Below are 106418 nucleotides of genomic sequence, written 5' to 3' on the forward strand. Positions count from 1 at the left end.
TTAATCTAAAATAATAATCATTAACAACGCAGAAGCTTTAAAGTCGAGAAGAAAACGGCGAATTTGATAGATTTGCCATACCATATTCCTATCACGAAAATGCTGTAGTCTGTAATAAACTTTCAAAGCTAATATTTAGAACTTTCTTATTAAGTGAGAGCAGAACAAATCTAAAACGGCTTGTCATGAAAAGTCACACTCAAAACAAGTTTTGATGAAAGAACGAGAAGCTGCCCACTTGCCTGAAACGACAAAGTACATCAACCCTAGTAGCAAGCCTTCCAGCGCCCTAGTCAGTGGCACTTAACACCGCCCACTGTTGTTCCGCTTTCCACTGATTGGCAGTTCACGCTTTGGTCTCACGTGCACAGACCTCATGCACATGCTAAGCAGGATTGAAAAAGTGCCAATTGTATGAGAAGGGTCCGGCTGCAGGTCGCAGACTTGGCCTTCCACGCCCCTGCCCTTCCACGCCCCCGGCCTTCCACGCCTCCTGCCTTCCACAGTCCGCCCCACAATCGCCTATAGTCCGTAGAAAGAGAAGAAGAGCTGCTGTACAGTTTTTCCAATTCGAAAAAGAAAAGGAGCTGAAAACGTTTTCTGACACGGAACAATGGCACAACAGAACCAGGTATGGACTCACAGAATAAAAAGTATATTTAAAGAAACTTTAGATCCATTAAACAAAACTAATGAGATGTACGATTATATACAGTATAGTGAATCCAAGTGTTCTCTGTTTATCGTCATTACTGACATATCCTATTTTTAAGCATATCGTTTTAATTATTTTTTACCTCTTGTATTGTTTCTTTTTAATATTTGCCGTATTATTTCATCTATATTAACTTTTTCACTTATTTATGAGATGCTATGTAGAGAATCTGCAATGTTAGTGTACAATATGAAAGGTATTTATGTTTATCGTCGTCATTAACGTATGTTAAATATCTTAACTTAGTTAAGTTAGCTATTTATAAAAGCACGTTAGCGCTTTCTGCCAAATTAGTATTACATATTATTTTTGTCTTGATTTCCACAGTCACATTTCACCATAAAGGCAGAGAATATAAAAACAACTTTGATAACATTGATTAAATATCCAAATGAATCCAAGTGCCCTCTTTGTAAAAAGCACAGAGACTACAGCATCCTGCTACGTCACCTTCAGAGTCATGAAGGCCACATTGTCAAGTATGCAGGTAGTATATACACAGGGCATGCTAAGACTGTGTGCTTGCAAACAATACTGACGTTTAGATTTCTGAACTGGAACTTTTTTTTAATACAGGTTAAAAAGCTGAGCATTTTCCGTTGTTTGGCAGGTTTTACTATTTACAGATGTAACACAGGGTGTGTCCCAAGTGGCCAATTCCATTGTTGTTTTTGTTTAAAAGTCATTGTCAACAGTTTATTGTATGTCAGTATTTAATATTTTTCTTTGATTAAATTTTTTTACCCTTTGTATTAGGGCCTCCCTAGTGTGTGCTTGGTGTGTTGGTGTGTGTGCGCCCTGCGGTGGGCTGGGATTGGCTCCAGCAGACCCCCGTGACCCTGTAGTTAGGATATATAGCGGGTTGGATGAAGGATGGATGGATGTATTAGGGCCTTCCAAGCCAAATGAATAGCCATGGCTGTGGAATTTCCATGTTGATGGTATGACCATTTCATATTGTAACTATCATTTTTTGTATGTCTGTATTTAATGTTGTGTCCAGGTTTCCAAAGGACCATTTTGTGGTGTCTCTGTATTTCATCCTCGAGGCCCCCTTCAATTTTAATGAGTTATGTCTCAACTTTAGTCCTCTCTTCTTTCATTGTAGTATTTGTAGAGGGAGGATTATATCTGGTTGCTGGTTCCGATTTTTGTCACCTTCTACAATTTGTGTTGGATATTTGTGTTATGTTTAACTTATTTTATTATATTTGTTTTTTTTTTTATTTCAACATACTGTCCATAGTGGTTTTGAAGTTCCAGAAATGCCCACCTTTCAAAATCCAGATCATTTAAATGTATGTTTATAATGGTTTGCATAAATATTTTTGAACATTAAACTCCTTTTAAGAACATGACTCTGCTCAGTCCTCTTTAGAATGACATGCTGGCTTTGTGGAAGAAGAGCTGGTGTAGAATGTTACTTGAGAACTCCAGCACCAAAGGATAAATGAAATTTAAATTTCCTTTAATAACTCTAATTTAGTTCTGCGGCAATATGGCAAATATACTTAGCCATATTGTAAATCAAAGACGAATAGTCCAAATGTTTACCATTATAAACTTAGTGCTTCTTTTTCAAATCACTGAAGTAACTGCTCACATCAGACTGAGCGAGCAAACGCCCTTCTAAATGAAGGCCAAGAACCAAACAAAAAATTAGAAGGTACAGAAACAATGGACAACCAGGACAGGGTCATTTTTTGTGCTTATTCTTTTGGTTCTTTTTTAACATTTCCTTAAGTAAATATTATTTTCTATGTTTTTAGGTTTAGACTTTTTTGAGCCATTAATGAGAAGACAGAGTAAAGACTTGGCACTACATCTGAAATGAACAAATGTCTTGCTATTCTGTTCCATAGCACTGCATTCTGCAGATTTCAGATTTTTTCTTTTAGAAGAAACGTCAGCGTCCCTTCTCCAACATCCAGCACAGGGCACTGATGAGCAGGTACAGACACATCATTTTATAAACTTCCATAAGAAAGATAAATTACATTTTGTTGATGCTGGCTTACAATGCCTGTGGTGTAGTGAATAAAATGTATAAAAAGACTTAATGCTCGTCTCAGATGCCGACTGTTAATCGTTAAGCAGTAGGAGTCAAAGCCCAAAAGACTAAAAGCCTGTTTTATATCTTCTGACAAACTGTAGCACTAGTACAACTCTTAAAGGCCTTAAAACATTTGAAATGCATTGTGTGCTGTATTAATAATAGTGTATAGTAAGAAACATTGAAGACTTGTAGAATCTGTGATCAAAAGCAGCAATGTTAATAATATATAATAAATTAAATTTGCTGTACATTATTTTTTTTACTTTCCTTACATTCCTTGTAAATGTGGAGGAAAAGGCTATGAGCTTTATGATGACCATTTAAAGAATTTCCTTTCTTTCTTTTTTAATATAATGTATTACAGCAGCATTGAATCCTTCAGCATTTCACCGAGGCACAGAAGTGGTGTGCTGAGAACATTTCTGTGTTCAGAGGGCGAATCTCACTCCCTGCATTACTGTCAATGGACAAAGACGACACTAAGGAGGCCCTTCAGAAATTTGATTTGCTATCTGAATTTCCAGAAGAAGAGGAGAGAGAATATGTCTTTAGACATATTTTTTTCACTTATGGAAGACATGCATCTGTTTTTAGATTAACGTGAGAGGAAAAAGGAAAATGACTGAGTTTTGTGAGAAAATAATGTTTTATAACATTGTATCCGGCTGCAGGTCGCAGACTCGGCCTTCCACACCCCCGGCCTTCCACACCCTCGGCCTTCCGCGCCTCCTGCCTTCCACACCACGCCCCCAGCATTCGCGTCCGTCCTCTGTAACATCGCTTTCGTTAAAAAACTAGTAACGTTGATTTACCATGTAACCGTAAAAGACGATATTAATATGACTTCCTGCAATCACGAGGCAAGAATCCGAGTTTCTCTTTATGGTATTACTGTCGTGTTTATTTTTAGAAACAAAAAACAGTTTTATAATTTATGAGTTAGGATTCGATAGTTAAAAGAAAGAGGGCATAACATATTTTTAGATTAAGGAAACCCCATACTAAATATGAATGTGGATGCTCTAACTGCTATTATAGTAAATTCTATCATTCAAAATATTTGAAATTATTTTTATGGTACTTTTGTACTAAACGGCATGTCTGACATTATTTCTGGAACCTCGTTCAATAAAGGAAAATTCCGTTAATGACATTAATTTATTATGTTACAAAATAAATGATGATCAATAACACAACAAAGCAATCAACAGGCATGAAAATGAAGGTCTAAACTTTCGAGTTCAAAAGAAACTTTTAAAATTGTTTATATTGAACAATTTTTTAAATGATCCAGCTTACTAATACAGTTCATACTTTCATTTCCATTGTCTGTCTTGAATTGTGTTTTCTTAATTTTGTTCTTCGCTGCTGCTATAATGTTGATAAATTTCAAGTGGAGTTATTAAACTTTCAAACGTTTACCTGATTTTTAATTTTAATGCATAATTGTTCTCCCTGGGACCCAAACTTATAAATATATACTTATCAAAAAAAGTGAAGCGAATCTCTCAAATTGCTTAATAGATATATCGTTTGTTTTTCTAAAGAAATGCAAACATTTGCATTATTGAAAGTTGCACTTCCATAAACCGTCGTTTTTATTTATTTTGGAACTGAACTAACAGATTTTAAACTTAACTTTAAAAATGTTTTGTTTGGGTCGATACAATAATTACAAATCAATTTTTTAGTGATTTTAAATAATTTAATCGTCATATACCATTTCTTGTATTAGGAATTTGTCATTTGTTGCATACCCCAACTTACTCTCCAAACGGAGATTTACTTTTTTGTAAATAAGATTACCGTTATTAGGTCATCGGTGTCACTGCCTGCTCAGGATTCTTCCCATAGTGTGTTCAGCTGTCTTTGATCACTTTGTGCCTGCGTGTGTCATCGTCTCTGTTGTCTGATTTGGTGTAACGCCTGAATCCTACAAAGTGCCCCCTGGTCAGTGTCCCCTCTTGATTAGTTAAGGGTTTTTTTGATTCTGTCAGACCAAGTATTGTTACCTTAATAAATGCTAGCTTGATTTCTGGCTGTGTTCCTGCTGCCTTGAAACACGCTGTGGTGCAGAAACGTATTATAAAAAACAAAATAAGGACCCTCCAATGTGTCAAATTTCAGGCCAATTTCTAAACTGCCTTTTTTTTATCTAAAGTCTTTGAAAAAGTTGTCCTACCTCAAACATTTCTAGATGAAAATAGTATTCTGGAAAAATTCCAATCCAGATACAGATGTTCTTGTAGCACTGAAACATCCTTGTTAAAGGTTAACAGTGACCTCTTCCCAATTACTAATCCTGGAGATTTTGCCATTCTTGTACTGCTAGATCTTACTTCAGTTTTTGATGCTGTGGATCTTATGATTCTTATATCCTGCCTTGAACAGTATGTAGTCATCCAAGGTAATGCCCTGAAATGGTTTAAATCTTATCTAAGAAATAGTAATGTTTCTATTCATTTGGGTGAGTTCTCATCCTCTGTAGCTCCTCTTACTTGTGGGGTTCCATCCTTGGACCAGCTATCTTTTTGATAGGCACGTTACCTTTAGGCTCCACTGTTAACAAGTATGGCTTCTCTATACTGATGACGCTTAAATATATTTGCCACTAAAATCAAAGCAAGAAAATACAGACCCTCCATGTGTGCTTGAATGATATTAAAACCTGAATGGCAATGCATCTTCTTAAACTAAATGATAATAAAACTGTGATCATGGTGTCCAAGAGTTAAGAAAGTTTGAGTGTCTCTGATATTGCTCTTGGACCCCTTTCCATATACGTATCATAAAGCTTCAGTTAGCCCAGGTGTGATCTGTGACAGCTCATTCAAACTCGACAGACAGATAAATTGTGAAGTTAAATGAAGCTTTTTCCAGCTGAGACTTTAAGGTAAAGGCTTTTCTTTCTTTCTGTGATCTTGAAAAGGCCATCCAAGCTTTTACAGCATCTCATTTGGACTATTGCAGTTCTTTGTACGTAGGTATTGGTCAAGCCCTGTTACGACGCCTACAACTATTCCACAACTTTGCTGTTCGCTTATTGAAGGCTCTCGTAAGTGTGGCCATATTTCACCAATACTGACCTCACTTCACTGGCTTCTGGTCCATTTCAGAATTGATTTTAAAATTCTATTTCTTGTTTTCAAATGTTTGAGTGGATCAGCCCCATCTTGCCTCTTGGAACCTTTTCACTTGTATGTGCCAACAAGATCCCTGTGGTCTACTAGCCCGATGCTCTTAGTTGTGCCGAGGTCGAGGTTGAAGCAAAGGAGGAATCGGTGTTTGTGGTGGCTGCTCCTTTTCTCTGGAATGGCTCTCCTTATTATATTAGGTCTGCTCCATCACAGGCCATTTTTAAGTCATCATTAAAGTCTTATTTCTTCTTGCTGCCATTTGACCCTGCAAGAGGTTGACATTATTTGTATATGTTGGCTCACGTACATTCAGGATTATCAATATGTATATATGGGTATTTTAAGTTTATCTTTTATGTAATGGCTGGTTATTCTTGCAGTTTTGTGATGTGTACATACGGTATATTTGAACTGCTTCTTTTACCCTTTCTTGTACAGCACTTTGGTTCAGTTCTGGCTGCTGTTGTAAATGTGGTTTATAAATAAATATTGGCTTGCCCTGCTTTATAAAACATTATTTTAATACATAACACTAAGACAATGGACTGTAAAGATGAAGTTGGTTTGAAACATTTATTACAAAAAAGTTAAAGAATATATAAAATATAGAACAAGAATTGTAGGTTGTAACTGAACAATGAGGGACATGTATGTTTGTTACATTTTCTCACAAAACTCAGTCATTTTCCTTTTTCCTCTCACGTTAATCTAAAAACAGATGCATGTCTTCCATAAGTGAAAAAAATATGTCTAAAGACATATTCTCTCTCCTCTTCTTCTGGAAATTCAGATAGCAAATCAAATTTCTGAAGGGCCTCCTTAGTGTCGTCTTTGTCCATTGACAGTAATGCAGGGAGTGAGATTCGCCCTCTGAACACAGAAATGTTCTCAGCACACCACTTCTGTGCCTCGGCGAAATGCTGAAGGATTCAATGCTGCTGTAATACATTATATTAAAAAAGAAAGAAAGGAAATTCTTTAAATGGTCATCATAAAGCTCATAGCCTTTTCCTCCACATTTACAAGGAATGTAAGGAAAGTAAAAAAAATAATGTACAGCAAATTTAATTTATTATACATTATTAACATTGCTGCTTTTGATCACAGATTCTACAAGTCTTCAATGTTTCTTACTATACACTATTATTAATACAGCACACAATGCATTTCAAATGTTTTAAGGCCTTTAAGAGTTGTACTAGTGCTACAGTTTGTCAGAAGATATAAAACAGGCTTTTAGTCTTTTGGGCTTTGACTCCTACTGCTTAACGATTAACAGTCGGCATCTGAGACGAGCATTAAGTCTTTTTATACATTTTATTCACTACACCACAGGCATTGTAAGCCAGCATCAACAAAATGTAATTTATCTTTCTTATGGAAGTTTATAAAATGATGTGTCTGTACCTGCTCATCAGTGCCCTGTGCTGGATGTTGGAGAAGGGACGCTGACGTTTCTTCTAAAAGAAAAAATCTGAAATCTGCAGAATGCAGTGCTATGGAACAGAATAGCAAGACATTTGTTCATTTCAGATGTAGTGCCAAGTCTTTACTCTGTCTTCTCATTAATGGCTCAATAAAGTCTAAACCTAAAAACATAGAAAATAATATTTACTTAAGGAAATGTTAAAAAAGAACCAAAAGAATAAGCACAAAAAATGACCCTGTCCTGGCTGTCCATTGTTTCTGTACCTTCTAATTTTTTGTTTGGTTCTTGGCCTTCATTTAGAAGGGCGTTTGCTCGCTCAGTCTGATGTGAGCAGTTACTTCAGTGATTTCAAAAAGAAGCACTAAGTTTATAATGGTAAACATTTGGACTATTTGTCTTTGATTTACAATATGGCTAAGTATATTTGCCATATTGCTGCAGAACTAAATTAGAGTTATTAAAGGAAATTTAAATTTCATTTATCCCTTGGTGCTGGAGTTCTCAAGTAACATTCTACACCAGCTCTTCCACAAAGCCAGCATGTCATTCTAAAGAGGACTGAGCAGAGTCATGTTCTTAAAAGGAGTTTAATGTTCAAAAATATTTATGCAAACCATTATAAACATACATTTAAATGATCTGGATTTTGAAAGGTGGGCATTTCTGGAACTTCAAAACCACTATGGACAGTATGTTGAAATAAAAAAAAAAACAAATATAATAAAATAAGTTAAACATAACACAAATATCCAACACAAATTGTAGAAGGTGACAAAAATCGGAACCAGCAACCAGATATAATCCTCCCTCTACAAATACTACAATGAAAGAAGAGAGGACTAAAGTTGAGACATAACTCATTAAAATTGAAGGGGGCCTCGAGGATGAAATACAGAGACACCACAAAATGGTCCTTTGGAAACCTGGACACAACATTAAATACAGACATACAAAAAATGATAGTTACAATATGAAATGGTCATACCATCAACATGGAAATTCCACAGCCATGGCTATTCATTTGGCTTGGAAGGCCCTAATACATCCATCCATCCTTCATCCAACCCGCTATATATCCTAACTACAGGGTCACGGGGGTCTGCTGGAGCCAATCCCAGCCCACCGCAGGGCGCACACACACCAACACACCAAGCACACACTAGGGAGGCCCTAATACAAAGGGTAAAAAAATTTAATCAAAGAAAAATATTAAATACTGACATACAATAAACTGTTGACAATGACTTTTAAACAAAAACAACAATGGAATTGGCCACTTGGGACACACCCTGTGTTACATCTGTAAATAGTAAAACCTGCCAAACAACGGAAAATGCTCAGCTTTTTAACCTGTATTTAAAAAAAGTTCCAGTTCAGAAATCTAAACGTCAGTATTGTTTGCAAGCACACAGTCTTAGCATGCCCTGTGTATATACTACCTGCATACTTGACAATGTGGCCTTCATGACTCTGAAGGTGACGTAGCAGGATGCTGTAGTCTCTGTGCGTTTTACAAAGAGGGCACTTGGATTCATTTGGATATTTAATCAATGTTATCAAAGTTGTTTTTATATTCTCTGCCTTTATGGTGAAATGTGACTGTGGAAATCAAGACAAAAATAATATGTAATACTAATTTGGCAGAAAGCGCTAACGTGCTTTTATAAATAGCTAACTTAACTAAGTTAAGATATTTAACATACGTTAATGACGACGATAAACATAAATACCTTTCATATTGTACACTAACATTGCAGATTCTCTACATAGCATCTCATAAATAAGTGAAAAAGTTAATATAGATGAAATAATACGGCAAATATTAAAAAGAAACAATACAAGAGGTAAAAAATAATTAAAACGATATGCTTAAAAATAGGATATGTCAGTAATGACGATAAACAGAGAACACTTGGATTCACTATACAGTAAATAATCGTACATCTCATTAGTTTTGTTTAATGGATCTAAAGTTTCTTTAAATATACTGAGCTTTTTATTCTGTGAGTCCATACCTGGTTCTGTTGTGCCATTGTTCCGTGTCAGAAAACGTTTTCAGCTCCTTTTCTTTTTCGAATTGGAAAAACTGTACAGCAGCTCTTCTTCTCTTTCTACGGACTATAGGCGATTGTGGGGCGGACTGTGCAAGGCAGGAGGCGTGGAAGGCCGGGGGCGTGGAAGGCCAGGGGCGTGGAAGGCCAAGTCTGCGACCTGCAGCCGGACCCTTCTCACCTGCAGCCGGACCCTTCTCAAAAAGTGAGCTCCACCTCATATACGCCACGTAATTCTATTGGACAAGGGGCGTGGAAACATCGTGTCCTTGTAATTGGTCAGTCGTTGCCAACTGCAGTTTCGCTAAAGCCTGGCGAATAATACAGTACAGTACCGTATATACCGTATGTACATTTGGAGACAACCACGAGTGAAGTTTGCTTAAAAGTGGGAGGGAATAATTTGGCTTACTGAGTGTCACGTTTCTAAACCAATTCAACGCCTCATGAAGGCGGCGCTCAAAGTAGGGGCGGTCATTTTGAACTGCAAGAGCAGTGGTTCTTGATTAACCTGGTCAGAGAAAGCTTGAAAGAATTGGAAGCAATAGTCATATAAATGTGAACAGCAAAATATGCATGTTTAAGAGAGTTGGTAGTGAAGAGCCACAGGAGATGCAGACTTCAGTACTCAAAATACCCAAATCAACAAGTCCGCCTAAGGACACCAGTAAAAGCTGCACATTATCCACTTTATTGACTGCACATCTAAACGAGTAACTAAAGGAAGGTAACATTACTGTCTAACTGGAAATGCAAACGTGCCCTGCCATAATATAGCTGTAGCACTTTAGTATACATCCATAAAATCATAATGCTTATCTAAACTCTATTTTCTGTTGTAATGCCTTACATTGACGCAATAGTCAAAATGACAGAAAGATATCATAGCTGACAGATGTACTTCTCAGACAAGGAAGCCAAGTAGTTGTAGTGGTCTGTGTGCGTGTGTCTGTCTCCTCTGTTGCAGTGCTCCTTACAACATACAAATTAATTATTAAGCTTCAGGTACCTTGTGCTACTGAGCTCCTGAATGGATAACATTTATTTTAGCTTTTTATTTTATCTCAATGTCAAATCTTTTCTTCAATATCTTTTTCTTCCTCTGAAACCCAACGGCGGATTAAAACACACAGACTGGAGAAACTGGGGGGGGTGAATGTTTTAGCCCTGTGGTCGTAGCCTTTGCAGTGCAGGATTTTGCCACTATTCACTACACACTTTACTGTATTAACAAGTTGTCCACAGATGTTTATTCTCATTTGAGAATCACATCTGGCTCTGCGAGACCATTGTCAAATAACCTGCATGTCTGGTTCGTTTAACTGATTGTGCTTTCTTCAGCCAAAGAGTTCCTTATATCTTATCATTCTGTGTGATCTCCTGTACCATAAGTTACAAGGGGGCTCCGCCCCCTGCTCGCTTCACTCGCCTACCCCTGGTGTTGGGTAACCCGAAATACATTGATGATTGTATGAGATATATTGGAGTGTAAAGGTGTAGATGACGAACAAAGGAAGCATATTCATTAATCCTAATGAATATTCACTAATAGTGGACTCATTACAGAATGAGTTGTCAGCTAATTGGCGGAATTGTTTAGTGGCCGTCTGTCGTTCCTTTCTTTGCCGTTTATCTATTGACTCTGCTGTTTGAGAGGCGCGTTGTAGGCGCCTACGTTCATTAATTGTATTCAGGCGGGCTCGCTTCTGTATGTCCGTTAGTTGAGATGTTTCGTTTTGGAGCCGTGACTCCTTAGGTTGCGTTGTTTGAGAAGCGCGTTGTAGGCGCCTGCGTTCATTTGTTTTATCCAGGCGGGCCCCGTTAGTCGAGCTCTTTCTTTTTGGAGCCGTGCCTGCTTTGCTTGCAGCATTTCAGACGTGCGCTGTAGGCACCTGCATTCATTGATTTTATCCAGGCGGGCTTGTTTTTGTATCTCCGTCAGTTGTGGTCTTTCTTTTTGAACCCGTGCCTGCTTTGCTTCCGCAGTTTTAGACGCGTGTTGTAGGCGTCTATGTACATTGTTTTTATCCATGCGGGCTCGCTTTTGTAGCTCCGTTAGTTGAGCTGGATCGTTTTGGAGCCGTGACCGTGACTCCATTAGTTATCCGTTGTCTACCGTTAGTAATATGGATAATTGCACTTGCTGTTAACACGGAGTGTTTTCTGTGTACTGTTAATAATGCATCACTGTAATGTGATTCACATATGCTATATGGTTTGGACGTTTGAGGATGCCGAACGTTTAATACGGAGAGTTCGTTTATTCTTATTACCTGGACCATGCTGTGTAGTATGGACGTTTAGTTCAGAAGCGCGTTGTAGGCGCCTGCGCCTTTCGTATTTTCTCGCGCCTTCCGTACTATCTTTGTGGACCTTTGCGGACTCCGTAGTGTCTTCTGTTTGACTCTGGGGTGCAGTCCAGAATCCTCTTTTCTGTGTGGCTGTGTCGTTAGTCGTTAGCTATGGGCGCGTTGTTGCTTCATGTCCTATTTACGTTAGTTGAGCTCTTTCGTTTCTGAGCCGTAACTCCTTCGTTCGCGGTGGATCAGACTTCGCTTGCGGTTTATGAGACGCGCGCTGTAGGCGCCTGTGCACTATGTCTCCTGGGTCCATTGCCGTGTACCTGCGTCTGTGCCTTCCGGTTTACCGAGACCTGCGTCTGTGCCTTCCGGTTTACCATTCTCGGTTAGTAATATGCATAACTTTGTCTTTATCAAAAATAAAATGTTGAGTAACAGCCAGAGCAAAGAGCAGGAAAACAAAAGGAAAGACAATGTTGAGCCATGATCCCAGGGCGAAGAGAGAGCACCCACTGTTCTCAGGAATCCATTCATTTAACGGTGTGGAAACTGCATGTTCTTCTGGTGGCAGGGTTAGTTTTTTTATGGTATTGGGTGTCTGTCAGGTTTTGCAAGTATGGTTGTTCTGTGAGGAGTTTTCCAACATCCAATGTTGTCTGTACATGACATGCTGCAATCCAATGGTGGAATAGCCAAGCTTGGAAAATAAATAAAGTAGACAGTTACACTTACTGGAAATCCAAAGTAGGACTTCTGAGAGACTGACCCCTGGGGTTAACTGGTGCCTATCCAAACTTGGATCCTTCCTTGCGACCTAAAATGATCCAGTCCTCTGTCACTCTGAATTGAATTTGAAATGATTAAGAATGACATAAATGTATTCTATGTAAATCAAATTATAAAACACAACAGCAAGAAGACAAACAACTGGGAAATAATCAGCAAAACAAAGATAGGTTATCAAGAAGTACAATCAAGGCAATTTATCACATGCTAAACAACTTAACAATGAAGAAGCTTAATCTTTTGCACTGGCACAGTGGATGCCACCATAGCCCCCATGAGATGGTGGGTCCTACAAACCCAAAAGGCCCACTCACCAGGGGTCAGATTTATAAATTTCATGTATGCAACTTTCCACACAAACCTTGTGATTTATAAAAGAAAACTCGAAAGAAGAACATGTGTACATTTACAAGTATATACTATATGTCTGTCGTTCAGGGTCTCCAACCGGAAGCTCCAGATAGGTGAAGTTGCAGAAATTGGGCAGTCCAGGTAGGTGGATTTGACTTCAATGGGCACCAACAGAGTCTAACTGCAGTCCTGCAGAATTCCACCTGGCTACACTACGGTTAAGATTAAAGTTGTGGTGAGTTTATCTGACTCAAACATAAAAGTACTGATGCATCCATACACGACTCTTTTGGAGAAACTGGGAAATGGCAACACCCTTGATTAAGTAGGTAAGTGCAGCCAAACCAGGTAAATGGAATGAAATGAGTCACACACATAATAAATCAAATGACCAAGCTGTTATTATAATGTGCATTGACATGACAAACCTGTAACACCTCAAAAGTGATTATTATGAAGTAGAGGCTACTGTATATTTTAGTTCCCTTTAAAGAGCCCCAATTCTGCATATTTGCACTGAATAACATTTTTGGATCTTTGTCACTTAATATTGGCTACCTGTTATCACTTCCCAGGCAACAGGCTGTCAGGTCAGTAATATCTCAGCCCAGCTTCACTCCATTAAGTCCACTATGCTAGAATCCATTAACAGTGTTGGTGCACATACCTAAAACATGTTTTTTGCCAACATTAAAAGGCAATTTGCAGCAGTGTCCAGTTTTCCTAACGTAATCAGAGAGCTTTACTGCAATCATATTGCGATAAAGGCACCAATGAAGAACAAAGCTGCTTTTATTAACCGTAAGTAGTTATATGCTATTAACACACAAGTCATCTGTGATGCCAAGATGAGACTGACAAACATTGTGGCTTGGTGGCCAGGGTCAACCACTGATTTATTTATTTTGAGGCAAACTATCTTTGGCAGATGACTTGCTGATGGTGACGTATGTGATAGCTGGCTTGTTGGTAAGAAATCTGGCTGAACACTCAGTTTTTCATTTAGCCTGCAATATACATTATAACAGCAATAATGTCATTATATTGTATATGCCAAGCAATAGCGGCTACCTGCCAAGACACTGGCGCCTTATGCCTTTTCATCCTCCAGAGTTTGAAGGAGATGAATATGTCAGATGAATTGAGCATTGTGGCAAGTGTGACAGAAAATACTTCTTCCACTTCTTTGCCCAGCTCTTCCATTGCATACAACCACAATCTTATTTATAATGATGTGCAGAACAAATTGACAGCAACAGACCCAGGTAGAATTAAGAAAATGCAGTATTCGAATAGAAATGAGCAAAAAAACACTGAGGTCTCAAAATGTTTCATTATTATATGTTAATGCTACAGCAGTCTTCCTCCGAACCACCAACAAGTTAGCCAGACACAATGCCAGCTTAATTTAGACACTAAACATTCATTGGAACAGTTGGCAGAGAGGAAAATGAGTTTGAAGCTAAGTAGAACACCCATGTAGTGTTTTTTAGAGACTCACAGGAAAAAAAGTGTTAATTGCAGAAAGATTTCTTAGGATCTCATTAGTACAGGTCTGAGTTCACTGTGTTCCTGTTTTCAATAGTTACTTTTAGTTTTAAAGGTTATCGTCCAGTTTGAAATGCCCTGACTTGGCCTGTCTAATCTGTTGAATGATTATTGTCATTTTTGTTGTTTGTGATTGTTATACCTTTTCATGAACACCACCATGTTGGTGATAGTAACTGTGCTGTTGTTATAAACCAAAGTGTACAATTTTGTATTTGAGATTTGAAACGATGAAAGGCTCCATTTACGCAGCAGCTCAATTCTCAAGCTCTGATTTTTAGAGAAGTATGATAAGTAAAAAATGTAATGGAGTTAAAAGTTTATAGAATCTATATACACTGCACTTGTAACTACTGTTTGCCATCCAAACCATCCACATCACTACTTCCAGTCCTGTCTTTTGGGGCACTTGCTTCTATGAACAGAACACCGGCACAGATATGGACGCTCAAACCAACAGTTCTGGGGCCTCATGTATAAAGGTGCGTATGCACAAAAATGTTGCGTAAGCCCATTTCCACTCTCAAATCGCGATGTATAAAACCTAAACTTGCCGTAAAGCCACACACATTTTCACACTAGCTAAAACCCTGGTGTATGCAAGTTCTCCGTTCAGTTTTGCAAACTGGTGGAACCCAGTGTCAAAGCAGTGCTACTGTTTCAGTGTGGTCCCTTTCTTTTTTAGATCCACATCCCTGACGCGGCTTTATAAATACACTGAAATTAACTGCATATTGTTTATTAGTTTAATGCATCTGATTGTAATTAACCTGTAACAATATAATGGTCCACAGAATGGTGAAACTATTCTAAATACCATAGCAGCTTTAGTGTTGTTACTTTCACTGCACCTTCTTCTTCTTTCAGCTGCTCCCAGTAGGGGTTGCCACAGCAGATCATCTTTTTCCATATTACTCTCACTGCACCACTCGGAGTATTTATATCGCTGTATCTGAGTGTGGAATCACAGCTGTACAGCAGCTGATCGGAAAAAGAATTATCGATATACAGCATCAAGCACACGCTGCCTCAGCCATGCTGCCTATTTAAACTGCTCTCACACGGCAAACGCTTCAAAGCCTTTCCTATACTGGCTTCGCGGTTCAGAAAGTTTCATCCCAAGAACTATAAACACACTCAATCAGTCCATCAAGTGCTCCTTGTAGAACTAGTTGTACTTATTAGTACAATCACCTCACTGTAAACTTGCACTACGGTTATAATATTGCACAACCTGAGCCACTTTATAAAGCACGTATTTACATATGATGGCGTTATCATTTTTAAGATGAAATGCAGCAAAATATGTTTATTATATTATACAGATAAAACTTTAACTTAATTTAAATAATCTATATTGTTAATAATTAAACATGTGAGGACACAGTGTCGCTACACTAGCAAGGATCTGGAGCTCCGTTCATGGATTGTTCCTGCTTCGCACTGTATTCTTGCTGGGGCTGGCGTGACACTGGAAGGACAGAATAATTAAACATGTACTACGAAGATATTTCAATGTTCCTTAAAAGTTTTAAAGAATTGGCGTTCTAAGCTTACAGATGGCTTAACGTCTATTACAGAGCTGATTGTGTAGCGATTGGGTATTTGGAGAAAGAAAAGTAAGGACAGGAATTGGGGATTAGTACGTTTGAAAGAGACAGTACTACTGCAATAAAGTATTTCATCGAAAGATGCACATTGCACAGCAAGCATCTTGTGTGAGACATGAACAATTAATAACATTCTTTAACTCCTATTATCATGAAAATGATATCACGTATGCATCTCAGTATTTTAATTATTCAGAGAGCTGTAATATTACGAAAGTAATGGATTCTGTGTCCTGTCGGAGGAAGAGAAAGCCTGTTTAAGAAGCAGGTAGTGGACATAAAAGATCAAATACAAAACAAGCTTTTAACATGCTACTTTAGTTACGATGGGATTTGAGAAACTAGTAAATTAAACGATTTAAAGATGAAGTTTATGATGTTCTACTTTAATGACAAAATAAACTACGTGATTAAAGTGCAAATTTTGAGATTAAAGTTGACGTCATGCTTTTTTCCCCACTGTGTGCCTATTTTTTTTTTCTCTGTACCCTAATAAACTTTCATATGACACTCAGACGGTGGGCTACGACTCGCCTTTTCATGGTGACTTTGATATGTGACAACTTCTTTTTTATTTCAGGCACTGTGCGACTTTGTGAACTTGAGCTTTCAGGTTTCTCCGACACTCTATGTCACTTGATCAACTTCCTTTTGTTGTTTATACCACTGTTTAAACCAACAAATAGTACGTTTTTCCTTGCCTCCACTTGGTATTCGCTGAAATTCTTCTATTTCCCCTCAGTGCTTTTGCTATTGCCTTTTCACAGAATGCTGAGCTTAAGGGCTATTTATATTGATTTGCATATTCAAAGAGGCGTAATTCTGGGAGGAGTTTGTGGAGTGGCAGCAGGTGCGTGCACGTGCATTACTTTTCACTCCAACTGGGATTTATGTAGCGGAAGAACGTGGAAGTTGGCGAATGCACAGATTTATGCATCTGGATTTTTTCGTGCATACGCACATTTCCACTTTTGTCCTTACGTCATGTTTTAGTGTGAATTCTACGCACGGCATTATGCATGAGGTCCCTGGTCTTTCATTTCTTGATTCTCTTCCTTGCCATCATACGCTGACAAGTTCACATGAGTCCTGCACTGAAATGATGTTAAATGGAGCAGCAACCACCACCTTTTAATTTAATCTGTCTGACAAAGTTGCTTTATTTATTTTATGAATGCAGGGCTAAGAACAGTCAAAGATTCCAGCAATACAACTTCCCAAACATTTGTTTCCATCCATTTTCCAGACTTGCTCATCATGAGCAGGGTCGCCAGAGAGCTAATTAGATCAACCCTTTTCAACAGAGCGGAGAATGTAAAGAAGTGCCTCGTATATGCTAATCCTTCAAAACACCTTAACTGAGCACCAGCTACATTATTTTCAATATTAATTAATTCTTGCCAAATTCAATCATTTCTAATTTTAAGCAAAATAAGTTTTTCTGGACTCCGCTGTGGATGGCTCATCCAGCTGAGATATGATGAATCAGTAGGGATAACAGCTTTTTTCATGAAAGAATGTTTTTCTATCAGGTGCTATAATGCTGTTGGTGGACTTGGATTATTTTTAAATCCAAACCTACTTTACAAATAAGCAGATCCCCCCACCAATATATGATCTGAGTGCAGGACATTCTTAAAACCAGTTGTTCCAATGAGGCAAGCACCTCATGAAATCATTCACAATTCAGGCCTTAATCAGGACGGATAAAGTTAGTCAAGATACAGCAGATTCCAAAATATTTTAATCCCTTCACTTTCTGTACACTTTGTGTCGATTTATTTTTAAATGAATACATTTGTCATTTTTACTCAATCAATACTCTGTAACCCATAATGACAAAGTGAACACGTTTTCAGAAAGGTTTGCAAATTTATTAAAAAATCAAAACCTGAAATCTCTCATTATATAAGTCAGGTGCATTGTGTTTGCTTTAATGATTGTTGAGATGTGTCAAGAACTTGATTGGCAAACTGAACTGATTTACACATTTTTTTTTTACACATTTGAGTGAAAAATTGAAAAGAAATATAACTATAGTTTAACAAATTGCACAATTTATTCATGTATACAATGCTTTTCTAAATGAATTTGACATGAAAATATTTAGTCAATCTCATTTTTAAAAATACTGTAAATGTAAAGAAAACCACAATACATATTCATCAACTTACATTTAATTTCTCTAGTTCTTGATCTAAAACTTCACTTGCTAGCTCATGGTTGGTACACTTTTTCTGGTGCATCTTTAGGAATCATCCTGTAATAGTTCTGGTACCTCCTTTCCATGTCCTTGATATCCTCCTAGAATCTTTCAAACTGCTCTTCACACCCATCTCCAAGATTTTCAAGAAAAAACTTAAAATGCAAGTCCAAAAGGGAACTTTGAGACTCATCTTGCAACCCAATTTCTTAAACTATTTTTTAATTTTATTGATTTTATTTGAAGAAAACAACATTATGTTCACTCAAGACAAACTTAACAAACCAGAATTCAACCCCTGCCCAAGAGAAAGACAGGACAGCGAACAACAGAGCAAATCATTAAAAACAACAAAGAAAGGAGAATATCCTTTTCCTTGATATAAATGCTTATTCTAAGATTTAAAGAATTACATTTTGCCATACTTTGAAATGGATCCTTTAAGTGAGAACCTGATTTTTTCCCCAATTTCATATAGTATATAACATCAGTTACCCACTGATTTAAAAGTGGTGGGGTTGTATTGTTCCAATTGAGTAAGATAAGTCTACATGCTAGTAGTGTGGTGAAGACAATTACAGTTTGTTTGCCCTTCTCCACTTTAAGCCCATCTGGAAGTCCAACAAACGCAGCTGTTAGTGGGTTCATAGTGATTGTGACTCCAAGACTGTCTGATAGGCATTCAAAGATTTTTGTCCAGAGCACTGTTAATTTGTTTCACACCCAAAAGATGTGGCCCAGTGAGGTTGGAGTACAATTACAATGCTCACAGGCTGGATCTGCCCTGGATACATTTTGGACAATTTTAAATGAGATACACACTCGATAAAAAAATTATATGTTGAATGATTGAGTGCTTTGCTCATATGGAGCTTGACTGAATTCCATGTATGGCTGCCTTCTACTCCTTTTCTGAAATGTTAAGTAAAAGATTATTTCCTCACTGTACCCTGGTTGCCTCTGGATTAGAAAGCGGGGGGGATTAGGCAGGTTCCTTTTTGCAAACTTTCTGATTTGAAAGTAGAGGAAGAATTGCGTTGATGGGAAGGTAAATTTGAAGCATAATTATTCATAAAATGCATAAATATTATCTATATACAGTTCTGTAAATGCTTTAATCCTGGATGTTTTCCAAACGTTAAATACTATGTATGTTTGAGAGGGTAGAAAAAGGTAATTATCATGTAGAGGTGCAACAGATAAAAGCTTCTCTGTCTTACAGTGCTTCCTTCATTGTTTCCATATTCTGACTGATTGATGGACAATTGGATTATTTGTACATTGACGATAATTAGAATTAACTGGGGCACAGAACAGGGCATAAAAAGATTTCATTTCTGTTGCAGACCAGGCTTATGTATATTCATCAATTTGTGTCAATGTCCAGAGGCCTCATGTATAAATGGTGCGTATGCACAAAAATATTGTGTACACCCATTTCCACACTCACATGCAAGGCTAACCTTGGTGTAATGCTACTCACATTTTCACAGCAGCCTCAGACCATACATACGCAAGTTTCTGCTTAGTTTTGTAAACAGGCAGCACCCAGCGTCACAGCAGTGCTACTGTTTCTGTGCGGTTGCTCTTTTTCATATTCGCATCCATGACGCAGGCTTAATCAAATACACCTAAATTAATTGCACATCATTTATACGTTTAAGACACTTGCATGCAATCATTTTGTAACAATATAATGGTGCATGGAATGGCCAAACTATTCCATCTACCATGGCTGCTTTAGCGTTGTTAGAAGACATTGCAAATGGAAGAACCAGAAGAAAGCGCATATTTACAGATCATGACGACTTCTTTTCCCATGATGATGACTGGCTTCTAAGTTGCTTTAGATTTCCAAGAGCTATTCCCTTGGAGCCGTGTGCTGTTAGAATGCTAGCATATATACTTGATATCATTTATATGATGAAATTGATTTTAAATGTATACATATAACATTTTACAGATAAATCATTCATTTCATTTAAATAATGTACACTGTTAATAATTAAACATGTAGAGGCATGGTGGTGCAGCAGAAATGCTGCTGCCTCGCAATAAGGGGGGGTCATGGCCCGGGTACACCTTGTCTGGAGTTTGTACATTTTCCTGGTGGTCTTCCTCTGCGTGCTTCTGTTTCCTTCCAAAAGTATGCAGTATGCATGCCATTGTTCTATTTGTAAACTAATCTAACAGTCCATGCTTCTAGCAGAGAGACTATGCTCCTCACTGAATAAATTTACACATTCTGTTATTTACAGAAATAGCTAAGAAGGTTCTATCACATGTTAGAATACAGGAGGTAAAATGTTATACCATTATCTAAGTAATTATGGGAAACTGATACTCTATTCAAATTAAGAAAACACTTCTGTGAATTTTAACATTACCATTCACTTTCTAAGACTGGCTCTTACAGTCCATTTGGGCACATCCTTCCTCCAATGCAAACACAAAGTATTAATTTTTTCTTTTAAAAGTTCTCTTGTTAAGATGCATTTTTTAAAAACATTTTGAACTTAAATGCTATGCTTCTTTAAATAAAAGTGGCAGAGTTAAAATAAAACTCATCAGCTATTTTGAGGTCACTTATGTTTCGAAAGATTATGAAAAGAGAGGACATCTGAAGTTCAGCATCAACAAAACCAGTAAGAAACCAAAATGAAAAGAAAGTAGCAACAGCTGACAAGGCTGTGCATGCTGGGGATCCTCATATCAACCTTAGTGGATACTGAATGGAGGATGCCAGCTGGATTGACAAATCTATGTAAATGAGCCACAAAAGACCCACTCTTAAAAGAAATAATAGTCTGCAGCTCAAGACATGGGACCCAAACATCTCATTTTGTATAATAGCTTTATTGTCTATATTGGGAATATATCTATGGATTGAGCTACTGGCACGGGGAAATACAAAAGGCATGTGACATTTCCAAACTGATTGTTTTAGTAAAGCAGCTCATAAGCCATTTGGTTGTTAATGGAAGGAAGTTCATATTTCAGTGATTATTTATAACACATGAAACTGAAAGATTAGATTGTAGCGAATTCAGCATTTGTAATTTTCTGACTCACACATTGATGGCCCAGGGAATGAAGCTTCCTGGCTCAGGAGTAGGAACCTGCAAAAGATAACATTAGAATGCCAAGGTTTAGGAAATATGAATTGTTTTCCTGTACAAACTTGTCTCCTGTTCTTACAAAATACATAGTTGTTTGTCCTTTTTGAAAATAAAGTTTGCTGCAGATCCTGTTGTAAGGTTAGCAGTATAACGGAATTTGTTAACGATTTTAGCTCTTTTATTTTAACTATAATCCTAATTACTAATAGTGTAGTCTCAGTTATTGAAACAAAGATATAAAATTCAAGGAGTACCTGCCTATGCCACATAAATCTGATACTAGCCTTCTCACTCACACAAAGCCTTTTGTCAAGGTTTCTTCCTTATGTCCCCTGTGACATGGGGCCTTCACATTGAGTGTGCAATAGAACTGCTCACAATGCAAAGCTTGCACTTTTCTTTCCTCTAGGTTTCAAAACTGGAAATCCTACCCAAAAAGGTCAACTGCCTATCAGGATGTGACTGCGCCCATTAAAGGCTAGAAAACTCTGAATGTGCAGTACATTCTCATGCTCATTCCATATAGAAAAACATGGATTAGAAAGATAGTTTTAGTTCAGTATCTATAGGGATCTAAGCAGAGTCTTGGACTTTTCTATACAGGAGCATTATAGAATGAAGGTTGGGAACATATTCTTAAGGAACCAAGTGAGCTGAGATGTAGTGAAATCCTCACAAAAAAAGGAGAGGCATACCCTGTCCTTTCTAAAACCTGAAAAGACCTTTGTCAACAGAAAAGGCTCATGTGGATTCAGATATCTTAGGAAATGTTAATAGAGAATCATTTTTTTTTTACATAACAGGGATTATATAAACCTTCTTCACAACTAACTTTTCTGGTTTATTGAGTGCCCCCTTCAAGAGAAGTCTCTCTGTGCAAACCTCCATGTTCATTCATTTACATTTGCTTAATTTACTCCTTAGGTCCGTCTGTGAGCTACAGTGAGTTACAGTTCAAATCACACATAAAACCTCATTTTTTTATTTACTTATATTTTAAATCTAATATTTCTGTATTATAATTGATATTTGTGATTAGAGTAAATTGACTCAAATCTCTGGTACAGTCTATTAAATTCTTCTTGAAAGATCACACACTTGTAATTCAATCTATTCTTTTACATTATAAATTTACTACCAGAACTTTTACAGATCCTTTCTTTACCTCAAAGCTACTCTAAACTGAAAAAAAGACTAGATCATCTCATTTATTGTATGTACTGTATATTAGTGAAAGCACTGACAATGGTGCCAATTTAAAGAGGCACAAAGTTATGTACTGTAGTACAATGTTTCTTAAGGACTATGCTACTTTCGTGTAGTCTTTAAATCATAGCCCTACAAGGATTTGAAGGAAAGTAGTAAAGAATATTTTGCTTAAACACTTCTGTATGTCTACTTTTTCAGCAAATCATTTGCTAAAATCAGGGGTAGCATGGTAGAACAGTGGTTAGCACTGCTGGCTTATGAGTCCAATCCTGTAGATTTGAAACCTTTGCCTGAGAAATTTCCCTTGTTTGTCTGCATGTTTTTGTTCGTCTGGAAACTACAGTTTTCCTCCCACATGCCAAAGACAGGCACAATAGGATGTCTGGTGATTCTAAATTGATGTCAAGTGAACGTGGATGTGTGTGTGTGTGTGTGTGAGTGAATGGAGCCAATAATGGCCTGCAGACCCATCATGGATTTGTTTCCTACATTGTGGCCAAAGCTTCTAGCCACTTGGCTCCTGAATTTGATTAAGCAAGTTAATTAAATAACATTTTCAAAGTCAAACACCTGGATATCTACAACTACTATTTATGAATGTTACAATAATTCAAGTCAGTTTGAGTCTGAAATTTCTACAGATGTAGTTAGACAGAACTAGAAAAACAATTTGTAATTACTACTGTTACATTTGTATATTTAATAGTAAAAAACAAGACTGTTATCGTTTGTTATTTTGCTGCTGTAGAAATTACTTAATTGGGATATTAAGGGAGCCATGTAACTCAGTGAATTTTGCCCTTATGACAAGGATTTGTTTTTAAGATTGAATTTAAAAAAGCAATTTTCCATGTAACTGGACTCAGTATTCCATCCCTTTAAATTATTATATTTCCTAATTCAGTATCGCTAATACCATTTCAAAACCAATACACTTAATAAACACATCTCACCATCTGTGTGAACTGATCAGCACATGCAAGACGAATCTTCTCGGGAGTTGCAGGAGAGTTCAGGGTAAAATTGTCATGCAATCCCACATCCTTTCTTGCTGCAGCAATTGCTTGTTTAATGGCAAAAAACACAGTGCATCCAAAAAACACAGTGGGTTCTCCAATCCCCTATATCAAATTAAGACAGGTAACAGATGTTAGATTAGTGACACAATGGTGCAACATAAATCTACTAGTCTCAAGCGCTAAGCCAGTGCACCATTATGGATTGAGTCACATGGAGTGCAGAATGTCTGGATAATAGATCTGTGTGTTTGTCAAAGTTTGTTTACATTGTCTTCCATGCTGGAAAGATTATGTGTAGAATCTTTAGAATAGAATTATTCAACTAAAAATTATATATCGAGCTCATCTGTCTCGCTTAAAACTGTCCAAAATGTTTCCAGGGCAGGATCCAACCTGCGAACGCTGCAACCAAGCTCCTGCCTCACTGGGTCACATGTTCTGGGCCTGCACCAAACTAACATCATTTTGGACAAAAATTTTTAAGTGCCTTTCAGACAGCCTTGGGGTCACAATCCCTCCTAACCCATTAACAGCTGTGTTCGGTGTTCTTCCAGATGGACTTGAATTGGAGAAGGACAAGCAAACGGTGATTGCATTCACTACACTTTTGGCACGCAGACTTATTTTGTTAAATTGGAAGAATCCTAATTCTCCTCTTTTAAGTCAGTGGGAAACCGATGTTTTATATTATTTGAAATTGGAAAAAATCAAATTCTCAGTTAGAGGATCTGTACAAACTTTTTTCAAAACCTGGCAGGATTTAATCAATATTATTTTAGAATAAGAGAAATAACTATTATCGCATTTAACTCCCTTCTCCATCTCTTATTTACATATATATTTACTTCTCCCTTTCCTTTGTTTAATGTTGCCTTATTAAAAAGCCTTAAGCAATTTTCCTTTAGCTAAGCTCTCCTTCTCAGGGGTGGGGTTTGATTTGTCTTCAATTTTGTTGGGTTATAAATTGATCTGTTTGTATGGAATGATTACAATGAAAATTAATAAAATAAAACTATATAAAAAAAAAAAAGAATCTTTAGTGCACCATAATATAAACACAGTGAGCTCACTATAATGCAAAAAAAAAAAAGAGTTCTGTGATCTTCTACAGCTGATGAATTTAAGGTATAGAAGGTTGTTCTTTTAAGTGAGCCAAAAGTTGATCAGCTAACCCTAGCAGATTCAACTATGATTGGCCAATGGAGGCTTTGGTTGAAGAGAAAGCAAAACATACAGGACTTAGTTTTTATTTTCTTAGTCAGCACACTGGCTATGGTGCAAGTGAAAGCATGACTGTTAGTGTGAGCAATGGAATGGCACTTTGTCCATGGCTGATTCCTCTCTTGCACCCAATGTTTCTGGGATCAGCTCCAGTCCCTCATCATCTTGAATGAGAATGTTTATATTAAAAAAAATTTCCCAACTTTGATAAAGTACTTGTTACAAACAGAGTACGTTCCTTAGCTGATATTTTTGTTTATTGTAATTTTTGTTAATTTTAAAGTAGTATTTTTCATAAGTTTTTTTGTAACTTTTGTTCATATTGTTATATAATTATTTTTACTTATTGTTTAAGATTTATGTCTTGTGTATATATTTAAAAGATACATTCCTCGTCTTCTGTTGTGGGGAACTCCAAGAGTTGAGGCCAAAGTTATGAAACCGCTGACAGTGTATGCTAGGGCAGGTGTTTGTAAATCTATTGTAACAGAAATGTATATTAAACACACCAGCAATCATTTTAACTGCAAAATCATAAAGAAAAGTTATACGAGATAGCTTTTAACAGGCTACAGACATAAATGTTAGGTTAATTACATACTGATCTGCTGTAAGTGATTTTGAATGTATGCACAAGTGTGCCCTGTGGAGAGTTATCACCTGTCTTGTCCCGTGTCCAAATGAGTTGTGGTACTACACAGTCCTGAAATTGGATTAGCATATTCAGTAAATAGATGGATAATATTTAAACCTTTCAGGAACATCTGGACTTTTTTTCATTTCTGTAAACTCTAAGTTTAAAAATAGGTACATAATTTCTCTTATGCTGCATAAAATGTTAATTCACCTAGCAAGTAGGTACCAATGGCAAGGACACCACAGTGTAGGGCAAGTCCCATAGCTGACTTTCAAGCAAGAGAACGAACCATACTGGCAGTGAGAAAGCACCTCAAAATGTCAGTGTGAGAATTATTGAAAACAATGGAAGAGTAGATCTTGTCATGCATGGTGCCCCAGAAGTGAATTCTCTAAGCTACAAAAAAAAGATACAGCATCACCTAGAGATACAGCTGGCAATAGAGGCAGGTAGAAGACATGGGTCATGTGGCAGTAGACCGGTCATAGCTTGAACAGGTGTGACTTAGCTTGCCAGGAGTAAAAACGTGAACATCCAGCTCTTTAAAGATTATTGAGAACTCAAGGGTGCAGGGATACCAGAGCAGCTAGGGGGAGTTCTAGAATGGTACCCTTCAAGTAAAGGCAAGTATCCTGCCTGAGAAGGAAAATTTGCCTTTTCCTAAGAACAAAAGTTCTGAAAGGATCAGAAGACAAATGAGTTTGGCAAAAAAAAAAAAAAAAAAATGGACAAAAAGCAGGCCAGAGGTCATTACAAGACTTAAAGCTAAGTGCAAAAATGTCAAAAGAAATAATATAAAGATCCAAAAAAGAAAAGGCAAAAAAGAGTCACAGATTGGTGTCATAGACAAAAAAATCAAAGATGGGTGCTGACTAAATAATATTGCCAACATTTTATACTGGCAGTGTCATGGTATTAGGTGTTATGTGACATGAAAAATATGCCTGGCAACCATGAACACATTTGGCATCACCCAGGAAGAATTACAAAAACATGATGACATCTATAAAATAATCAAGACAGCATTGAGACAAATTTAAAATAATATTTTAAAATAATAATTAATTAAATAAGCAAACATAAACCAAAATATCCTGAAGGACCACAAGAGTAGGGCTGTTCTTGATCCTATGAACAATTTCAGGGCTTGTCAATAATGAGGATGGGATTTAATACCTCCTTAAACCAAACGTTTCTTGAGTTTAAATTGGGATGGAAAGTTGTGCTGCTGATTTACTGATGAAAAAAAGAGAAGCCAAGTGGGAGCAAGAGATACAGGAGATGACAGAGAGAGTGTTCTGGTATAGAACTTGAGACTTGGTCAAGTGTGTGAATCTATACACCTAATAGGCCGGAGCATCTTCTAGAAAAAGGTCCACTGGAGCAACAAAAATTTCTCTCTCTTCATGTGGAGACACACAAGAAAAGTCCTTTTATCGTTGTTCAAAACCTTATACAGTAGTAACACATCCACTTCTAAAAGGTTAATGACTACACTGTAAAAACACTTGACCTTATTTTTGCCCAATGTAAAAAAAAAAGCATGCTTCACACACACTACTGAGCCTTGCCTTAGATGAATAGATGGCATGTGGATTTGAAGTGTTTTGCAGGAGGGAAGTATTCATTTGTTCCGGAATATCACAAATTGTAGGGATCTTGTATTGGGATGGGCCCCTAGTTATCAGGACTCCACTTGGAGAAAACTTGAGCTCTTCTGTGGTGTAGAGTCCCAGGCCCTGAACAAAACCACCTTCAATCTGAAAGGTTAAAAACAGCAATTTAGCTGTAGATGACATATCAAAGTAAATGATCTGTTTTCAGTGGTAGCATTAGACATTGACTAAGGCTTGTTTATGTGTTTTACAGTTGAAGCTTGGTGTGGATAGTAAAGGACTATACAGAAGTTTTGTTTAACAACTGATTCCAGGATTCCCAGTGATAACTAAACATAGCACTGTGCACTTGCCTGTCCAATATCCAAAGTTGGGTTTAGACTTTGACCAACATCCATCACAATGTCTGTTCTTATATTCTGAAATTCACAAACAAAGTCATTATTTTAGTTGCTGTTTTGCGGTTGTGTTAGACTTTTATTTTTCTTTAATATAATAAAATTATTGACAAGCTGTTTTTGTTATACAGAAAACATTATGGGAATCAAATTATTTCATTGTGTGGGGTCTGATTGCCAGGAACTCAAACTAAAAAAAAACTGTTATATCTTATAAAATAGACACAATCCTTTTTGTAATAAGGGCAACACCATTCTCTGACATGGGACAGATTACTCCTGTACCTTGTGCTCTCCAGTTAAGCAGTCAATTTCTACTTCAGAACAGCACACCCCAAAAGTGAAATAGAAATAAGCGTTCCCTTCACTTCTTTCCCAGTCAACATCAGTATTAGGACCCCTATTAAAGAAAATTAAATAACAGATTAAAAAGTAACCAGAATTCCTCCAGAATAATAATTATTTGGCTTGAGCTGAATTTTAATTAAGTTGGCAGGGTGGTAAATGAGTTTACACTATGATGCTTAGATTCCGATTCAGTTCTTGAGCAGGCAGCATTCTATGCAAAGTTTGCCTGTCCTCCTCTTGTTGGTGTGGGTTACTTCAAAGCCTCTGATTCCTTAACAATAGTCCAAAGATATGCTGTGATTTTGAATGCTGACTTTGAACTGGCAAAACATGAGTGGGTGAGTAAATCAGTGAGTGTAGGTGGGTGTTTGTGATGGCTTTGCTGTGGATTAGCTCATCCAGGGCTGATTCCCATCCTGCATTCCCTTCCACCAGGATAGATGCTACTTTATACTGGAAAGAAATTTCAGAACCAAACCTGAATTAATGTTTTTCATTCAATTATAAATAATTAGATGTTCTCAGGGCGGCACGGTGGCGCAGTGCGTAGCACTGCAGCCTCGCAGGGTTCACGTCCCGGGTCCTCCCTGCGTGGAGTTTGCATGTTCTCCCCGTGTCTGCGTGGGTTTCCTCCGGGTGCTCTGGTTTCCTCCCACAGTCCAAAGACATGCAGGTTAGGTGGATTGTGGATTCTAAATTGGCCCTAGTGTGTGCTGGGTGTGTTTGTGTGTGTCCTGCGGTGGGTTGGAACCCTGCCCGGGATTGGTTCCTGCCTTGTGCACTGTGTTGGCTGGGATTGGCTGCAGCAGACCCCCGTGACCCTGTGTTCAGATTCAGCGGGTTGGAAAATGGATGGATGGCTAGATGCTCTCATCAGTGATTACAAAAAGATATAAAACTTCCTTATGATGAAATATATATATATTAAAAAAATGTTAAACTGCTTCACTCAGTTATATCTCTCTGGACACAACAAAGAACAGGCTTTTTAAAAAATAAAATAAGCTTCAAAGTTCCATACTATTCTATGTGTCACCCACCACATGACCACAGTGAGGATGAAGAGATGCCAATTTATACAATATGGAAAGATAACAAGCATTCAAAGCTGATCAGAAGAAAATTATAACTGAAACAGTTATATTTAAGGATTCTCTCAATGCCACTTGAACTTCTACCAATGGCATCTCTTTACTTACTTGAAAAAACCAGTGGAGGATAAGCTGATCCTTTGCAAATAAGCCTCTTTGACCTAGGAAGACAACAGACCCAATAAGAAGTGCAGTTATGTAAGGGAACTTGACTGTTCTTTGAGGCAACATAGAAAGCACACTGGATGTTCATCTAAAAACTATAATTTGGTCAGGCAAAAAAGCCAGAAAGGTATTTGTATGGGGAAGAGTGAAAGGCTGATTGTCCTGACATTGAGCTTGTATCTCTTTCTATAAATAATGCTGTACATTATGTCAAAATGAACCTTGTTTAATAATAATGTCAACAGAAAAATGTCATAAAGTAACAGAGCAAAAACAGAAAAACAGGCTAACATCATTTTCACAAGAATCAAAAAGACTGTGTCATGAAAAACAAAACATTAATTCAAATTCATTGTTTACATTTTTTACTAAATCAATACTAAATAAAACTCTACTGCCTTTTTCCCCCCAAAAGACTATTGTGCAGGACAATTGCATGTCTTTCCTTTGTTTTGATGCAAACTTTGGACGCGAGTATTTGTACACCAGCATCTCTTATAGCTTCACTGTGATAATGTCATGCATGGAGTCAACATGAATTCATATGGTTAACTAGGGCTGATTTTGCCATCAACAATAAGGAAACACCCAGGTAAACCAATGCATGACATAGAGGAAAAACATTAAACATAATGGTAAGGAAAAACATTAAACATAGTGGTAAGGAAAAACATTAAACATAGTGGTGGCTAAGGAAAAACATTAAACATAATGGTAAGGAAAAACATTAAACATAGTGGTAAGCCACAATATCATAAAAATGACGATAACACTATATCTGGACACTATGTGTCCACAATGAAAAGTTTCTCTTTGTTTACTTTTAATTCATTATTATAAAAACCTATGCCACCACCTGCCCCTTGTCTATAACCTCATTACCGGAGGGTGTCATGACCTGCACTGGAGTGCAAGGAACAGTGAAAAATCAAAATTCATTTTAATACAGATGTATGCAGGCATCATCACCACTTCAGACAGTAGAAACTCACAAAACGCACCCAATATTCCCAAGACATCTTGGGGTGTTGCTCTATGATGGGCTGAAGGCGGTTCATCATGTTTTCACAGGCATCCTGACAATAAAAAGACAAGCAGCTGTAAAATCTCATCCCAGACCCAACAAGACTGAGCTCACATCAATGAGAGGGTTCCTTCATGAACATTTAATGGCCAGCTTTAGACTCCTGAAGGCTTCATCTTGATTTCACAACTAGGAAAAAAAGTCTTCCCCTCCTTTTTCTTACTCAGTTATTCAGTTCAGGGTCATGGGGAGCTGGCACCTATATTCGGGGACCAACTCTGGATAGGACATCAGTCCATCACAGGACACATTTATTTTTACTGGGCCAGTTTAGACTACCCATTTAGCAATTTCTGCATATCTTTGGAACAAAGGAGAAGAAATGGAATTTGTGAGGCAGCCACACTAAATTCTGTGCTGCCATGCTGCACATTAGGATAGGTAGAGATTGTAAGTTGGCCCACTGTTTGTGTGCATGACAAGCTGGCACTCTGTCCTCTGGAGGTTTAATAAAAGAATGGCTGGATAGATTCTTGGTGCAGCAGGTTCCGTCACCTTTATATGTTTAGTTCTAAATGTTGATTGTGTAAGAGTTCAACATTCTCATTGTAGACGTGTGATATAAAGCATTAAGGCATGTCTTGTCTTAACCACTAAAACTTCTCACTACTTATAGTCTGAATTGAACACGATTCTCTCTGTACTGGCACTAAAAAGAGACACTCACCTTAACAGCCATGCCTACTGCATCAGTGCCAAAGGAAGCAGCAGAAGGTATTGCATTTGGTACACTGGCTGTGCTGGTCTCGACAATATAGATGGATGATTGTGGGATTTTCAGGATTCGACTGGCAATCTTAGAAAGCAAAAGAACAATGAAACCTCACCGACTCATTTAAAAGTATTGCTTGGAGTTAGGAAGAGCATGAGATAAGCTCCAACCTGTATCATTTTGGTGTTGATCCCTTGGCCCATCTCTGTGCCACTATGACTGAGCAACACTGACCCATCTTTGTAGACATTGACAAGTGCTGCTCCCTATAGAGAAAGAATATGTTAGACACCATTAGGCAGCATCAAAATTCATTTTTTCTTTGTAAGAAAGAGATAACACACAATTTGTGATTCTCTGAATAAAGGACATCTCCAAAGGACAGAAATGTTTTGATTGGGAGCCAGTGGGAAAACTATTAAGTTATCTTAAAGTATAGGGACAGGCAATAAAATGACAAGGATAATGGTAGGTTATGCCTCTTCAGGGATGTCTGATCTGCTTGAAATAATGGAAAGATCTATTCATTACAAGTTCATGTGAAGATCTAAATATCTTGCTGAATCTTTAAGATTGAGATTCATGCGGTGATCTCTCAGTGTATTCTTGTATTAAAGGGTGATCTTTTGATGCTTAAGTCTGGGTTTGAATTCAGTTCAAAGCAGAAAAGCAAAGCAAATGCATGAACAAACAATTGTTTGAGCATTGTCAGAGCTTGATAAAAGCAAGATGCCATATGCACAGTAATATTTTTTAAAGGAATTTTTTTCATGTATTTAAATTCATGTTTGTTTACACATTTAGTTAAGTCACTTATGTTTTGTTGATATCATTGTTGTGCATAAAATAGAAGTGTTGTCATGTGTTATAATGTGGACATGTTATGGTAGCCTATCTTGAGAACTTCAAGCATATAAATAAACCAAAAAAAAACACTAGAACCTAGACAAAACACTAGCAAAACTCCTGAAAAAATACATCATATGACTTAAACATTGTGGTAAAGGCCTAAGTTTTGCATTATTCATAATAAGATCGTTATCTTGGTTGGTTAGTTTTATGAAAGTAGTGATAAATAACTAATAGATCTCTTACAGCTGCCACCTGAAAAACCTAACATTAATCAGTTTAGACAGCAGTAAACAGTTTTCAAAACCATCACAAACAAAGTCCTGTACAATTCATTTTACAGTACTGTATTCTCTGTTCTTTTTGAATTAAAAATAATCAAATACTTTTTAGATCACCCTTGGAAGTTTTTCAATTATTGTAACAAACCTCTGTCTCTTAACTATACACTGGATGTTGGCATACTATTCATAAGATTAAATGATTTGCCTATTGTTTACATTTAGAAATGAAGGAAGAAACATATTAATATGTAGTGAAATGTCAGCATGCACTCTTATATTCTTACTCCTTACTTTGCATCTTAAGGATCAATGGCAGATCCCATATTTTGAAAACATAAAAGAAAACATATAAAGCAGAAGATGAAAGAGTTTTGCTTGGTGCTACATGGGTATTCGTTTCTTTTTAAAACCACTGACATTACAAAAAACATTTTTATGGAGATGCAATGCCACCATTTGTTAAAAGAATTTTCAAGATCACTTAGGAAAGAAGTTTTGAGTTAAATTATTAAAAATCCTAGCAACAAATATACCAGTAAGTGTATAATAAAGATATGAATATAATAAGCTTTGATAGAAGGATGAAGGTCTCCTTTAAAGCATTAAATTTAACACACTTTCCTTATTCTTCTTAAGAATTAAAATTCTTCTGTTATACCTCTGTTTGTATAATGTAAAAAAAGCTTAACTCCTTCAGCCTTACCCCATCTCTCACATCCTGCTGTTCCAGATTTTCTCTAGTACCATGATGCATTTTTTATAGATGAAAACTAAACCTACACAGATTACTGATCCCAAAGGAAAACTGCAATGTTATAGTGAAATGGCCAAATGGGGGAGGCAGCTTGATGGATGAGGTCTCCAGGAGTCTAAAATTATCCAAATCTTATTATGTGATATCATCTACTGTTAAATTCTGCTCCGTACTTCAAAATTTTTATTTTTTATTTTTTATTGAGGATTTGTTCTGTTCTGTGTATTGTATTGTATTGACCCCCTTCTTTTGACACCCACTGCACGCCCAACCTACCTGGAAAGGGGTCTCTCTGTGAACTGCCTTTCCTAAGGTTTCTTCCATTTTTCCCTACTAGGATTTTTTGGGAGTTTTTCCTTGTCTTCTTAGAGAGTCAAGGCTGGGGGGCTGTCAAGAGGCAGGGCCTGTTAAAGCCCATTGCGGCACTTCCTGTGTGATTTTGGACTAGACAAAAATAAACTGTATTGCATTGTATTGTATAGCAGCCAGCTCAGAAAATCTACACAGAATACACTTGACACAAATCAGTAAGATAAATATAAAGTCATAAATATATACTGTATGTCTAAAATCTAATTAAAATTAACATATTAAATGTCATAAAAAACTGTTTTTTTAAAGTTTTATCAACTAATGGTAGCTGGTACAAAATATCTCTGACAGCACTCCCTGATGCATATTGGCAGAGTAAGGAGCTCCGCAGGTGGATTACGGTGTCAAGCACAGAGTGCAGGGCATTGTTCATTAAAGTCAGCAACTTGGCCAACATCCAGCTCTCTGCTGTCCCCAGAAAGTCCCAGAACTGAGTAGTGTTAAATAGTTTAAGTATATTCTCTCTTGACTTGAGCACCACACTAAATCTGCACTAAGCAGCATTATTTTAGCTTGTTCTTTAAATTCAAAAATCTTACATTGTGTGAATGTATTTATAAAGATTTTCAAACCTGAATAATAAATTTGCATACATAAAACATCCTTTCCACATTGTATAAGCACATATGCAGGTCTGAATTATTAAGGAACCCCCAGTTACATCTCATAATTTATTGAATTTTGTGTGGTCTCGAAAGCATAACTAGTTTGTTATGTTTGTTGTAATTATTTTACATACATTAAACAGCAAAGACCCATCTTTTTTTATTGTATGATCACTCTTTCACCATTTCCCAAAAAGATGTGCAATCATTTACAGCAACATGGATAAAAAAGTTATTTCTCCAGAAAACAGTAATCATTTTTATTTTTATATATAAAAGGACCTTTGTGTAATCCTTTTGAATTATTAGGGATAGAAAGTTGCTCCTTGGTTCACAGTATAAATTTACATTTCTGCATTACAGCTTTGTCCCAATGAGTTTGATAACCTAGAGAGACATCTCTTAAACACAAAAATCTACTATCGTTCTCTTTTAGTGAGAGTTCTAAATTCTGTTGTGTCATTGTTTGGTTGGACAAACATAGTTTTCCTTCTCTTTGTACCCTGGGACTCTGTTGCTTGTCTTTTAGCAGTATCTCTTGGCTTCTCTTATTCAAACCATGCTGAATATGAAGGAACATAATGATTGTTTTAAGCTAGTAGATGATTTTTGGCTCCTGTGTAAAATTTACAGATATTGTTGAACTATTGTATTACTTGTATAAACACACACTGGCTGCCCCTCAACATGTAGAAAGTGGAGATCTGGTTTTGCATCTTAGTTTTAATGATTTTCTCCATTATTTTGTAATTAATACAAGGTAATTTTCCTGTCTTCAAATCTGTTCAGTCTGCTACATGTTTTATATATATGGCCACAATACTCAAAAAAAAAAAAAAACCTGCCACGTGCAAAAGTTCGCTGACGACACTGCTATCATGGGCTGCATCAGGAGTGGGCAGGAGGAGGAGTATAGGAACCTCATCAAGGACTTTGTTAAATGGTGCGACTCAAACCACTTACACCTGAACACCAGCAAAACCAAGGAGCTGGTGGTGGATTTTAGGAGGCCCAGGCCCCTCCTGGACCCCGTGATCATCAGAGGTGACTGTGTGCAGAAGGTACAGACCTATAAATACCTGGGAGTGCAGCTGGATGATAAATTGGACTGGACTGCCAATACTGATTCTCTGTGCAAGAGAGGAGGACGCCTCATGCATGGACAAACTGGTGAGGAAAGCAGGCTCTATTGTAGGCATGGAGCTAGACAGTTTGACATCCGTGGCAGAGCGACGGACACTCAGCAGGCTCCTATCAATTATGGAGAATCCACTGCATCCACTAAACAGTGTCATCTCCAGACAGAGGAGCAGCTCCACTGTCAGACTGAGGAGATCGTTCCTCCCCCAAACTATGCAACTCTTCAGTTCCACCCGGGGGGGGTAAACGTTAACATTATTAAAAGTTATTGTCTGTTTTTACCTGCATTTTTATCACTCTTTAATTTAATATTGTTTTTTGTATCAGAATGCTGCTGCTGGAGTATATGAATTTCCCTTTGGGATTAATAAAGTAGGGCGGCACGGTGGCGCAGTGGGTAGCACTGCTGCCTCGCAGTTGGGAGACCTGGGGACCCGGGTTCGCTTCCCGGGTCTTCCCTGCGTGGAGTTTGCATGTTCTCCCCATGTCTGCGTGGGTTTCCTCCCACAGTCCAAAGACATGCAGGTTAGGTGGATTGGCGATTGGCCCTAGTGTGTGCTTGGTGTGTGGGTGTGTTTGTGTGTGTCCTGCGGTGGGTTGGCACCCTGCCCGGGATTGGTTCCTGCCTTGCGCCCTGTGTTGGCTGGGATTGGCTCCAGCAGACCCCCGTGACCCTGTGTTCGGATTCAGCGGGTTGGAAAATGGATGGATGGATGGATTAATAAAGTAGGGCGGCACGGTGGCACAGTGGGTAGCGCTGCTGCCTCGCAGTTGGGAGACCTGGGGACCCGGGTTCGCTTCCCGGGTCCTCCCTGCGTGGAGTTTGCATGTTCTCCCCGTGTCTGCGTGGGTTTCCTCCCACAGTCCAAAGACATGCAGGTTAGGTGGATTGGCCATTCTAAATTGGCCCTAGTGTGTGTTTGTGTGTGTCCTGCGGTGGGTTGGCACCCTGCCCGGGATTGGTTCCTTCCTTGTGCCCTGTGTTGGCTGGGATTGGCTCCAGCAGACCCCCGTGACCCTGTATTCGGATTCAGCGGGTTGGAAAATGGATGGATGGGTGGATTAATAAAGTATCTATCTATCTATAAATGTCTCAAATCCTAAAAAAATCTTTGTAATAAAGTCTGAAAAACAATGTAAAAGGCAATAAAACACTTGTTAATGTAATAACTGTAAGATATACAATACAAATATACCAAAGATACTTTTCTCTGGTACAAAACAAATAATGTTTTAGCACAGTTACATGTTCATGTTCTGTCTACCAATGACATGGGAAACAGACAGCATTAAGCACCGAGGACCAAGCCTGGACTGTATTAAGGACTTCAGAAAACATCATTTACTAGACCTGGTTACAGAACCCTTTAGTGAAGCCGATGCCAAACTTGATAGGCACTGCTGATATGCCACGCTTCTTCCACCGGTTCTGTTTGTTGAACTCCTCAATATTTTGCCTTCTCTGGTAGTAGCTTGCTTTCTCCAGACATTCATTCCAGCAGCGCACCATATTGCTGGCATCAAAGGATTGCCTGAAATGGGTGTGCGATTCATTTCTGTACATGTTGATTTCCCGTACCTGAAATATAGCAAAACAATCATGAAGCAGAATAAAATCAGTTTTTCTGTGTCTATTTTGGACCATTGACCCATTCAAAGCTATAATTCAACCTGTGCCAATTCCTTTTTTGAACTGGTCTCACCTTTGCATCTTTGTACTGTTCCATTGAGGTTACTGCAATATCTTTTCTGTGAATGAATGTATATTGCATTTTCTACTGTAATACTAATTTCAATTAAAAGCATTTAGTGATGGTGTGCAGTGTTAAAGATCTATTGTATGAATTTGCTTGGATTCTTAGAGTCCCAAAACCTATCTTGGCAGCATTAAACACAAGGAAAGAACTAAATCTGGATAAGTCAGCAGCATAATTATATGTGCTCATACAAGCCAAGTTAGAGCTACCAATTAGTATAACTTTGACATATGAGAAAAAACAATAGTTTACATGGAGATTATGAAGAACTTGCAAATTCCATATACAAATTTGTTGGTTGGGAATTGAATCCAGGTTCCTTAATCTATAAATCATCACCATGTTGCTAAGCTACTATGTGAAAGATTATCGAACATGCAATCTTACAGCACTGTGGTTTCTCTGTACAGTTAGTTTTAATATAGCAGGATTTCCATACCCACCTCTTCTGCTGGAAGGCCACACTTGGCAGCCACCTCATTTATGACACTTTCAATCACCATGAGACCCTGCGGACCACCAAATCCCCGAAAGGCAGTGTAGGATGGCAAGTAGGTTTTACACATGATGCCACGGCCTCGAAGATTTGGAATTTTGTAACAATTGTCCAGATGTAGCAATGCTTTTTCAATGATCTGTTGAACATCGTTACATAAAAAATGCAGAGATCATTAGCACAAAAAGTACAAAAATCTCAAATGAAACATGAATATCAAGAGCAAGCACAAGTAAGTAGGAACAGCTTGTTTATGTAAAAGATTAATTAATACAGGTATAAAGGACGCTGTAGGTTGATGTTGTCTGCAGTGTTACCAATTAGACAAGGACAAAGATGACAAAAAGCATAGGAATACAAAGATCAGTTTTAATGAAGAAATGGTGTGCAACAAATGTCTAGATTTCAAAAGGACTCTGCACTTACAAGCATTAGCTTAGATTATTGGTTCATTTATTTTTGCCATTTTTTATATTTTAATTTATATTTCCATTCTTTGAATCTCACATACCAGAGATATCCTTTTAACTGGAATATGTAAATATTATGAACACTTTGTAAATAGTAAGGTGTCGAATGTACAGTATAGAGATCAGAAAGAAAATGTCCATACGATAGAAGAAGCAGCAAAAATCATAGTCTAATAACAGGCAGGAGTCAGAAGACCAAAAGAGATGATAAGAACTGATTGCCAAAGCCAGAAACACTGCACAAAGTCAAAATATTGTTGACTGAATTGAAATAAGGCAGGACTATCTGAGGAAGGAATAAGCAAAAAAAAAAAAAAAAAAAACATTAAGATAACATGGAAATAAGAGACAAGACTCAAAGTCAAAATGAGCAAAAAAAATCTGTCCCTAACTGTTTGTTGAGCAGAGTTTGAATCTTTGTCCAGAAGCTTGCACATTGTGCAATGTGTGCTGCTATCTTATACAGTGCATGAAGTTACATGCAACATGTCTTCAGATCATTTGGCCCACAAACCAGCTTAATCCCGAAAACAAGGAGAAACCAAATGATGTCACGGGAAAAATGATAAACAATAATAACAATGACAAATGAAATTAAATAATTATCTAAAACACAGCAAAGAAAAATGTTCAGTGTTAGAAAATGTTCAAATCAAAACACTTAATTGTTTTATAATAAACAATAAACAATAACTGACACTAATAAATAATTTTGTTTTCAGTGCAAATTAAATTGCCACCTTGTATAGGCAGGATGCTATGACATAATATATAACTCCAGCATCATGTAACCAGCAGTAGGTGTAGCAACTGTAAATATAGAGGGTGTTTCATAAAGTACGCAGTTTTTAAAAATGCAATAAATCAGCCAAAATCGAAGCAAAATTCAAACTTTTTATTTAAAATCATTCAACATATACTTCGATTTAATAATGAAAAATGAAATTGAGCATATGTCCACATCCACTTTCTCTGCAGGCAGTCATTCGATCGCTGAAATTCACAATAACTCTTTCGCAGACGTCCCTGTTGATTTCACCAATTACCCGTTGAATTTCCCTCTTCAGTTCGGCAATCGTTTGAGGTTTGTTCATGTAAACTTGTGACTTCACATATCCCCATAAAAAAGTCACAAGGTGTGAGGTCACATGACCTCGGAGGCCATTCTTGGTCTCCGCCGTGAAGCGAGATCAGACGCTCAGGGACGCTCGATTTTTCATGAAGCAAGGTGATTGTCTCCCGGGATGTATGGCAGGAAGCCTCGTCCTGCTGAAACCACATTTCATCAATTCCATCATACTCAATTTCTGAAAACCACACTTAACCGTGGCTCGTAGGGGCATTTCATGCTCTTGGATCACTCTAGGGTTTTTGTCACCCAAAATGTGGCAATTTTGTTTGTTGACATACCCTAAGAGATGGAAGTGTGCCTCGTCATGGAAGATTATTCTTTTTGAAAAATTGTTGTTCTTTTGTTCCAAAATCCAATCGGGGAGTCTTCGCCGTTTTGCATGATCTGCTGGTTTCAGCTCTTGTGTCAACTGAATCTTGTAGGGGTGCATATGAAGATATTTTTTTCAGTATTTGATACACCAAAGATGGTGACATACCCAGCTGTTGTGAACGACGGTGAAGCAACTCCACGGGGCTCACATTCACACTGTCTTGCAGTACCGCAATGTTTTGTTGTGTTCGAACATTACGGTTTCGACGGGGCGATTTTCTGGTTGCAACTGACCCAGATTCTTCGAATTTCTGTACCAACCTCTAAACTGTTGTTGCGGTAGGGGCATTGTCACGTCCAAAGATCGCGTGAAGTTTACGGACAGTCTCTGCGTAGCACTGCCCGTTTTTATAATGAGTTTTCACAATAAGAATGTGTTGCTTGATACTGAACCGCTCCGCTCCATGGCTACTGAATGGAAAAAAGACAAATGGTCTTCTAATCAGAGTGATAATAGATAACGAAAATGATAGGAACAGTGCTGACAACCTTCAAACAAAAAAATCCCATGCAATTTAAAAAATGCGTACTTTATGAAACACCCTTTATATGTAATATAGCCATGGCCATCCAAATAATCAACACAAAATGGCAGCGACCATACCAAAACAAGAAACGAAATGGTATTGCTAAAATAATGATAAAAGTAACAAATAAGAAGAAAAATGTCTATATGTCCAAATGTGAAACCAACTGAATAATAGGACACCAAAGCCCAGATTAATTCCATCAAACACATGGATGTGTACCATCATCAGCATCATTTTATTTTTAACCTAGTAACTTTTAATTTGAAATCATCTGAATTAACTGAGAGAAGCTGAAATTAGACATTTTGCTACAGCATCTAAAACAACTAAAATAAAAAAATGAACTGTTTATTACTTAAAGTTTCCGCTAAGTGCTGCTTCTGATTTCACATTTTGATTTTTTTCCAGTGTTTTATTGCTGGTAATACATTCAGAGCTGAATTTTCAAACACAAACTTTCATATTGCATAGTGAAAATCAGTTTTTTTTATAAAATGTTACGAATGGAGTTTCTTTTTAATTTTTTTTGTTTTTCTTGAGCTATAAAAATCTATGTGCCATTTCTGGGATGTTTATACTCAAGAAATTGAATTATGTGGTTATTTTTCTGATTTACAACTTTGTTTAGGAGTTGACTTTAATTCAATGTCTTTATGACCGCCATTTTGTTTTAACAAAGGGTGCTGCCATTTTGTAGATTCAGTTATCATTATGTAAGTACTGGATTCTAGGGGAGTGGCATCTAGGGTAACATCATCAGGGTCAACTGGCGAAGGGTTAAAAGGGTTAGGGTTCGAAGATGATTCTGTATCTGAGATTGGACAAAACTTAGCTACTGGCTATTCTTTTGATATTTTGTTATTGGTTATAGAAATGAGCTCTGCTTTTTTACTTTGCTTTTTGATTTCCAGTTTGGCTTGGACGTATCTCTTGTATTCTTTTCTGGCCTTGACCTTTGCTCTTCCCTTTACTCTGTTCTTCATCCTGATCTTCACTCTAAATTTTTTTAACTGTCTGCCTTTTCTGCAGTCAGTACAAAAGCAAAAATAACTTGTTTTAACTATTTCTCCAATGATCAGATCAGTTAGAGCAAGACGTACATATTGTATTATTCCAAACAAAAAAAAACAAACAATGTATCCAATTCCTATTTAATCCACAATTATATTAAGATGGTGGTCAATATGCAGGCTAATATTTAAATAAGACATTAATTTCAGGGTTAACCTGCCATGATCTGATATCTGTTTCTAATATCTAGGTTCCTGAGCTGATCAATTATGTCATATTCCAAACTACAAATTCCATAATGCTTACTATAGTCAACACATGTCTCAAGTTAAAATTATGAATGTCATCTTTGCCACCACAGCAAATATCTTTAAAAATCTCTCTAGCCGTGGAAGTTTCAGTTGATTTATTAAGATCAGTGATTTGCTTGCTTTTTACACTCCTCCGATGATTAACAGGGTTATGAGTTTGATTTCCAAAGCAGAAACAACTTGCTACAGTTTGTGGTCTGTAATCAGTTATTCTGAATTAACCCTACTTTGAGACTGGTGTATTCATGTGGCGTACCTGACAAAGTATCAAAGATCAGCAAAAATCAGAACTGATCAACTCAGAAACTCAAAGTGCATAGGTCAGATTAGATCCCAGTCCCCATATATCAGGTATCACCCAGGCACAATGTGTTACAATGAATGAAATTCAACTAAAGAAACAAAAGTGCTTGTTATTCTACTTACAAACTGGGACTCGTCCAAGGTGTTGCCCGCATTGCTGTAGTATGTCACATCGGCTGAAATTATTGTGCCATCATTCATAAACCCAACCGGGCAAAAAAAAAAAAAAAAAACACTTCTGATGTGAGCATCAGTAGGCTTTGCACCCTATGAACCAAGTTACTCAAACTAGTCTATACCAATTTCAGTAATTATTTACCACTCTGATGCTGATCTTTCCAATTGTAAAATAGGTCATTACGATAGCAATTGACAAGAAGAATTCATAATTAATTTCAGAATTATGGTTTTTGAGGGTTCCTCTGGAGTGCCTCTTTCTCTTGTACAATTTGGCTCAAAAACTACTCGGTACATCTTCACCTCATAACAGGCTTGAGTTTTGAGTTTAGTATTTTTCGGTCCAGCTATTTTACATCTAGATCGTCCTCAACAAACTGACACACATACACACATCAATCATCGAGATATCAATGTTTTCGGTATTAGGGGGACCCTAAAACATCGAGATCCATTGAAAACCAGAGATTGAAATTCTTGATGAATCTAAAGCTTTCACTCCTCCCTGAGAAATGCTAGGTTATGGTGGGGGAGGGCACAAAGCAAAACTTGAAAATCTTTGTAATGCTTTCAGCAGGAGATTAAAATGTAAAAGTCTGTAACAGTTTTGTCATTACAATCAAGGAAAACTGAAGATGTAAATGTACAAGTAATACTATGGGTGACAAATCACTGCCTCAAGGTGCTTGGTCCTTAACTCACAGCAGTAACCGTGTGCCATCAGCAGAGCCTCCAGAACAAAATGCAACTGTTCACAGCAGAACATGAAAGTCAAATGAAGACCTGTATAAGATACATCTCTCACAGTAGTGGTCCAGCTAGAACTGTAAGCCAACTTTTTTTAACATGGCGTGCACCTGCCCTTTTTGGAAGATGCTGAGTCTGGTTGCAGTCAGACAAATATTGTGGGGTAATGTCAAGTGACATAGGAATATTTGGTGCAGACTGAAAAGACCATATGATATGCTTACAACTTTTCATAATTTTTCAGTAATTCATCGAAATAACAATTACTGCCAGTACTTAGAAGAAAGACTTTTTGGAAATGCTATAGCAGTCACGGTTTTAAACTCGGATTTGTTCTGTAAGTGTTTTTGTGAGCTAACTCTTCTGACCTTTGCATCTTTTACAGTCCATACAGTGTGTTCTTATTGCCTTCATTAATAAAATGAATCTGCTTTTCCTGGGCTTTTTCTTATTAAACTGTTTGAGCCTAGTGACATTTATTTATTGTTTTTTCTTTCTAATTTCAGTGCATTGCCATTTTGTTTTTAACTGGCGCCACCATTTTGAACACTATTTGCTATGAGACAGCAGTGGGTTGCTAAGGGGTGCATCACAGAAGTTGCATTACATGATGCCACTGGCACAAGAGTATTTTTGCAATCTATGCAATTCTTCCAAGTTTGTTGAAGCTCCTATAAACCCTTTTGCTAATGCTGGTTTTATATATCTGATTTTTTTTTAGGGTGCACTGTTATTTGTATTCTTGGTTCTGAGCCTTGCTTTATTTAACAATAATGCTTCATTTTCTGATCCATTCTTTTCTTGCAGTCTTACTAAGACCTCGGTCTGTGTCAGTCCAATATTTTCATGCCGCTATTTAAATAAGTGTTCATTGTTGTAGTCAAATTATTCATAGCAACAATATCTTTTGATGGTCATGTATGACACAGGCATCGCTAGATATGACATCATTGGGATAACACTGTCAAAGATGGTGGCATGCTACAACTGACATCCAAATTTTAAAAAACAACCTTTTCTTGATTTTGTTAGCTTTACTTTCAGATTTGAGGAAAGAACATATAGATTGAGAACAATAGCCTTGACTTTTTACCACATATTGTGCCTTGTTACTGATTTTGATAATTGATGATTGATATTTATTTTGTTTAATGACTTGTTCTTCACTGCTTGATTGTTCATCTCTTGATCATATACATTTCCAAGTTATGTCTTTTAGGACTGCCCATTTTTAAATCAGGTCATAACATAAGCAGAGCTGACACACGGAAGGCTCCTGTAAATGATAATTTAACAAGCAATTAAGATTGAGTGAGCCTTCCATACTGAAACAAACTAAACAGCTATTGAGCAGGCTGCCCATAAACATAAACAGAAATGGCACTAACAAATATCTCAGAATTAAAACAAAGGTAATTAGACAGATCACACAGTTTATATGGCCTATTCGTTGTTTCCATAAAAGTGGACCAAAAAGGTCAGCATATTCACCAGCTGAGGCAGAGGTCTCTTACAGGCAAATCAGGAAAAAGTGAATAGAGGACAGGACTAATTCACAAAAAAGTCTACAAAATTAGCAACTTAAACAAATGGACTAAATAAAATTGAAATAGAACTGAAAACAAACTTAAAATCAACCTTGAAAAAGAAATCTCTAGAGAAGCTAGTTTTCTCCAAATAAATAAAAAGTTTTCTCCCATGAGCACTTAGATAAAAGCAGGTGCTCACTGTTGTAATGGAGTCCAGGAGACAGAAGAAAAAAGGTTTTAGGAGAAAATACAGTCATAGTCAGGAAACAGATTAGGGTTGAAATAACCAAAATAAACCATCTGAACATTACAGGAAAACACAAAGTAAGGGAATTATAGTCATAATTATCACAAAGGCTAACACTAGATTAGTTTCTTTAATCTCCCTCTTTTCCCTTTCTGATCTAAAAGGTTTATATGCCAAACAACCACCCAGTTGCTTCTGGGCATCCTAATAACATGTGACAGTTATTCATTATTGGGAATGATGCACTTGGAAGATCTGGTGCAGTGTTTATCATCAAGAGTTGTAGCATCCAAATATACCGAGATACATGCTGCTGGGCACTGCCATCTTATATAGGCAGAATATAATGACACAGCATGCAATGTGATCTTTATGTCACAATTAGAAACTGGCATAACAGGTTTAAGAAATATGAAAATGGCCATGCAAGGATAGATACAAAGTGATAGCAACGTTACAAAGAACAAGACATAAAAAGCCATTCCCAGAATAATTATATAGTACATAAATGCACAAAAATAAATATATAAAAAATGGCTTAAATAGACTCAGAGATGTCAGCCAACAGTATTCCCTTTTTTTCAAACAAAGTTCAGACAAGAATAAAGCTTATGGAACAGCCTTAAAAGATGGCTGCCATGACATCATACACATTTGCAGGCATACTCTCTCCAAAATGTGGAAGTGGTGACATCATTAATATGGACAACAAGAAGGGGAAAGAGTAAAAAAAAATCTTAAAATTGATTTTTTTATTAAAATGTGATTGATTCACTCAAGGGAGGATGGCAAGTGGATGATGCAGGACCTAAGACATTTATAAAAGTCAACAGAGCGTGATAAATGGAATAATAGTCAGTTTGAAGTACTGCAGTAATATTAAGCTGAATGTGTGATGACAAACTATAATTTTAGGCAGTGAAATTCTACTTACCTTGTATTTACCCAAAAATGGATGCCTGCCACTGGTCATCAGCATGTCTTCTCCTCTCTCAAGCACACACCTCACAGAGCGGCCAGTTCTGCAAGGAAACAAACTTTGTATGAGGTGACATCACAGTGGCTGAGAACAGAACAGAGAAAGTTCATCATTCAGAGGTGTGTGTCTACCCAGTTCAGTCTCAATGCCTATAAGAACTAAATTTCTCTGCTTGTAATAATCAATGACTCTTTGGGGCTACCACAATAAGTGACTACAGTCTTGTTATCCTGGAAATTTCAGTAAAACCTGAACAAATTCTCATCTCTTTGGCAGTCACATATGATTTCCTGAAATAATAAATATGCTGAAGATTGTGTAGGTGTCCACGCCACCCAGTAAAACATCCCCTGACTCTGTGCAAAAGTGAAGAGGTTTGAGCATGAGAATGTTCTTATTATTCTTCTCTTCTATTTAGCGGTGTCAACAAAGCTCTTCTTCCTGATGCTGATGTTTTTAGAGGTTTGTGATGTGCCCACTGAGAAAAGAATTCAAGTCAAACAATCATAAAATAAACTAAACAGGCAGCACTTACCTATAAGCAGCAATGGCTACTGCTGCTGAAATGTCTGCAATTTTCATGATCTTTCCTCCAAACCCACCACCAAGCCGCTTCACATGGCAGGTAATTTTATTGAATGAAACCCCTAAAGCATTAGCAACCACCTCCTAGTTAAATAAAGGCAGGGAGAACATGGTTTATACTTAAAAAAATCCTTAGTATTGTGTTTGAGAAGATTTTTCAAGCAGCAGGGCATTGCTTGTGTGTTCAGGTACTTCATTTCAGACTTGGAACCCTTTACCTGTGCAAAGGCAGCATGTTGTGTTGCAATAAACAAGTCAGTTTCTCCATTTTCACCTTTTGGTACAGCAATAACTCCCTGTGTTTCCATGTAAAAATGTTCTTGACCACCCATATAAATTTCTCCTACAGAATGAAAAAATAAAACAGAATAAGGTCAGTACAGTGGAGGACACTTCTGCCTCATAGCTTGAATAGATTGAGTCTAATATACTGCAGGTTTGAAAAGTAAAAGGTTTGTTTGCAGGGTTCTCTCTATGTGATGTTTTTTTTTTTCCTCATGTTTGTGTCATTTTTTCTTCTGGCAGGCAGGTTCTCCTCTATCATTTAAAGACGTACAGTACACATCAGAAAATTAGCAATTGTGGAAAACAGCATGGGCACGTGAGTGAACCTACTTTATGATAAGCTGGTGTCCTATTCCTACCTTTTATTCAATACAACCCACAACTTCACTTGCCCCCAGAATTGTAGCCATTTCTTCCCAGTGTCACCTTCTCACACAGCATTACCTATTGTAATTTTTTTTGCTTCATGCTGCACTTTGAAGACATTGGGAACTTTATGTTAAAAGCTGTTCATTAAGGTCTATGCAAGTCCTGCTTACTTCCTTCCATTGATTTTCAGATAATGTAGTTGCCAGTATTGATACAACTCCATGTAGCCATTCTCCCTAGTAATTTTCATTTTGCCAATTAGTTTTAAATATTCCCTTATGTGATGAATGAATCCAAATGTTGTGGTTCATCTTCTGGAAGTATTTTGTTCTTATAACCATTTTTTTCAATTAACACAACACAACACCTCTTAAACGCAGTTAATTAAATTTGAGATGTTGGGACCAGGGCCAATCCTGGCATTATCAGATACTGGGTAAATAATAGCCCTGAACAGGGCATCATTCCATTGCATTCTCCACTCATGACACACCCTCTCCCACTTATACTCAGAGTTGCTTTGAGCTTCACAAGAAAAAATTCTGTTTCAAAACACAATGTATTGTTGTGTGAGATACTATGTCCTCTTTGTTGCATCTCTTTACACAATGTCCAGTGTGTAATTCTGCTATGCTCATCAAATGCAGCTCCTTTTAATAAACTGAATGGTTCTCACCTTTCCTGCTGTGACTTTACCCAACCCAAACAAGAAAGAGGGGTGCGAGGTTCACCTTCTAGTATTTGATCAGATGTTTCAAAGCCTACATCCACATCACCCCTCTCTAGCTTCCTCTGAGGACTGAAGAAGGACTGGTGATTAATGGCTTCCTTAAAATGAGAAAACGTTTGTATTCATAAGTAGCAGCATAACATTGCAAATAGAAAACTCTGAAATAACAATTTCACTCACAATGTGCTTGTACATGTTTTTTAACCTTAGGATTGCCTCCTAGGCTATTAGGTCTTAACAGTTAAAAGTGTACAAGCTTGCTAGGTGGGGATTACTAGGTGGGGATTCATCCTTCATATACGAGCTGCTGTACATACGACTGATAGCTTCAGATACAATTAGTAACTTGTCTTCCCATTTATAGTGCCTATTCAGATATTAATTATCTGCTTTATCAATCAAAAAGCACAGATTATTCAGCCAAGAAATCCTCAAAGTAATGTTTTTATTCTGAATGAAGTGCAAACAGTGTTGAAGTGCCTTTTCTTTAGCCCAGCTGGTGCAATCCTAGATATGCAATGGCTTGAGTTGAAGCTGTGGTCAAAGCCAGCTTTATTGTAATTTCACCACCAGGTATCCATCCATCCATTATCCAACCCGCTATATCCTAACTACAGGGTCACGGGGGTCTGCTGGAGCCAATCCCAGCCAACACAGGAAAAAATAATAACTAACAGAGATGCTTCAAATCAAGTTTTGACAGACCCTTCATGCCACTAACAAATGTCTCCTTTTAGATTTTTTGTACATATTATACAGCATTAAATGTACTAGTCAGGGAAAGACTATTGAATAGAAGGCCAATTTCTAAAGTGATACAATATATTCAACAACTGACACTTGGTTTATTCAAGTACAACTTGAAATATTAATAGAGAATGTTAACAGAATGTTAACAGTTGTTTGGGATTGTTGTTGTTTATAAAGTAATTTTCTAGTCTAGTCATCCCTTTCTGAGTCAGAGATGGGAACTGGTGGGAATTACTATGATTTAGAGAAAAAGAATGACAAAAGGTAATGGAAAACATATAAATCAAAGAAATTAAACATGTAAAGGAGAAAAATTCCAGAACAAAAATATAAATTAAAAAAAGAGAACCTAGCTACAATGTTAACAAACACTCAATTCAAAATCCAAAGGTGCAAAATTCGGAACACAAAAAAAACTAAATTAAACAAACAAATAATACAATAAAACCCCACAATTTGAAATCCAAAGGCTAAAAATTGTAGAAAAACAAAATAAAAAAATGAAACTTATATGTTCATAAGAGCACTGAACTTAACGAACAATAAGAGAGCAGAAGAACATTAAATAAGGTTAATGCCATCACATCTAAGCAGTAGAGCAGGACCCTTAAATGTCAGGTGTGGTCATGTGGCCGATTACAGCACCTGGGGCTTGCACCCATTAGGTATGTCACAACACCCCCATTGAAAACACAAACTCATGACATAATTAACAGAACTACCAAAAAAAAAGTTATAAAAGAAGTTAAAATAGATATAAAAATTTAAAAATAACATCCAAGAGGAACCTTTTCTGAGCCCTATATTGTAACCTAATAAAAATGGAAAAGCATATTTTTAGGCCTATTGTGTCTTTAGTATCAGGAAAGCCTAAATATTGATCAATACATTTTGATTATGTCAAATTCAGATTTACAAAGCCAGTTCAAGATGGGAAGAATACCTTTGACACATGTGCCGAGTCACCCAGTACCACATAAAAGATGACTGAATTACTGCTGTTGATTACACTTCTTAAATACACTGTTAATTACAGATGTATGTGGTTAGCTCCTTTTCTCATGTCCTTCCAAGTTACTGATAAATGGACCATCACAGTCAGAATTCTGCTACACTTGATTATACTTGTTCTTATATGAATACTTAATGTTGCAGAGAAGTAGCAGCAGGACTGGATCATAGATCAATAGGCTTAAATTAAAATGCCTTCTAAGAGTAAAGGCAAAAGCTAACAGTTAATAAAAAATATAAGTCATTCAATATAATCAATATCATATTTAACATTAAAAATCAATTTACTACTACCAGTTATTAATGATTTTATATATTTTAATTTAATGATTTATAATATTTAAATGTACCCACTGTAAGAATCTGTTATTTCCTTTTTTTTTTAATAAAATGAACAATTTTAACTGTAATATACAGACAAGTCCTGACCTGTGAACAGCATGCCATAGCTTCATTGTACTCACCTCAATTGTGAAAAAAACGGGTTCCAGGTCCTGATAGGAAACATACACTTTTTGTGCTGCTCGTCTTGCTTGTTCCCTTGTTTCTGCAACAATGGCACCAATCATCTGCCCTACACACATCACCTGAAAGCAGTACAGGACAATATTTTGTGACAAATTGTTAGCCAATTCAACCTTTAGCTGCTGTATTTATGGCTGCAATACCTCTTCCTCTATGAAGAGCTCAACCATATCATGAAACCATCGTCTCTTGTTGTTTCCAGGGACATCCTTGGCTGACAGGAAAGCCACCACGCCGGGCATGCTGAGAGCTTCAGTGGTATCTATTGAACTGGTCAATGGACAATGCAAAAAAATTGTAAAAGGTCACTGGATTTGATTTATGTTTCTTGGAGCTTTTCCTCATCTTGGTGTATTGCCGACTGCAATTTCAATACATTCATTATTTAGTCAATCAAAATGGAAAAATACATTAACTATTAAACTGCACACCAAACTACCTCATAAAATCAAATATTTTTTAATTACATTAAGAAAATTAACTTGAGCACTATAAATAACAAGCTGCTGTGCGCACCAAATGACAAAGTTTTTAGGAACAGATTCATCAAGTGCAATTTGACAGAACAAATATGACCAACTTCGTTGACATTAATATCTATAATTTTATCCATATTTTCACAGGAAATATTAAGAATAGTCATAGAAAGAAAGGACAGGTCAAAAAATGTCTATAATTGAATGAAAGAACTGATCATTTTAGTATTGAATTTCCCAATAATGTCACACTGATAGATTCATGTTTCATAACTTACAAGAGTAAATGGTGAAACTTGGAAAACTAGCCTGAGACAGAAAATCCTGTTTCCACAATTAGTAATGGGTAGCCACTAATAATTCTTGCCATTTGACTTCAATTTCCAGTACGTCTAACCTGTAGTAACTGGGACCCTCTTTTGTTGTTTCTGTTATTTTGCTTTATCATTATTTGTCTATATGTAGACACTCCTTATCTATCTATCTAATTAAATTATCAAGAATGTGATATGGAAACCTGTGCTTACATTATCTTGGCGTGTGGTCTTGTACTGGTAACAAACACCAAAAACAGCTCCCCATCAATGCTGGGAATATCGTCATAGTAGATAGCTTCTCCTGTGGAGTGTTTGAAGCCTGACTGGTGCACATTAGGTCTTCCAACTGGATCTTCCAAAGGCTGTGAAACTGAAACAGCCTAAACAAACAAACATTCATATTAGTATATATATATATTCATATACAGTATATATTAGTTACAATAAAAATAAATCTTGTTCTCTCTCCATCTGCATTCTAATCTCCTTATTCATTTTATAGTAATAGGGGTTAACACTCATCCTGGTTGGTTCAGGTGCAAAGCATGAGCCAGTCCATCCTATGGCACACTCATGTTTAATAACCTACCACATCTGGTCTCTGAGGTGGGTAGGGAAGGTGCACTCAAGGGAAAAAAAATATCACACAAATGTGGTTCAAGCATGCAAACTGGCAGGAATTTAAATGCAGGGCTCTGGAGCTCTTAAGCAGCAGTGCAGACTACTGCCAAAATGCCACCTGGGTCTAACACTAAAGACTAGAAATGTAAAAGTATTTTTCCTTCAAATTGTTTTTATAATCTGATGCTGAACAAAATCAAATACTTTGGATTGTTATGAGTACAGCTCACAGAAAGGAACTGAAACAATAGTTTACTACCTCTCAGTCTGTTCCTTAATGAGCGTATGCTCCATGTTAACACTAAGTAAGTCATGGAATTATATTATAGTTTACAAGGATGTCTAGTTAGTCAGCCTGATTTATACTATTGAAATTCCATTAACTCTACAGCCAATGACTTCTATCAGATTGTTATAAAAGAATTTTAAGGCCACAGGATAAACTGAAAACATTTCATTATTCACCATTTAATATTAACCATTATGGTGTTGAAATAAAATGTTTACTTCTAATATACTTAAAGGTTCCATAAAAAGCCTAGCTTACAGTTACTTTATTTCATCCCAGTGTAAGGCCAGAAGACCCAGAATATGTCAAATTATTTCTTTGACTAAGTGATGTTCGGTACTGAGGAAGAACGCATTGTTAAATATTTTATCTTCTTGGGCTCATGTGTCCATGGATGAAGAATGCAACCCCAAAATAAACTGTCACCTGCCCTGGTTAACCTGGCTTATATAAGGCAATCCAGAGATATTCCGCTGACATCAGCAGTTTAAACATTTAAAGCAGTGATATTCATAATAGCAATTAAAGGATCTGAAGGCTAAATTGCCAAAAAGTAGATAATAAAATGAGCGGTTTTAAATTGTGGTACTGGAGATGAATATTGTACACCCTTGGGGATTTAAAATGGACACATCAGTGGATCCTAGATCATTGCATGCTATAATCATGTATTATTAAGCAGAAGTTAAATTATTACTTTAACATGACTCAAAGATGTATTGTACAAATCATTGAAAGTCAACGATAAAAAAGCAAAAAAAAAAGTTAGTAAAGACCTGGAAGATCTCATTGTTCAAAGTAATAAAGTCAAAGGTATTGACAAAAAAGCCCAGGGGGGTGTTGACCAGTGGGCAAAGGAGGACACAACAAAATTAAAACTTAAGTGCAGGAGACTTAATACTCCAGGGGCCTCATGCATAACGCCGTGTGTAGAATTCACACTAAAACATGGCATATAGACAAAAGCGGAAATGTCCAAAAAAATCCAGACGCATAAATCTGTGCGAACGTCAACTTCCACATTCTTCCGCTCCATAAATCCTGGTCAGCGTGAAAAAGAATGCATGTGCACGAGCCTGCTGCCCCACCCCAACTCCTCCCAGAATTACGCCTCTTTGAATATGCAAATCAATATACATAGACCTTAAGCTCAGTGTTCTGTGAAAAGGAAATGGAAATAGAAGAATTTCAGCAAATACTAAATAGAGGCAAGAAAAACGTACTATTTGTTGGTTTAAACAGTGGTATAAACAACAAAAGGAAGTTGATCGAGTGACATAGAGTGTCGGAGAAACTCAAAAGCTCAAGTTCACAAAGTCACACAGTGCACGAAATAAAAAGAAGTTGTCACATATCAAAGTCGCCGTGAAAAGGCGAGTCGTAGCCTACTGTCTGAGTATTCATATGAAAGCTTATTAGGGTACAGAGAAAAGAAAAAAAAATAGGTATACAGTGAGAAAAAGCCTTGAAATGTCAACTTTAATCTCGAAATTTCCACTTTAATCACATAGTTTATTTTGTCATTAAAGTAGAACATCATAAACTTCATCTTTAAATCATTTAATTTACTAGTTTCTCAAATCACATCGTAACTAAAGTAGCACGTTAAATGCTTTGTTTTGTATGTGTTCTTCTATGTGCTTCTTAAACAGGCTTTCTCTTCCTCAGACAGGACACAGAATCCATTACATTTGTGATATTACAGCTCTCTGAATAATTTAAATACTGAGATGTATACTTGATATCATTTTCATGATGATAGGAGTTAAAGCATGTTATTAAACATGGGAACACGGTAGCGCGGTGATAGTGACGAGCTGGCGCCCTGTCCAGAGATTGTTCCTGCCTCCCGCAAGATGCTTGCTGAGCTGTGCGCGACCTTCGATGAAATAATTTATTGCAGCAGTACTGTCTCTTTCAAACATACTAACCTCTAATTCCTGTCCTTCCTTTTCTTTCTCCAAGTAACCAATCGCCACACAATCAGCTCTGTAATTGATGTTAAGCCATCTGTGAGCTTAGAACGCCGATTCTTCAAAACTTTTAAGGAACATTGAAATATCTTTGCAGTATATGTTTAATTATTCTATCCATCTATCCTATCCTTCCAGTGTCATGCCAGCCCCAGCAAGAATACAGCACGAGGCAGGAACAATCCCTGGCCTAGCTAGCACTGTGACACCGTGTCTTCACATGTTTAATTATTAACAATATAGATTTAAATGATGTTAACATTTTATCTGTATAATATAACAAACATATTTTGCTGCATTTCATCTTAGAAATGATATCGTCATTATATGTAAATACGTGCTTTATAAAGTGGCTCAGGTTGTGCAATATTATAACTGTATCGCAAGTTTTCAGTGAGGTAATTGTACTAATAAGTACAAACAGTTCTACAAAGAGCACTTGATGGACTGATTGAGTGCATTTATAGTTCTTGGGATGAAACTATTTATGAACCACGATGTACCAATAGGAAAGGCTCTGAAGCGTTTGCCGTATGAGAGCAGTTCAATAGACAGTGCGCATGGCTGAGGCAGCGTGTGCTTGATGCTGTATACCGATAATTCTCTTTACGATCAGCTGCTGTAGAGCTGTGATTCCACACTCAGATACAGTGGGATACATACTCTGAGTGGCATTGAGAGGAACAACACTAAGGCAGCTATGGTATTTGAAATAGTTTGGCCATTCTGTGGACCATTATATTGTTACAGGTTAATTACAATCAGATGACTTAAACTAATAAACAATATGCGCTTAATTTCAGTGTATTTGATAAAGCCACGTCAGGGATGTGGATCTAAAAAACAAAGGGAAACCACACAGGAACAGAAGCACTGCTTTGACACTGGGTGCCGCCAGTTTGCAAAACCCACTTGCGTACACCAAGCATTTAGCTGGTGTGAAAATGTGCGTAGCTTTATGCCAAGTTTAGGTTTTATACATTGCGATTTGAGCGTGGAAACGGGAGTATGCAACATTTTTGTGCGTACACACCGTTTATACATGAGGCCCCTGGTCTTTCTGTTGATATAGACATGAGTGTGTCTCCATTATATTTTTTTCTCATTAGTATTACTCACCCTTGAATGTTAAGAGAAATTGACTACAGACACTGTTCATTTCACAAAGTTGCATAATCAAATCACAGCATATATTTAACATGTAAAAAGATTAAGCTTAAAATCAGTTTTTAGGTATTTTTAGATTGCATGACCATGCTAGCACCAACCTGATAAGAAAGTTGACCCTGGGGTAGCTTGCTGTGCAAAGGTGTCAGTGCACTCATATACTCAGGAGGCACAGCAGCAACATTCAAGCCCTGTAAGGATGACAATGAATACTATTGTATGTTCAATGTTAAAAGCAGTTTACAATCATATTTTCTAAAACCTCAGCAGTGTTGCTGTTTCAAGTGAAAAGAAGTGGCCATTATGGACCTGTGGCCATTTTAATACTGTGGATAACAATGATAAAACAAGATCAAGTTTTCTTCCACAAAATATCTTGAAATTACAGAGCACTACAAAACTAGAAAAAGTAGAAAAGTGCAAAATGCTACACGTGGTCAAAAGAAACATCAATTATAAATACAAGATGCGAGACATTGGCATACAGGAAGGAATCTCTGAAAAGGCTTTAGGGGTATATGTTGACACAACATTTTCATTGGCTAAGCAATGTACCATAAAAGGCAAATAAAATGTTAGGTTATATCATAAAAACTGCTGAATATAATTCAAGGGATGCTATGTTCAAACTGTTTAAGGCACTAATAAGACTGTATCTGGAGTATTGTGTGCAGTTCTGGTCACCACAGTATATGAAAGACATAGCAGCACTTGAAGCTGTGCAGAAGAGAGCAATTAAGTGCATATCAGAACTTAAGGACATGTCCTACTCTGACAGACTCAAAAATTAAACCTGTTCAGTCTGAAGCAAAAGAGACTGCGTGGAGGCCTAATCCAGATATTCAAAATCCTCAAAGGCATTGATAAAGACAGTCCAGCAACATTCTTTCAGCTTAATGATGAATCACATGGTCGAGGACAGTAGTGGAGATTTAAGATTGAAACCAGGAACACTTCTTTACGCAAAGAGTTGTTTGACTCTGGAACAAACTACTGAGACATGTAGTTGAAACTGAAACCTTGACAACCTTTAAGAAGAGTCTGGATGAGATATTGGGACAACTTAGATATTGGCTAAACAAAAGGGCTTCATGGCCTGAATGGTCTCCTCTCGTGTGTCAAATTTCTTATGTAACTAGTTTGTGTTGTAACAGTGAAAGCAATCTGCTTCTTTCAAGTTGTTGGGCTACAAATCACCAAGGATTTGGGCTGTACCTACAAACCTGAGGTCTCATGATATCAGATGCAAAAATGCATTTATTTTGTGATGCTCCAAGGACGTTTGGGATGAGCAAGAGGATTTTAGTTATCACTGTGCTATACATAAAGTTAAGACAGGTGTCATCATTATGTGGTAGGATAAAGTAACATCACAGCTGCAGAGACCTTCTCCAGTGCTGCCATAATTAGAGTTGGACCATACTGTATAACAGGATGCCACGGGAACACTACCTTCTGGCAGGTAATGCCACAAATATTGAAACTCAAAAACCTAAGTATATATGCTATACTTTTTCATTACTTATGCTGAGAACCATTTTATATTGCGGTATTTTGTAAATTACAAGGAATGGCACAGATACAGCACATGTTGTTTTGACCAACAGACCATAGTACTATAGCCCAAAAGACAGAGAGATACAGGTGATACGTTATAAACTGTGGGGACCAAAAAAAACCTGTGATGAATTTATGCTTTTGACCAGCCTTAATGTGAGTGAATAATTTTAGCAATCATCTTAAAGAAATAGCATGAAGGATTAACAAATGTCAGAAACCTGTTCAGACATATCAGGAAACCAGATAAAGGTCAAGCAAACAACAAAGACAAAGGATGTAATATACAAAATGAACTAAAAGATGACTAAGATCAGCAGACTGAAGCAACAAGATTGGACAGTTGTCACAGACAGATATTTCAAGGATAATAGCTAAACCTAAAGATATAGGAGGAATATGAGTATAACAAAAACAGAATTTTATTTACTAAGTTATCTGATGTGTAAACTAACAAACCAAAGGGAGTAAATGTATGCATTGACTGACACTGTATGTAAATTCAGTTCAAAATGAACCTCCACCCTTTGGTGTTTTGATCATTCTGACCATACTGTAACAGACTGCTGTGATGGATGCTCCCCCTAAAGCATTTTGAGGAGTAATTAAACGGGGAAATGGACAGCTTTTCTCTTGCATGATTGCTGACTCAAAAAGGTTTTATCGAACTTATCCCGGTTGAGGATAAATCCCTTTCTTTAATTAAGATATTGATTTCTACCACATTAGTCAGGCTTTTTTATTTTTGGAATATTTGTATGTTTATTTTTTCTTGATTATTTGTTTATTCATTACTCTTGTGACACCATTTTGTGTTTTGGTTTTTTTATGGTTGCTAATATTTTGTAACTGCCTTTGCACACTTGCAGCAAAGTGGTTTACAGTTGCTATACATGTAATATGGAAGTTATGTAACACATTACGCTATCAAATTCAACCTTTTGAAGATGGCGGTGGTCAATATTTTGTTATAAGGATTTCTGGATTCTCTAGAAAAACTAACAGACTTTGTAATGCTAGCTAGGAGGAAATAAATGAAGTTAGTGACAGGATTTTTGCAAGATATTTTCAACTTTGATTCTTATATTTTGTGAGGGGCAACCAGTGTCCTTACCCGGCCAGGATGTTCTCTGAATGGAAGGACAGGGGAGTCAGCTTACACAGGGCTTTGTTTGTCCCAGAGTGCTAGATGGCAGTGAGCCCAGGCTTGGATCTCCGCATGTCCCTCACAAGGCATGCCGGGTATTGTAGTCCCAGGGGACAGCCTTGCTGGGACCCATGGGGGCCACCAGGGGAAGCTGAGGGATTTGGGAGTCCCTGCTCTGTGGGGCTCCAACCTTACCCAGAAGTGCTTTAGAGCTGCAGCAGAAACACTCCTGGGGATTAGATAAAAGGAGCTGTCTGCCTCACAGCAATGAGCCAGGGTCGGGAAGAAGGTGGACAGAGCTTGCAAGGAAAAGTGGAGGAGGCAGTGACAGAGGGAAATACAGACAAAAAAATCATGTATTGTGCTGTGCTTATTGCATATACTTGTGATTGTGGCAAGAAACGCTTGTTGTGGAAGAGTTTCCCCACAATAAAGACTCTTTGGGCTTTTATACTTAATGTCTGTGCCTACTTGTGTTGGGTGTTTGGGGAACTGGAGCGGCCCCTAGTGTCCACAATATGTAATTTTGATTATTGGTTCAGACAGCTTTTCTGTTCTTTGACTGTGGCTTTTCCCTTGGCAAATATTCAGTCTGCTCATACTGTAAATAGTTTCCTTCATCTCCTTGGATTTTTTTTGACTTGTGGTGTTCAGCACAGAGCCTCACTGTATGATATGATTAATAATGGTCTGTGTCCTATCTGGCACCCTAAAGGAAAAACAGAAAAACGTATTTTGTAAAGAGTTACCATTGCCTTCAGTTTCTGCAGGATGTGGAGGTAGAACTTAAAGAAGAAGCTGAGGATTAGAGTCTTCTTGTACTCCACCATTCCTCCATGAGCTGTGTCAGGAAGGTGGATCTCACTCAAGACCAACTTACAGGCATCTGTCAACAAGTTGTCATTCCATTTTCTACAAATAATAAAAGCCATGGGGTAACTTGTGATAGATTCTGATAATAAACATTCAACAATCTTATTTTATAAAATTATATTCAAGCCTCTAAATCTCCACAATTAAACAACAAGCTGGCAAGCTTTTGTTTCTCATCCAAAGCTACTTGCTAAGTCCTACCTGTGGAGAAAAACAGATTAACAGGGATGCCACAATACTAACTATGTTAACATTAAGTGGATGGGCAGCATTATAGGAGTCACAGAAGGTAACACAATGTTTACTATTTTTCTCATGAGAAAAATGTGGCAGACATGTTAATAAAGAGCCAGAATGTGAAACATAGTCAATTGTTGGGCCAAAAGTCAAAGCCAGGAGGACAATCAACCAATTCATGGAAACCAAGCACATTTGTAGTTGTGAAACAGAAAGCAAGAGGATCAAGATCCAGATAACAAAATTTAAACAGTATACAACAGTTTTGTAGAGAGTATCCACACTCTTTTGACAGGAAGTGCAATGCACTCCCAGCTATCCCAGCAGGTTAAGGCGGTAATAACTGCAAATGCATGGACCATATAATGGTTACACCCATAACAAAAAAAAAAATTGTGTAAAGCACAATGAAAAATATAAATAAATGACAGAACCACATTTGGCATCAAGTAAAACCCCCAATCAATAACAAGACACCTGAAAACTTGCAACAAGGACTGCAAGGAAAATTCTGAATAGGCCACAACTGCAGAATTTCTGTACTTTATATAGTTATATCCAATTATTATTTGGCTTGTCTCTGTATATAATTGTTGTATATTAATAGGTCCATTAAAATATAGGTTTTATAGAAAAGATAATCAAAAATAGATAAAGAATTAGCCATCCTTTATCCTTTTGTCTTCTCTCCAGTCTTTTCTCAGGCCATATTATGCACCCTGCATCAGCAGACCTTTGAGTGCACAGCATGGAGTTTGATTGACTCTAACGAGGCTATCATTTTTAGCCAATGGAAAGTTAAACTAAAGCAAATATTCAAGAACTACTTTCACATTAAGACATTCAAGCTAATAAAGTAAATTACAAGACCCACTAAAAGGTTTGACTCTGTCGGCTGGTACAGTACTTTGAAGCTCCTATGTTACTCCTACATGGTAGTACTTACAATATGTACAGTATGTTGCCTGTCATGTATTTTTTCTGTTTGTGTATTTGTATGCATTGTCAGCTGTTCTGAGGAGACATGCAAGTAAGAATTTCATTGTACTATGTACATTATGTATTTTGTACACATGAAAATAAACTTGAACACATACAGATAACCAACCATCAAAAGGTCTGACCTGCAACTGTGCTGTTTTCAAGAACATCTGTTTTCATGCGAAATAGCCTCACAGATCTTTTAATTTACTTCTACAATTCTTGGCTTCCAGCAGTGTAAGATCTATACACATGACATAACATACTCAAACCGGTTTAATCCAATTCAGGGGCAATCAGCATAGCAGCAGTTAACTAAAGACAGGAAGCAGACCTGGACATTGCAAAACTCACTCATACACACACTACACTTGCACTCACAAAATGTGAATTTGGAATCACCAACTGAAATAACCAGCATGCAGCTGTGGATGTGGGACGAATGCTGGTGTGCCCAGAGGAAACATGTAAACTCCACATGGACGAAAACTAAGTGTAAGGTCCTAACCTAGATAACTGGATCCAGGAGGCATGAGTGCTAACCACAAAATGTATATGATTCGAAAATGGAAATGCTCAGCTATTGGTAATTTTTACCAGTCTGGAGCATCTTCTGCTGCTGTTGGATTAGGTTTAACAGACACTGCACTTTATTTTGTCAGTGCCCCGAAAACAAACGTTACACAAGTACAGAACTCTGTAGTAGAGGTACCCAGTCTACAAGGTGATTAAAACTTCTTACCTGCCAACTAGCTGTTGGGAGGCATTTCTAGTGCTGACCAAAGTGGCTCCTGCACCTCCATAGAATATCTTTAGATCTTTAACTACGTTTGTTCCTTCAAAGAAGATGACCTTCATTCCACAGTTAATAATAGAAAAGGCAAACTGTCGGCACTGCGCCTGCCGAAAAGCCAACATGAACTCCCACTGTAGAGACAAAACGAACTATCATTATATCTTTGAGCTCTCAGTCCCTTTAGACTCTGTCACACAAAGTGCAGCACAAATCAGAAGATGCAGAGGACAATTAACAACAACATCTCTGCAGGATATTTCTCTGGCAAAAAAACACTTCTTTTTGAAAAGACTCATAAATTCATGTTCATAGAGGCCTATCCCAACAGCACTTGGGTGCAAGATGGGAACCAATCTTGCATGGGATACTTCAGAAGGTACACTTATGCAAATACCAATGCTTGCCACCTAAGGTGAATTTAAAATGAACAATCTAATGCATTTTTCTTTGCAGGATGTGGGAGCAAAAGGTGTATTACATAAAAAAAGCACAGAGATGTAATATGAAACTTCCACACAGACAGTACCCAGGTCTGGATTCAATTTCAGGATTCTGGATCTATTAGGGAGGTAAACACTGGGACACCTCTACACCAGTGCATGAAACATAAATAAAACTAACCAATCCACAAGCTGATCCATCATATGATTGCTCTCATCACCTGTATCAGCACTATTTTCCTCTTTTACCTTGGCCTCGTCTGATACAGAGTTTTCAAAAGTGCTAAAGTTAAAAAGTAAATGTAGCTACAAAGGACCAAGCCATAGTTTGTGTACTCACTGATGTCAAAGTATAAATATTACAGTGGTTCATTTTTGAAATTGACTATTTCTTTTTTTAGATTTAAACAAAACTTCACAGTTAAATCAGCAAACCAAAGGCCAGCTCACTTCCAACTAGCTTTCTGGATTCTCTGGATCAAATGATGTAGATCCGTAAGTCAGAAGTTAATTAAAGGTAAACGTGTGCTAATGTAATATTATATACTGTAGTGCGTGCTATTGAGCTGTCTCCATCCTCAGAGAAGATAGAAGAAAGCCAATAATATATACAAAATCAAGAAGGACTTTACTAAAGGGAAGTTTAAACATAACAGGGACAACACAAAGAATGACAAAAGGGTAACATAATAAAGTTATGGTTTACTGGCCTATCTGCAGTACACACATAAAAGACCTTTGTGCACCAATGGGAGAGGTGTTCATATTTTTGCTTGCTTTAAATCTTCTCAAAACCTGTGTTGCTTAGTCTGCTCTTGGATTTAAAGTTTTAAAGACAATGAAAAAAAAAACACAAAAAAACAGACACACCAACCACCATGTGGAATGGCTGGTTTATTTATCCACAATGTCGTACTGATAGTCCCTGTTCATCTTACACCAATGGCCCTTCTCTACACATTGGCCACTATTTCCTTTCACTGTTAAGCCCTTCTAAAATGTTTGTCTCCCAGCTCTAGGCTCCATAGCCACATCGGATTTATGAGGGCTAGATATGAACTATTTCCACAGGTCTCCTGGGAATTACTTCTGGGGTGCTGGATGTCATGTAGCAACTCCTTCTAGTGGTCATAGGTGCTTCTGCAATTCTGCATCATCGCCATAGAAACATAGTGACAAGCCCCAAATTGGTTGTACTTCCCAGTATACTGGAGAAGCCCACACACTACGCATGGCTTCCATTGCTCCCTATATAGTACTGGAGGTTCCTGATTGTTTTCCCTTAATTAGTTCAGTGTCTTTTACTACCCTCTTCATTTCTGCTAGTGCCCACTGTTGATATCACTACCGAAACTCCACTCACAACAACTTACTGCTGATAGAAGTGATTAAAAAGAATTAAGATTTTTCTCCATAAAATTATGTCACTTTGATTGTTAACAATAATTGATCATAAGAAGCATTATCAATGTGACACTTGAAACGCAGCATCAAGTTTAATACAGTGAGCGGAGGACAGATGGACTCTAGATACGCTTACGGATCTGAGGTCATATGCTAAGAAGTTCAGCTGAAAGCTGAAAGTCAAACATCCATCCATTTTTTCAGAAGCCTTTCTTTCTATCACAGGTTTTCAGGAAGGCAGGATAAAGCAGGAAGCTACCCTGCATGAGCTGCCAGGTTGTTGCAGGCCCAGTCATACTAACTTACTCATGTTAATTTAAAGATAACAATTTAATGGTAGTAGTATTAGTTGTAGAAGTAGCAGTAGTATTGCAACATGTAAAGTACAAACAGTAAACTGTAAATAACAAAATTTATAAAATTGAAAAAAATAACTAGATCCTTGCTTGCTAAAATCAATGACAGCAATATTCATCCATACATTTTGTGATGATGCTTTCCCCACTCCATGCTCGCAGGGGATAGTTGGAGTTTCTGATGTAAAACATAAACCATGTCATGACTAAATGTCACTCCAACACAGGATGCATTCAATCACATTGGACCAGTTCAAAGACTCCATTTTACTGTCCACATGCAACAGAAACTAGTGTGCCCAGAAAAAAAACTTCCTAACAGAGAGAAAGTCTGATAATCAGAATGTGAACCCAGGTCTCTAGAGCAGTAAGACAATAACCAGTGGACTGTTGTGCTGCACTGAAGGCCACAGATTATAAATTCAATTCTATTTATTTTTGTGTTGCACCCTTCTTACCAAACCAGCTCAGAATAATGCAACATCCATAGGTGCTTGTTTTGGAATCTCCCTCAGTTTATGGCAAGCTTGTCATCCCAATCAGCTGCGATCACCATCCTACCTTTTTGGTGTAGGGAATGTACACTGAAAGCATAACCTCCTCTGGTTTTAGAGCCGTCTTTCCAACTGCAGTAAAGAATCCTTCAGTTAAGTTGAGCTTCCGTGAACCATCTAATTGTCAACAGCAAAGAAAATAATTGTAAGATATGCCCCTTACTGCATTTCAATACACAGAGCAGGTATCCCACAGTCCAGTTTACATTTTTGCCGCATAGGTTACATACAGGCATGAAAGAGGAGATGAGCAAAAAATAGCAGCCGAGATCATCTGGGTCCAGAGGGCAAATAGGACTACCTGTGCTGACTGTGAGCTACAAGAAACAGGGCAAATTGAGAATTACTTGTAGAGCATCTCATGAGAAGTGATCAAAACCTTGTGCTTTCATTTTACTGAATAACAGTGTTCATGGGTGAAAACTAACTGATATGCACATTCCTTTACAGATGTGTTTGTTTGATCACCATTTGTGGATTTGATCAGCCTCAGGGCAAAATAGAGACAAAGAGAGACGAATCAGGTATGGTATTCATGAGCACAGTTTGGTTGATCTGAACAGTATTGACTATAAGAGAGGGTCCAATTAAGTCTAAGATGGAGTGCTTGTTGTTATAGCTAAGCTACCCACTTCCCTGAGGGCAAATTCTTACATTAGGCAAAGGCTACCTGAAGAAAAACCTGAAATCAAACTATCTGCTGCCTAATAGGTTAAGCATTTTCCAGGTTAAATGCTAACTGAATACTTTGCCTACACAAAACCATCTGCTTGCCTTGTAGGGTTTGCCTTTTTGAGCTAAGACTAGGCCCACCATTTAAAACTAAGGTTAGCACAGCAAGGGCATAGAGCTGTAAAACAAACTAAAGCTTTATTATGGAGGAGTTATTAATGACTAAAGTCGATCCAATCAGTGCTAGGGTATATTCTGGAGACATGTTCACAAATACAAATATTTCTTAGAATGAGGGATTAAAAAGATACTTCACTAAACAATGTCATCAGTTAAAAGCAAGAATGATGCACTAATTGTGAAAATGGCTGAAATAAAAACCAGTAGCCACAGAGGTCCCTGGGACTAAATTTGGGATATATTTATCAGATTAGTGTAGGAAACTCTCACTTTCTGCATAGAAATATAAGAAGGTGAGAACGCTGGTTATGGGATATAAACTGTTCTACCAGGATTTCATAGAAATAATTCTACCTCAAAAACTGGAAGAGGCTACTTGAGCAAGTGAAAAGGAGGACAGCTGTTTGTGAAGCAAGAATATGAGAAGATGTAAAAGAGTAGGATTGTGGGATTACATCTGCGTTTATCGTTTAGCCTTTCATTGTTTATACTAATATTACATCAGATCAGCAAGAAGGTGAAGAAGGAGCCTCTGCAGTCAATGCTTTTTGTTATATAAAAGGTACATGGGAGATACAGGAAATTGAATTAAAGAGATGCCCCAGCAGGGGCCATATGATGAAGACAATTAGATCAAAACTCAATACATGTTATGAAACTACAGCGTTGAGGGAAAGAATGGAAAAATGAAATATGAAACAGATGAATCAGACAAAGTGAATCCCTGTCAGTACTTCAAAACAATGATTTAAATGCAGCTGGTTAAAAGATCACAAGGATGAAACGTGGCATAAAATGATAAACAAGTCACATTCTAGTCATTACACCAGTTGTAAAAAGCATATTAAATTTGTATTTAAATCAATTTTGTCAAGGTTTAAACTTTATAACGCATTTATTTATAACTACTCTACTCTACACATATAGGTTTCAAGATGTCTTGGAAAGCAAGGAGTAGTTTATAGAAATGACAGCCATGTTGTTGAGGGTGAGAGGGAATGCTTAAGCATGAGGAGACAAATTCCTTTTTTAGGATTGTGTGGAATTCTTAAGAGAGTCACAGTGTCTTGATTCCTATGTTCTGGGACTCCCCTACTCATATGATTCCCTGCTAGTCTGTTTCACTTCCTTGATATGTAACTTGAACACCTTCCAAATTTTTTCTTGTCCTTAACGTGGACAAGAACACTTTTATTTTTTACCAAAAAAAAAGTTATTAGCAACTACAGTTACAACTGTTTTTCACATTAAGATAGAAAAACATGGGCCTTTATTAACATGACAATTAATTCACATAGAACTGTCATTCCTGAGTTTATTATTATTTATCCATTCACTCATCCATCCATCCATTTTCCAACCCGCTGAATCCGAACACAGGGTCACGGGGGTCTGCTGGAGCCAATCCCAGCCAACACAGGGCACAAGGCAGGAAACAATCCTGGGCAGGGTGCCAACCCACCGCAGGACCCATTCACTCATCCATTTTCTAACTCACATATGCAATTTAGGGACACAGCAGGAAGATGCAGCATATGGGAACAAGTCAAGAACCCATCTTGAATGGGTAACCAGTTCACCAGAAGGAATAATTTTATTTTTCTCATCGGTTTTCAAGCTCAGAGTTGAGAGGAGGGAAGACTGGGTGCAAAGAAGATTATATTTCAAATATTGTGACTGTAGTAATATCCCATTACTTTTTAGTACAGTATGCTAGAAGCCTCATGTTCTCAGTAGACTTATTGAACAACTCATTTTTATTGTGGAGTGACTGCACATTTCCAGACTGAAACACAAAGTCAATAAGATCTCAAATCCACTGCACGATGCTGACCCTCTGATAACTCTCTTTCCTATCCCTTTATTGTATGTTTGTACTTATGTGTTATCTGTATGCACATCAGCAAATGAGATTCCATGCAATTGATATCTTTATGAAAACAATGTAAAGTTAAAATGAAGTAGCAGCAACGTTTTTTTTTATGTGTGGCTGATACAGATTACATTGGTTCTGCCATTAATGTAAAATGAGTATAACTTGTAAGTTAAATTTCGGTTGGGTTTGACTCCTTGTTAATATGTCTATTAAACAGAATGACACTTTGAGATGCTATATTGGTTAAATTGAATTGCTAGGTACTGACATCACTTGGAATCCTGGCATACGGTAGAGTATTATGAATTAACGGAATTCTTAAACCAATTAGGTGTTCTAACTACACTCAGTTAGTATGTATGTAATTTTGATTGACTGTTGTAAACATCAGTGTGCTCCTGAAGAGCTTCAGTTACTAAAAGGAGCTAATCTATTTAAACACAATTCACAGCAGCATTTGAAATGATGTGCCATTCTGAACAGATCTTCCTTATTGATCTTTGAAACTGGTATGACCAGCTTGTCTCTGATGTTTGTCCTACCCATACAGACAATTGTAAGATGTAACAGCATACAACAGCTAAAAACTAAAAAACAAATGACTCTGCATTAGCAGAAGGTTCAGAACTTACCCTTAGAGAGGATGGTGAGAGAACAGCCCAATGCTGCCAGAACACTGCACAGGTCAAATTTGGGATTTGAACTCAGAATGTTTCCACCTACAGACTGATGAAAATGTAAATATAAAGAACAAGATTTTTCATTTTCATAGAAGAGCTCCAAACTAAGTTAAATGTGCCTGATCTGCTTAGGCATCTGTTAGTCAGCAAATTCAATGTTTTAAATAATCAAGATTATGGTGAACTCTTATCTGCGCAGGAAATTTCTATGCATTACTAATGGGATTTCAGACTATTGAAGGATGCACTCCTGAATCTATGGATAACCTGCATGGACTATATAGAAAAATAAATTTCTCATAAATAACTAAGCAATATAAATCTATTTTAACACAGTGCCTTTAAGATTTTAATCCGTGGACACCCCACACTCCCAGAATGGCAGCTTATGTCACCTAGCATTGCAGCCTAATTTTCTACAGTTCACAAGGTCAGTGGTTCCTGGTGCTGCATTTGTCCTTAGCTGATACGTACTGCCACATTCCTGATCTGCTTTGATGCAACCTTGCCAAGTGTCTCAAGAAGGGCATGTAGCCCTTCGCTTTTCTCTTCAGGCAGCACCTTCACAGCTTCCTCCAGCTTTTCCTTTATGGTAGTTAGAGTGCATGCAGCACTCAGAGTTATTCCTTCAAGTCAAAGACAGAAAATAATAAGCAGTGACTGAGAGATCAAGCTTAGTTTGGGGGAAAAACAGAGGCTAGAAATGTTTCAAAAACTGTCCCCATGAATTTTCACTGATAATACTGTCTTACTTATTTGCATTGTTTTTCCATGGTAACACTTGAAATGCATCATGAAACCAGGACCCCTTATTCTTCTGAGTGGGCAGCAGAAGATCTCGAAGATGAGGCTGTATGCAAACATAACTAACCTCCCCCTGTTCTGCTGTTGGTCCCTCATACTCACCCTGCAATGTGGTAATCTGAATAAGCCATTCCCTAAATCAGCCCTATAAAGAGTAGGTAGCAACAGCAACCATATACCATCGTCACATTCCTTGATTTCACGGAGCTCCTGAATCCTTCCTATGTTTAGGAGTACAGGGTGGAGGATTCCTTTAAATTTCATATCTGGCCCTGTTGAAAATAAATTACACTTTGGTTAGTTTACCTCTGTTCAGTGTTTACATCACAGATGCTCCTTTCACAGCAGCATCCCAAAATACAATGAATGCAGAACCTTTAGACAGGCACAAACATCCTGTCTACATCAGGCAGTAGTGCAGGAAATAACTATAGCAGGAATGAAAGTTCATCACCGGACACACTCCCTAATGCCAGGTCAATTCATTGCAGTCAACTAGCCGAACATGCACAATTGGTGGGATATGGAAGGAGTCAATATGACGGTGCAGGTGTGGCTCCATGCTCCCACTTCACATTTGGGAGCCTCTTGAACCAGACACCGTCGATAGCAATGACCGGGAAGAGCTGTACAAATGACACCACATAAGCAAGGGGAACGTGCAAAAGAGTTCAGTGCTTTTATTTAAAAAAAACACACACACAGTGTCCAAAGTGCAGCGCTCCACCTGTCAAATAATCCATAACATGAACTGCGGAGGTTAAAATCAATTAATAGAAAAAATTAAGTAAAAACGAGATTAAAACAACGCAGCCCAGGAAACTCATTTTGAAATCCAATAAGCCCTGGTGCCTTCCTTTAAACGTGACGTCTCTCCGGCTTATCCTATCCAGACCTCGCAGCATGGAGAGACGTCGACCAGCAAGTGCAGACTCCCAACTCTTATGGTCCGTGTCCATGCCGCCAATCTCACAGCATCTGCGGGCAACCTCTAGCCCTGCTCCACCCGAACCAGTGCAGGATTTCCGTATAAGCTACAGAAGCTATAGCTTAGGGCCCCCGCCTTCTTGGGGGCCCCCAAAACAAATTGTCCAAGTGAGCAATTGTCATATATACTTAAATATACTACAGCATTATTTGTCCCAATCAGGCCCGGCCTTAGGCATAGGCGAAGTAGGCGACCGCCTAGGGCCCCGGATCGACTCCTTGGTCTAATTTTCACGCATTTCACAGAGCTTCCAGTGGGGCTCCGCCCCCTCAGGGGGCCCCTGGACCCCCTTTCACCTAGGGCCCCATAATACCTAAGACCGGGCCTGGCCCGAACCGTTGCTAATCCAGGCTCCACCCGGCGCGGGTGCTCTGTACTTTCACACCTGCCAATGGCTCCACCCAGTGAAAGTACCCCTGAGTGTGATGGTCGCTCCTGCTCCCAAAACGCTCAACAGGAGCTACCCACAGCTCCTTCCTGAGCAATGGTCACTCGCACCTCCTTGGAGCTCTATTCCCGTCCACCTGCTTCCACTTTGTTCACCGGTTGGTTGGTTGGTTTGTTTGTTTGTTTGTAACCTCCGTTCTCTCTTTTTCTTTTCTCTCTCAATCTTCCTCCTCACACTCGCACGTCCCATTTTAAAATGGGGTTGTGTCACAGCTGTGTCGATGAACAGCTCCCGCAGCCAATTAGTGTCACGGACGATCCCACACCTGTGCCAGTGATATTTTCATAACAAAAACGAGAACTACAACTAAAAATATTATTTTTCGTTTTACAATAACGAGAACTGAAATTAAGGCAAACAGAGAAACTAAATAAAAATAAAAATTAGTGATATGTGAACGAACTAAAACGAGAACGAAAATTGAGTAAAAACGAAAAAAAAGCAATAGCGTTTTCATTCAGTCCAGTTCAGTCGTGCAGAGGGGTTGTTTATAGGTCGCCCTGAGCCTTCAGTTACATTATGCTGTAAACTATGCGGTGATCTTGTCATCTTGTAACTTGGGCTTACTATAGTTACGTGGCGCAACTTCTGTAAAGGACCATTGTTTGTTTGTTGAGCTCCTCGGGTTGAAGCAGTAAGTAGATGTGATTGACGATGGCGAGTTTTGCACAGATATTTGTGGGTAGAAACTGAGGAAGTAACGTGTGAAAATACTTTAATTACAGTGCAGCAGATAATAGAAGCAACTATAGCTTGCGAGAAGAAGAAAAGAGTCTCGGAGTTTCAGTGCAGGACCAGCTGGATCAGTACATAGTGGAAGTCCAGCACTTCTCTGGCACCATGGCTGCACATCAGGGCAATGGAGTGAAGCTGCAGATCGCGATACCTCTGACGTAAAAAAAAAAAAAAAATGATAACATAAAATAAATGTGTCCACTGGTCTGTGCTATACATTTGTTTTCTGTATGATTCCAATAACTTTGATCATTTTTATAGTCAATTGGCGCATTTTCTGTTCAAATATAGGGGAGAAATGTGAGATGCGGCACCTTCGAGCCTCACCTCAACTTGGACTGCGCTCTCTCTCACACACTGGGTTGATGCATGCAATTGGCGCGTGGCTGTTGCTTTCTCTGTATGTCGCCAATATAATGTTTGCAGACACATTTATTATACACTCTGACATTCCACAGTCTGGCTAATATCTTTAATGAATGTGTGCGACATATCTAGTCTTGCTTGATCGACCATAAAACCGCAGTGATAAAAGGCACAAGGCAAGGCAGACAGTACCGTGCCGCATTGTAAGGGGCGCATGTGAGCCCAACAGGTTCTTGCTGCTGCTGTTCTTCTACAGTACACAGAGGCTCTAGGCGCCAATAAGTTAGCGATATCAGAAAGTCAAGTGCACTGCAGGATCCGTTTATTTTTATTTTTTATTCCGACTGACTGTCAAAATGGAAGATTAAGACTTTTAAAACTAAATGAAAACAAGAAGGACTTTTATAAGAAAGTGACGGAGATTTTCTTGGAGAAGGATAGGCTCATGGAATTCATTTACAAACAAAGGTAACTTTGGGTATGAATGAGATGGGGTAGGAGCAATATTTTAATTAGGTAATATATAGCTTTGTAGTGCCTTTCAGGAGTGGCTCCCAGTTGTTTATTTAGAACTTGATTAGCTGAATTACCCAGAGGGCACCATAGTGGTAAGTGCAGTTGACTCACAGCTCAAGGCACAAGGATTTGGCAGCTTTGCAGACAGGTTGAAGGTTGTATGAGAGCTTTGAGAGGAAGGAAATGACAGATAAAGGAAAGTGATAAACAATCAAAGAAAGTCCTTGACCAGTAGAATCAGTGCTCATATAAAACGAAAGAGTAGTGGTTTACAAGCTCCATACAGAAAATCAGGCTTTGGCTTGGCTTGTAAAATTTGAGGATTTTCAGAAACTCACCCACAGTTGTGTTTCCAGCCAGTAGAGGAGCATGTGGATACTGAGACTTCAGCTCTAGAAGATCCTCAAGGTCAGCAGGAGTGATCCACTTAATGCGCTCTCCTTGGAACACCATCCTCTGGTGTGACTGCTTCTGGGCCACTATCTGCACAGAGAGGCAAGGCAATCCCAGGCCTTTAGCTACATCTGGTATGGTTGGGGGGGGGGGCTTACGCGGATGCTGGCTTCCAATTAAAATACATAATAGAATATCATAAAGCCCAGACTTTACCAGCAATATCAGTACTTCACACAAAGTCTAAATTCCAACTGCCACCAATCCCTTTACAATAACCAGTTTGGCAGTTTGAGAAATAAGGTTAATTTTAAAAACATGGTGCAGAACTCAATAAAGGAGAAAATATTACTACTATTTGGAAAGAACATGGAGAACTCCAGATGCCTCAGCCCGTTCACCTTACTTGTCAGTAAGCAATCAGGAAGCTACAGACCAGAACATAGGGCAGAGGGGGCAAAATAAGTCCAAAATCCTAAGGAGGCAAAGACCACCCAAAGAAGGTAATATGAGGACTACCTTTCATGGCCACACAACAACATTACATTAAAAATTAGACTAGCCATTTGGAAGGAAAGTTGGATCTAAAGCAGAAAATAATTCCACTTAAAACGCTGCTGTGCCACTGCTAGAGAAGAATTGGAGCCTTATGTACTTGTCTAGGCCTTATTTAAGTGTTTTTTTAGCACAGATAGAGGGAAATTAATGGTAAAATAAAATTAACCAGCATTGATGAAGTTCTGTATTTGCCCTGGTAGTTCACCTTTAGTTTGACGAGAACTTCCTACAGTCACTACATATGCTGTATACTGCAACAGCTATTTACTGACAGGTGGCACTATCCCTCCTGCTTGTTGAAGGTGTTTTAAAAACACATTTTTACTTCAGGCAGATAGGTGGAAGTATCTTGACTCATACAGTTATTTGTACCACTCTACTATCCATTGTAATGTAAAGGTGACCTGAAGTAGTATGGCCCTAAAACTGGAGATTTTGATCACAGACACCAGGGACCACTTAATGGAGTTATAAATGGATGGCTTCAGAGACTTGTCTGGACTCTGGGATTACAGTCTGAAGATATCTGGAATTACAGTACTTCTGGGCTAGGACTTTAAATTTCTTCACTACCATCAAGGTTGTCAAGTACAGAGCCAAGTACAGAGCCTGGAGGACTGATATTGGCAAAGACTTGAATAGAAGAAAAAAAACAAGGAGTCATTGGGGAGAAAAATCTAACTGGAACCTCTCTGATGCTGTCTGTAGCTCTTAAGAGTATAGTTACAGACTTTTCACAAAATGGTAAGGGCTCCAGAATTTATTTTTTGGGCTTACCAGGAAGTAGCTGAGTTGAGTTAAGAGCCACTTAAAGGGGTAGTTAGAAAAGCAAGAACTTGCCTGGCAGGAATAAGAGTGGCCAGTCTAGTTTTAGATGAAGGAGACGGAGATAAAAGGAGTGTTGGTCAGCTGTTTGTGGGGGAAACTGGAACAGCAGTAGATAGGGTCAATGCTGTTTAGGCAGATCTAGAAAGGTATAGGTTTTGTTCTTTTATGTAACTTTGTTGTCAACTACTTTACTTTCTTGCAAATTATCTATTGTACCTCTATGCCTGTTTTGTGTTATAACAAACTGCCCCTCTTTGCTTACCTAGGGCTCCCTGGAATTTTCCAACCCTAGCACCCCTAGACAAATAGATTGATAGAGAGACCTCTGTTGTAAGAAAATTCAAACTTGAAGGTGCAAGGCAGGGCTCAAACAAAACATGCTTATCTTTAAAATGTCAGAAAAAACTGGACTACCAAGAGAAAAATCACACAGACGGGGCAGCAACTAAACTCCTCACAGTGTTTGAAAAATATCTTGAACCCAGATAGTTGGAGTCTCAGCACAAACTACTATGCTAACATCCAACCCACTGTGAAGAGGTTATACTCAGAAATGTCTCTGTTCTTAGCATGAACACTGCCGCTGCAATACCATGAGTTCTGGTGGAAAGATGAAGTCTTGAGTCGGGTCCACCAGCCGGAAGTCATCAGCTTGGAATGTATCATCAGATTCCTGCAGAATGGAAGTGGAATCATTGGTCTGATAGAATGAACTGACAAGTTTAAAAAATAATTTATTGTTTCACTCTTGGTGTGAGAGCTGCTGGAACAATTTCTTGAGTTTGGTGGTATGTAAGATGTCCTCTACATATGTAGCAGAAGCATTAGCTTACCATTTCACATGGACCATCTTCCTTGCATCCCTGCCTCGCAAAAATGTCTTTGCTTCTCTCTTGACAACAGTCTTTTCTCTGTAGGTTAAAAGGGGCAACAATCTGAAAATTTTGGCTCAGTGATCTGTTTTAAATACCATTTACATACACAAGGACTGGCCACAAATGAGCCAAGTGCTGATATGCATGTTTGCCATTTCCAAGTGCGGTGTCTAGCAACGTTTTGTTCACCTGGCAACTGCTCTCTGAGTGGTCATTTATCACTCTAATAAACAAGAAGAGCCTTTCTCATTACTGGCTCGCTCTGACTTTCCTGGTTGAAGTACCCAAAGAGTAAGCCCTTGGCAGAGGCAACATACTGTAAATGGTTGGCTCAAATGCCATGCATTTTAGAAAGGTGCCATGACATAATAAACAGGACAGCCAGGACATTTGATAGCAGCAAGTAAGCAATCCCTTCTCCAAAGGCACAGCATATTCATTTTTGACAGCGAAATGCTGAGAGAGTGCTCTAAATAATATTGTTCAATAGCTGTGTATAGGGACTCGTAGTGTGAAGCAGTATAGAACAGGGGCATATAAAATGCACACTCATTATTTCTTCCTTTTGTTGCAGTGCTTATTATCAGAGGGTCAGTATTGCTGCTACTCAGCCTGGCTCCTGTAGTACTGCGTTCCATTAGATTTTACTCTGTCACTCTGACTGACTTGGTCTAGGTGTCACAGAGTATTGCCAGCAGACTTCTGCATTACTGATATTCAGCATTCTGGCATCAGTGGTACTGCATTTATCTGGTATGGCCTATGTGGCACTTTTTTAAACTGGCCTGGTTTCTGTGGCATTAATTAACATCAGTTTCCCATCTTGGAATGTTTTTATCAGCCTGGTGTCTAGCATTAGTTTTTAGTCTCAAATTCTGTTTGCCAGGTTTATAGGTTTAACATCCATTTTATATTTTTAAGGGAACAGGAGTTTTCACAATATTTGTAATAGAAAATGAAAATATATGTATGGCGCTCACCTGACAAAAGGTTTTAAATCCATCAACAATAGGTCTGTATCCAGTACAGCGGCACAGGTTTCCTGCATGGGAATAGATAGGGATTGGTACTTATAAAAAAAAATTTTGAAATGTTGTGTTTTACTGTGTTTTATTAAATTAAAATTGGGAAAAGTGTTCCTCCAAATATGTTACCTCATCTACTTTATGCTACCTTTCAAATGAGAAAAAGCTGTTGATAATGTGTAGCACACAGTGGTGCAGGCCAGCAGACTCTCCTTTAATATCATTACATTATAGACTTCAGGAAGCAAGGGGCAGACCATACTCCCTCCTAGACCAGTGTAGATGCTGTGGAAAGGGTGAGCAACTTTACATTTTATTATTTATTTCTTTGACCACCAAAGACGACTGAAAATAGGCACAATATATCTCATTCATCATCAAGACTTACCAACACCTTTACTTTGTCAGATATCCAAAGAACGCCTTCATGTTTCCATTCTTTATTCATTAACTACAGTACAGTCACTGGCTGCATTATGTCCTAGTATGGGTCCTGTTCATCCATCCATCCATTTTCCAACCCGCTGAATCCGAACACGGGGTCACGGGGGTCTGCTGGAGCCAATTCCAGCCAACACAGGGCACAAGGCAGGAACCAATCCCGGGCAGGGTGCCAACCCAACGCAGGACACACACAAACACACCCACACACCAAGCACACACTAGGGCCAATTTAGAATCGCCAATCCACCTAACCTGCATGTCTTTGGACTGTGAGGGAGGAAACCGGAGCGCCCGGAGGAAACCCACGCAAACACGGGGAGAACATGCAAACTCCACGCAGGGAGGACCCAGGAAACAAACCCAGGTCCCCAGGTCTCCCAACTGCGAGGCAACAGTGCTACCCACTGCGCCACCGTGCCACCCGGTCCTGTTCATCTCATAACAATAAAGCACGGGAGAGGTGGTAAAGGTGGCTCAGAATTTTACTGGCACATGACTGCCTTTTGTTCAGAAAATCTATAACACACTCTGCTTTAAAAGGCAAGCATTGTTATTAAAACTCTTAGCCATCATGGCCAGTAAAGGACCTTCACTATCCACACTACTAAATTAACAAAGTTTTTATTCACAGATCAAAAGGCTACTTAACAGTTACTCTGATGTTGCTTTTAATGCTATGTTTTATTCATTGCCTGTTGTTGTTACTGTTTTATTTATATTATTCTGAGAGATAAATGCAAGTAGCAATTGCACTGTATAATGCCTACATGGCAATGAGTTAGAATTTGAAAATAAATCTGGCCTTAAAACCAAGTAGCTTTACACATTAGATTAAAGACTTGCTCCTTCTCACTTCCCCCTTGACACTCCTTAATGCAGTCACATAGTTGTATCTACAGGGTTCCCCAAAGGTTCACTCACCAAGAAGGGCCTCCTGGATGTCCTCCATGCTGGGCTCTGGGGTGTTCCTCAACAAAGTGTACATGGACATCACCATGCCAGGAGAGCAGAATCCACACTGGGTGCCATGTGCAGCAGCAATGCGCTCCTTCAGCAAAGAAAGCAGTCACAAAGTTATAGGCTTAACACAGTCAATGTGCTGTCATGGTGCACAGACCCAAACCAAAGGTGCATCCATGAACAGGTTTGCAGAAACCTGACAGCAGTTGGTTCTTAATCACTCACACAAAGAGAGGCACACATAGAAAGGAAATACAAGAAGCAAATGTCCTTCCAAATGGGCACATACACGTCTTGTATGTTTAGGACATACAGTACATACCGCAAGAACACACAACAGACATGCACTCACATATAGTCCTAGATGACTTCACTAGTCGTCTGTCAGCAGAAGAAGCCAATAAGGATATCAACTAATCTGCTTTTATCTCTTTTTGCTGCAGTACCAGCAATTAGTCCATGGACCTCATTTGGCAACCTTTCTCTATATCAAACATTATTTAGTAAAATATGGACAAGTGGTTCCCAAACACGGTCTTGAAGACCCCATGTGGTGGCAGATTTGGTTGGTTTATTCCAACCAGATTCACAACCATTGATAATAATTGAAAATAACTGATCTCATTTAATTAGCTGGTCTTTTTTTCTCTTCTCTTATTCTGCATACAGAAAAGCACAACAGTATTAATTTTACATTCATAAGACACTTAGAAATATTTCTGTTTCGCTATTGGTTTAAATTCTTTAGGTTGTTTTCCTATAATTTTGTCCCTTTTCTATGTAGTTTGGTCCCTTCAGTGTTTCCTAATGATGACAATTAAAAACAAGCAGAACAGACACCCAGGCAAACAACACTGAATGATGAAAGACTGCAAATACTTCAGTGTTAGACCCACTAATTAGTAAATGATGATAAAGCAGAATGAAAATCGGGGACAAAATTATTACTAAAAAAGAAAAAAAAACACAAAAAACTACATTATCCTCATAACTGCTTAGTATCTATATATATAATTCACAAAGTCGCCGCCAAAGGGGGAAGACACCCATGAAAGCACGCACACCAAAACAAGACACCCATGAAAGCACGCAGGAAGAGGCGTGGATTCACTAAGCCGCCGACAAGTAGCAAAGAGCCTCGCCCACCAACTCTATGACCATTGGATACGACGACAACTCGCAGAGCCACGCCCACTAACTGGGACGCGACGCCTCGGAAAAAACGGCGTCATTTATGTTCATCTGCTGTACGCTACACATGGACCTCTGAGCCACCTTGAGTTGGGGGCAGCAAGTCTTTGATAGGCTGCAACAAAATGATGAAAGTACGGGCGCATTTTTTCACACAAGCTGTATGTGTGTGGGTGGGTGTTAGTTAATTTGTTACTCGAAGGATTTCAAGATTTAATATGCACAGGCGGTAACACTGCAAATGCAGCCCAAACGAACCCAAAATCTTCCACAGTCTCCTTACTGTAAAGCAGCAACACTACCACTGCGCTACAAGACAGAGAATGCAGTTAAAGAATGCACCAGGCTCGATTTTACTTTTGCTTCTGTTTGGACAACTGTGTCGTTCAGAAAGTGTTCACCCATCAATACATAATTATGCAGTATATGATACGCCATGAGTTGGCAAGAGCCACGACCACCAAGTCGGACGCAAAAACTCACCAATCACCATGTTAGTCGAATTCCTCCCTACTACGATCCACATGCACCTCAGAGCCACAGATTCCTTTCGGTTACGACGTACAACTGCGTTCTCCATCGCAAACTGTTTTACACGCTGCATAAAGCGATTCGCATCCGCGCCACCAACACTCCTTTTTTCACGGACCGCGTCTACCCTCGCTCTCTACAAACTGCAACAACTCACCACACAAGGACGCCCTGTCTTTCGAGGCATTCACACTGCCGGAAGACAACCATGGGATACGCAGAAAATAGCCATGTCAGTCAACGCAGATCAGACACCCAGGCAAACAACACTGAATAATCAATAGCTGCAACCACTTTGCCCGCCCCCACTCCTCACCTGAGTCGTTTTCGTCTGTGTTCAGCAGTGTTTCCCAAACTCGGTCCTGGTGAACCCCTGTGGCTGCAAGGTTTTGTTCCAACCAGATTCCTAATCATTAATGCCGGTGAAACTCATCAGGGATAAGTCGGTTTTTCAAACGCAGTCGTGTAGCAGATTAGCTGGATGTAATAATCCGAGATGAATGCGCACCTCCGCGCTGCGTGAAAACACAATGTATATTGCTGCAACAAAATGATGAAAGAACGGGCGCATTTTTTTCACACAAGCTGAGTGGGTGGGTGTTAGTTAGTTAATTAGTTACTCAAAGCAATTCAAGATTTAATATGCAAAAGCAGTAACACTGCAAAAACAGCCCAAACCAGGAAAGACAGCTGGCAAAAAGTCACCAACAAACTAAACGCGTGTGCATTGTACTTACTGAAAGCAGCATTACAGATTTTGCAAATGTTCATTTTTTTCCCTCTGCTTAAAAAACATTGAAAAAGCGGCGCGGGTTGGTTTGTAGCGTGTAAAACAGTTTGTTTGTCGTGGATAATTTGCTATCCACACAGAGAGGAACCAGGAAGCGAACCCACAATCTTCCACTGTCTCCTTACTGCAAAGCAGCCGTACTACTACAGCGCCACAAGCCAGTTAAAGAAGTTATATTTATATTTTTTACACATCACACACTAGAAGCTGCTGACGAACCCTTCTCTTCGTTGTCAGTCTGTAGCTGCGAAAAAATAAAAGCAATACGAGTTTTAACAAACGTCATTCAAGTGTATCATAAGTTTCTGTAACGTTAATGAAAATGGCCAGGAGGTGTCACGAGAGAGGTGAGTGTCAAATGCTTCGAAGCTTCGATACGATTTCCGACACAATTGCTTCAAACGTGTTGATGCTTCGTCAGGCTTCACCCCACCCATCACTACTCACAGGTTACTGAACGAGAAATCAGCAGACTAGCATGACGGATGGGGCGTAATGGGCGTCCTTCCCCTCTCCTCCGGATTTTTCAAATGTTAATTTTTTCCCTGTGCTTAAAAATCATTAAAAACCCAGCCTGATTATGCGGCGTATGGTACGCCGCGGGTTGGCTAGTATTGTAATAATAAGTTACCAAACATTGTTTTGTAATTTCTACATTGACTTCAAAACACAAAATCTGGGAAATAACAGCTGAATTAATTAGGCTTGGAGTCCAAATTAAAACAGAAATTGGTTGGAACAAAAATCTGCAGCCACAGGGTGTCCCCAAGACAGAAACTGAGAACCACTGACACAGAATTTGAAAATAGCCAGAAATGAAGTTAGTTCAATTAATATTTGAAGGGCCCTTGGATTTGGAAAGTCAGAGCTGCCACTTTACAGTATGAGAACACTAGCATGAGTACCCACCTGTACCGGGTGCATCTTGGTTTTTGTGCTTCCGACCCCCTCAACAGTAGTAACAGCAGCTCCATTCAAGGAACAGATAGGAAGAAGACAGGCATTCACAGAGAAGTGGCTTATAGACATAGGTCAAGGAATGAAAATTTTTAATCTGTGCAGGTCCAATAAACCCCTGGCATGGGAACCACTTTCTACAGTCCTCTGGTACAGGTTTATTCTGTCTGAGCAGAGCCTGCCCTACCATTTAGGAGAACAAGACAGACACCTATAGCGGCAAAACTTGGGCGCAGCATTGTTTTAAACAATATAGACCAACAAACACTTGGACTCAATATGACAGTCCAATTATATTGTTTTATATTATTTTTGCATAATAGTGATGTTTAGTCTTAACGTCTAATGACATAATGATGTTAATTATAACACGAACAACAACAACAGCAATGGTAACATAAAAATTATAATAATCCTCATTACTGTAGCATAAAAGCCACAACAACAACAACAACCTTTATTTATATAGCTCAAAGTGCTTTACAAGATGAAATAAAAAGGAAGTTGATATAAAACATAAACAAGATTAGGTAATAAGATTATACAGTATGTAACAAAGGTAAATGTAAGGACTGATGGCCAGGAGGAGAGAAAAAACAAAAAAATACCAGTTAGGCTGCAGAAAAAATTAAATCTGCTGGGGTTACGAGGCCAAAAGACCGCCCAGCCCCTACTGGGCATAATATAGATGTTCTAAATCAGTCGTCATGGTTTTCAGGCTTCACATGGAAGAATCTGATGATGATGGTCATTTGGACATCTGGGACACCCGCCATTCAATCCATTAAATCAGGGGGCAGCACGGTACCTTTATCAAGTGGTGGCCACCACAGAAGAACCAGAAAATACAGCAGATAATAGTACAGATTAGTACAGAACTGCAGAAACCAGAGGAAAATGAGAATTCAATATCCATATTGACTAATAGGGATACAACTAAGATATAGCTATGAAAAAGCCATTTAAAATAATTAGTTTTTAGCAGTTATTTAAATTGTTCTACAAAATTTCTGTTGGTAAAGTATTCTAAATTTTAGGTGCATAACAGCAAAAGGCCACCTCACCTCTTCTTTTCAGGTTGGCTCTTGGAATTTAAGGTTACGACTTGGAGTGTATGGGGGCAGACATTCCAAAATATAGGATGGGGCAAGATTATTTAAGGCCTTGTAAAATATTAGTAGTATATTAAAGTCAATTCTAAATGACACAGGTAACCAATGTAATGACACTAAAACTGGTGAAATATGCTCAGATTTTGTATTTCTCTGGAAGATTCTTGCTGCTGCATTCTATACTAACTGTAACCAATTAATGTCTTTCTTAGGCTGTCCTGTAAGGACTGCATTACAGTGATCTAGTTGACTGAAAATAAAAGCGTGAACTAATTTTTCAGCATCTTGTAAAGCTATAAAATGTCTAACTTTAACTATATTCCTTAAGTGAAAAAATGCAGTCCTAGTAATCTGATTAATATGTGATTTAAAATTTAAGTCAGTTAACCCTAATTCTTTACCTTCGACTTGACTTTTAAGCCTAAGGGATCGAGTTTATTTCTAATACCCTCACTATATCCATTTTTGCCAATAAGTAAGATTTCTGTTTTCTCGTTATTTAGTTTGAGAAATGTGATGGGCAGCCTTGGCCATTACCTGGCCGGGATGCCAGCTGGATGGAAGGACCAGGGTAGAGAGCATCTGCAAGGCACTACCCCCCCCCAAGACGCTAGAGGGCAGCCCTCCTGGGCGGCTGTGGCACTACGTATTCCCACAGAGCATGTGGAAAATTGGAGTTTGGTACAGCCCTGTTAGGTTCTGTTGGGGCTGCCAGGGGAAGCTGCAGAGCCCTTCAGAGGACTTCCACCAAACCCAAACCTGGGAGTAATTCCAAGTAATGCTGAAGAGCCACCTGGAGCACTCCCAGAAGCTGAATAAAAGGAACCGCCTCACTCCATTCAGGGTGCCAAAGTCTGGAAGAGGTGGACAAAGTTTGCCTGGAGAGTAGTGGAGGCGGAGAAAAGAGAAAAGAAAGGAACAGGACTGTACTTTGCTCTTGTGGACATTGCGCTTTTGTGGGGCGATAAGAAAGTGCTTCCCCACCTGTAAATAAAGGTGTGCTGTGTGGCAATTTGTCTCCTGCCTGTCTGTGTCAGGGTTAGGGTGGCCGTACGTGACCCAGAGGTGAACAGAAAGTTACTGCTCATCCATTCGGAAATACAAGTAAGACACATGATCAGAGAACTAAGAGTGTCAAGATCATCAGGCACTATCGATAAATAAAACTGTGTGTCGTCTGCATAGCTGTGGTAGCTCACCTTGTGCTTTGAGATAATCTGACTTAATGGAGGCATGTAGATCGAGAAGAGCAGCGGACTCAGAATAGATCCTTGTGGTACACCTTATAAAATATCATGGGTTTCCGAAGTATAATAATCAGAACTAACAAAGAATTTTCTACCTGTTAAGCAAGCCTAAAAGAGGCGCACCCATTGACTAAGGCGATTTATAAGAATACTGCAATCAGTGTGTCAAATGCTGCACTCAAGTCTAAGAGAACAATAACAGATATATGGCCTCCGTTTGCATTAACCCGCAAGTCTTTTACTACTTTAACCAGTGCAGTTTCTGTTTATATTTTGCCTCCTGATGAAAATCAAAAATGGTAAAAACACTGCAGCTCTTGAATGCCTGCTAAAGGCTGATTTAATTCAAACTATTATTAAATATTAAAAATTATGACCAGAATCAATGATAAAGAGCAGACTTGTTGAAGTCCCAATGTATCTGAATTACTGCCTGCAATGCAAGCCAAGCTTTTCCTCTAGTTGTATAGGGGTTAAATAGATCACAACAGCAGGTCTGGGACCCCATACTCAAAAAGCAATCCCATAATTGGATAGTTATATTGTATTGTTTGCATATCTGAAGATACAGTAAATAGGAATCATGAAGATTTTTGTGATTATATTAAATTTGTCAATTTATTTATTGATCTAAAGGGCATATATATGTTATGGAGCTGCCTTGGCAAGATTAAAACTAGAGTGACACCATCATCATGAAATGCATGATTGTCTGGTGGTTTAAACAGAGACCTATAGAAGGTAAAATTGAACTTAAAGTGATAATATCCATCCATCCATTTTCCAACCCGCTGAATCCGAACACAGGGTCACGGGGGTCTGCTGGAGCCAATCCCAGCCAACACAGGGTACAAGGCAGGAACCAATCCTGGGCAGGGTGCCAACCCACCGCAGGTGATAATATGATTGTGTAAAAAAAATGTTTTTTTTTTACTTTAGGGAAATGTAAAATGCAATCAATTGATCAATCAATAAATAAATAAATAAAGCCTGCTAATACATCCCAATTCCTAAATGTTTTCTGATAAGACACCTCTCAAGATCATATCCTTCTGGGACAGTCTTCTAAACAGACATTGCAGTAAGTAATCAACTGCCCCCTCAATACTCTCAAATTGTAAGTCCACTGTTTTGTATCCAAAACCTCTACACATCTGTGACTTCAGCCCTGATTCCTCTCTCCTGTCTCCAGGTTTCAATATACAGGTCTGGCAGTGATGACTCCAATCAAAGCAAGGACGGTGGTGAGGCATCGTTTACAACTTGGCCTAGGGTGGCAAAAATGCTAGGATCAGCTCTGTGTTTCAGAATGTCTACATGTTCATTTTTCAGCCCATTTCAGTGTTGTGGAGATACTGAGCTTAATTGAATTGTGTAAGATGCAAGGCAGGAACCAAACATGGCCATATGTTACAGGGTACACTGCCATACGAACACACAGACTTTCAGTCAGTCAGTCAGTCATTTTCCAACCCGTTATATCCTAACATAGGGTCACGGGGGTCTGATGGAGCCAATCCCAGCCAGCACAGGGCACAAGGCAGGAACAAATCTTGGGCAGGGCACACACACACACACACACACCAAGCACACACTAGGGACAATTTAGGATCGCCAATGCACCTAACCTGCATGTCTTTGGACTGTGGGAGGAAACCGGAGTGCCCGGAGAAAACCCACACAGACACGGGGAGAACATGCAAACTCCATGCAGGGAGGACCTGGGAAGTGAACCCAGGTCTCCCACTGTGTCACCGTGCCGCCCACAATCTTCCATACCAGGTTAATTATCTAAAATGAGCATATTTGTTTTATGGAAGGAAACCAAATAGGATCAAAAATTTAATCCTGTTCTCTGGAGCTGTAAAGCAAAAGCAGTAAAAAAAAATTGTGATCTTAGATGCCCTGTCTAACCATATTTCTAAAAAAACGTGTAAATAATTAATCACAGTGCATTTTCTGGACTAATAAGTAGTTTTATGTCAGCCATTATGATAAATTATGAATTGCAGTTAAAATTTTAACTAAAGTAAACAGCATCTGCACCTAGTTTGGCATGAATGTACCAGCTGGAAAAGCTTTCTGAAAATGATCTTTACAGTAGTCACTGCTTCTTGCTTTATAGCTGGGAAGAAGAGGAGATTGAAAGTAAGGGTGGGTGAAGTAGGCAAGAGGAAGGTACTTGAGTTTAGAGTAGAGGAGAGCAGTGTAATGGAAAGTAAGGTAGGGGAGTACAAGTTAAAGTACAGGACGAGAAGAAAGAGGAGTATAGTGTAAAGGAATATAGGTTAGTAAAAGGGAGGTGAAGGTAGAGGAGATTAGGTTTGGCGAAAGTTTAGGAAATGTAGGGTTCAGTAGAGGAGGATGGCAGGTAGGTTAGGGAAATTTAGGGAAGGGCAGAGTAAGATAAGGTAAGATAGGAGAGGGGAGTGTAAGCTAGAGTTTTTCCAAGTCCAAGGAAATCATTATTTTTAATACATAAATGAGAGATCCAAATGATTTTACCATAGACAGTGTATTTCATCACTCAAAGAATGTGTTTCATTAGCAGATAAAGGATACACAACCTTCTTGCAGAGAGGGTCATATTGAGATAACATCACTGTGCAGGCTCCACAGCCACCTCCTCCACAGCCATATTTTGTTCCTGTGAGCCTAACTAGACATGAAGAGATTCAGAGCTTGTAAGTTGCACAGCAGACACCCAAGAATGCTAATTTTGACATGAATATTCATTTTCAAGAGATTAATACCCCTTGTAATTTATTTTACATTTTTACACCAATAAATACTGATTCAGTTCAGAGCATAATTATCCAAACGTTATAATTTAGTGAATATAAGGAAATAAAACAGAGATACATTTTAAATAAAGAGTGAGCCAATGAGAATATATTTAGCAAGGAGAGAGCCAATTCTTTTTAAATTGATTGTGAGCCAATGGTTGTTCATTTAAAAGAGAGATACTAGTTTAGCATTATAGGTGATGATTCACTTGACAAGACTAATGTCTATAGCAGGAAATGTAACAGTCGGTCACCTAAAAATAAGGCAGATACTAAAATAAAAGCCAAGATTGATGGTTTGGTTTGGTTAAATGGGTGCAGGACCTAATAAAATTATTTGGGAAAAGAGATAGAGATCAAACCCATATTTCAGCAAATTTCTTCAATGCCAGTTCACAGTAAAATGGAGAGAGCTAATAGCCATTTGGTGAACAAAATAGCACCTACAACACTTAATCAGTAAACGCTGGTTACATATGGAAAGGAATGAAGGTCAGTTGGAACAAGACAGAATACATGTGTGTAAATGAGAGGGAGGTCAGTGGAATGGTGAGAATGCAGGAAGTAGAGTTGCCAAAGGTGGATGAGTTTATGAGTTTAAATACTTGGGATCAACACTACAGAGTAAGAGGGATTGCGGAAAGAGAGGTGAAAAAGAAAGTGCAGGCAGGGTGGAATGGGTGGAGAAGAGTGTCAGGAGTAATTTGTGACAGATGGGTGTCAGCAAGAGTGAAAGGGAAGACCAGCTTTGTTATATGGGTTGGAGACGGTAGCACTGACCAAAAAACAGGAAACACAGCTGGAGGTAGCGGAGTTAAAGATGCTAAGATTTCCATTGGGTGTGACGAGGATGGACAGGATTAGAAATGAGTACATTAGAGGATCAGCTCAGGTTGGACGGTTTGGAGACAAAATCAATGAGGTGAGATTGCATTGGTTTGGACATGTGCAGAGGAGAGATGCTGAGTATATTGGGAGAAGGATGTTAAGGATAGAGCTGCCAGGCAATAGGAAAAGAGGAAGGCCTAAGAGAAGATTTATGGATGTGGTGAGAGAGGACATGCAGGTGATGGGGGTAACAGAACAAGATGCAGAGGACAGAAAGATATGGAAGAAGATGATCCGCTGTGGCGACCCCTAACGGGAGCAGCCGAAAAAAGAAGAAGATGATTAAGAACTTGCATACCTTCCATATTTCCAAGATTTCAGGCAATAATATTGATGCTCATGTAGTCAGTCAAAAAAAGGAAAAGTGAGTGATACCAGGTTCCTGTATGCTTTTGGTGTACATTAAGTGTGACATAGCTGAGCTAAAGTTCCCCAGGCATTGAACAGTTCCTCACTGATATCTGAAGGAAAGCATTTCTCCAAGTACTGCCTTTTTTAGAGCTCACATTTTGTCTAAAGTACTGTAGCTGAAATCAGAAAAGAAGTTCAATACCTTTTCTCCTTAGAAAGTCAAGCAGCATGACTTCAGGATCTGCATTCTTCTCAACAATCTGAAAATGTGGAAGTGAGGAAAGAAAAATGCCTTGATGAACTTGAAATGCATGAACATGGTAAACAAGAGGAGTGACTACCATTAAAGGTAACCACATTAAAAAATGTTATTCACAAAAAAGTAAAAGAAAAAAAATTGAGTCACTTACAAATAGGCAGTGGGTTTGAAGCAAACCCTTACAGTATCTCTGTCCTTGTGACTTTATGCTGTATCCGTTTTACACACAGACAGTGACACAAAGCACATGGAGACCAAATACTTTCATATGGCTTCAAGATGGATATGTGTACATGTTGTGATATTGGGTCCCAGGTCACTGAAGAGATTGCTATGGACATATTTATGTAATTTTAGAAAATATGCCACTTTAAACAATATCCCTAAGGGAAGGAAGTGGGTACAGGGAACTCTTAATGCATTCATATTTTACTGGGAAAATTGAAATGACTTTATCAGGTGACTGAAGTGTTCAATTAAGATTGGTTGGACTTTGCTATCCTCCTCCACAACACGGTACAGTGATCCCTCGCTATATCGCGCTTCGCCTTCGCGGCTTCACTCTATCGTGGATTTTATATGTAAGCATATTTAAATATATATTGCGGATTTTTTGCTGGTTCGCGGATTTCTGAGGACAATGGGTCTTTTAATTTCTGGTACATGCTTCCTCAGTTGGTTTGCCCAGTTGATTTCATACAAGGGACGCTATTGGCAGATGGCTGAGAAGCTACCCAACTTACTTTTCTTTCTCTCTCTCTTGCGCTGACTATCTGTGATCCTGACGTAGGGGGTGTGAGCAGGGGGGCTATTCGCACACCTAGACGATACGGACGCTCGTCTAAAAGTGCTGAAAGATTATCTTCACGTTGCTACCTTCTGTGTGCAGCTTTTAAGTATGCTGCACGGTGCTTCGCATACTTAAAAGCTCAAAGGGCACGTATTGATTTTTGACTTTGTTTCTCTCTCTCTCTCTCTCTCTCTCTCTCCCTGCTCCTGACGGAGGAGGTGTGAGCTGCCGCCTTCAACAGCTTTGTACCGGCGGTGCTTCGCATACTTAAAAGGCAAACAGCCCTATTGATTTGTTTGCTTTACTCTCTGTTTCCTTTGAAGAGGAAGATATGTTTGCATTCTTTTAATTGTGAGACAGAACTGTCATCTCTGTCTTGTCATGGAGCACAGTTTAAACTTTTGAAAAAGAGACAAATGTTTGTTTGCAGTGTTTGAATAATGTTCCTGTCTCTCTACAACCTCCTGTGTTTCTGCGCAAATCTGTGACCCAAGCATGACAATATGAAAATAACCATATAAACATATGGTTTCTACTTCGCGGATTTTCTTATTTCGCGGGTGGCTCTGGAACGCAACCCCCGCGATGGAGGAGGGATTACTGTATTGGTTCTTTAAGGAATGTAGCTGCTTGAGTCTCTTGTGCCTCTGATCCTGACTTGGCAGACATTTCTTTCGACAGAAGAGGTAAGACTGAATCAGTAAAATCTGATTAGTTTAAACTCATCTGGCTTAGCGTTCCAGGGAGTGATGAAAAATAGAAAAATGAAAAGTTCTCAATATCCATCCAGCAGCTCCTTTTCCTGTTTAACCAACTCAAAGATCTGTGGAGATGTAGCCCAGATACCAATTTCTACATTATTTTTATTTTACTAGGGGGCTTCACCCCCTGCTCGCTTTGCCCCATCCTACCGCCTGCGCTACGTGCCGTTGTGAAGAAGAGAGCTGAATGCACCCCAAGGACAGACAGTCACTCCTCCGAAACCCCCTCTTAAATGGTGATACAATGGGAAACAAATACAGATTTTTTTTTTACCTCCTCTTTGCTCGATCAGCTGCTGGCTTGCTGCTGCTGCCGTGCCACGTGATCTGCAACGTTTAAAAGCCTGTACAGCAGCTTTCCTTTTGTCTCACTGCCTTGTCTCTCTTCTCCCCCGGACATCCTCAAACACTATTCGATCTCTTTTCACTGTTCTGTTATTTCACCTAGTAATATTTTCTGTTTGTTTGTGCTAATGCGATCTTTACTATCATTTTTTTGAGACTTTTGAATTTTCCTACTTCCATTACAGTAATCCCTCCTCCATCGCGGGGGTTGCGTTCCAGAGCCACCCGCGAAATAAGAAAATCCGCGAAGTAGAAACCATATGTTTATATGGTTATTTTTATATTGTCATGCTTGGGTCACAGATTTGCGCAGAAACACAGGAGGTTGTAGAGAGACAGGAACGTTATTCAAACACTGCAAACAAACATTTGTCTCTTTTTCAAAAGTTTAAACTGTGCTCCATGACAAGACAGAGATGACAGTTCTGTCTCACAATTAAAAGAATGCAAACATATCTTCCTCTTCAAAGGAGTGGGCGTCAGGAGCAGAGCATGTCAGAAACAGAGCGCAAAGCAAACAAATCAATAGGGCTGTTTGGCTTTTAAGTATGCGAAGCACCGCCGCTACAAAGCTGTTGAAGGCGGCAGCTCACACCCCCTCCGTCAGGAGCAGAGAGAGAGAGAGACAGAGAAAAACAAAGTCAAAAATCAATACGTGCCCTTTGAGCTTTTAAGTATGCGAAGCACCGTGCAGCATACTTAAAAGCTGCACACAGAAGGTAGCAACGTGAAGATAATCTTTCAGCATTTTTAGACGAGCGTCCGTATCGTCTAGGTGTGCGAACAGCCCCCCTGCTCACACCCCCTACGTCAGGATCACAGATAGTCAGCGCAAGAGAGAGAAAGAAAAGTAAGTTGGGTAGCTTCTCAGCCATCTGCCAATAGCGTCCCTTGTATGAAATCAACTGGACAAAGACCCATTGTCCTCAGAAATCCGCGAACCAGAAAAAAATCCGCGATATATATTTAAATATGCTTACATATAAAATCCGCGATAGAGTGAAGCCGCGAAAGGCGAAGCGCGATATAGCGAGGGATCACTGTATCTCTAACCTGCTCTTCATGTGTATCGCGCCGTTTTTTAATTCTTTACGAAATTCTACTTTGTCATCTACTCTTTGTCTTTTTCCGGCCCCGAGCTTGGTTAAATCTCTTGGCACAAAGGCTTGTCTCTCAGGATGTGAAAGTGTCTCTCTGAGAAGGTCACATCTCGTCTCCCTGAACAGAACTCTTCTCGTCCCAGTTTTTTTTATATAATAGAGAGGTATTCAAATTATGTTACTGTATTTGGTGCCCCAATGTGTCCATCCTAAAGACACCACTTATTATAAGGAGAATATTGTAAATGTAAACAAAAAGAGACAAAACAGAATTCATGTTATGTTTAAGAAATTCAAACTTTAATTAGTTGCAGACCCTACAAGATTAACAACTAACAATAATGCCATTTTTATTCCAATTGAATTTGAATCTGCTGTTTATAAAAGCTTTTGAGTCACCACAAACCTACCTGGGCTACATTTTTAACTATATGACATTGTAAAATGCTGTTAAAATGCATGTATTTAATGAAGTCTACTAACATACTGTATATAATTGAATTCTTTTCTATTGTGTGTATTATGACTCACTGTTACAAAAATAACTAAAAAAGAAAAATGCTCCAAGTTTTGAATCAGTTAACTGAGTCCCTGAATGCAATTGAAATTATGCCATGCTTACATTTTCTGAGAAGAACACAAGAGTACACAAAAGAAAAGCCACAAGAAACAGGGAGAGCTAGCAAACCCCAGACCCAAAATGAATGACCCAGTATTTGAAGCCAGGATTCTGGAGCAGTGAGAAAACAGTTATCTCTGTGCAAACTGGACACCCTTCAAACTAACACTGGAATCCAAGAAATCCAACAAATAATTAGCCTTTGCTCTGCATCTTTTAATTTTAATCATTTAGCCAATGCCTTTTCTGAATTAACTTTTACTGCAACGCTGCATGATTGCAAGGCTTTTGGAAGCATCAGGTGTAGGGGACAAACTCACCCTGGATGGGATGCCAGTCCACTGCAGTGCACACTCATTTGCACTGCCAGGATTCCTAACCTACACAACTCTGGCATGTGGTGGTAAACTAAAGTACCAGAATAACACTGTTGCCTCACAGCTACAATGAACTGGGTACAACTCCTGTGCAGTTTTTAAAGATTTACTACAAATTTGCATGAGTTTTCTGCAGTTCTTTTCAGTACTGAAAGCCAATGAGCCATACTGCTCCAAATAGTTACTGAAGACTTTTTAAGAAACAAAATCATAATGAAACTATATAAGAAAACATGCAAAATGCTAACCTTTCTTCCATTGATGTAGAAGATGAGATCGCTGGATAGCTCCTTGCTGGACATCTTTCTGGCTGTGTCTGCAAAGGGTCAAACAGAACCACTTAGGCAGGAATCTCAACAGCAATGATTTGCTGGAAGTAGCCTGATATCTGGTTAAAACAGGGGAAGATCAGACTGTGACACAGTTAAAGATAATTTGCTTTTCAGGTCACATGCAGAGTACCCATCCAGTCTGACAAATCATTTTCACGGGAGTGCAAGTCACTGGTCAGAGAGGCCCCCCTGTTCTTGATCTGCATAACTAAAAGGCGTGGAATAATGGACCCTGAGTGGCCCTGTTGAGCAATAGAAAGCACGTAGCGTAGAGAATGGGAGTGAGCTCTCTGTTTCTAGACATGTTTCCAGTACTTTGGCCATGTCACATGTTCATTTACAAGGGTACTGCTTGCTTGATGCAAGTTAAAGATAATTTGCTTTTCAGGTCACATGCAGAGTACCCATCCAGTCTGACAAACCATTTTCACGGGAGTGCAAGTCACTGGTCAGAGAGGCCCCCCTGTTCTTGATCTGCATAACTAAAAGGCGTGGAATAATGGACCCTGAGTGGCCCTGTTGAGCAATAGAAAGCACGTAGCGTAGAGAATGGGAGTGAGCTCTCTGTTTCTAGACATGTTTCCAGTACTTTGGCCATGTCACATGTTCATTTACAAGGGTACTGCTTGCTTGATGCAAGTTAAAGATAATTTGCTTTTCAGGTCACATGCAGAGTACCCATCCAGTCTGACAAATCATTTTCATGGGAGTGCAAGTCACTGGACAGAGAGGCCCCCCTGTTCTTGATCTGCATAACTAAAAGGCGTGGAATAAAGGACCCTGAGTGGCCCTGTTGAGCAACAGAAAGCACGTAGCGTAGAGAATGGGAGTGAGCTCTCTGTTTCTAGACATGTTTCCAGTACTTTGGCCATGTCACATGTTCATTTACAAGGGTACTGCTTGCTTGATGCAATATTCTTTCTGCAAATAAAGTGGATAGAGCCAGCAGCAATATTACTAGCACAGTGAGACAGTAGAAAGGTCCATATCAGCTTTATTATGATTTACTTTTATTTTATGTTTAAATACAGCATTTTACAGCAAGATAGTTTAAAGGTTCAGATCCACAATTTAGGGATTTCTAAATATACTTATTTTTTTACAGTATGGGCACATACAGGTTGAGTGAATGTGACACAGGCGGGAGCTGAAATGGCATCAGTCCAGTTCCTTATCATCTATGTAATACTTCAGGCCCTCAATGTTATAAAACATACAAAATGAGTAAATACCCCAGGAACACATGGGGCATGCACAACTGGGTGGAACAAACTATGGGCCTAGATCTCTATGTGTGCCTTATTTGGTGTCTCTATAAAAAAAAGTACAGTTGGGCTTCATAGCCAGGTAACTGGTGACCTCTGCCACATCCGACTGCCCTTTTCCTTCCGAAACCTGCTACTTGCTTGTCCACACTAGAAACAGCTAAAACAATGACTTGAAGGTACATTCTGGACCACAAGGTTGACTAATGTCAAGTTAACACATTTTCACTGGATAAAATTCCATTTTTAACTAGGCAGTGGTCCTCAGTCCTTTGGACCTGTCATGTGTGCCCGCATACATCCCATAGGTACTGACACCTTTAGCAAGCTGCTACTCCTGGACTAAGAATTAGACTTGAAACTTTGGCATTAATGGTAACAGACAAAGCAGCAGACTGTAACATGACTATACTTCCAGGAATGTGCCAGACAGCTTTGCAGGATGCAGGTGCCAGTTGGCGTAGGTCAGTCAGCCAGACTTTGTCTTTGCTTATTTTGGAAGTCTCTGGGCTAATAGCGACTTATTTTCCCTAGACAACTGAGTTGAATGGAGTTTTTTCTTCTCCTTTATTGCTAACTACCAAGTTTTCTGTTCCTCTGAAGTTTTGTGTTTTTAAACCTATGTAAGCGTTCTTCACTTGTTCTCAATATAAGAATCAACTCAGATCTGGCAACTATGCCTTTCTGCCTCCTATGTACCAACAACCTGCCAAAATACATTCATCCATTTTTTAAATCTGCTTTGTGAATTACAGGGTGTGTCGAACGGCTGGGAATCCTGCCCAGCCGGGAAATCTGGAAGGACCGGGAGAGGGACAATACCTCTCTTGGACCACGAGAGGGCAGCTGTGCTGGTCTGCGTCGGGGCCACGTGATCAGAGCTTAAAAGCTCAACCCTGTTGGGGCCCATGGCCACTGCCAGGGGGTGCCCAGAGGATTATGTAGCCCTGGACTGCAGTACTTGTGGCGGAAGAAATTCCAGGCACACCCGGAGTGCTTCCAGGTGCTCATATGGCACTTCCGCCACACCAGGAAGTGCCGTCAGAAGATCATTACGAAGCACCTGGAGAACATCCAGGGTGTTATAAAAGGGGCTGCCTCACTCCATTAGTTGAGCCAGAGTCGGGAGGAAGAAGACAGAGCTTGTGAGAGGAGGAGTGAGGGTGACATAGAAGAAGAAGAAGAAAAGAGAGAAAGGAGAGGACTATGTACTGATTTGTGCAGTGTTTGGTGCTATGTACAGGAGACAGCAATAAACATGTGTGTTTTGGAACATTGTTGGTCTGTGTGTCTGTTGTGGAAGAATAATTTTAGGGTAACATAGCATTCATCTTAAAGAAATAGCATAAAGGGTTAATAACTGTGGGAAACCAAAGAAAGTTCAAGTGAACAACAAAATATAACATTTGGTTTAGGAAAAATGCTGAGATGGTCAAGTAAATAAAGAATGTGCAGGAAGAAAGGTTAATGTAATATACAAAATGTACTGAAGGATGACTAAGAGATGACTAAGAAATCAGCAGATGTCCTGTAAACGAGAATGGATAGTTGTCATATGCACAGACATTTCAAGGGTGGTGTCTCATCTCAAAAGGTATAAGAAGAACCAGAATATAATATAATAGACTTTTATTCTATATAAATATTTGGGTGTAAACCAATGAACCAACCAGAGTAAAATGTATGCATTGATTGACACTGTATGCAAATTCAGTAGTTTATAAAGTGAACCTCTATTCTTTGTTACTCTGACCATTCTGATCGTGCTGACCATGCTATAATGGACTGCTTTTAAAGAATGCTCCCTCCAAGGCATTTTGCAGAGGAGTAATTAAAAGATACAATGAACAGCTTTTCTCCCGCCTGAATACTGAATTGTCCTATTAGAGGATGTTTCTTTTCTGTAATAAGATGTTAAATTTTGCTAACATTTGTACTGATTGGTCATCTCAGGTGCATGGATTAATCACACTGCGTAATACTTCACTGAGTTGCTTATTTTTACATGTATGCACTGATTACACGCTGTCCACTTTATCTCCTTTATTCTAAAGGGTTAAATTTCAGACTCTGCATGTTGGTTTAAAATGTTTAACATTCCACTCTTTCTTATCTTGCACAATACAATATACACAGAAGTTACATTTTAACCATACAATTTACAGAGACATTACATTTTAACCTTATAATTTCTTAGCAGGCTATTCCATGACGCTAAGGCATGCTATCCCTACCATTAAGGCAAGACCACTAAAATTGAATGTTTACTTACTACAAACACCATCAACCCTTTTGGAGTAGAGTAAGGCTTTTAGGTTGTTCCAGGTAAAAGTAAGTACCAGTGGAACCTCGGTTCACGAACATCTCTGAACACGAACAAATCGGGTTATGACCAAAAAGTTCGCCAAACTTTTGTATCTGTTCACGACCATACACTCGGTATATGAACAAGCCAGTTTCCCTTTTGGTTTGTGTGTGCCAATGATTTCCACACGTGTTCAGTCTCTCCTTGTGCATTCCCTGTGCAGCGAGCGAGAGAGATATGCACGCACGCGAGAGAGACATGCACGCACGCGAGAGAGAGACACACACGCACGCGCGCGAGAGAGAGACATGCATGCACGTGCGTGAGAGAGAAAAAAAGAGAGAGAGAGAGAGAGGGAGGGCTGGCCGCATAAGGAAGTTAAAGAATGCACCTGGCTTGTTTTTAAAGGGACTGATTCGAGCATTGTTTTAACCTCGATGTATTTAATGAAGACTTTTTTCTATTGGATTTTAACCTTCACTTCACTTCTGTTTACAGCGATTGGTTTGTAGCGTGCATTGTTACTTTTCTTGGTTGTTGATTAAATTCCGGATTTTTCAAATGTTCATTTTTTTTCCTGTGCTTAAAATTCATTAAAAAAATGTTTTTAGCGAGCGGTTCGTAGCGCTATAGCGCGAACTACTGCAATGTTAGTTTTCCCTGTTGTTCAAGGTTTTCTCAGTGTTATTCAATGGTTTTACATTTAGTTTACTATTACGCTGTGCATTCTATGGTATAATTAACTATATTTGTGCTTAAACATCTTTAAAAAAATATATTTACATACAGTTTGTATGGTCTGGAACAGATAAATTGTATTTACATACAATCCTATGGAGAAAATTACTTCGGGTCACGACCAAATCGGGTTATGACCAGAGTTTTGGAACGAATTACGGTCGTGACCTGAGGTTCCACTGTAATAAGTAAAATGAGCTTCAACTTTCTCAGTAGGAAGACCTCAATTCTAAGTAACAGTTTTTGATAAATATCATTAAAGAATAACAGCAATCACCATGATTTCTATTACAACAGTGAAAATGTTTGGTCAGTTACAAATAGACATACCATTTGTCAAAATACACATTTAAATAAATAAGGAGGCAATATACAAGGTTTCTTTTGAGCTAAGTACTTCAACTTGCCAGATACAAACAACTCCTTATGGTATTTCTTAGTTTATGATTGGAGAGGAAAAAACAGTATATCCATTTTCCATTTCCATGAAAATCACCTGACAGCCCTGCAGGTTCATGACAGACTGAAATGAGGGTGATGGAGTCTAATTAAAGTTTATTTGGCATAGATTACAAGTGTTACATCATTCATAGAATTGTTTATACAGTATAAGTTCACATTTTGCTTGAAAGCATTATGCTGTGTTCAGAGTTCCTGCCTGTAAGCTCAATTTATGCTCCAGTCCCCGTCTCTGCTGTTTGAGTATTGTCTACATGACAAGTCTCCAAGCATCCCAAAGACAGACATGTTAAGTTAATTAGCAACAGTAAAATGGTCCATTATGGTTTTCTGCCTTACACCCTCTGACAGATACACCACGGCTCTTTTTAATGCATGTGGAAGATTTTGATAATAGTATAGAAGTGGCAAAATTAAAAGCTATTTACACTTGCAGATGACATTCAAGTAAGCAAAATATCAAATTCCATAAAGACAGTAGAATCATTGAATATGTACTTGTTGTGATATGTAGTAGATGAAGTTACAAACTTCAGAAATAAATGTTAAAAAACATATTAGATATAACTATACAAATTTGAAAGTGCACTTCATGAGAATGACTTATGAACTGTGGTTGTCTCATCGCTGTAGATAGATAGATAGATAGATAGATAGATAGATAGATAGATAGATAGATAGATAGATAGATAGATAGATAGATAGATAGATAGATAGATAGATAGATAGATAGATAGATACTTTATTAATCCCAAGGAGAAATTCACAAGTAGTGGTCTCATTCACATCTTGAGAGTGTGCAGAAATAACTAAGAAGGCTAATGGGGTGTATTACATAGAACCATCAAGGGAGTCTACACTTAAACTGAAATGCGTTTGTGAGGCCTCATCTTGAATATCTTGTAAAGTTTTAGTCTCTGCATTTAAAAAATAAATAAATAAATAAACAACAGAAAATCTAGAGGAGACCTGCTAAAGTGATCTACCTGAAAATATTGAATGAGCTGAACAGTTCTAGTTTAAGCAGATGAGGATGAAGAGGTGGCCGCAGAGAAGTTTTCAGATCTATAGAGAAAAATTCATTGTCAGCTTTCCAAGCACAAACAACAGTCAGAGTCCTTCCCCCAACTCGAATGCGTAGGGAAACAACCCTCTCGTTCTACGGGGAGAACCCCAACGTACAGGCCACAAGCCGGGGGGCCATAAGCAAGCCCACCCCTGCCCGACACCTGTCACCCACAGCACCTCCAGAGTGGAACAAGTCCAGCCTCTCTCAAGAGGAATGGTTCCAGAGCCCAGACCATGTGTACAGGTGAGCCTGACTATATCTAGCCGGTACCTCTCAACCTCTCACACCAGTACAGGCTCCTTCCCCGCCAGAGAGGTAACATTCCATGTCCCAAAAGCCAGTTTCAGCAACCGAGGGTCGGAACGCCAGAGTTCCCGCCTTCGGCTACCACCCATATCACATTGCATCTGACCCCTATGGCCTCTCTTGCAGGTGGTGGGCCCACAAGAGAGCGGAACCACGTTGCTCCTTCGGGCTGAGCCCGGCTGGGCCCCATGGTCAAAGGTCCAGCCACCAGGCGCTCGCCAGCGAAACCCTCCCCCGGGCCTGGCTCCACTGTGACCTGGATAAGCGTTGGAAAATTAATGAATGAATGTGGACATGTGTATGCTTTATGGTACTGAAGTGGTGTCCAAATGTGCTCATTATTGAAGGGAGAGTTAGAATAGCTTCTGTGGGATAAACCAAAATTCTACTGCATATCACAAACTTTTTAAAATCATCAGTTTTGTAGACTAACAAGTGTAGTGAATTTTTTTTGGGGGTCCACTGGCACTAATCGGAGCCAAACAGAAAGTGCCAGAGAAGAATAAAGGCAACATGCCATAATGTTTAGTGATAGATAGATAGATAGATAGATAGATAGATAGATAGATAGATAGATAGATAGATAGATAGATAGATAGATAGATAGATAGATAGATAGATAGATAGATAGATCTAAAGTATTTCATGAAATGCCTTAGTCATTCTTTAATTTTACCAAACACTGGACCTGCTCCACAGAGTTTGGTGTTAAGTTGGTTGTTAATTGCTATTACCTTTGCAGAATTCATACTTAATGTGTGTTGGAATAATTTGAGAACCAAGAAATAACACAGAGGAGTAATGGAAATTGTACTTTTTCCTCTTTGACATACAGGCAATTCCTTCTCAACCCACATAATAATTCCCTTACTTGAGTAATGCCCAGAAGTAGTGTTGAACCCTCTTTTCACTTTTTCTTTGATTTGAATGAGATAAAACTCATCAAACCCTGTGAAGATAGTGGTGTTGTTAATTTAAGAGTAACTAATTAGCGGGAATGAAAAATTATTCTTTACTGTTCTCTCATTCAATTGACTATAGCCAATGCAGAGAAGAAGTAGCAACAAAGAAGAAGCTTGCCCTTACTGAGCTGTTAGAAGGATGAATAACACACTGCTTTTATGTAACTTTCTATAGCCTTGTATTCAGATTCATAAAGAATGTATAGCCTACCCTAAGGCAGAAGAGATCAACTGATAAAAGATCAACAGAGCAGGCAACTCCAGGGATTTTTCTTTGCTAAAAACATATGACTACTGGTCAGGAAGGTGCTGACAGTACAACATAAAACATTGCAACTCATTTTTTTAATTTTAGTGAAACCACAACTAAATCACTTCTGCTGCCCAAGACTCAACTTAACTTCACACCAAGTTAATCAATGGCTTGTTTCAGCCAAGACAACCCTAAGGTAACATTGGGTATACATTAATTAATAATGATAACATAATTTTTCATGATGGAAAAGACAAGTAATTTGAATTGACATGGTTAATCTATATGAGTAAAATCATAAGCTGTTTGTTTGTCATTTGTTCATCAATCACACTAAAACAGCTGATTTTCATGAAATTTTGTCTGTACATTTCTGTATCAAACTCAAAATATAGTCTGTACAGATATATTAGGGAAAGAAGTAGTAGTGGGTGGGACTACAATTCCCATCGGGCAGCAGGAGTGCACTAGGATTGATGGGAGGGCATCATCATTAGAGCACACAAACTTTTCTACCGGCCAAAGTGGGATGTCATCTAAGACCATGGGTATAGCATTTTCTTCTCACCTTATCTGGATAACAATTTCATTGTTGTGTCGGATGACATATTTTATCTTTTGTCTCTTCATGGGCTGTACTTAGCCTTGTTCAATATAAAAAAAAAAGATTTTTCCTTATTTATTTACACCTGTGCAATGCTGGGTACTTAGGCTCATTCATCTATAAGACTTGAACCAATAGCCACCAGCCACCAGCCACCAGGCCTATATGGATTTTTTTCTTGTGCTTTACTGGAAAAATGAGCAAAATATTCTGATCTATTAAAGAATTTAACAATTTTTTTCCCTGAAATCTAGTAAAACTTGAATTTTGAATCTGTTAGTAATATACATGTGGAGAGTCAGAAAACTAAGATTTTGGGGCTGGAAACAATTACTCAACCCCAGAAGTCCCATTATACAGCGCATACATTTGAATAGAGTATCTATTTCTGAGAAAATAATCTTCTCCACAATAAAAACAAAAGCATTTCCTGAATGCTGCACATTTTGTCACCGTCTTGTCACTTAGGAGGCCACTGGCTAAGTAAGAACTTGCTTTATTCTGTTTCTACACATGAACACGAATTTGGACTGCAGATCGTTTTAGAAAGAAAACAGGTGGACACTTTGTAGTAATGTTGTGGATTTGACTGTAGGGGGTGCTACAACACAAAAAAGCGAGAGAGTTACATTCAGACTGGCCTTGTATTTTTAATTCGTGGATGAAACTGCAGTATGAGAATGAGGGTTAATAAAAATATATTCACTTTGAATACAATGATGTGAAAAAGCATAATCTGCACTACTGTTTATAACTCATAGTGGTTTTGTTTAGATGTTTTGGTGGGGTTTAGTAGAATATTATTGTAGCAAAAGCTAGCTCCCCTTCTTTAATTAAATTAAATTAAAGCTTCCCTAATTAAATACAGATGAGGGGAAGAACTGACTTCCCATAATGCCACAGAGGTAGCTGTCAAAAGAGAGATTTTTGAGAGGTGCACAATTGTACCCCTGGGCTGTAGATTGTTGGGGCCCGCTATTTATGAGCACCTTGGGTTTTCTCCATGTTAGTGATTATGCGACTCACCACGTGCTTTTCTAATACCTTCCCTAGCCTTTCAATAATGTGCATGCATGTTTATGACAGGCTGCCTACGATTGTAATGCCCTTGTGACTTGTAAATAAAGAGCTATTGTTGTTACTGCTGCAAGTGCTTCTTTCATTTGCTTGGTATGCTAGGTAAACCAGCATGAGACTGTTACTGTTTCCTGGTGAATTTACCCTAATTAAGAGGAAACTGAGGATCAGCTGTGCGAATACTTTGGTTAACAATCAGCTCTGCATAATTTAAATTGGAGCAGCTGAGACCCCTAGCATCAGAGCTGGGATCTGGAGGCACTTCTTGTCATGATCCAAAGGTGACACCTTCAAAAGCAGTACAAAATAATTATTGATGTTTATCAGTTACAATTTGTCAGCCTCCACGTCAGCCATTTTGTGTCACTTGGCAGAATTTGGGACAGCAGCCAACTACTCCTGTAGAAGAAGTCCTGTCCATGTCTTGCCATGAACAAGATGTACAGTGCATCCGGAAAGTATTCACAGGCATCACTTTTTCCATATTTTGTTATGTTACAGCCTTATTACAAAATGGATTAAATTAATTTTTTTCCTCAGAATTCTACACACAACAGCCCATAATGACAACGTGAAAAACGTTTACTTGAGGTTTTTGCAAATTTATTAAAAATAAAAAAATTGAGAAAGCACATGCACATAAGTATTCACAGCCTTTGCCATGAAGCTCAAAATTGAGCTCAGGTGCATCCTGTTTCCCCTGATCATCCTTGAGATGTTTCTGCAGCTTAATTGGAGTCCACCTGTGGTAAATTCAGTTGATTGAGCATGATTTGGAAAGGCACACACCTGTCTATATAAGGTCCCACAGTTGACAGTTCATGTCAGAGCACAAACCAAGCATGAAGTCAAAGGAATTGTCTGTAGACCTCCGAGACAGGATTGTCTTGAGGCACAAATCTGGGGAAGGTTACAGAAAAATTTCTGCTGCTTTGAAGGTCCCAATGAGCACAGTGGCCTCCATCATCTGTAAGTGGAAGAAGTTCGAAACCACCAGGACTCTTCCTAGAGCTGGCCGGCCATCTACACTGAGCGATCGGGGGAGAAGGGCCTTAGTCAGGGAGGTGACCAAGAACCCGATGGTCACTCTGTCAAAGCTCCAGGGGTCCTCTGTGGAGAGAGAAGAACCTTCCAGAAGGACAACCATCACTGCAGCAATCCACCAATCAGGCCTGTATGGTAGAGTGGCCAGACGGAAGCCACTCCTTAGTAAAAGGCACATGGCAGCCCGCCTGGAGTTTTCCAAAAGGCACCTGAAGGACTCTCAGACCATGAGAAAGAAAATTCTCTGGTCTGATGAGACAAAGATTGAACTCTTTGGTGTGAATGCCAGGCGTTACGTTTGGAGGAAACCAGGCACCGCTCATCACCAGGCCAATACCATCCCTACAGTGAAGCATGGTGGTGGCAGCATCATGCTGTGGGGATGTTTTTCAGAGGCAGGAACTGGCAGACTAGTCAGGATAAAGGGAAAGATGACTGCAGCAATGTATAGAGACATCCTGGATGAAAACCTGCTCCAGAGCGCTCTTGACCTCAGACTGGGGCGACAGTTCATCTTTCAGCAGGACAACAACCTTAAACACACAGCCAAGATATCAAAAGAGTGGCTTCAGGACAACTCTGTGAATGTCCTTGAGTGGCTGTGCACCGACGCTTCCCATCCAACCTGATGGAGCTTGAGAGGTGCTGCAAAGAGGAATGGGCGAAACTGGCCAAGGATAGGTGTGCAAAGCTTGTGGCATCATATTCAAAAAGACTTGAGGCTGTAATTGCTGCCAAAGGTGCATCGACAAAAGTATTGAGCAAAGGCTGTGAATACTTATGTACATGTGATTTCTCAGTTTTTTTATTTTTAATAAATTTGCAAAAACCTCAAGTAAACTTTTTTCACATTGTCATTATGGGGTGTTGTGTGTAGAATTCTGAGGAAAAAAATGAATTTAATCCATTTTGGAATAAGGCTGTAACATAACAAAATGTGGAAAAAGTGATGCGCTGTGAATACTTTCTGGATGCACTGTATAATAAGTCACAAGGTACTCTAGAATAACATCCATGGATCTGCAGGTTCTCTTGCCTTAGCTGAAGTCATTGCTCCATTACTCCATCTCCAGAAAGACACCGGACAAAAAAAGATCCACACTTAAACAAATGATCACTATTAAGATCATGAGTACTCACCTCAGGTCTGCCCCAATATCCCCAGGCAATCTTCAAGAATTCTGAACAATGGTCAATGAACAGAAGAGTGCTAGTAGATAGTGCAGGCTTCATTACATATGTAGAAAGACTCCCTCTGAATTCCACAGTAAGATCCTCTTACCAGTATTAAAACAAAGTGGTGGTCATGTTGTGGTTTGGGGATCTGGATGACCTGCGGTCACTGAAGGAGTCATGAGCTGTCTCCTGTATCAGAGCAGTCTTCAGGAGAATGTCAGGCCATCCATTCACAAGAAGAAGCTGAAGACCAGCTAGGTCATACAGAAAAGCAATAACTTGAAGCAAAGAATAATTGAATACCTGAAAGAATGAGCAAAAAAAAAAAAAAGGGGAGATTTGTAAAGGCCAGCTCAGATTCTAGATCTAAATCAAATTAAGAAGTCACGAGGTTGCATGTTTTATTTAATATTATGCCGGATTATGACATAAGTGGATTTTTAGAGAATTTCCTAATTTTGGCTTTTTTAAGTCACCTACCTTTTTTCCAGCAATTTAAAACTATACTACTGTCCCTTTAATGCACCATTTTAAGATTTAGCCTGCGATCCTTAGTGCTGTTTCTAAATGACAGCAGATACCAGCGTGCCTGCCCGTTCATCATTTACCAGGGGCTCCCTCTCAGCCCATTCATTGTAGAATGTGCCAGACCTTTTTTTCCTTTAATACGGCTCACCTACTCAGGATATAACACTGATTTTAATTTGCTTCATGCACAAAAGTTGATACAAGTGTAAAGATGGGTTCTGTCGCTCCGTCTTATAGTACCTGTTTTTGTTTGTATCTTGCGTTTTATATATTATGGAAACTTGTTCCTGTCACTCAAAAATATGTAATTGTGTTATTTCACAAAGGAATTGCTTTATCTTTCAAAAGCAGTGTTATTTCACAAAAGTATTACATTATTTCTCAAACATACAGTATTGCTTGTCTGATATTGGTATCATCACATAGAGTGCTTTTATCATTTAATGAGAGAAACAGAGAGATTCGTCAGACGTGTAACATGCAGTCAGGCTCGGCACATTTTCTAAAAGACCTTCAAAGGCCATAATTGCTTACATGTAACTGGTACCGTTGCATGATTGAACTTCTGCCATACACTAATATTGTACTTCCAGCATACATTTACCACTAATACACTGGTAAGACAAAAAGAGAATTTCACTAAAATCTCAGGTGCATATTTTACTGAATGAATTATGTGAGATGATGTTATAGGACAGGGGTTCCCAAACTTTTCAGCTCACGACCCCCAAAATAACCGTGCCAGTGACTCGTGACCCCCACTATCCTCGGAAGTGGTTAAAATATACAAATGTTGCACGCAATGGTGCACATGCGCCAATAGGCCTATCCAAACATGAGAATGACAACACGAAAGAACACAATGGTCTAACAACCATATAATTTTTTTAAATAGTAATTTACTCATTTGTTTAATTTCAACAAAATATCTTATCCAAACAAGAGCATGACAACAAAAAAGAACATAACGCTCTAACAACCATATAACTTTTTTCATCCAGCTCAGAAAACATATCAGTCCTTCCTGTTTCAACTCGCTCAGTCCAGCGCTCAAGTTTTCTCTTGAATGCGTGGATTTTATCATTTAGCGAAATTATGTGTGTGTTCTCACCTTGAAATGACATATTAAGTCCATTCAGTTTTTCAAATATGCAAGCCAAATACGCTAGCCTTGTTAACCAGTCAGGATCAGTGAGGTGATCAGCGAGCTGGGACCCATGCTCCATCAGAAATAAGCGCACTTCGTCCCGCAGCTCAAACAGGCGGCAGAGCACATTCCCTCGCGAAAGCCACCTGACTTCTGTATGGAAAAGCAAGCACTCATGCTCCGATCGCAGTTCGTTACAGAGAGTGGCAAACAGTCTGATATTGAGTGGATGCGCTTTTATATTGTTGACCATTTTTATCGAAGTCTCAAGAACACGTTTAAGTTCTGGGTCAAGTGTTTTGCTCGCAAGAGCTTCTCTGTGTATAATACAATGCGTGAATTTTACGTGAGGCGCCACTTGTAAGACTCTTGCTTTAAGACCTTTCTTTTTCCCCAGCATCGCTCCAGCACCGTCTGTACACACACCGACGCACTCACTCCAAGACAGTCTGATGGCTTTTTAATTTGCATGTTTTTTTTAAATGTAACTATTAACTACTAGTTTTTATCTTTTGTTAGTTATGGATAAAATGTTATTTCTAAAAAATTAAATTAATTTCTAAAAAGTTTTTAAAAAGTATTTGATTTCTTGGAAATCATCTCGCGACCCCCCCCCCCCCCCCCCCCCCAATGTCTCACGACCCCCACTTTGGGAACCACTGTTATAGGAGACCACACATATAGTAAAATATACAGCCCTGTGTTGGCTGGGATTGGCTCCAGCAGACCCCCGTGACCCTGTGTTCGGATTCAGCGGGTTGGAAAATGGATGGATGAATAAATCTGAATTGTTTGCCCTTCCACCTGCACTCAGTAACTTATAATAACAAAGGAAAAACGTGTTTTCTTAAAGGTGTCAAAATGTATTAATCTACAACTGAAATCTCTCAGTGATGCGGGCTCTGCATCGGTCTGTCGTGGTGAAAAAGGAGCTGAGCCGTAAGGCAAAGCTCTCAATTTACCAGTCGATCTATGTTCCTACCCACACCTATGGTTATGAGCTATGGGTAGTGACCGAAAGAACGAGATCGCGAATACAAGCGGCTGAAATGAGTTTCCTCCGCAGGGTGTCTGGGCTTTCCCTTAAAGATAGGGTGAGAAGCTCAGTCATCCGGGAGGGGCTCAGAGTAGAGCCGCTGCTCCTCAGCATCGAGAGGAGTCAGATGAGGTGGCTCGGGCATCTAATCAGGATGCCTCCTGGACGCCTCCCTGGTGAGGTGTTCCGGGTATGTCTAACCTGGAGGAGGCCCCAGGGAAGACCTAGGACACGCTGGAGGGATTCCCCTGGAATGTCTCTAGGCTGGCCTGGGAACGCCTTGGGATTCCCCCGGAAGAGCTAGTAGAAGTGGCCGGGGAGAGGGAAGTCTGGGTATCTCTGCTCAAGCTGCTGCCCACACGACCCGATCTCAGATAAGCGGAAGAGGATGAATGGATGGATGGATGAAATCTCTCATTCATATAAGTATTCAGACCCTTAATTCAGAACTTTCTAGAAGCCCCTTTGGCAGCAATTAAAGCTTCCAGTCTTCATGGGTAAGTCTGTACAAACTTTGCACTCATGGATTTGGGCAGTTTATCCCATCCTTCCTCTCAGGCTCTGTTAGACTGAATGGTCTATGAGGTGTAAGTCTGGGCTTTAAAGACACTCAGAGACTTGTCCCAAAACCACACTAGCATTGTCTTGGGTGTACGGTTCAGGCCATTGTCATATACTCCAAAGCAGGTTGTCTTTAAAGACCAGTGTGAATTCTGGGACCTTATACACATAAACAAACTCTGTCTAAATAAACCATTGTCATATACTCCAAAGCAGGTTGTCTTTAAAGACCAGTGTGAATTCTGGGACCTTATACACACAAACAAACTTTGTCTAAATAAACCAATTTGCCACAGGTGAACACCAATGAAGTTCTCAAGAAAAATTAAAACAACAGGAAGTGCCTGACCACAATTTGAAGCACCACAGCAAAGGGTCTGAATACTTATAAAGAATAAACTACTGGCCTATGGGCTACAAAAAAGACACATCAACACGAGAAACGGTTCAGAGAACACTAGGCTGATTCTAGGGCTGTAGGGCATGAGATGTGAGGAGTTGAATCTTTTCAGTTTAAGCAAAGGGAGATTAAAACATGACATGAATGAAGTTTTTAAAATTATGAAAGACATTAGTACAGTGGATCCAGGCTGTTGTCTTCAAATGAATTCAACAAGAGCACTTTGGCGACATTGTTAAGGTAAAACTTGCACAAATACTAGAAAACTTTTCTTCACACAGACAACTGCAGACACATAGAATAAGTTACCAAGTAGTTTGGTAGACAGTGGGACTTTCAAAACTCAATTTAATATTATTTTAGAGAAGTTAGGTAAATAGGATTGTCAAGTTTTGTTGGTTTGGAAGCCATTTTCTCATTAAAATATGTTAAATGTTCAAAATATCTGGGGGAGTTACATCCCAAGGGAAGTGGAGGGGCAGCTTAGATTTCAGAGAGTATGTCCTCAGCCAGTATTGATGGTTGTTTCAATTTTCTTGTTAACCTTTATCTAGATGAGCTGATGTTCTTCTCCATACCAAGTATAAACTCGGCCTTAAACTGCAGTCTAAGCAATTACTTTTTAAATTACTTTCATAACTGTTTTCAATTCAATTCTTTTTTCTTATAGCGCCTACACAAGAGACTAGCTCAGAATGCTACACAGATTAACAAATATAAAACATTTTAGAGTCTATAAGAAAAAATAAAATAAAATTGCCAAATCTGGGTCACTTGGGGCCAGAGTCTATCCCAGCAACACTAAGTAGCAGTTCATGAAATACCAACATGAGGAAAACTTCGAATTACAAATGAAACTTATAGAAACATCTTTAGGGTTAGCGACTAAACACAGAAATGGACAGAGGCAAACTCCAAACTGCCAGTCATCAGTCGTGAGGTTTGAACCCAGCAAGATGGATCTGTGAACCAGCAGTGTTAACCACTGCATCATCCATCAGGAAGTAGTAAATGCAAAAGAAAAACGTGACAACATTCTTTAAATGAAGTAGCTTTGAATAACAATAATTGTAGTAAAAAAGTTGGCTTTTTGTCTGCTCTCTGGCACATCTTTTCCTCCAGAACACATCACATTTAGTCACTATGTTATGCTGTGCTGGTTATGGCAGCTCTGCCCGGATCTGTTCATTACTGGCAAATGTTGCTCTTGACTTGCCCTTTAATTGTGTTAGAGAAAGCCGTACGTCTTATTAAATTAGGGAAATAAGATGGAGATCCTGCACAGATAGCTGTTTTTCAGATGGCAGTCGCTTCTCTGATTCACTTGGGATTGTGTCAGCTGTGTCAACCGCTACCTTTAGAACACGCGCACACATTTTCCATTTTCAAAAACAAAAGAACTTCTCACCACACGTACTGTAGCTGTACTCTTGACAAAATATTGTTTTTGTTTTGTATATGCTTGCTGTTAGTTTGCATGTTTCTTCTTTACTTTATAAGGACTACAGTTGCTGTATAAAAATTAAATACTCTGTGGAGATAATAAGAAGTGAGCAGTAGATGAACTTAACTTTATGGTCAATATTTTTTAATATTTATTTCAGCCTGCATAATTTTTTTTTACACGTTTTGCTGACCCTCATACTGCCAAGTTGGATTAAGTGTGTTTTAGAATGTTATGTTAGGTTATGTTACATTAAGCTTCTTTGGACACTGCATAGTTACGTCATCAAATTCAACTATTATCAACTACTTGTAACAGCTAAAATCTAATGACATTCTTTAATGGAATTAGCTTTGTATAATAATAATAATAATAATAATAATAATAATAATAATAATAATAATAATAATAATAAACTGGGGCCTTTGTCCCTTACCCCATTCCCAGTCATTTCAGGGTGCATTTACACATAGTCAGTCAGTCAGTCAGTCAGTCAGTCATTATCCAACCCGCTATATCCTAACACAGGGTCACGGGGTTCTGCTGGAGCCAATCCCAGCCAGCACAGGGTGCAAGGCAGGAAAAAATCCCAGGCAGGGTTCCAGCCCACCGCAGGGCACACACACACACACACCAAGCACACACTAGGGACAATTTAGGATCGCTAATGCACCTAACCTGCATGTCTTTGGACTGTGGGAGGAACACCATGCAAACACGGGGAGAACATGCAAACTCCACACAGGGAGGACCCTGGAAGCAAACTCAGGTCTCCTTACTGCGAGGCAGCAGCGCTACCACTGCACCACCGTGCTGCCCTTTACAAATAGTGATTTGAGCATAATATTCACTAATTGTATAATGAGAAAATGATCAAACGTGGTTACATTTTACAGCACCGTACTAAACAATTAAAAAAAAATTATATTCCAGGAGAATAAATCTTT

The 106418-nt window shown here is 38.7% G+C and overlaps 1 protein-coding gene across 1 annotated transcript; it reads right to left on the bottom strand.

Moving 5' to 3' along the window:
* Positions 1 to 21024: 21024 nt before the first annotated feature.
* LOC114656554 (aldehyde oxidase-like) lies at positions 21025 to 89171 on the bottom strand. Its single transcript, XM_051930811.1, has 35 exons — positions 89014 to 89171; positions 84717 to 84774; positions 83052 to 83148; positions 78083 to 78191; positions 74623 to 74749; positions 73213 to 73274; positions 72191 to 72268; positions 71950 to 72030; positions 69917 to 70061; positions 66705 to 66797; positions 66196 to 66347; positions 65674 to 65767; positions 62321 to 62430; positions 59506 to 59690; positions 57422 to 57584; positions 54070 to 54159; positions 50129 to 50298; positions 49269 to 49395; positions 49065 to 49187; positions 46841 to 46937; positions 45674 to 45798; positions 45406 to 45539; positions 44824 to 44913; positions 41315 to 41399; positions 37010 to 37201; positions 36161 to 36388; positions 30976 to 31071; positions 30761 to 30889; positions 30011 to 30085; positions 28953 to 29005; positions 27691 to 27805; positions 27361 to 27426; positions 26963 to 27151; positions 23468 to 23635; positions 21025 to 21305 (listed from the first exon to the last, which is right to left on the bottom strand). Exons 1-35 carry the CDS (start codon positions 89065 to 89067, stop codon positions 21255 to 21257), a joined length of 4011 nt encoding a protein of 1336 aa, XP_051786771.1. The 5' UTR covers positions 89068 to 89171; the 3' UTR covers positions 21025 to 21254.
* Between the last annotated feature and the right edge of the window lie 17247 nt (positions 89172 to 106418).

The sequence above is a fragment of the Erpetoichthys calabaricus genome, chromosome 8 (genome assembly GCF_900747795.2).
Source record: "Erpetoichthys calabaricus chromosome 8, fErpCal1.3, whole genome shotgun sequence".
Lineage (NCBI taxonomy): Eukaryota > Metazoa > Chordata > Cladistia > Polypteriformes > Polypteridae > Erpetoichthys > Erpetoichthys calabaricus.

Bases quoted from the DNA above. Each gene is read 5' to 3' on its own strand.
- LOC114656554 (XM_051930811.1), bottom strand. From the start codon at position 89,067: ATGTCCAGCAAGGAGCTATCCAGCGATCTCATCTTCTACATCAATGGA. The intron at 45,540-45,673 runs GTAAAGGGTTCC...TTATTTAACTAG, and splicing joins AACATGCTGCCTTTGCACAG to GAGGTGGTTGCTAATGCTTT. The intron at 31,072-36,160 runs GTCTAGTAAATG...CTTTCTCTATAG, and splicing joins CTAAAGGGTTCTGTAACCAG to GGAGCAGCACTTGTCAATGT.